This window comes from Carcharhinus amblyrhynchos, unplaced genomic scaffold (genome assembly GCF_965287045.1).
Source record: "Carcharhinus amblyrhynchos unplaced genomic scaffold, sCarAmb.v2.hapA scaffold_52, whole genome shotgun sequence".
In the NCBI taxonomy this organism is placed as follows: Eukaryota; Metazoa; Chordata; class Chondrichthyes; order Carcharhiniformes; family Carcharhinidae; genus Carcharhinus; species Carcharhinus amblyrhynchos.
The window spans coordinates 1644807-1787457 of NW_027649793.1; the positions used below are offsets into that span (position 1 = coordinate 1644807).

A 142651-nucleotide genomic window follows, 5' to 3' on the forward strand; every position below is an offset into this window, starting at 1 on the left:
GGGAGGAGGAGGAGCAGTGAGGGAGCGGGGTGGACGTCCCAACATATGAGGATCCAGAGAAAGAGGGCAGGCGGCGATAGCAGCTGTCCGGCTGGGAAGGGCAGTGAGGGATGCCTTGATTACAGCCCACCTCACCGAGCTGGTACTGTGCAGTGAGGGGGCTGCAACCATCACACATCCACCACACCCCAGGAGCAAGTGCAGCCGCTATTCTCCCTCCAAACCGACCTGGGCCCTCAAACCACCACATCACCCTCCCCCAGCCTCTCTCATCCCACCACCCTATCCCCCAGAAACATCCAAACCTGTTAATGTGCCTGGGCTGGCAGTGGTTGCGAGTCTTGGTTGAAGGCTGGAGAATGATGACCACTCGCTGTTGTGCACACTGGGATCCTGCCCCTGGTGCCACTCAAGTCTGATCCCTAACCTCTACTCCAAATGCACGCTGCCACCCTGGCCCACGTAGCTGTAAGGGTTGTTGGGAAATGGGGGGTGGGGGAGGTGGGGCTCACTTGTACCAAGAGTCTGGTGGATGTTGGAGAAGGTAGGGCAGGCACTCTGTAACATGTGGCTACGTCTCCAAGACATAACAGACAGCACCTCTATGCGAGGGAATGGGGGCCACTCAGATCTGTGGGCGGGAGAGAGTCAGAGCCACATTACTCACAGCTGAGAGGGGCAAATAAACGTTTATTGTGCTCTTAACATTAGTGATGAATAAACCCTGATCACTGTGACCTTCACCTGTGCTCTCTTAGTCAACTACAACTTTCTAACTTTGTGCTGTCTACTGTTGCTTCTCGGTGCTACCCCAGGATGCACATCAGAACTGGAGATGTCCAGCTGTGATGTAAGCCCCATTGCCGTTGGCTAATGTCCCCTGGGTGGCCAGGACCTGGAGCGCTGCGTCTGACTCGAGGGTGACATTGTTTTGATGCCACTCTGTTCACTTTGTGTGAGGAAGGGGGGGATCAGAAGGTCTTGAGACGTCCAGGATCTCCTGGAAGGAAGGCCCTGGCATGACTCAAGCCCTTCCTCTTCCCTTGAGGTGCCCAGAGGCCCAGGGACACTCCGTGTGATGCCAGGGTAGCTGGACTGAGCTCCAGGAACTTCAGTGTCACCTGGCCCTGCCAGTCCTGGAGGCTCAGATGCGTCTGTCCCATGATCTGAGATCCCTCAGCCCTGGCCCTCTGAGACTGGGCCCTCCACTGTAGCAATCTGTGAGCAAGCCAGGCTCTGGAGCCCCTCAGCAGTAGCCCTCTGAGACTGGGCTAAGTTACTGAGGCTCACAGACATGGCCTGCTGTGTCTCCAGAATGCCAGTGAAAGTCCCAGCCATGGCCAACAGTTTCACCCACATGTTCCCAACACCCATGGCAAAGGAAAGCTGTGCCTCCTGGATGCCACCAACACCCTCCCTTGTGGCCTGCTGTGTCTCCAGGATGTCCTGGACCCTGTCACCCATGAGGACAGACCACTGGGCCAGACTTTCCACTGCAGTCGCCAGCCTTGCAGTGTTGGCCTGGTTCACCACCTCCTGCAACTCTGTTTGACTCCCCTAAACTGCGTTGCAGTCACAGCATGGTTGCTGACAACTCTTCCACAAGCCCCTGGGTTTGCTAATGCATCTCCACCAGCCTTGGGACGAAAGAACCCCGAGGCCCAGCATTTGGCTTGGGGACCTCCATGTGCCCGAGCCCTTGGATGTGCATCAGTGTCTGTGATGTGCTCACCAGATAGTGACCCAGAAGCCTCAACATTAAAGTTACCCACTGCGGTGATAGTCTCTGTGTTGGTGAGTTGTGTGGTAGATGCTGGTGCCATTTCAATGGTGCTGTCCTCAGAAGATTCTTCAAAGCCTCCCTCAGAGATGTTGTCCGGGGGGGCAGTTTGCTCCAGAACAGCGGGGAGTGTGGGGGTGTCATCAACGCCCAAAGGGCTGGATTCCTCTGTGTCCAAAACTGCAATAAAAAACATACATTCGGGGAAGGGAGGTAAAACACTCTGTGCAGCATCACACTTACTTCGAAGAAGACCTACGTTGAATAGAAATAAAGTAGAAATTAAAGGAAGGGGAGTCCTCAAAGACCCAACCATCGCAGGAAATTTATAAAGAGCCAGGAGCCTGGAAATTGGAACTAATTCTGGGAGTGGCTCAACTCTCCTACAGGGATTGGGTGCAACATGCTGAGTGTTAATTGTATAGTTCAAGTTATATTTGTGTAGCAAATAAAGCATATCTCAAACTGTGGGGCAGTGAGCATCTTTTTACCGTTTGTTCAACTAAGTGAATGCTTCTGCTCACTTGCATGTTGGACGCTGACCTGGCTGTCTGTCACTGTTCTTGATGACCCATCTCCCCCTGCCAATCCATGGCATGCTTTTCAACACTGGTCAGCTGTCACAAGTCAGGCACACCATCACCAGTCTGTGCCATCTCATGTACAGAGATCGCTGACCCCCGCTCCCCACTCCGTACAGACACGTATGCTTTTCTCCTGTAGGAGCATAGGCTTGTACTCGTTAGAGTTTAGAAGAATGAGGGGAGATCTCATTGAGACGTATAAGATGATGAATGGGATGGATAGGATAGAGGTGGAAAGACTCTTCCCGCTCAAAAAAGACAGTAGGACTAGGGGGCACAGCCTCAAGATAAAGGGGGGGCGGTTCAGAACGGAGTTGAGGAGGAACTTCTTCACTCAAAGGGTGGTGAATCTCTGGAATTCTCTGCCCGTTGAAGTGGTGGAGGCTGCCTCGCTAAATATTTTTAAGAAGCGGGTTGATGGGTTTTTGATAAGAGAGGGGATTAAGGGTTATGGGGAGAGGGCGGGAAAGTGGAACTGAGCCACGACAGATCAGCCATGATCTTATTGAATGGCGGGGCAGGCTCGAAGGGCCAGATGGCCTACTCCTGCTCCTATTTCTTATGTTCTTATGTTCTTATAAGGTGGATAGCAAGCATTAATATATTGAAATACATGGTGTGTAATGTGTGCATGTGACTCGGGAGTTTTGTGCTGGCAGTTACAGTGAAAAGGGTCACCACTGAAGGGTGCTGGTTGAGGGGTGAGGGGAAGGGGTTAGATTCTGTTCCTGGGAGAAGGGGAGCAGGGTCCTTGTCCCCTGCCATTCAGGCGTCTAAGCAGAGTTTGACATCTGTGCCAAGCATGTGTGGGATTCCAAGTGGGATGCTCACTCACCCTTGCTGCTCAAAGAAGGTCGAACAGTATTTTCTGACACTGCCAACCAGACCACGGTGTCAGGCTCCAGGGATTCACCACGTCTGCCACCTTCTCCCAAAATGCAGGGGCAGCTGTACCCCTAGGGTGAGGCCTCTGGCTGGGGAACATAAGAACATAAGCAATAGGAGCAGGAGTAGGCCATCTGGCTTCTCAAACCTGCTCCGCCATTCTGATCATGGCTGATTATGGGCTCAGATCCACTTACCCGCCCACTCACCATAACCCTTAATTCCTTTACTGTTCAAAAATTTATCTATCCTTGCCTTAAAAACATTCAATGAGGTAGCTCAACTGCTTCACTGGGCAGGGAATTCCACAGATTCACAACCCTTTCTGTGAAGAAGTTCCTCCTCAACTCAGTCCTAAATCTGCTTCCCCTTATTTTGAGGCTATGCCCCCTAATTCTAGTTTCACCCGCCAGTGGAAACAACCTTCCTGCTTCTATCTTATCCATTCCCTTCATAATCTTATATGTTTTTATAAGATCTCTCCTCATTCTTCTGAATTCCAATGAGTATAACCCCAGTCTACTCAGTCTCTCCTCATAAGTCAACCCTCAACTCCAGAATCAACCTAGTGAATCTCCTCTGCACCCCCTCCAGTGCCAGTATATCCTTTCTCAAGTAAGGAGACCAAAACTGTACACAGTATTCCAGGTGTGGCCTCACCAGCACCTTATACATCTCCTTATACATAATCTCACTGTATTTAAACTCCATCCTTCTCGCAATGAAGGACAAAAATTCCATTTGCCTTCTTAATTACCTGCTGCAAACCAATTCCTTGAGATTTCTGCACAAGGACACCCAGGTCTCTCTGCACAGCAGCATGCTGCAATTTTTTACCATTTAAATAATAGTCCATTTTGTTATTCCTACCAAAATGGAATAACACATTTACCAACATTGTACTCCATCTGCCAGACCCTCGCCCACTCACTTAGATTATCTATATCCCTTTGCAGATTTTCAGTGTCCTCTGTACACTTTGCTCTTCCACCCACCTTAGTGTCATCTGCGAATTTTGACGCACTACACTTGGTCCTCAACCCCAAATCATCTATGTAAATCATAAACAATTGCGGTCCCACACTGATCCCTGAGGCATACCACTAGTCACTGATCGCCAACCAGAACAACACCCATTTACCCCCACTCTTTGCTTTCTGTTCGTTAACCAATTCTGTATCCATGTTAATACATTACCCATAACACTGTGCACCTTTGTTTTGTAGCAGTCTTTGGTGCACCTTGTTAAATGCCTTCTGGAAATCAAGATACACCACATCCACAGGTTCCCCATTGCCCACTGCACATGTAATGTTCACAAAGAATTCCACCAAATTAGTCAAACACGACCTGCCCTTTATGAACCCTGACGCTGACACCTCGCCTCTGTGGTATCAAGCAGGCGCTCTTGGTCGGCCTCAGTGAATCTTGGGGCTGATTTCCTCGAATGTATCTTCATGATGTGACTGGCTGTGTGTCCATTCCTGCAGTTTATATACAGCTCTGGCTTTTAGGGGAACTCTTTTTATTACAAAACAGTACAAAATACAGATGCAAAAGTACATTACAATTATAAAGATTGCATTTCATAATCAACAAATAACATAGGGAGAGCGTTTAAACTTATGTGACGGGGGATGAATATAAAAGTAGGGAGGTCTTGCTGCGGCTGTATAGGGCATTGGTGAGGCCGCAGCTGGAGTACTGTGTGCAGTTTTGGGCGCTGTACTTACGCAAGGATATTTTGGCCTTGGAGGGAGAGCAGAGGAGGTTTACTAGGCTGATGCCGGAGTTGAGGGGGTTGAACTATGAGGAGAGGCTGAATAAACTAGGCTTGTACTTGTTAGAGTTTAGAAGAATGAGGGGAGATCTCATTGAGACATATAAGATGATGAATGGGATGGATAGGATAGAGGTGGAGAGACTCTTCCCGCTCAGAAAGGATAGTAGGACTAGGGGGCACAGCCTCAAGATAAAGGGGGGTCGGTTTAGAACGGAGTTGAGGAGGAACTTCTTCACTCAAAGGGTGGTGAATCTCTGGAATTCTCTGCCCGTTGAAGTGGTGGAGGCTACCTCGCTAAATATTTTTAAGACGCGGGTTGATGGGTTTTTGATAAGAGAGGGGATTAAGGGTTATGGGGAGAGGGCGGGAAAGTGGAACTCAGCCAAGACAGATCAGCCATGATCTTATTGAATGGCGGGGCAGGCTCAAAGGGCTAGTTGGCCTACTCCTGCTCCTATTTCTTATGTTCTTATGTCAGAGGGAAGTAAAGTGGGGACAGAAACAAAAGCCAGGAAGGGGAAAAGTAAAAGGCGGAGAAATCAAAGTCAAAAATCAAAAAGGGCCACAGCACAGAGTACAGCGGTTGTGGAGAACTCAGTGAATGGATTCAGTGAGGCCAAGAAGAATAAAACACAGAGAGAGTGCACAAAACATAGCTGGACAGATGGTCTAAGAAAGCAGCAGGGCACAGAGAAAGGGAAGTCTAGATTAAACCGCATTTATTTCAATGCAAGGGGCCTGATGGGCAAGACAGATGAACTCAGGGCGTGGTTGGATACATGGGACTGGGATACTATATCAATTACTGAAACATGACTAAGGGAGGGACAGGACTGGCAGCTCAATGTTCCAGGGTCCTGCTATAGGAAAGATAAAACAGGAGGTAACAGGAGGGGGAGTTGCACTTTTGATTAAGGAAAACATCACGGCAGTACTGATAGGGGATAAGTCCAAGGGTTAGCCCACTGAGTCTATATGAGTAGAACTGAAAAATAAGAAAGGAGAGACAACTTTAAAAGGATTGTGCTATTGGTCCCCAAGTAGTCAACAGGAAATTGAAGAGAAAATATACAAGGAGATTACAGGCAGCTCCCAGAAAAATAGGGTGGTAATAGTAGGGGACGCAACTTTCTCAACATTGACTGGGACAACCATAGTATTAGTGGTTTGGGTGGAGAGAAATTTGTTGAGTGTATTCAGGAAGAATTTCTCATTCAGTGTCTGGATGGCCTGACCAGAGAGACGGCAAAACTTGACCTTTTCTTGGGAGATAAGGAAGAGTAGGTGACAGAAATTAATGAAGAATCACTTTGGGACCAGTGACCGTGATTCCATTAATTTTAGGATATGGAGAATGATAAGCCTGGCCCTAAAGTTAAAATTTTAAATTGAGGCAAGGCCAATTTTGATGGTATTAGACAGGAACTTTCAAAAGTTGATTGGGAGAGTCTTTTGGCCGGCAAAGGGGTGTCTAGTAAGTGGGAGGCTTTCAAATATGAGTTAACCAGGGTTCAGGGTAAACACATTCCTTTTAGAGTGAAGGGCAAGGCTGGTAGAAATAGGGAACCCTCGATGGCTCGGCATATTGAGGCCCTGGTGAAAAGAAAGGAGGCATGGGCAGCTGGGATCAAGTGGATCCCTTGAAGAGTAAAGAGGTGTCAGAGTAAAGTTGAGAGAAATCAGGAGGGTGAAAAGGGGATTGTTTTGGCTGATAAGGCAAAGGAGAATACAAACAGCTTCTACAAATACAAAAAGAGCAAAAGAGGAACTAGACAGGGAGTAGGGCCTCTTGGATCAACAAGGTCATCTATATGCAGATCTACAAAAGATGGGTAAGATCCTAAATGAGTATTTCTCCTCAGTATTTACTATTGAGAAAGTCATGGATGTTCAGGGATTTGGGGAAATAAATAGCAGTGTCTTGAGGAGTGTACATATAACCGAGAAAGATGTGCTGGAAGTTTTAGTGCATCAAGATAGATAAATCGCCAGGACCTGATGAAATGTATATCAGGACGTTTTGGGAGATTAGGGAGGAAATTGCGGGTCCCCTGGCAGAGATATTTGATCATTGACAGCCACAAGTGAGCTGCCTGAAGAGTGAGGGTGGCAAATGTTGTGCCTTTGTTTAAAAAGGGCTTCAGGAAATAGCCTGGGAACAACAGACTGGTGAGTCGAGCGTCTGTCATGGATAAGTTGTTAGAATGTATTCTGAGAGATAGGGTCTGCAGGCATTTAGAGAGGCAAGGGCTGATTAGGGACAGTGAGCATGGCTTTGTGAGTAGAAAATCATGTCTCATGAATTTAATTGAGTTTTTTCAAGAAGTATCCAAGAAGGTAGATGAGGGCAGTGCAGTTGATGTTGTCTGCATGGATTTTAGCAAGGCCTTTGACAAGGTACTGCATGGTAGGCTGTTGCACAAGATTAAATCTCACAGGATCCAGGGTGAGGTAGCCTACTGGATACAAAATTGACTTGACAACAAGACAGAGGGTGGTTTTTCAAACTGGAGGCCTGTGACCAGTGGTGTGCCTCAAGGATTGGTGCTGGGTCCACTGTTATTTATATTAAAGATTTGGATGAGAATTTAGGAGACATGGTTAGTAGGTTTGCAGGTGATACCAAGATTCGTAGCATTGTGGACAGTGAAGAAGGTTATCTAGGATTGCAATGAGATTTTGATCAATTGGGCCAGTGAGCTGATGAATGGCAGGAATCTAATTTTGATAAATGTGAGGTGGCGCATTTTGGTAGATCAGATCAGAGCAGGACCTACTCAGTTAATGGTAGGGTGTTGGGGAGAATTATAGAACAAAGAGATCGAGGAGCACGGGTTCATTTCTCCTTGAAAGTGGAGTCACAGGTGGATAGGGTGGTGAAGAAGACATTTGGCATACATGATTTCATTGTTCGTAACATTGAGTACAAGAGTTGGGACATCTTGAAGTTGTACAAGACATTAGTAAGGGCACACGTGAAATACTCTGAACAGAACTGTTTAATAATATCCTTATTATAGAAAGGATATTATTAAACTGGAAAGAGTGCAGAAAAAAATTACTAGGATGCTACCAGCCCTTGATGGCTTGAGTTATAAGGGGAGGCTGGAGAGGCTGGATAGACTGGGACTTTTTTCCCTGGAGCATATGAGGCTTAGGGGTGATCTTATAGAGGTCTATAAAATAATAAGGGGCATAGGTAAGGTAAATAGTCAACATCTTTTCCCAAAGTTGGGGAGTCTAGAACTAGAGGACATAGGTTTAAGGAGACAAAATGGTCCAGAGGGGCAATTGTTTCACTCAGAGAATGGTGAGTATCTGGAATAAGCTGCCAGAGGTAGTAGTAGAGGTGGGTGCAATTTTGTCTTTTAAAAAGCATTTAGAGAGTTACATGGGTAAGATGGGTATACAGGGATATGGGCCAAATGAAGACAATTGGGACTATTTTGTTTAAGAAGGGTAGCAAGAATAATCCAGGTAATTACAGGCCAGTGAGCCTTACATCAGTGGTAGGGAAATTATTGGAGAGGATACTTTGAGACAGGATTTATTCCCACTTGGAAATAAGTGGATGTATTAGTGAGAGGCAACATGGTTTTGTGAAGGGGAGGTGTCTCACAAACTTGATCGAGCTTTTCGAGGAAGTGACGAAGATGATTGATGAGGGTAGGGCAGTGGATGTTGTCTACATGGACTTCAGTAAAGCCTTTGACAAAGTCCCTCATGGCAGACTGCTGCAGGAGATGAAGTTGCATGGGATCAGAGGTGAGCTGGCAAGGTGGATACACAACTGGCTCGATCGAAGAAGATAGAGGGTAGTAGTGGAAGGGTGCAGTTCTGAATGGAGGGCTGTGAGAAGTGATGTTCCTCAGGGATCAGTGCTGGGACCTTTGCTGTTTGTAATATATATAAATGATTTGGAGGAAAATATAACTGGTGTGATCGGTAAGGTTGCAGATGACACAAAGGTTGGTAGATTTGTGGATAGCGATGAGGACCATCAGAAGATACAGCAGGATATAGATCAGTTAGAGACTTGGGCGGAGAGGTGGCAGCTGGAGTTTAATCTGGACAAATGTGAGCTAATGCGTTTTGGAAGGTCTCATACAGATAGGAAATATACAATAAATGGCAGAACCCTTAAGAGTATTGATAGGCAAAGGGATCTGGGTGTACAGGTATACTGGTCACTGAAAGTAGCAATGCAGGTGGAGAAGGCATACGGCATGCTTGCCTTCATCGGCTGCAGTATTGAGTTTAAAAATTGGCAAGTCATGCTGCAGCTTTATAGAATCTTAGGCCGCACTTGGAATATAGTGTTCAATTCTGGTCACCATATTAGCAGAAGAATGTGGAGGCTTTGGAGAGGGTACAGAAAAGATTTACCAGGATGTTGACTGGTATGGAGGGCATTAGCTATGAGGAGAGTTTGGAGAAACTTGCTTTGTTCTTACTGGAGCGATGGAAATTGAGGGGAGACCTGATGGAAGTCTACAAGGTTATGAGAGGCATGGACAAAATGGATAGTCAGAAGATTTTTCCAGGTGGAAGAGTCAATTACTAGGAGGCATAGGTTTAAGGTGTGACGGGCAAGGTTTAAAGGAGATGTAGGAGGCAGATTTTTTTTTACACAGAGTAGTGAGTGCCTGAAACTCGCTGTGGGGGGATGTAGTGGAAGAAGGTACGCTAGTAACTTTTAAGGGGCTTCTTGACAAGTACATGAATGAGATGGGAATAGAGGGATATAGTCCCAGGAAGGGTAGGGGGTTTTAGTTCAGTTGGGCAGCATGGTCGGAGCAGGTTTGGAGGGCCGAAGAGCCTGTTCCTGTACTGTAATTTTCTTTGTTCTTTATTCTTTGTTCTAGTTTAGTGGTATAAACTGGGAGGCACTGAAAAGTTGGGTCAAAAAGCCTGTTTCCATATTGTAAACCTCGATAGCCTCTATGAATTCTGCAACCCCACATGGTCAATGGAATGACCTTTTGCTGACTGTCTCCTATTTTGTTTACTCAAAAGAAGACCTCATTCTCTCTTACAGAGAATATCTTACCCAGGTCCAAACCCCATCTTATCCCAGTAACCTCATGAATTACCCCTAATTTGAGCATTTATGGACACTTTATCCAATTTAGCAATTTAACATGGCCAGTCCCCTAACCTTCACATTTTTGAACTTGAGAGAGGAAACCAGAGCACCCAGAGGAAACCCACACAGACAGGGGAGTATGTGCAAACTCCAAATAGCCACCCAAGGCTAGATTTCTTGCACTCCCCATGCTAACAAACCTTTCAGAGTAAATTTTTCTCCTCATCACCATCTTAAATGGTAGACCTCTTATTCTTAAACTGTCTCCCCTCAATATCATCTCACTTATGAATATCTACTATATCAAGTCTTCAAGTCTTCGAAATTCCAAATGCACAGGCCCAACCTGTTCAATCGTTCTTCATAAAATAATGCCGAACCCCAGGAATGAATATAACACTGGATTCAACAGTTGTTCTTTCTTCACAAATGCACCATTCAGTGTATTTCATGTTTTAAATATTCTTGATTGATAGAAGAACACACCAGGATGAAAAGACCAATAGTGTGAACACTTGTGATAACTGTAGGGAGTAACTTTTGCAGTTCCAAACACACCAGCAGTTAACATGCAACGTAGGATTATCTTAGCCAGATGCAGCACTGTCAGAAACATTCTGTCTCTGCTTCCAGCTATACGGCAGAACTATTGTCATATATTTTGAATTTTTATACTGAAGATTTTCCAAGATTCAATAGTACCCACCCTTCTAAATGTGAACTGTGTACCTTACAATCTACAGTACACCTTTCATAAAAGAGAGTAAACATAAAGAGAAATCCAAAGGTCTGGCCAACATAAAAAGGAATCAAAGGTCTTTTATAGCATAATAATAAAATGATTGTCAGGAGTGGTAGGATCGATCAAAGAGCAAAATTGAGGCAAAGAAATGGTTGAAGTACTATATGAATAATTTCCTCTGAGGTTTACCAAAGGACAGGGCTTGCTAAAGTCAGAGTAATTAAGGAGTTTGGTGAGATGGTGGATTAAATAAAGCGGAAGTACCAGGAGGCTGGTATATAAAAGGAATGAATTATCCAGCCCACATGAGATTTGTTCTGGGTTGCTGCAGGAAATAAAGGTGCAACTTATGAAGATACTGGCTATAACTTTCTAATTTCCCTTTGATAGTGGTGATGTCAAAAGGCTGAAGAATAGAAAATATTGCATCTTTGTTTAAAAAAAGGAGTGCAAAAAAACCTTGCAATTAACAGCTAACCACTTCATTGTCAGTGATAGGAATGTTTTTAAAAACAATTGGGAGAAAATTAACCATCATTTGGATAAGTATGGACTGATAAAGGAGAGCCATCATGAATGTATTGAAGACAAATTTTGTTTAACCAATGTGATTGAGATTTTTGAAGAGGTGTTAGAGAGGGGTGGACGAGGTCAGTGTGATTGATATTGTCTATGTGGAACTTGATTCATAAGGTGCTTGATAAACTATCATATTTTAGGCTTGTTAGAAAAATTGAAGTCCATGAGATATAAAAATATAAATGGACATAGAATTGGCTAAGGGATAAAAAACAGAGGGTTATGGTTAGAGACTATAGTAAAGTCCTGTCACTCGCAACTTATTTGCGACTTTGTTTGCCCATTTAAAAGCCCTTGTATAAAGGATTGTAGCCCCAAATCTTTGCCTATCCACAGATTTATACATTAAAAGTTTGTACCTGTGTACTGGCCCGGAAATAGAGAAAACCTGGCATTTAGAAGATAGAAACCCCAAAGTTTCTGTGGTGCATTTTCTGCAGTAGGACGTGCACACGAAACATGCACCACCTGCAACTGGTTCCAATCGCTGAACGATGGATAACCGGATTATAATGTAATTTGATAGCTCGAATTTTACCTTAAAGCTTGAAATTCGTGTTCACGAATATATCTTAAAGAGACTGTTCTGAAGAAAAGGAGCAAACCTCATTTTGCGTCGATTAAAATTATTTGATATGAAAATATTGAAATAAAAATTAGTTTAAAAAGAGAAAGAAACGCACCAATTTATGGGCCTGAATTATTTGTCTTCACTCAGCGGGTAAAGGTAATAGCCGTCACAAGCCCACTCCCTGTCTCTTTCGATGTGGTCAGTGGTTATAAAATTAATGTTAAAATACCCCCTCCCTCGCATTCCTTTACACCGACAGGAACCAGTTCGAGACTATCGAGATTATTAGCGACATTTTATACGTTTTCAACTTTTCACTGAATAATCTCCCATTAAATCCTTTTTTTTAAATCAGCACTTTTCACCATTAATTAAAATAGTTCAATCTCAGTAGGAATAAAACCTTCCGGGAAATAGAGAAAACTATTATTTTTCCGACAAGCTGATCGAAGATTTTCCACTTTTTTCCATGAGATCGTTAATTAATAAACCGTTCACAGCATTAATCCCTGAAAACTTACACTTCCACTTTACTGGAGCTCCTCAGAGGTAACTTGGCTGCTCCCTGGCGTCACTTGCGATTAAATCGTTACGGGGAAACTGGATTGCCCAATAACAATAACCTACCAAAAATACCACACGCTTGATAAAATAGAGATGAAATTTCGTAAAGTAAATCACTATTATTTTTAGTATTGCATTCCAGTCCCTATGATTCCCACCAATTAGTTGCTCGAGGTTTATGGAACAGAGGGATCCCACTCCAAAAATTTCAAGAACTCCATGAAGATGTCCCTCAATGTGCCACATCACTCGTGGAAAGTGCAGGCAGATGGTGATACCTGGAGATGCTACATCAGAAGTGCTACAGACACTTTTGAGACCTAATGAAAATCAACTTGGAAGAGAAGGAACGATCAAATTGCCCCAGCAGCAACTGCACCTTCACTTGCATCCCAAAGTGGGAGAACCTCCCATGGTTAGGTCTGACCAGCCACAGCTGATTTGCAATGGTTGAGTGCAAAACTTCCTAAAATTCCCATCTATGAAGCTGAGAGAAATGAGAACCAAGTGTCATATCACACTCGGTTGTGGCAGCCGTACTTTGCCAAGCTCTTCAACAGACGTACCCATGCCTCAGTAGATTCTTTATGTCAAATTGAGCAGTTGCCTCAGAAAGAAAACCTGTCTCTCCCTCTTTCTGCTGAAGAGATATTAAAGGCAATTAAGTCAGGGTACAAGATGAAGGTATGTAAAATTGCCTCAGAAAGAAAACCTGTCTCTCCCTCTTTCTGCTGAAGAGATATTAAAGGCAATTAAGTCAGGGTACAAGATGAAGGTATGTAAAATTTCCAGCATCATTGCACCTCTCCCCAGTGAGCTCAACACATTCTATGCCCATTTTGGGAACAAGGGCAGCGAGAACAAACCTTCCAACCCAGACGCCTCGCCTGAACCGCAGATGTCAGACCAGCCTTCTTAATAGTCAATTCATGGAAAGTGACTGGCCAGGATGGGATACTGAACAAGTGCTCAGATCCTGTGAGGACCAACTGGCGGGGGTATTCGCAGAAATCTTTAACCCCTTGTTACACCAATCTGAGGTCTCTATCTGCTCCAAGAAGACGACCATCATACCTGTACCAAAGAAAAGCTAGGCAACTTATCTTAGCTGCCCTGTGGCTCTGACATCAACACTATGAAGTGCTTTGAAAGATTAGTCATGGCACAAATACATTCCAGTCTCCCAGATTGCTTGGGTCCATTACAGTCTGCCTATCACTGCAACAAGTCCACAAGCAGACACCATCTCCCTAACCCTACATTCAACATTGGAACACCTGGATAACAAAGACACTTACGTCAGACTCTTATTTATTAACTACAGCTCAGCCTTCAACACTATTATTCCTACAAAACCCATCTCTAAACTCTGTGGCCTAGAGCTTGGCTTCTTCTTCTTCTGCAGCTGGGTCCTAAACTTATTAACTCACAGACCGCAATCAGTAAGGAGAGGCAACACCTCCACCATGATTATCCTCAACACAGCCCATAAGGCTGTGTCCTCAGCCCCCGACTATACTCCTTATACACCTATAACCATGTAGCCAAATTCCCCTCCAACTCAATTTTCAAGTTTTCTGATGACACCACCATAGTGGGCCTGATGTCAAACAATGATGATACAGAGTACAGGGAAGAGATAGAGAATCTAGTGAACTGGTGTAATGACAATAATCTCTCCCTCAATGTCAGTAAAATGAAAGAAATAGTCATCCTCTTCAGGAAGTGTAGTGAAGGTCTGTCATGTCTTCATCAATGGGGATTAAGTGAAATGGTTGAGAGTTTCAAGTTTCTAGGTGTCCAGATCACCAACATGTCCTGGTCCCTTCAAACTGATCCTACAATATAGAAAACCCACCAACTCAGGAGGCTAAGGAAATGTAGCATGTCCACTATGACTCTCACCAATTTTTACAGATGCACCATAGAAACAGACCACAGCTTGGTCCGGCTCCTGCTCTGTCCAAGACCTCAAGAAACTACAAGGGGTTGTGAATAAAGCTCAGTCCATCACCAAACCGGTCTTCCATCCATTGACTCTGTCTATACTTCCTGCTGCCTCAGAAAAGCAGCCAGCATAATCAAGAACCCCATGCATCCTGGATATGCTTTCTTCCACCTTCTTCCATCAGGAAAAAGATACAGAAGTCTGAGGTCATGTATCAACTGACTCAAGAACTGTCACTTCTGTGAGCACCTATACTGGCCACTCACATTAGACTTCATATCATGAGAAGACTCAGAAGATGATGATGTCACTTGGATACGGTGAATGCGGAATCTAGCATCATGACTGTGAATGGGGAAGAAGTGCTCCTTCTCCTGGGCCATCTAGCATGGACAAGGCTGTGTGAAACAGGGAGGCAGCAAGAGCAATCCCTATCATGTCTAACCTGGACAAGTGAATGGATAAATGATTCAGGCCCATCAGCAGACCCAGCAAGACATCCACCAAGTTACCTCTTAACCTCTTAATCAGGTGGCTAAAGTTTCAGAGCAACAGGTTGAACCGAAGGCAGATGTTGCAAAGCAGCCCTTTGAAGTGGAAGATTGGCAGCAATCTCTTACAAAAAGTCAATAACTTTACTTAAACAATGCATGTCAAATCCAGAGGAAAATGCTGAATAAATATCAACGATTCACTTGTGAAGCACATTCTCCTGTTTCAGAGAAGGGAAGGCACAAAACTGGCCAGCCTATTTGGGAATGAAGAATCAGTCTGGGATGTTTTATGGATGCTCCAAAGTGGATGATATTTTATTGGCAAAGATCTTGCAATTCATACTGAGTAGGGAGATTGATTGTTAATGTTTAAGTGACAGTTGTTCCCTCTTCTTTAATAGGAGAGTCATGATTAGCCTATGTCACCAGCCTTTCCCCAGATTATGTTGTATTAACTCTCCAGAATGTTCAAAAATACTGCTTGGAATACAGCCCAACTGGTTGTGTTGAGTTGGAGCCGCACTCATCCAGGCAAGTGGGGAGTATTCCATCACACTCCTGACTTGTACATTGTAAATGGTGCACAGGCTTTGGGTTATCGTGAAGTTAGTTACTTGCCTAGTCTAGTATCCTAGTCTCTGACCTGTTCTCACAGCCACAGTATTTATATGGCTAATAGATAAAAAAGCTGGAACACCTCAAGCAGGTTTGGCAGCATCTGTGAGGAGACAAAAGAGCTGCCAAAGCCCTTTCGAGTCCAGATGACCCTTTTATATGGCTAGTCCAATTCAGTTTCTGGTCAATGGTCCAAGATGTTGACGGTGGAGGACACACTGATGGTAATATCATTGACTGTCTAAGAAAAACGCGTAAATTCTCTCTTGCTGGAGGTGGCCATTCTCTGGCACTTGCTGCTGATGTTACTCATGTCACGGACAGGAGTGGAGTGATTAATTTAAACCACCCTGATTTACCCATTCTCTAGCTGGCCACCCGCTCCCTGAGGCAGGGGATGAGTAACGGCCTGAAACACAGTTAATGTCCCACTGACGTCAGGTTGAATCACACTAGTCACACACTATTTTTTAAAATACTTTTATTGGACAGTAGAAGAATGAGGCAGCATTGGAATAATTTACAAAACAATCCGCAGAAAGGTAGAACCAACAATTAAAGAGAAAGCTCAATTTTTTGATAATCAGTACATGTTCTTCAATCTGGTTCAATACTTTTACCTCTCAGTTTTATTCAGCTATGACAGCTAACATTCTACAGAATTACATAGCCAGTCCTCATCTGGATCTGACATTGGGCCCCTCTCTACATTGATGCCAGCCTGACAGTCTATAATATCCTAGCAGATCACGACTGGCACCGCAGGCATTGACTTGTCTCAGACAATGGGCCCGGCCTATCACCGAATGGCAAAGTCAATCTTCTCAGACTGGGGATGTATTGCACCCTCAAAATCAACATCGAAAGGGACAATTTGCTCTTTGAGTTAACTATTGTCATGGATAATCCCACTTTCATTGCATTCATACACTGAGTATGTTGCGGGGAAATGATCTTATTGTCTATTTATTGAATATCAATAAAACTGAAAATGACATATTTGAGGATCATTTCCCATCTCTCATTAACATGCAGCAGTTTCAGAACCAGAAAACGTTTTATGAAAGTCTGCGTAAAGATATGTATCCTGTTCCTGGCGTCTATGGGAGAGAGAGGGAGAAAGGCTGAGTGTTCCCAGGAGTTTTCAAACAGGAGTTTGTACAATGGGCACCTGACAGCAGGTTGTCAGTCATGGTTTCAGACAAGTATTGTTGGGGGGGGGATCTCATTGAAACTTACAGAATAATGGAAGGCCTGGATAGAGTGGACATGGGAGAGATGTTTCTATTAGTTGGGAGAAACTAGGATCCAAGGGCACAGCCTCAGAGTAAAGCAATAACCCTTTAGAACTGAGGTGAGGAATTGCTTCAGACAGAGGCTGGTGAATCTATGGAATTCATTGCCACAGGAGGCTGTGGAGGCCGGGTCACTGAATGTATTTAAGACAGAGGTAGGATGATTGGTAAGGAGATCAAAGGTTATGGGGAAAAAAGCAGGAGAATGGGGTTGAGAAATTTATAAGCAATGATTGACTGGCAGAACAGATTTGATGGGCCAAATAACCTAATTGTGTCCCTATATCTTATGGTCTAGGTGATGGGTCAACATGATTACAATGCTGTTAAAAAGAGGCAGCTATGCTCACATTTCCAATGGATGCTCCCAGGTGTGAGAGCTTCTTCTACCTGGATTTTGAAGATAAAAAATCTAGATTTCAGTTCAACCTGAAGTATCTGCCCTTTACTTTAAACAAAGAAAATCCCACAACATCAGCTGACTGCTATCGTACTGAAATAAATTAGCAAAAACAGCAGACACCAGTTATGCTTTCTGAGATCAATATTATTGACTAATCAGTACTCTAAGATTTCAATAACAAACCCGTGCTATTGTTCAACCTGAATAAAAGATGACCACAATTGTGAGGAGTACAACACCGAGGAGTTGAGACCATCACTGAAACTGCTCAACAAACAGTACTGATAAAAATGGGAAAGAACTATCAGTAAAACCTCGAGGAGGCTTATTCCTGTGATAATACCAGCTGGCAGTGCTGAGCATGGGTTCCTTAGTCTCCATTCTACTAAACAAGGTGAATATGCTAAACATTTCTAGAGTCCAAAGGTTACAAATGGAAAGAACACAAATATCGCAAAGTGCAGGTCTCACGTGCAGCGTGCAGCCACTCCTGAAAAAAGTCTACCCGAGAGACACTGCTCACTTAGAGGCAGCTCCCACAAATCTAACTCGAAACATTAATCAAATGACTAAGAATGGAGAGTTAAAATGCTATTGAAACACTGGAAACAGAGCTGCCAGTGAGTCTGAATAACGAGAGTATTTATAAAATATACAGGAACACTGAACGCACAATATTGTATATTGCCCTGTTTGACTCTCACCCACACTTTTTCAAATTAAACTGCTGCTCTCCATGTTTAGATATTAATTGTGACAGGAAGTAAAAAAAATCCCTCAGCTTGTTTCTCTCTCTTCCACAAGAATTAATTTTTATCACATGAACTGTAAACACTATGTATCTGTAAATGGATTAGTAATCAGACACTGAGGGTTATCATTATGGGTGCACAGCACTCTTCAAACTCCCCCATGCACTGTTCGTATGCAGATATTATTTTAAACTGGCAAAGGTGCCGTTCAGATAGCAAACTGAGCTGTTCACAGCAGCGAACTGGGTTAAGTTAACCAAAGATGTGAAGCAAATCAAACATAATGTTTCCAGAATCCATCACTGTCTGAACACTCCAGTAACTTAAAAAAAGACCCAGTGGAGAAGAGGCATCAATCAGCTATGACTGCATTGAATGGGTTAATGGCTCCCTCCTGTTCCTATGTACAAGCTACATCAAACAGATGCGCTTGAACTTAAACCAGAAAATGCTAGAAATACTCAGCATGTCGGGCAGTATCTGCAGAGAAACATCCAATATTTCAGATGGATGATCTTTCATCAGCCAACACGCTGCTGCAGTTACAAAGATGCAACTCTGAGATAAGACACAGCTTGAAGAATCAACACTGGCATCAGGTTAGAGATCTAAACAAAAACTCTGGTCAAACAATCTACTTGAGTCAGTTTGTGCGTGGCTTAAACAAATTAGATTTGTAGCCTTCTTCTCACACATTCCTAGTTAAAACCCAAGTCTTTGTCTGTAAACAACCAGGTTAACAAGTCGCATCATTAAAATAAACTATATTTATGATCATAAAAATGAAAAGCTTACCTGAAAAGAGAAATCACTGATTCAATTAGTAGATGTATTGTGACAGCCTCGCCTGATTAAGCAAGTAGGGATGGGCAGCAAATGCCTGCCTGGCCAGCAGCACCTATATCCCAGGGGCAGCACAGTGGCAGTGATTAGCACTGCTGCTGCACCAGGGACCTGGTTCAATTCTGGCCTTGCGTCATGTCTGTGCAGAGTTTGCATGTTCTCCCCATGTCTGCATGGGTTTCTTCTGGGTGCTCTGGTTTCCTCCCACAGTAAAGTTGAGCAGATTACGTGGATTGGCCATGCTAAATCACCCCTTCGTGTCAAAAGATGTGTAGGGTAGATGGATTAGCCATGGTGAATATGCAGAGTTACGGGGAGAGGGCCTGGGTAAGACACAGAGTGTCGGTGCAGCCTCAGTGAGTTGAATAGCCTCCTTTTGCACTGTAGAGGTTCTATGATATTCAGTGTATTTCCCATACTGTTATATTGTATGTTCACTCCCTTCTGTTTCTCTTCCCAGCGACACCAGCTTAGAAAACATTGATGAAGAAACCAGTGCGGTAATTCCTTACAGCAACACAGCTCACTCTTCTCCCCATTCACTTTCTGCCATCTCTTGCTCACCCTCAGAGGTCACTTACATGGGACCAGCAGCCTAAGTTATGAATGTAACCTGAGCAGTTTCTTGTAGAAAGTCCTGGCGCTACAATGACACCACAAGGGGCCTAAAGTGAATGAGCAAATGGAGATCTGATAAAACTGAGCCTGCTGCTTGCCCAGATTTTAGCAATAATTCCCAGTCCCCAAACGTTTTGACAAACACACAGAAGAGGTTTGAGGTTGGTGGTGTCAATAAGTTGTAAAACTGTTCTAAGAGACTCAAACAATGTTTATAAAACTGACAGTCCACGCATTATCTCTTCAACACAATTAAAATGATGGGTGGGAATGGAATTGACTTCCTGCAATATCCCTTTTGGATGGTTGCTGGCAGTGATGAGATTCAAGCAAAAGCACCACCTGCTGGGGAGACGCAGCTCATTGCAAACCCAATCCCCAACTTAACCCCATCGCCTATATTGGGTCTCCTCCTATCCATGAGGCATGCGCTACTTGTTAATAGTCCACCATTTACTTGCTTTAATACCCTTCCACAATTTTATATAAAAGACAAAAATCTCAGATATATGACGCTTAAAAACCCAGTTCCTTCATTCAAAACTATTCCTTTGAAATATGATTTTAAAAGTTTAGATATAGAAAACACTTTTCTTCCTTTCAAAAAACATTTACATTTCCCTTTACATGATTAGATGCCGGCATGGCTGAGGATGAAGCGAACTTTGAACAGAGGCAAACCAGATACTGAACTTTGTCAGGGAGGAGACAAAAACTCAAAACAGGAAAGATTGAGAGTCAAAATCACCCACTGAATCCCACAGGAGAAAACCAGCCAATAACTGGGGGATGGAGGGATTAACCTGTCCAAAGAGTATTTAAGGAGGCAGCAGGATATATTAACCTGTCCAATGAGTGGTGTTTACTAACCTGTCCATAGGGTATTTGACAAGGATGCAGCAGGAGGTATTAACATGTCCACTGGGTATTTAAGGAGGCAGCAGAAGGGATTAACCTGTCCAGTGAGGGGTGTTTATTAACCTTCCAGTAGGGTATTTGACAAGGAGGCAGCAGGAGGGATTAACCTGTCCAGTGGGGAGGGTGTTTATTAATCTATCCAGTGGGGGTATTTGAGAAGGAGGCAGCAGGAGGGATTAACCTGTCCAGTGTTTATTAACCTGTCCAGTGCGGGTATTTGAGAAGGAGCCAGCAGAGCGTTGATTTACAAAAAAGACTTGGGTGGGTTGCAGATTATTTCATGGTCTGATGCCCATCCTTCACAAAGATCTGCCTGCCTCTTCTCAGCCTGCCCACTCTATTTTTGTGAGTCTTTGTTTCAGAATCAATGGGCAGAATATCTGAGGTAGTCATTGAGTATTAATCTCATATTTAAAATCAATTTGAAAATTGGTTTGTATAGATTCAAAGCACATGGTTAACATTCACCTTAGAAAGCAGCATTAGAGCAGGTTCCCTACCTGCTTCCCCTCTCAATGAGGAACAGGAGGGGAAAAGTGGTTAAAAAAAAACTTGTAAACTTTATGCCAGTTCTCAACATTAAAGTGGGTTCTTCCCTGCTTTGGGTTTCATCAGTGAATGGTGCTGTTCTCCTCCCCATCCTCCCCCCAGACATCACACACACTGAGGCAACTAAAACAACCACTGGTGCTGCCCAGTCAGATCCAGTCTCTCAGATCAGCCTCCAGTTTCGATTGTCATTGCATTGAAACTGCCCCCACCCCCAGGAACAAACTTCCAGGTCTGGACCCCCAGCCCAGACCACCCCTTTCCCATTAGCTGCAGAAGACCTTACTTTGTCGGTTCAGTTTGGTTTGCTACATGCACCCGGTTCACAGTTCGCCTGCCCCTCACTAGATGGATGTCTCTTTTTTTTTACGTGAGCCACTTAATGATACAGTTGTCGAACACGGTTCGGTTGGAGTGCCACTTTGTATGATGCACATTATTTACTACAAAAGTGTTAATAGCCCCCCTGGCATCCAGACTTTTCAGGCCAAACGTGTCCTTGATGTAAACCTGGATAGAAAGAGAAAGATTAAGTTTTATTTCATTCAGAGAGTATAACCATCACACATTATTCATGGTTCTGAATAAATATTGTTAAACTTGGACAGAGCAGTGATTCTCCCCATTCAGTCTGTTACTTAGATTAAATCTTGAGGCTATTTTACCCCTAGAACTCTGCTCCTTGCCTCTCAGTCAACCCAGTAACACTGTCCCCAGCAGCCTACACAGGTCAGTGTCTTCAGAAATAGGAAGGACACACAAAATAAAACATTTGAGCTCCATCAGATACCTTTCCTAGCAACTGCAGTCACTGGTCTCATGCAGTTACCCCTCAGAAAGCTGAGGGATAAACACTTTTGGGGGAATATAAATGAATTCTATCACACTGTGTGTGCCAAGCATTTTTTCACCAAAGCACTAAATCCCAGGCTGGAGCTCACAGGGTGTCCCCCAAAGCACATTGAACCAGGGAAAGGGTAGGGACCAGGTAAAACCCAGTCTAACATTTAGAGAGAGTAATGCCTACTTTATCTTATAATGCCCACTGTTCTCTCACCCAGTATTCCTCCAAGGTCAATTCGTTCATTACAGCAACAATATGCATTTATAACACAATTAAATGTCAAAAATGGATGCTAAGAATATAAAAATATACTTTGAGCCAAAGCAAGAGATATCTGGACAGGTGATCGGTGTTCTTGGTTTTAAAGAGTGTTTCAAAGGAGGAGAGAGGGTTAGAGAGGTGGAGAAGTGTATGGAGAGAATTGAAGTGTTGGTGATCTGGACACCTAAAAACTTGAAGCTCTCAACACCTTCTACTTCGTCCCTATTGATGTAGACAGAGGCATGTTCTCCTTTACACTTCCAGAAGTCGATGACAATCTCCTTCATTTTGTTGACATTAAGGGAGATATTATTATTGCCGCACCAGTTCATCAGATTCTCTATCTCATTCCTGTACGCTGTCTCATCATTGTTTGAGATCTGACCCACTACGGTGATGTCATCAGCAAACTTGAAAATTGAATTGTTTGGCTACACAGTCAAAGGTGTACAAGGAGTATAGTAAGGGCTGAGAACACAGCTTTCTGGGGTACTGATGTTGAGGATGATCATGGAGGACGTGTTGTTGCCTATCCTTACTGACTGTGGTCTGTGAGTTGGGAAGTTCAGGATCCAGTCACAGAGGGAGGTGCTGAGGCCCAGGCCACAGAGTTTGGAGATGGGTTTTATGGGAATAATAGTGTTGGAGGCTGAGCTGTAGTCAATAAATAGGAGTCTGGCATAGGTGTCCTTGTTATCTAGGTGTTCCAGAGTTGAGTGCAGGGCCAGGGAAATGGCATCTGCTGTGGAACTGTTGCAGCAGTAGGCAAACTGTAGTGGATCCAGGTAGTCCGGAGGCTGGAATTGATTCATGCCACAGCTAACCTTTCGAAGCACTTCATAATGATGGATGTCAGAACCACCGACCAATAGTCATTAAGGCATGTTGCTTTTTCTTAGGCACCTGGATGATGGTCATCTTCTTGAAGCAGATGGGGATCTCAGATTGTTGTAAAGAGAGATTGAAGATGTCTGTGAATATCTCTGCCAGCTGATCTGCACAGAATCTGAGTGCACATCTGGGCATCCATCCAAGCCAGTTGTTTTCCATGGGTTGACCTTCAAGAAAGCTACTCTGACATCTGCAGTGGTGACCCCAGATACAGGTTCATCCAGGGCTTCAGGGTGGAGGGCAGCTCTCACTGACCTCTTGCTCAAAATGGACATAGAATTTTTTGAACCCATTAGAGCCAGAGATGTTACATGCCTTCAGTACCTGTTATCCACACCTTATCAGGAGGAAGTTTAACACATCCAGTAGTGTACATTGAACAAAGAGTTTAACAACATAGATGCAGCAGAGAGTTCGACTGAGGTGGTGGTGAGGGCGAACTGGCTGTCTTCACTATTCATGAGGAAAGATTCAAGTTTTCAGCTGTTTCCCTTGGGGGAATTCCCAAAATAACAGATCCCAAGTTTCCTTTCTTTCTCTCAACTTTGTGTTCCCATTATTGTTCTGCAATATTTTGCACTGACCAGTAAAGAGCCCCCAGTTTAAACTATAATTCCATGACTGTCTTCCCCTTTTCCACTGTTCTTCTTATATATTCTGCAATGTTTCCAGTTCATTTTTTAATAATCAGTGCAATATTACCATCTGCTGGCGATGAGCGGTACTGCGGCGAATAAATTATTCCACAGTCGGTGCTGACAATAATTTAAAACACGCTGTGGTACCGCCACCGGCTGGCGATAAGCGGTACTGCGGCCAATAAATTATTCCACAGTCGGCGCTGAGAATAATTTTAAATGCGCTCTAACACCTCCACCGGTTGCCGATCGGCGGTACTGCGGCCAAATATCATTCAGTGCCGATCACATGAAGCTGCAGTAAAAACAATATACCGCGGCTGCTGGAAATCCGAAATAAGAACAGAAAATGCCGCAAATACTCAGCGGATCCGGCAGCATCTGCTTAGAGAGAATGTTTCCTGACTGTAGATTATTGTCAGAACTGGACAAAGGTTAGAGATGAAAAAGAAATAAGAATGTATAGAGATAGGTAAATGAAAGGGAAATAATAAAATGCAAGATCAGTGATAAGGTGGAGGACGGAGAGATTAAATGACAAAAGGGCTGGGGCTGCAAATCAAAATGAGCTGATAAACAGAAAAGTAAAAAAAAATGCATCTAAAGGGGCTGTAAATAGGAATCACAGAGTCATCGCCAATAGGTTCAGTATGAAAAAAGGACAATATTTATAATTGAAAGTTGTTGAACTCGATGTTGACTTTTCTAAAATATGCTGTCCCTAAAGCTTCCGGGTCATTGTACCAGTGGCAGGTGGTCAAAAACAACAAAGTTACAGTGAGATTGGGACAGGGAATTAAAGGACAGGCGCCTGGAAGCGCGAGGTCATGTTCGCAGACAGAACAAGAGATGTGTATTTGGCAATCTACATTTAGGGACACCACATCATCAGCAGTGAATACTGTAGACGAATTTGAAGGATAAAAAAAATCACTTTCACCGAGGAGGAGAATTTGGGACCGCGGATGGTGAGAATGGCAAAATGAAAGGCGTTGCATCTCCTACGCTTGAATGAAAATATGCCGTAGGGAGCGGAGCGGGTGTTTCTCCTGCTAATTTTCTGTCAATGAGTTTCACCTGCGTTTTGCTTATTTTTTTTTGTATTTCCAGCGTCTGGAGAATGTTAGTTTTCTTAGTTCACAACAACAAATATCTACACAGTCTAATGGTGCCATTTTCTGGCACAGTCTGCACCAGTAAATTGTGAACCAGAATCCATTAAAAAAGTACAATAGCACCACCAGGTGTCCACAACTAGTAGTGCAGGGCGAAAATACATTTCTGCAATATCGTTTTCAGCCACCGGGTGGCAGTGCTGCTCCATGATCAAGATGTTTATGTTAAGTTGTCCTTATCCTCTCCCCCTCCCCAACACTTAATAAATATTGTTGCAGAGTAACCCTGTAAATTTGTCATCAGTGAAGTAGTGACTAAAGCCCCGACAACGAAATAATTTAATTGATCTAACTCAAAATGGTCTTCTCCCCCCCCCCCACCAAATTCTCCGTTCTTACTGAATGACATAAAGATTCTTAGAAATTACAAGGTTAGAAATAAATCTGTAGACAGTTTGCGGTTTTAGTTTTACTGTTTTTGACAAGTGGCGCTGTTGTACCAAGTAAACTATATTTATTCTATATTACCCACTGGTTAATTGAACAGAGAAACATGTTGTTGCAGTATCACCAGAAGCCATGAGGTGGAGCTGCTGCACCATTTTTTTAAAATCTAATTTTATTCCTGCAATACCATTTACAGCCATGGGGTGGTGGTGTTGTACTGTCTAATTTAACTTTCATTCTATTCACCAATGTCCCTGATTTTTGGCAGGAAGACATTTTCAGCCTCCTAACATTCAAAGGGCAGCAATGATTAAATGAATAAAAGGATGATTTGGCAAAGCGAGGAGAGAGAATGATGGGACAGGTGAAGGAATTAAATATGCACCTAGAGGTAGTGTAGATGGTTATTGCAGAATAACAGAGCAGGAGGAAACTTTAGAAATTCTGTTAAAGGCTCCAATGGCCAAGGAATATTCTGGGGAAAAGGTGGGTAAGATCCCATTACAGACAGGGAATCCCTGGGAATCTCCATTCGCTCCCTCCGCACCCCCTCCCCACAGCTCAGTGCTGTGGCTGCCCAAACTCACCAGCTGCTGTCTCATATCCACCACTGTCTCGTTCTCATCGTAAAATCCAAAATGACTGGAAAAGAAACAATCTGTCAGAAGGAGATTTCTGTTAAAGTGAAACACTCAGCTGGAAACAGAACAATGGGAGCTGTAGGCCTGAGGTCTACACTCACTGCTTATAGTTTATTCCTGATTTAATTTTGATTATTGAAAGTCATTTTGTATTTAATCTCTCTCGGTTGATTGATCTTATTCCAGCTCTGATTGTGCTTTGATTAATTAATCAATAATAATCATTAGTGCCATGTTTTTCTAGTCTTTTTTTTACCTGAAGTGCCATCCAGCTGGGGTTAAACTAAATCTTTTCCATTTTCTCAAGCTAGAATATTAAAATAAGTTGTCTTTTGTTATGATCAGAGGTAGTGTTCTACCTTCTGTGACTCATGGATCAAACTGCTGAGTATTCTTTACCTGGTGTGGTGAGCTGAAGCATCTGAAGCTGGAGTTTAATTGATGTAATTCTCGATTGACGGCAGAAGAGGAAACACCAACAGAAGCTACCGAAACAACCTGGATATTGCAACGTATGCGGAGCCTGGAGGTCCCTGTACAAAGGGCTGAGCTTTGTTTTGGGAAGCAGTGGATCAGGCTTGGAAAGGCAACAATGCAGCCAGAAATTTGGGATGTTGCTTCAGAGACTGGGTGCTGCAGCCAGAGTGGGATAGTCATACTGAAGATGGGAGGAAGGGCCAGGCACAGAGTGACTGACCTCCTGCTGAGATTACTCAGTAACTTATGACGAGGGTCACGCAGCGTGCGCACCGAGGGGAGGGTCACGCAGCGTGCGCACCGAGGGGAGGGTCACATTATCAATATTCAACATTGTTTTAACACATTAGGGGGGTTTTGTAGCCAACCTCACCCCAAAACCAGAAAGACCCCCCTGAAGTCTAGTGACCTTTGCAAGGTCCACCCCCAACCCCATCCCCCCCGCCACCCACTATGATTCCCCTGGTGGGTGGGACGGGGAAACTCCTCCCCCGCCTTACTCGTCACTGTGACTCAGTCCTGTTCTGTCCCTTGACTTTGAACCTCAATGAGCCTCTGAACAGGATTTTCTTGATTCATTACAAAGAGAGAGGCCCAGGGAATTACTGTCAGCTGGAGGGGGACAGGGGGTCAGGAATCAATCTCAGACATTCCCCTATTCAGGAATTTCCTGTGCTGAACCCTCCGAACTCAGGGAGGAAGCAGGGGAGAGGGAATCTGAACCTCTGGCTATCACAGTGAAGGAGAAACATGGGAACAAAACTCTGATCTATCATCATTCACAGTGACTGGTGTCCACAATCACTGCCCACCAAGAACTGGGATTTTTATTAACATTCTTCCTCACAATGTTGCACATTTTTATGAACAGTTTGGTTTGATTGACTGATTTCTCTCCTGTCCGTCACTCTCGGCCATTCTGACATTTTATTAAATCTCTGGTGTTCAATGTAACCAGTTTCCCGACCGCTGGACACAATCCCACATAATTAACAGGACAGACACAATGTTCAGAGTAACCAGAGGCTCCACACCAACCTCCCCCCACACCCCCACCAAATCTCATCAAATCCTATCACCATATCCTTCAATTCATTCCTCTCGCGTGTGTTCATCCAGCTTCACTTTAAATAGAGTGACCCCATTCCCCATGGTTCCCTGTGACAGTGTTGGGAATTTTACTGCCCCTTGCCTGCCACAGGAATCGGAGCGGGCGAGGAGCAGACTATGGAAAGGTCCGTTTACCTCAGGCGGGCTTTTATGGTTTTGGGGCGAGCGAGGCTGTAAAATCTCACCCATTTTCTAACTACTCTCCGGGTAGTAATATTTTTCCTGAATTCCCGACAGGGTTTATTAGGGAGTCTCTTTTAAAGGTCCCTCATTCTGGTCACACCTGTAACTGGAGATAACTCCAAAGGAAAGAGTCCCCCCAGCCCGTTCAGTCTTTCCTGGAGATTTACAATCTCTCAGTTCGGATATCCTTCCTGTAAATATCGGATTTTGATCTTCTCCGGATCTCCCAGTCAAACATTGGGATCTGAGGTCGATACATTGGCAGTGATCTGCAGCCTGTGGTTCAGCCCCTCCAGTGGGAGCCTGGTACACATTAATCTGGAACAGAGTACAGCCTCTACCCAACTGGCCACTCACACTCCACATCCTCACCCTCCTCACCCCTCACCGACTGCCTCGTACCTCGACTGCCAAGGGGTGATGACCCCGTCATCTGGTCCACCAATCAGAACAAGTCTCTTGATCCTCAGAAAATTTTTCTTCCATTCTATTAAAAAGGATTAAAACAAAACATCAAATCAGGAAACTCACGTCAGACAGATGGAAAATTATCTAGAGAAAGTTCAAGAAATACACACAGGAGCTGGATGAGACAGTGGGTCAGACACTGTCCTTTCCCCCACTCTGGGACTGGGTAGGACAGTGGGTCAGACACTGTCCTTTCCCCCCTCTGGGACTGGGTAGGACAGTGGGTCAGACACTGTCCTTTCCCCCCTCTGGGACTGGGTGGGACAGTGGGTCAGACACTGTCCTTTCCCCCACTCTGGGACTGGGTAGGATAGTGGGTCAGACACTGTCCTTTCCCCCCTCTGGGACTGGGTAGGACAGTGGGTCAGACACTGTCCTTTCCCCCCTCTGGGACTGGGTGGGACAGTGGGTCAGACACTGTCCTTTCCCCTCTGGGACTGGGTGGGACAGTGGGTCAGACACTGTCCTTTCCCCTCTGGGACTGGGTGGGACAGTGGGTCAGACACTGTCCTTTCCCCCTCTGGGACTGGGTGGGACAGTGGGTCAGACACTGTCCTTTCCCCTCTGGGACTGGGTGGGACAGTGGGTCAGACACTGTCCTTTCCCCCTCTGGGACTGGGTGGGACAGTGGGTCAGACACTGTCCTTTCCCCCCCTCTGGGACTGGGTGGGACAGTGGGTCAGACACTGTCCTTTCCCCCCCTCTGGGACTGGGTGGGACAGTGGGTCAGACACTGTCCTTTCCCCCTCTGGGAATGGGTCAGACAGTGAGTCAGACACTGTCCTTTCCCCCCTCTGGGAATGGGTGGGACAGTGAGTCAGACACTGTCCTTTCCCCCCTCTGGGAATGGGTGGGACAGTGGGTCAGACACTGTCCTTTCCCCCCTCTGGGACTGGGTGGGACAGTGAGTCAGACACTGTCCTTTCCCCCCTCTGGGAATGGGTGGGACAGTGGGTCAGACACTGTCCTTTCCCCCCTCTGGGAATGGGTGGGACAGTGAGTCAGACACTGTCCTTTCCCCCCTCTGGGAATGGGTGGGACAGTGGGTCAGACACTGTCCTTTCCCGCTCTGGGACTGGGTGGGACAGTGGGTCAGACACTGTCCTTTCCCCCTCTGGGAATGGGTCAGACAGTGAGTCAGACACTGTCCTTTCCCCCCTCTGGGAATGGGTGGGACAGTGGGTCAGACACTGTCCTTTCCCCCCTCTGGGACTGGGTGGGACAGTGGGTCAGACACTGTCCTTTCCCCCCTCTGGGAATGGGTGGGACAGTGGGTTAGATTTAAATAACTTTAGGTACAGACATTATCTGCCCTTCAAAAATGTTTAGATCTATTCTATCCGTCTGTGAGACCCACACTGTGTTGAGGCCATGGCAGTAGCCCAGTCCCTGTGTTAAACTCGGTCTGTGATTAAACTGTGTGTTACCTGTGGCATTGGGGTTTTCCCTCTCGTTGTTGAGGATGGCCAGGTAATCGCTGGTATTGAGGTAAAGGTCATGATGGTGAGGGTCTGAAACAGACACAGAAATTAACTAGATTCGCTGAATCAGATTCTCGTTACATTCAAATTGTACACACTGTTTCAATCCAAGTAGGCTTACATTAACACCGCAATGAAGTGACTGTGAAAATCCCCTAGTCACCACACTCCAGCACCTGGTTGGGTTCAGTGAGGCAGGATTTAGCACGGCCGATGCACCTAACCAGCATGTCTTTCAGACTGTGGGAGTAAACCCATGCAGACATGGGGAGAATGTGCAAACTCCACCCAGACAGTGACCCAAGCCAGGAATCGAACCCTTGTCTCTGGCACTGTGAGGCAGTAGTGCTAACCACTGTGCTGCCTGTGTCAGCCTTAATTTTTTTGATCAGAGACATGGATGAACAGAGTCACAGAATTGCATACTAACTTCTAACAAAATAATAAAACATTCCTTAAACTAGAAAAGACTGATTTGACTAAGAAAGTACATAGATCATGTAAACCAACATGAGAAATGTGATCAGACACTCCACAAGCAAATAACAGATGCCACCTAAAACAACTTCTGTGGATTTCAGATCAAGTCTCTCCCCGGATATGTCTTAAACTGTAAACCAGCTGGCCTCACTGACAACACTGGTATGGAAACCAGAGTTCCAGTCAGCAATCTCAAAGGACTGTTGGTGTGGCTGGGTACCTGAGAGACTATCTAGAAAATGTTGGAACCTTCTTCCACACAAGAATCTCTTTCCGATGCCTTTACCAAGAATCCATTTCCAGGATTTCAATCTCTCCCTTTGGTATTCCTCTGCCCTGGATCACCATGTATATTCATGCTTCCACGCAGTCTCTCAGGTACCCAGCCTCACCAACAGAACTCTACTGCTCTACAGAATGTGGTATGTTGTCACCAATCTTAGCATTACTACAGCTGTCAAGCATCTCACTAACCAATAATCATATATTAAGCTGACCTTTCTCTACACATTAACTATAACTATATTCTGCACCCTCTCCTTTCCTTTCCCCTACATACTCTATGAACGGTATGCTTTGTCTATATAGCACGCAAGAAATAATAATTTTCACTGCATCCCAATACATGTGACAATAATAAATCAAATCAATTTTACCAACTCTATCTTTGATGGAGCACCACTCTCATTCTCTGGCTGCATTCACTGTATAAAACTCTTTTCCAGGTTTCTGTTTTGTATTCCTTTGATTTCCCAGAATTCTCATTCCCTAGTTTCTGGCTGCTCTTTATTTTCTGGGACTTGTTTTCTGCCCCTTACTCCATTGTCCTGCCTGTACTCACAACCTCTGAGAACACCATCTTGTTCTGTGGGCTACTCAGTTTCAACTGAAAACAACTACTTTTCAGTGGATCGCTAGTTGCTAAGCAACAGCATAGTTATTGAAACCCCTGTAATTGTCTTTACATCATAAACCTTTAATTACAATGCAGTGTCAGTTTAAAGTGAAACTAAGATCGAGAGGGACGGAGGCACCATGTTTAACATGAAGCTAACTGAAATGTTAACCCTTTCTTAGCACACAAATACTGAAAGACAAATTAAGTTTAAACTATTTCACAGTAACAGACTAGCGCACACAATGCTACTGTTCTCTGTACATCGTATGTATCATACTACATAAAACACAGATACAGTGCATTCATGCTAACACAATGTGCACTGTCAGTGCACCAAGACAATGTATTAGGCTCAGCTATTTACATTCTACACATTCCTTGCACAAGATTTTGTTACTCACCATTCCAATAGTTACAGATGGAAACACACTGCCCGAGTTGAGTGTAACAGAAGTGGTAAAGATTGGACTTCACATAATGTGGGAAAAGCCATTTCAGGTAATCGGTATCTGTTGAAGAGAGAACAACTCTGTCACTACACTCAGAGGGCGCGCGTGCACGCTCCGACACACACACATCCACACACACTGGGGAGAGTGAGATTTAACATCCTGAAATATTATCAGATATTTGACATCATGCTATAGTTAAGAAAGCCCACCAACGCCTCTACTTTCTCAGAAGACTAAGGAAATTTGGCATGTCAGCTACGACTCTCACCAACTTTTACAGATGCACCATAGAAAGCATTCTTTCTGGTTGTATCGCAGCTTGGTCTGGGCTCCTGCTCTGACCAAGACTGCAAGAAACTACAAAAGGTTGTGAATGTAGCCCAATCCATCATGCAAACCAGCCTCCGATCCATTGACTCGATCTACACTTCCCACTGCCTCGGCAAAGTAGCCAGCATAATTAAGGACCCCATGCACCCCGGACATTCTCTCTTCCACCTTCTTCCATTGGGAAAAAGATACAAAATTCTGAAATCACGTACCAACCACCCGATGAAGTTTCTTCTCTGCTGCCATGAGACTTTTAAATGGTCCTATCCACTGATCTTTCTCTACACTCTACTGTAACTGTAAGCACCTTACCCTTTCTTTCTCCCCTATGTACTCTATGAACTGTAGGATTTCTCTGTATAGTGTGCAAGAAAGAATACTTTTCACTGTATTCCAATGCATGTGACAAAAGTAAGTCAAATCAAAAATTTATACAAACACGCACAGACCCACAGGCATATACACATATACAAGAAGACATGCAAACACACAGGGAGATTACAACATGAAAACACATGTACATACTCACACACCTTTAGATTTTCCTAGATAAGTGCTTGAATCCTGGATCAGTGCACTATCTTACCTATAACATCCCCCTGTCTAAAATGGAGAGAACTGCACTGATCCAAAAGTGACCTTTGCTATGACTGCAGCTATCAGTAGTTTCCACCTGACTGGGCTTGTGCTAGTTAACCACTAGATACAGCATCTGTTTCCAAGGCACGGGCACAATTAACATTAATAACATTTAAATCACAGTCGCCAGATCAGTTCCAGCATTAACACTTGCTAATAATTAATGATATCTCTTTGTGAAGATACTATGCAGCAAGTCCTGCTGTTACTCTGTTATCTGAAGAAGGAGTTACCAACATTTGTTTACATTCAGTTCCAAGGTGCAACACTGTCCCAAAAAAGGATATCTACTGTCCATTGGCTTGTGCCTTTTGTAGAGTAACTGTTAACTGTGCAGAGACAGGATGTGAACCAAAAACTCTGTGACAAAATGTTGCTTAATGGAGTGACAGAGGAATTAACGCAAGCAGATGTTCCTAACACTGAGATAACGGAGTAACATGGCTCTGGCTGTACCGTATCTTATCACAAAGACAGCCATTAATTATTAGCAAGCGTCAGCAGTTCTCAGTCTCATCTGGTCACTGTGTTTTAAAACCTAAAGCAGGAGAAGGTCCCACAGTGAAACATCATTTTTCAAAACTCATTCATGGGATGAGGGTATCCCTGGCATTTATTGCCCATCCCTAATTGCCTTTGAACTGAGAAGACATTGCTGCAGGTCTGGTGTCACACGTGGGCCACACCAGGCAAAGATGGCAGATTTGTGAACTAGATGGGTTTTTATAACAATTGACAAAGGTCCTCCTTAGATTCTAAATTCCAGATTTGTTTTTAATTGAATTCAAATTTCACCATCTGCCATGGTGGGATTTGAACCCAGGTCCCCAAGGCATTACCCTGGGTCTCTGGATTAATAGTCCAGTGACAATACCACTGTGCCACCACCTCCCCGTAAATCAGAATGTAAGACATAGGCACTAGAGCCTCTCAAACTAACCTATATCCCTTAATTCCCTCAGTACTGAAGGATTTGTCAACATCTCTCCTGAATATCTGTGATGATGAAACATCCACAGCTCTTTGGGGTACAGAATTCCAAAGATTTAAATCCCTCAAGCAGGATGTTTCTTAACTCAGTCTATCTGATTGTGAGCCTGTGTTCTAGATTTGTGGAATTGTTTCTTTTAGCATCTACTCTGCTGAGGGCATTAAAACATTTTATGTTTTAGTTAATTCACGTGTCAGTCTCCTGGGGATATAGCTCTAATCTCTCCAGTTCTTCTCAAAGGTCAATCCCCACATCCTAGTAGACATTTAGAGACTCAAAGATTAATTAGGAACAGTCAGCATGGCTTTGTGAGCGGAAAATGTCTCACAAATTTGATTGAGTTTTTCGAAAGGGTAACCAAGAAGGTAGATGAGGGCAGTGCAGTTGATATTGTCTACATGGACTTTAGCAAGGCCTTTGATAAGGTAGTGTGTGGAGGTTGTTGCATGAGGTTAAATCTCATGAGATCCAGGGTGAAGTAACAAATGGATACAAAACGGGTGATTGTAGAGGTTTATTTTTTCAAACTGGAAGCCTGTGACTAGCAGTATGCCTCAGGGATCAGTGCTGGGTCCACTGTTATTTGTCATTTATATTAATGATTTGAATAAGAATATCGGAGGCATGGTTCGTAAGTTTGCAGATGACACCAAGATTGGTGGCAAAGTGGACAGTGAAGAAGGTTATCTCGGATTGCAATGGGATCTTGATCAATTGGACTGACGAATGGCAGATGGCGTTTAATTTAGATAAATGCGAGGTGGTGCACTTTGGTAAATTGAACCAGAGCAGGACTTACTCAGTTAATGGTTGGGCATTGGGGAGAGTTACAGAACAAAGAGATCTCGGGGTACACGTTCATAGCTCCTTGAAAGTGGAGTCACAGGTGGACAGAGTGGTGAAGGCATTCAGCATGCTTGGTTTCATCGGTCAGAACAATGGATACAGGAGTTGGGACATCTTGTTAAAGTTGTATAAGACATTGGTAAGGTCACATTTGGAATACTGTGTACAGTTCTGGTCACTAGTATAGAAAGGATATGATTAAACTAGAAAGAGTGCAGAAAAGATTTACTAGGATGCTACCGGGACTTGATGGTTTGAGTTATCAGGAGAGGCTGGGTAGACTAGGACTTTTTCCTCTGGAGTGTAGAAAGCTGAGGGGTGACCTTATAGAGGTCTATAAAATAATGAGGGGCACAGATCAGCTAGATAGTCAATATCTTTTCCCAAAGGTAGGGGAGTCTAAAACTGGAGGGCATAGGTTTAAGGTGAGAGGGGAGAGATACAGATGAGTCCAGAGAGACAATTTTTTCACACAGAGGGTGGTGAGTATCTGGAACAAGCTGCCAGAGGTCGTAGTAGAGACAGATACAATTTTGTCTTTTAAAAAACATTTAGACAGTTACATGGGTAAGATGGGTATAGAAGGAGATGGGCCAAATGCGGGCAATTGGGGCTAGCTTCGGGGTTTAAAAAAAGGGCAACATGGACAAGTTGGGCTGAAGCTATGACAATGACTCTATTAACCTGTATAATGAATCTTTGCTGCAATCCCACAATGGAAAATCAAATCCTTCATTAGGTAAGGCAACTAAAACTGCACGCAATAATTATACGGCACAGTGATACAGTGGTTAGCACTGCTACCTCACAGTACCAGTGACCTGGATTCAATTCCAACCTTAGATATCTGTCTGTGTGGAGTGTGCATGTTCTCTGTGTCTGTGTGGGTTTCCTCTGGGTGCTCCGGTTTCCTCGGGTTAGGCTGATTGGCCATGATAAATTGGCCCTTAGCATCAGGGGTGTTAGCAACGTAAATAAGTGGGGTTAGGAGGATAGGGCCTGGGTGGAATTGGTTGTTGGTGCAGGATTGATGGACCAAATGGCCTCCTTCGACACTACAGGGATTCTATGAGAAAACAATTTCAGGCATGGCCTCTCCAACATCCTTTAGCATTCTAACGTAAAAGCAAAATACTGCAGATGCTGGAAACTTGAAGTAAAAACAGAAAATCCTTGATTTAACACCACAGTTGAAGGATGATAGTGCAGCACTCCCTCAGTGCTGCACTGGGAGTGTCTGGCACCGTTTTGTACTCAATCGTCAGGAGTGAGGTTTGAACCCTCGACCTCTAACTCAGAGCTGAGAGCGTGATTCACGTGGGATAGTTTTAAATCTGTATCCCCCGTCTCCTCAGACACCCAATTGAGATTACTTAAGTTTTTTTCTACACACAATGCAGCCAGTCTTCCTGGGCTTGGATTAAAAGTTGCTCCTTGACATGGCTAACCCACTGCCTCACGCAAACCCCCATTCAATCCAACTTTCCAGATTCTCAGCCACTCCCCACACAGTGAGTGAGGGCAGGTCTGCAACTCACCTCCATATTGACCAAGCTGAGGAGAGGACAGGGATATCAGGGTGTCCACATTGTGGTCTGGCAATGTGGAGAGGATACCTCGACAGACCAGGCCACCTGAAAAACAAGAGCAGCAAATACACACTCAGTTTCTTAAAGAACACTCCACAGAAATGGGTCATGAACCTTACTGCTTTCCTGGGGAAATCTAGACTCCCAAACCATTCAAATTCTTACCTCGATATCAGGGTGTTGGGAGTCGAGGTTGCATTGAAAATGGTGCTCAATATCCTCCGTCAAAACAACAATCGGTCAATCCAATCAAATGCAGGGAGGCTGGGAATTGGTGAGGGGAGACTGCAATATAGATTCTTATTTGCAACTCAACTGTTAGGAATTTGGAAGTTAATGAGAGATGAAAAGGAAACAGACAAGTAACAGGATTAGCAGGCATCTGGAGGAATACTGAGATGTGTTTTGCCCAGTAACAAGATTAGAAGGAGTCTAGATAAATCGAGGTGTTAATTGCCATATCAGAAACATTGTTTGCTAGAAATCAATGGGGCTATACAAAATGAAAAATTCTAAAGCAAGGAATTTGGGAGATAAAGAGTTGAATCCTCAGGGTGGGTTATCAAAGCAGCTGAATGATATAACTGCAAGCACCCTCTTTTGTTGGGGGGGGAGGCTAGTTTTCCATCTAACAGCCAGAGAGGCCAGTTTCATTTATGATCAGAGCCAGAAAGACCTGTTTCATTTAACAGCAGATTATAGATATTCTAGTCTCAAAGACAGTTCCGTACCCACGCTGAACCAGCAGCAGATATTGTCCCAGTCTCGGTCATCTAAGCTGTATTATGCAATAACTATAAGCTACATTTGACTTATAGAAGTACTGAAAGTGGATGTTGCTTGGGAAAAGCGGTGTCTTAGTGAGTTCAGGGAATGTGGGTATATTTTGTGAACAAGAGGGAATTTTAGCTAAAACAGTGTTTAGTTGTTAATATACTTAAGTGACAACCAAAGCAGACAAGACCCAAAGTCACACCCATCAGCAGAGAAGGCTGAGGTAGGATCTGACTGAAGTTCATCAGATTATGAGGGGTATAGAGAGAGTGAGTAGGGAGCAGCTGTTCCCTAGTTGAAGGGTCAGTCACGAGGGAGCACAGTTTTAGGGCGAGGGGCAGGAGATTCAGCGGGGATTTGAGAAAATAAAAATTCACTCAGAGGGTGGTGGGAATCTGCAAAGCACTGCCTGGGAAGGTAGTGGAGCCTGAAAACCTTAACCTTGAATAAATATTTGGATGAACACTTGGAACATCATAACATTCAAGGGTATGGGACAAGTGCAGGAATTAGTGGTAGATATTGTCAGTACAGACTCGATGGGCTGAAGGGCCTTTTCTGTGCTGTATGACTTTATGACTATGACACTCCCATCCCTTCTCCACCACAATCATCATTTCCATGTGCAAGCAAGAGTGCAAAACAACGTCCAACGAAAATATCCTGTAATAGCTCTGAGTGGGGTTGTGGGTTCAGCAGAGATGCCCTGAATCACGTCATATTATTGTTGGCTCTGCTGTAGGTAAAATAATACCTCAGAGATTGTTAGTGAGTCAAAATACAGTGGCTTTTATTTCAAAGCTTTGGCTTTTATTTCAAAGCTTTGGGAGAAACTGGTTCTTAACAGCGGACTGCCAATTTCTCATTGAACACAAATACAAGTGGGCATTTATACATCATGAGTCCCAGCAATGATCACAACACAAACTTTCAATTCCGGCCAGAACTCCGGGTCTTCCTTCCTTCATCACAATTCAACCTCGGAATTGACCAGGAATTACTATCCATCTGGCAGCTGCAGTCATGACACAGTTTTCAATCCGATCATGACCACAAGGCCTGTGGCAGTACCAGCATCTGTGTCTTTGAAGTTACTTGTGTGGTCCCACACAAGTACTGTCCCAGTAAGCGTCTTCCTGTCAAAAGCTGGTATCGTAATCTGCCATCTGTGTAACAATATTCAACTAATACAAACAGGTAAGGTTTGCAATGTCTACAAAATAACAGTCACATTTAACTATCTGCCTTTATAAAAATGAGAGTTAAAGAATGTAACACATGAACAAATAATTTATATTAATGCCAGGAGTAGTATAAGCTTGAGGAGATCAAATATGAGGTATTGATCTTGAATGATGGAGTATGAGCTAAATATTGTGATGCTGTGTGTATACAGTGAAATGTATTTTGTTTGTTCAGATTTTATTCTCCCAATAAGTTCCTGGGATCTCAAACTTTGTCTAAATTTAAGCAGATGGTCCCTAACCAAACGTATTAGGGTGGCTGGTCTAGGATCCAAACACTGAGAAGCAGCAACTGAGTGAAATAACTTCACAGACTGTGAGGACATTCAACCAAGAATAAGAGACGCATCAGCTTAATACCTTCAGACTGTGAGCATTGCTCTGCAGTGGAGGGGGTGGAGCTGGAAAGACTAAAACTGCAGTAATCGTAAACACAGGAAGAACTTGGTTGTTAAAAAAGACCACAAAAGGTCCTGGCAACGTGAGTGAATTCATTTCAAATGTGGCAAAAATGTCGTTGGAACTTCTATCAGTGTTCTTAGAAAAGGGCAAAGCAAAAGGTCAAACTACACGGTCCCATCAAATACTCCAAACACAGATAAAGCATGTGTTCCAAGCAGAGTAAAGCTCCTGCTACACTACCCTATCAAACAGTCACAGGGCTGGGAGAACCAGATTTAGCTGATGTTACAATTTCCCATGCATTGTCCAGCAAAGTCCCTCTGACAGTAAATCAAAATATCCAACTTCTCAAAGGAAAGGGGGCTCTTCAGAATTATATGAAAGCATCAGTGATGCCCAGTTTGGGTTTCATCAGGGTCACTTAGTTCCTGACCTCATTACAGTCTTTGTTCAAACATGGACGAGAGAGCTGAATTCCAGAGGTGAGGTGAGAGTGACAGCCCTTGACATCAAGGCCGCATTCGACTGAGTGTGGCATCAAGGAACCCTCGCGAAATGGAATCAATGAGTATCGAGGGCAAGCTCTCCACTGGTTGGAGTCATACCTGGTACATAGGAAGATGGTTGTGGTTGTGGAGGGTCAGTCATCTCAGCTCCAGGACACCTCTGCAGGAGTCCCTCAGGATGGTGTCCTAGGCCCAACAATCTTCAGTTGCTTCATCAATGACCTTCCATCCATCATACGGTCAGAAGTGGGGATGTTCGCCGATGATTGCACAATGTTCAGCACCATTCATGACTCCTCAGATACTGAAGCAGTCCATGTTCAAATGCAGCAAGATCTGGACAATATCCAGGCTTGGGCTGACAAGTGGCAAGTTACATTTGCGCCACACAACTGCCAGGCAATGACCATCACCAATAAGAGACACTCTAACCACCGCCCCTTGACATTCAATGGTGTAACATCAATCAAGCCCCCACTATCAACATCCTTGGGGTTATCATTGACCAGAAACTCAACTGGACTCACCACACACACACAGTGGCTACAAGAGCAAGTCAAAAGCTAGGAATACTGCAACGAGCAACTCACCTCCTGTCTCCCCAAAGCCTGTCCACCATCTACAAGGGACAAGTCAGGTGTGTGATGGAATACTCTCCCCTTGCCTGGATGGGTGCAGCTCCAACAACACTCAAGAAGCCTGACACCATCCAGGGCAAAGCAGCCCGCTTGATTGGCACCACACCTACCAGCACACTACCCCTCCACCACCGACGTTCAGTAGCAGCACTGTGTAGCAGTATCTACAAGATGCACTGCAGCAATTCACCAAAGATCCTTAGGCAGCACCTTCCAAACCCAGGACCACTTCCATCTAGAAGGACAAAGGCACCAGATAAAAGGAAACACCACCATCTGCAAGTTCCCCTCCAATTCACCATCCTGACTTGGAAATATATCACCATTCCTTCGCAGTTGCTGGGTGAAAATCTTGGAATTCCCTCGCTAACAACACTGTGGGTCAACCCACTGAACATGGACTGCAGTGATTCAAGAAGACAGCTCACCACCACCTTCTCAAGGGCAACTAGGGATGGGCAATAAATGCTGGCCAGCCAGCGATGCCCATGTCCCACAAATGAATAAAAAAGTTTGAAACAAAAGTGACTATTAATAAATACAGATTGAATAGAGACAACACTGACAGCACCGTGACAACCAATGACGCGAAGGCAGGGCAGGACTGGTGGATTTCATTTATTGAATTTCCAACCAAAACGACAGCAAAGAGACTGTGGATGTTGGAAATCTGAAATTTAAACAAAAAAGTGCTGGACATACTCAGCTGACTGGGCAACATCTGTGGAGAGAGAAACATGATGTTTCCTTAAAATCATTCGACAGCAAAGAGAGTGCAGCTTAACTACAGCAAGCTGGTTTTGCAATAAGATACAGTCAGTGGAGGATAGTGACATCAGACAAATTAAATAGATTTTAAAAAATCAACTCTGTCCCTTTGAGGTAGTATAGTTTCTAGGTGCAATTGACAGGTGAAGTCACCCATTCTAGCCAGGCCTTGTGCAGCCAGTATAACAGATGAATAAATATATCCACGCCAGCCTTAATAGTCTTGGTTAAAACGTTCTGAAATCTTGTGCTGTGAATGTTCTCACCCCCGACAAATCATACCTTGCGAGTAGCAGATCATGTGAACACCGTCCGCTGCATTTTGCATGATGGGATAGATGGCCTCTTTGAACCCATCCACCTGACTCCACAGTGACTTCAGGCTCTGTGTGTGATCAAACAGGTCGATGACTGTTACATTGGTGCCTGGATGTGTCTGAGAGGAGACAGAAAAAGAGACCACTCCATTGGTAATTCTTCAAAGCTCGTTTCTTTCAAACAGTTCTTACAGCTACTTTGCCCTTATTCATCACAATTTGCCTCCCCAGGATATCCCAAAGTGTCAGCCAATGAATTTGTTTCGAAGTACAGCTGGTGTTAGGCAGAAGCCAATCTGTTTTGGAGAATTCCAACATTCTGCAAACCAACTGAACCACAAGGATATAAATATGTTAGAAGCTGTTCAGAATGTTTAAGAACATAAGAACATAAGAAATAGGAGCAGGAGTAGGCCATCTAGCCCTTCAAGCCTGCCCCGCCATTCAATAAGATCATGGCTGATCTGTCGTGGCTCAGTTCCACATTCCCGCCCTCTCCCCATAACCCTTAATCCCCTCTCTTATCAAAAACCCATCAACCCGCGTCTTAAAAATATTTAGCGAGGCAGCCTCCACCACTTCAACGGGCAGAGAATTCCAGAGATTCACCACCCTTTGAGTGAAGAAGTTCCTCCTCAACTCCGTTCTAAAGAGCCCCCCCTTTATCTTGAGGCTGTGCCCCCTAGTCCTACTATCCTTTCTGAGCGGGAAGAGTCTCTCCACCTCTATCCTATCCATCCCATTCATCATCTTATATGTCTCAATGAGATCTCCCCTCATTCTTCTAAACTCTAACGAGTACAAGCCTAGTTTATTCAGCCTCTCCTCATAGCTCAACCCCCTCAACTCCGGCATCAGCCTAGTAAACCTCCTCTGCACTCCCTCCAAGGCCAAAATATCCTTGCGTAAGTACGGCGCCCAAAACTACACACAGTACTCCAGCTGCAGCCTCACCAATGCCCTATACAGCCGCAGCAAGACCTCCCTACTTTTATATTCAATCCCCCTCGCTATGAAGGCCAGCATCCCATTAGCCTTCCTGACCACCTGCTGCACCTGCAAGCTGGGTTTTTGTGACTCATGCACAAGGACCCCAAGGTCCCTCTGCACCATCGCCTGCTGCAGTTTTTTGCCACGTAAGTAATAATCCTTCCTACCATTATTCCTACCAAAGTGGACCACCTCGCACTTGCCAACATTAAATTCCATTTGCCAGTTCCTGGCCCATTCGCCCAGCCTATCTAGATCCTTCTGTAGGCTCTCCACACCCTCCGCACAATTTGCCGTTCCACCAATCTTGGTGTCATCAGCAAATTTTGACACCATACACTCGGTTCCCTCCTCCAGATCATCTATATAAATGGTAAATAGCTGAGGCCCCAGCACCGACCCCTGGGGCACTCCACTAGTCACCAACCGCCAATCCGAATAGCACCCATTAACCCCCACTCTCTGCCTCCTATTTGACAACCAATCCCCTATCCACGCTAACACCCTACCCCCAACTCCATGTCCTCTGACCTTCTGTAATAACCTCTTGTGAGGTACCTTGTCAAACGCCAAATAGACTAATTCCAGGAATAGGTGGGTTGTCCTATGAGGAAAGGTTGGAGATGTTAACTTTGTGTCCACTGGAGTTTAGGAGAGTAAAGTGCAACTTAATCAAAACCTTTAAGATCCTGACGGGGTTTTGACAGCATGGATGTGGAGAGGATGTTTCCTCTTGCTAGAGATTCGAGAACCAAGGGTCACTATTTAAAAATAAGGGGTCACCAATTTAAGACAGATGAGAAGAAACCTTTTCTCTCAGAGGGTGAAATTCTCTTCCTCAAAAGGCAATGGAAACATATCTTTGAATATTTTTAAGATGTGGTGATGCTGGCGTTGGACTGGGGTAGGCACATTTAGAAGTCTCAGGTTAAATTTAATTACCTGTAAAAGATTCACATTCCAACCTTTATCTTGCAATTGAGTCTCTGTCTATATATGAATCCAACTCTCCACTCAGCTGATGAAGGAGCAGTGGTCCAAAATCTCATGTTACAAAATAAACCTGTTGAACTTTAACCTGGAGTTGTGGAATATTTTTAAGGCAGAGTGAGGTACAGTCTTCATTAACAAGGGGGTGAAAGGTTATTGGGGTTAGGCAGGAATGTGGGGTTAAGGTTACAATCAGATCAGCCACTATCTTAATGGATGGTAGTGCAGGTTCAAGGGGCTGAGTGGCCTACTCCCAGTGCTAGTTCGTATATTCTTACAGCAAGAACAAATGTTTACCCAATGTGGCAAAGCCACCTCACTCCCAGTACAAACGTGCAAGTGAGGAATTATTAACAAGACAACCTTCAGCAGAACCGGTGTACAGGCAAAAGAGTCATTTGACTGCAGCAAAGTTTTTTTGCCAATAAAATGCAATCACTGGAGGATAGGTTACATCAGGCAAATTAACTACACAATAATCAGTCCCTCCCTTTGAAATAGTGTGGTTTCTAGGTGGGATTAACAGGAAAAATCAAGCAATCATCTCCATTTTAGCCAGGACTTGTGTGGTCAGTATAATTACAATCATCTCCATTCTACTCGGGACGAGTGTGGTCAATATACAATAATAAACTTGGTTTCAGTCTCCAGTTATTGTCTCAGTTGTAAAAGTGTAACATGACCTTTTATGAAACACCAATTAAGCTTCAGCTAGAGTACTGAGTCCGATTCTTGGCATCAAACTTTAGAGAGGATATTGAGGCCTAAAGGCTGAGCAGATTTACTGGAACAGTCTGAGGGCGAGGAACTTCACTTACACGGTGAGGCTGAGGAAACTGGGGCTATTCTCCTTAAACATAGAGGGATAATTTGATAGAAGTGTTCAAATCTTCATAGGGGGTTGTTATAGACGAAATAAAGATTAACTATGACTAGTGGCAATTAGAGGTTACAGATTTAAAATGATTGGTAAAACAACCAGAATCCATTTTAAAAAACATTTTTAAAAACTGCTGTGATCAGAAATCTGGCTGAAAAGATGGTGGAAAACAACACGGCCATTTTGTTTTAATAAAAGGATTGGATAAATCTATTTCAATTAACATTTTCAGGACTGTGGTGAAAAGAGTAGGGAGGATAATTGGACTGCAAAGAGTCAGTACAGGCACAATGGGTTGAATGGCCTCCTTTTATACAGCATCACACTACAGATATGAACCAGTCGGTGCGAACAAGGAAGCCGCAGCATCTTTGAAATAGTTCAATGGTGTTGAACAACAGTTAAAAGCATACAGGGCCAATGAGAATAACATCCCACCATCTACAGGTGCAGTATCTCATGTGGGTAAAAGTGGAGGGGAAATTTAAAATGCAAAGACAGCTTTTCAAGAAGAGCTTTCAAAGGGACCTTGCTAAACAGGAACAGCAAATTATTGGCTGCTTGTAAATAAAATGCTTAATATCATCAATTATATACTGCTGTTATTTTGGACAGATGTCTGTGCCCAAAAATGTCCAATCTCCCATTCTGTAAACAACACGGAGTCAATGTCACAACACAAACACTGCTGGTGTTTTGCGTGGACATTACAACATGCAAGTGCGTCTAAGACTCTAAGGAGTCAAAGATTCTGCACTTCAAAACTGTTGCAAAATTGGGACCTTTTTGTTGATGTTTCAGAGACAGAACCCTGTAGTAAACAGGAAAACACCAACTCCAATCTGTATTTGTGTTGATTAATGTCAGCCCGGTTAAACACATTGCAACTAACCTCAAGCAACTGAGCTGTGGCAACCTGGAATACCTGTGACTGATGCTCATTCATCACTACTGGAAGGTGCAGAATGAGGGATGGAGTAGCATTGACACATGGCAGCAATTTTAACCCAAACCACTCTTTGGGAATCGGTATTGGATGGGTCACTGGTTTCACACCTCACCTAATGTGACCCTCTGTTAATGTTAACAGTGAATAATATTAGGCTTCAGGTGACTTCCAATGAACACAGTTTCACAGTTGGGCTATGTCTGAACTCTTCCTTCATCCACCTCTAACCTGTCCATCATCTTCACCGTTGCTACCAGGATGTTGCCTGGTTTGGAGGGTATTGGCTATGAGGGGAGATTGGAAACTCTTGGTTTGTTTTCACCTGAACATTGAGGCTGAAGGGCGACCTGATAGAAGTTTACAACATTATGAGAGGCATGGATAGAATGAATAATCGGGGTCTTTTTCCCAGGGTAGAAATCTCAATTTCTTGGGGGACGTAGGCTTAAAGCAAAAGGGAGAAAGTTTAAAGGAGATGTGAAAGGCAAGTTCTTTTTGCGCAGAGGGTGCTAAGTGCCTATAATGCACTGCCAGAGGGGGCGGTAGAAGCAGATTCAATAGCAATCTTTGAGAGGCAGCTTGTCTGATACATGAATAGACCGGGAATAGAGAGATACAGACCACAGAAGGACTTTAGTTTAGAAAGGTGTCATGTGACAGTGCAGGCTTGGTGGGCCGAAGGGCCTGTTTCCATGCTGTACTTTGTTCTAGAGATTGATAGTGTCGTGGTAATTTGGGTGTATTAGTAATCAGCACAGGCTAATGTGCTGAGGACATGAGTTCAAATCCCACCACGCCAGCTGGTGGAATTTAAATTAAATTAATGAATCCAGAATATAAAACAAGTGTCAGTTACTATCATTGATTATTGTAAAAATCCATCTGGCTCACTTGTGTCCCTTCAGGAAAGGAAGTCTGTCACCCTCACTGGGTCTGGCCTACATCTGCTTTCAGATCCACTGCAATGTGGTTGACTCTGAAGTGGCCTAGCAAGGTTAGTTCAATGACAGTTAGGGATGGGCAGCAAATGCCTGCCTTGCCAGCGATACCTATATCCCAGGGGTGGTATGGTGCCACAGTGGTTAGTACTGCTGCCTCACAGCACCAGGGACACAGGTTCAATTGCCGACTTAGGTCACTGTCTGCGTGCAATCTGCATATTGTCCTTGTGTCTGCATAAGTTTCCTCTGGGTGCTTTGGTTTCCTCCCACAGTTGGAAAGATGTGCTGGTTAGGTGTATTGGCCATGCTAAATTCTCCTTCAGTGTACCCGAACAGGCGCCGGAGTGTGGCGACTAGAGGATTTTCACAGTAATTTCATTGCAGTGTTAATGTAAGTCTACTTGTGACATTAACAAATAACCTTTAAAATCTTTAATAAAAACAAAAACTTCATGCCTCAACACTCCCTCAATCACCTAAACATGAAGGTTTTGCGTGATTGATCTTGTCCATTCTGTTTCCAAAACCCCTAACTTCTTAGTCCTAAAACCTATAGCCAAGCAGCACTGTCAATCCCTCTCCACAGTGAAACCCATCATTTCCAGACCATCCACACAACCTGGCCCCATCTGGAATAGGTACCACAGGACACCATGGAACCAAATGAGGGCACAAGTCACAGGCTCTCAAATTAGGAGGGAAAAACTTGTGATAAGGAGTGATTGGAAGGGTAGAGAATAAATAATAGAGGACAAAGCAGATGTACCAAGTTCCATCAATCCAGCTATAGAATGAGGCACTAATTCCATGTGGTTCCCAATCTGATTCGGACTACCTAAGTCTTCCTGCGGAAGGAGGAAAATGACTGTGTAGCAGACTGCAGAGGAAGAGGAGATATAAACCAAAGACTAAGAGCAAGAACTGAAACTCTCCATGCAGGTCGTGAGAGATAACCATCAAAATAGGGAAAATGCACTCAGTCTAATCATCAGTCAATGAAAACCACTCATTCACCAGTCTGTACTGACAGACAATCCATTAGGTAACATGGCTACAGTACAGCATCCTGGTACTTGTCAAACATGATATTGCTATTCTACCAGTTCCTCCTCTTCACAGATCCACAAGTGCACTTTATGCATCATCACTCAGTGTCACTTGAGAATGAACCGTGATAGATCCTGCCCTCAAGCTCAACTCAAAGACCAAACCTAAAGAAGTGTCTTAACAACTAGCTTTAGATCTAACCAAGCAGAAAACAGTAAACATCAGCACAGAAATCAGTGCTTTTTAAATTGAGGGAACATTTGAAGGATATTTCAAGGAGGAATTTCAAGCCAGCAATGTCAGCGAAGATTTCAGTTCAGATAAAGCACAACTTGTCCCTTTTTCACTCCACTGGGAAAGCTCCCCTTCTCGTCATTGAAATAGTGGCTACGGAGCTTTTACATTCACCCAAGAGGGCAGGCAGGATTTCAGCTGAAGATCTCAGCAAATCATAGAATCATAGAATCCTTACAGTGCAGAAAGAGGCCATTCGGCCCATCGAGTCTGCACCAACCACAATCCCACCCACGACCTACCCCCATATCCCTGTATATTTTATCCACTAAACCCTCTAACCCAAGCATCTCAGGACACCAAGGGGCAATTTTAGCATGGCCAATCAACCTAACCCACACATCTTTGGACTGTGGGAGGAAACCAGAGCACCCAGGGGAAACCCACACAGACACGAGGAGAATGTGCAAACTCCACACATATAGTGACCGAGCCGGGATTCCAACCCAGGTCACTGGAGCTGTGAAGCAGCAGTGCTAATCACTGTGCTACCGTGCCACCCCAAATGATGGCACTTCAGACAGTTTAGCCCTCCCTCTGCACTATACTGACCTGGCTAAGTGCTCATCTACCCAGAGAGGAACTTGAACCTTCAGTCAAGCGTTCGAGAATCAAAGAATGGTTACAGCATGAAAAGGTCGTTCAGCCCATCCTATCTGTTCTGGCTCTCTGCAAAAGCAACACATCGAGTGCGATATCCTGCAGGTGTGCAGTTCTTTTTCTTCTTCAGATAATGATCCAATTCACTTCTGAAAACCTCAACTGATCCTGCCCCCCACCGCAAGCCCACACAGAGCAGTCCAGACACGAAACATTAAAAAAATCCTCACGTCGCCATTTCTTCTTTTGCCAGTTACATTAAACTGGTGTCTTCCCATTCTTAATCCTTCCAACAATGGGTTTCTCCATGTCTACTCTGTCCAATCAACCCATGATTTTCAATATCCTCTATCAAACCTCCTCTCAGCCTTCTTTTCTCCAAGGAGAACAGCTTCTTCAATCTATCCAAGCAACTAAACTTCCTCAACCCCAGAATCTTTCTTCTGTTCTCTCTAATACCTTCACATCTCCTTCCCAGAACTGGACACAATAGCAAAAAGAGTTGTGGGGGTTGGAGGAAATTATAGAGGTATGGAGGGTTTTAGGGCCTGGATGATTTAAAGAGAGAAGGAAGATTATAGTGGATGGAGGAGAATACAGACATATGCTGTGGTTTGAGAGATAGGGAAGGGTATGAAGGGCTAAAGGAGATTGCAGACATAGTGAAAATTGTAAGGGCTGGAGGACAGAGATAGGAGGCAATGTGGGAGATAAGAAGGATTGCTGGGGTAACTTAGGTCCAAGTGGTGGATTTGATATTGTACTTTTTTTTTAAAAAAAGTTATGAATACACTTTTTGGGTGGGGGAATCAGATTTTTCTAAATACGGTAGAAAGCTTCACAAAACGTTGGCATAAAGGAAAATTATCGGAGCAAATTTGGGTTCTCCTCGTTCTTGGGACAATCTCTCCACACTGCAACTTGCCGAGTGTTTCATTTCAAAGCATGATATCATATCACCTTTTAAATCTCATGGTCAGCACCCCACCACCCACCCCCCTCCGCCCCCCCCCCCCCCCCCCCAAACACACACACACACACACACACACACACACTTGGCAAACTTGCTGAGATTAAATTCCAATCGAGCTCACTCATTAGCAACCGGGGTCTCAATGCACATTCTGCAACCTGACTCCCACCTACCTCCCCCCTCCCCTCTCCAAGAGAGGTAAACAGTTTCAGGTTGCCAGAGTGGAGGGGCTGCTTCTCAGGTTACAGCCCTACAGGGGAACGGTGGGCAGGGATCCAGGGAATCCTGGATGGGTCTGCGGGAATAAATCAGGTCAGCACGGGAAGGAGCCTTACTTACCTCGTTGATGAAGCCTTGAAGCATCTTGAAGTCCCCTGGGCTGTCAAACAAACCGTGCACCACAATAACAGGTTTGTAGGACTGGGCTGCTTGGAAAGCGAGAGCAGCTGAGACGGCGAGTACAGTCCAGGCGAACATCTGGGTACGATCCTGAGACAGGAGCAACCAAACTCAACAAAAAGAAAGGCTGGCTGATTCCCCACTGCGGCATCCAGTGCCCCGTCCCCCCTCCTCCCACCCCACTGTCCGCGGATAAACCCCAAACCCACCCCCCGGCTGCAAATCCTCAGCTGATCTGCAAGCCCGCACTCCTGTCCATTTCCTCCCCTTCCCCGTCTCAATTGCAGCTGAAACTGACCAGAAAGACTGCGCGCACGTCACCCACCATAGAATGTCACATCCTGCTTTCCCTAGCAACCGTGCAGGCGTCCCTAACAACCGTGCGTTTCACTTCCCCCTTCCCTGCTTTCCCTTTCCAGAATCCTAGATTCCCTACAGCGCCGGAAGAGGCCATTGGGCCCATCGAGTCTGCCCCGATCACAGTCCCACCCAGTTCCTATCCCCATATCCCAACACATTTTACCCGCTAATCCCTCTAACCAGCCATCTCAGGATGCAATTTGTGGCAATTTTAGCATGGCCAACCAACCTAACCCGCACATCTTTGGATTATGGGAGGAAACTGGAGCACCCAGAGGAAGCCCACGCAGACATGGGGAGAACATGCAGGCTCCACACAGACAGTGACCCGAGGCCAGAATTGAACCCAGGTCCCTGGTGCTGTGAGGTAGCAGTGCTAACCAATGTGCCACCTTGCCTAAAGGGTCACTCATTTAAGACAGAGACAAGAAGAATTCTTTTTCTCTCAGAGGGTGGTAAGTCTTTAGAACTCTCTTCCCCAAAAGGCAGTGGAAGCAGAGTCTTTAAATATTTTCAATTTTTAATTGTGTCTTTGCCTATATATGCTGTGTTTGTGAACTTACCCCCACTGATCTGATGATGGAACACGGCTCCGAAAACTCGTGATTCCAAATAAACCTGTTGGATTTAAGCTCTTGTGAGACTTCTCTTCAGTCCAATGCCAGTATCTCCACCTCATGAATATTTTTAAAACAGAGGTAGATAGATTATTGATTAACATGGGGGTGAAAGGTTATGGGTGGGGATACAGGTATTTGGGTTGATGTTACAGTCAGATCAGCCATGATCTTTTTGGATGGCGCAGCAGGCTCGAGGGGCCGAGTGGCCTGCACTTGCTCCTATTGCTAGTTCATATACTTGTCTCATTTTGAAATACAGTCCCATTATTTTCTTGGGGGGAATGGGAGTAGAGTACATGGGTAATTATGGGGGTGGGGCTGGTGGGAGTAGTGTACAACTTTTTCTTCTGTTCTGGAGACTAATTGCAAAGTGAATCAGCTCATCTGACTTTGGGCCTTCAACAGAGAACAGTCATCCACATCTAAACAGTGTGTTTACAATCCAGCACACAGCACTGCATCATAAGTGTCTTGCATTAGAATATTACCAGGTTACATACGTGTATATTTTTCATTGATTTTCAATATAAACTATTTTCTGTTGAAGGAAGTGGCAGTTGTTTTACAGTAACTCAAAACACGTCAGATCCTGACAGGGTGGATGCTGAAAGGGTGATTTCTCTATGTCGGAGAGACCAGGACTCACAGTTTAAAATTAAGGGGCCTCTCATTAACACGGGGAGGCAGCTGACTAGTGGTATTATCGCTAGATTATTAATCCAGAAACTCAGCTAACGTTCTGGGGACCCAGATTCCAATCCCTCCAAGATTCCAATCCCTCCATGGCAGATGGTGGAATTTGAATTCAATAAGAATAAAAACTGGAATCTACTGATGACCATGAAACCATTGTCGATTGTCGGAAAAATCTATCTGGAGCACGAATGTTCTTTAGGGAAGGAAATCTGCTGTCCTTACCCAGTCGGGCCTACATGTGACTCCAGAGTCGCAGCAATGTGTTTCACTCTCAGTGGCCCTCTGAAATGGCCCCACAAGCCACTCAGTTCAACTGGGGATGGGTGATAAATGCTGGAAAGCCAGCAAATGAATGACAAAAAAAATCACAGAGATTAGGAGAATTTTTCCTCTCAGATGGTGGGGAGTCTTTGGAACACTCTTCCCCAGACAGCAGGGAAAGATAAGTCAATCAATATTTTGAAGGCAGAGGTAGATAGATCCTTGATTAACAAGCAAGTCAAAGGTTATCAGGGGTAGGCAGGAATGTGGAGTCAAGACCACAATCAGATCAATCATGATCTTAATGAATGGCGCAACAGGCTCAAGGAACTAAATGTCCTGTTCCTGCTCCGAATTTGTATGTTTGCGTGTATAAATAAAACAAATCTCATAGCTGCTATTGTAACACATAAAAAATGCAGCAACCAATTAGCACACAGCAAGGTGGGATGAATGGCAGAGCAGGCTCAAAAGGCTGAATGGCTTCCTCCTGCTTCTATTTTCTATGTTTCAATGTCTCACAAATAATAACATAAAAACCAAAGTGTTTTTGTGATTGTAGTAATTCAGTTGAATGCCAGTTTCCTGTCACCAACACCCTGTTTGTGCACCAAAAGAAAAGGCCGCTCCTGTGGCTTACAGTCAGATAGTCTTCACATCAGGAGCTACAGTTCCAGTCTGGGTAAAGTTACAGGTTGAAGAATCCCTGCTGGCTGCTTCCCATTGCCAAGCCTCCGCTCACTCAATAAGGCAGGACGTATTCCACCTAGCCCATGGGGAGCTCCCGTGACGATTCTCCATGGCTTCTGTGGTCATCCTAACAGTGATGTTGGCTGAGGAATAAATATTGGACAGGAATGATCCGTCTCCCTGCTCTTCTTCAAAATAATGCCATGGGGTTCTTTGCGTCTGCTTAAGAGGGAAGATGAGACCTCAATTTAACATTTAACCTGAAAGGCAGCATCCCTGGCAGTGCAGCACTCCCTATAGTAGCTGGAGAATCAGTCTGGATTTAATAAGAAATAGGAGCAGGAGTAGGCCATCTGGCCCTTCGAGCCTGCCCCGCCATTCAATAAGATCATGGCTGATCTGTCGTGGCTCAGTTCCACTTTCCCGCCCTCTCCCCATAACCCTTAATCCCCTCTCTTATCAAAAACCCATCAACCCGCGTCTTAAAAATATTTAGCGAGGCAGCCTCCACCACTTCAACGGGCAGAGAATTCCATAGATTCACCACCCTTTGAGTGAAGAAGTTCCTCCTCAACTCCGTTCTAAACCGCCCCCCCTTTATCTTGAGGCTGTGCCCCCTAGTCCTACTGTCTTTTTTGAGCGGGAAGAGTCTCTCCACCTCTATCCTATCCATCCCATTCATCATCTTATACGTCTCAATGAGATCTCCCCTCATTCTTCTAAACTCTAACAAGTACAAGCCTAGTTTATTCAGCCTCTCCTCATAGCTCAACCCCCTCAACTCCGGTATCAGCCTAGTAAACCTCCTCTGCACTCCCTCCAAGGCCAAAATATCCTTGCGCAGGTGCGGCGCCCAAAACTGCACACAGTACTCCAGCTGCGGCCTCACCAATGCCCTATACAGCTGCAGCAAGACCTCCCTACTTTTATATTCAATCCCCCTCGCTATGAAGGCCAGCATCCCATTCGCCTTCCTGACCACCTGCTGCACCTGCAGGCTGGGTTTTTGCGACTCATGCACAAGGACCCCGAGGTCCCTCTGCACCGTCGCCTGCTGCAGTTTTTCGCCACGTAAGTAATAGTCCTTCCTACCATTCTTCCTACCAAAGTGGACCACCTCACACTTGCCAACATTAAATTCCATTTGCCATTTCCTGGCCCATTCGCCCAGCCTATCTAGATCCTTCTGCAGACTCTCCACACCCTCCGCACAATTTGCCTTTCCCCCAATCTTGGTGTCATCAGCAAATTTCGACACCCTACACTCGGTTCCCTCCTCCAGATCATCTATATAAATGGTAAATAGCTGAGGCCCCAGCACTGACCCCTGGGGCACCCCACTAGTCACCAACCGCCAATCCGAATAGCACCCATTGACCCCCACTCTCTGCCTCCTATTTGACAACTATTGCCTCCTATTTCTGTGCTGTGAGTGGTACCCATTAATTTACATTCAGTAAACAATGAAACATCACAACTACAAGTGAAATTACTTATAGTTTAGCAATAATCTCCTGATAGCTCAAACAAAACTACACTTGTAAATACACTAGCAAAACTAATGGGAACTGAAAGCTGACAAGTCTCCTGGACCTGATGACCCCAGGAACTTGAAAGTATTTGCTGCTGAGATAGTGGATGCAATTTTTGCAATGTTCCAAAATTCCTGAGGTTTGGGAAAAGCTGCAGCAGATTGGCAAACACAGCTGCAACACTTCTGTTCAAGAAAAGAGGGAGACAGAATGCAGGAAACCTGGTAATCATAAGCCAAACATCGGTTATTGGGAAAGGGCTTAGAATCCCATCAGATATTTAGAAAATCATAATCCAATCAGGCAGAGCTAACATAGTTCATCAAAGGGATACCATGTTTGAGAAATCAACTGGAGATCTTTGAGTATGGAACAAACAGGGTGGATAAAGGAGAACCAGTACATGTGGTGTATTTGGATTTCCAAAAGGCATTCAGTAAGGTGCCATACAAAATGTTACTGAACAAGATAAGAACTCATGGTGATGGAGATAAGCTATTGCCTGGAAACAGGATTGGTTAACTATCCGGAAACCAAGAGGTGGGATAAATGGAACTTTTTCAGGATAACAAACTGCAGCTAGTGGGGTGCCGTTGGGATCAGTGCTGGGATCTCAACTATATCAATGACGTTGACAAAGAGACAGACTACATTGTAGCCAAATCTTTCCATGATGATAGGTAGGAACACATGTTGTGAGGAGGATACAAAGAGTCTGCAAAGGTGAATAGATGGGTTAAGTGACTGGGAAAGGCAATGGTAGGTGGAGTATAATGTGGGAAAATGTGAGGTTGTCTATTTTGTCAGGAAGAATAGTAAAGTAGAATATTTCTTAAATAGGCGGAGATTGCGAACGCTGCAGCACAGAGAGATCTGGGCGTCCTTGTGTCTGAATGACAAGAGGTTAACATTTAGGTGAAGAAAGTTATTAGGAAGGCAAAAATGGAATATTGGCCTTTATTGCAAGGTGGATGGAGTATAAAAGTAGGGAAGTTATGCTACCTGTCATGGACATTGATGAGATCACACCTTTGATTTGATTTGATTTAGTATTGTCACATTTATTGGGATACAGACAAAGTATTCCATTCACTGAGTACTTAGGGAAGCGAAAAGGAGAGGGTGAAGAATGTAGCATTACAGTCCAGCTAAGGTGTAGAGAAAGATCAACTTAATGTAACTTAGGTCCATTCAAAAGTTTGATGGCAGCAGGGAAGAAGGTGTTCTTGAGTTGGTTGGTATGTGACCTCAGACTTTTGTAACTTTTTCCCGATGATGTTGCAGAGGTTTGTGGGAGAACATGAATCTCGAAAGATTGTGGAGCTAGAGGAGATTACTGGTCATGAAGACACTGAAAACAAGGATGATAACTTTTGCCAGACTGAGAACTAATATAGGTCAGTGATCAAATAGGTAAATGGGTGAATGGGACTCAGTGTGAGTTAGGAAGTATCTACAGAGTTTGGACCACCTCAAGAAGTGTATATAAGGTGGAGGAAGGGAGGTCAGCCTGCAGATAACTGAACAAAATGAAATAGGTACATTGTGAAATAACATTTTCCAGCAAGCCCATGTGAATATCAGTGCAGGTAACCAAATATTTGGTCAAAGATGCAGGGTTAAAGTAATTTCTTATAGTAGGAGAGAGAGGTAGGCAGAGAGGTTGAGGTAGTTAATGGGATATAATTGAGCTTCCTCTTGATTGAGGTGGTCACTACTTGCCAACTGTATGTTAATCTAAGTTCTGTTGTAGGTTCACATTCGCTGTTTCATTATCAGAGAAATTGTAATCAAATGGAACTTTGCAGAATAGTCAGTGGTATAACCCCACTTGCATGGGGTAATCACTGATTGACCTACCTGCAGGACTTGTTGATTACAAACTCCCTGGGGATTGGTAACTAACCAACCAGTTGGAGCTTGTAAACTGAGCCCTGTATAAAGCAGGCCTCTGAGTGGGCCCATTAATCCATGGTCCCAGTTGGGACATGGTTGTGTTCACCACAGGCTTGTGGTTACTTTATTTTGTGCAATAAAGCAGTTTTCCTTTACGGCTGAATCCTGGAGTTATTATAGTCAGTGAACAACTTAAGTGTTCTCTTTGACTATTGTACCACCCCTTCTACGGAAACAAATATGGTCTGTAGCCATAATGCCATAAAACTGGAAATGATACTGTCTGCCCTGAAAGTTGTTAACAACCGGTCATCTCAAAATTAAATTAGATTCCATTTTTCTCACATTTAGTTTCACTTCTTGCCAACAGCAAGTTGCATTTTGAATTGTACTCTTTGAATATGGCCCTTTTTAACTCTTTACAAAAGTGAGGAAAACAACTAAAAAATAAGTTGTGCCCGGAGTAAATGATTAACTAGTCTGTTATGTAGCCTGAGCCATACACTGAGCTGCAGCCCCTAAACACTGTGTTAAGGTATCTAATCTCAGTCATGAGGCATTGGGAACCTATAGCAGAGTCATTGGATTAGGCACTTTGTTATTTACTATCTATCTTTCTGGTGGCACATGAGTAGATGTGGTGATGTAATATTGTAGTGATAATGCTACTGGCCTAGTAATCCAAAGGCGTGGACTGAACATACAAGAAACATGACTTCAAATCCCACTCCGGCTATTTGAGAATTTAAATTCTTCAAACTAGAAAGGTGACTTTGGTAAAAGCGTGAGAAACGCAGCTCACAGTCCAACAATTTAGTCAAGTCAAGTTCTGAAGGAGCAAGATATTTTATTTAACGTTCTTGCAAGACCAGGTGTCCAACAAAATAGGCACACCTTACATAGATTTGCAGCACATTTTATACTTTTTTTTACAAGCATTGTAATGGCTTTGCAATGTGTTGTTCTCCCCTAATTGGTGGTCTCTGTCCCATCTATGTGTTGTCATTCCCCTATTGGCTCGAGGTGCCCCAAGTTTCCATCCCCTCTACTCCCCATCTAACAATGTCTCCTGTTATCACAAGAGTGCATTAGCAAACTCATCCATCTTATCTAACACTGTTACATGTCCTAGTTCAGATTGGCGGTAATCAATCCTTTGCTAACTTAATCACTGCTGTCCCAACTATCTCAGTGACCTTTTTCCCCCTTTTAGACTTAGTTGTAGAAACAACATGTCTTGTATACCATTTGCTTTTTATAACTTGGACCTCGTACATTCCTTCAGGATGTGGTGTATGCTTCACTGCACACCACGCATCTGGTGTTATTCCTACACCACAGGCAGTTTCTTTATTGTCCCTGACTATTGCTCTGTTAGCAGCAGCGAATTTTATGTCCTATGTTTGTGACTAAGATCACGGTTGTTTCCATAATGTGGGTTATCAATGTGCCTGACTATATCCAGTCTACCTAATTTTAGGCTATTTCTCTATGGTGTACAGATATATGTGTTAACAGCATCTTTACCTGTTGCTCACAAAAGTGACCATGAAACTGTCAGATTGTCATAAACTGGTACATAATGCATAGATGGGCAGGGACTAGAGGGATACAGACCGTGTAGAGGCAAAAGGTTTAGAAAGTTTAGAAAGCCTGTGTCAGCGCAGGCTTGGTGGGCTGACGGGCCTGTTCCTGTGTTGCACTTTCTTTATTTTGTTCTTTGATTTGTGGTCAGAAAGCAGCTCAGTCTTCACTGAGTTGAATCCTGCACCCTCCATCACAACCACAATGGAGAGATCACAGTAATTAAAATTAGTACCTACAAAACCCTGAATTTATATAGTGCTTTTGACATAGAAAATATTTTGAAGAGATTCAACATGTATGAGGAAAATGGACATTGAGAAAGAAAGAGTGACCTAAAGTGGAAGATATTAACTGAGCCTATTGCTTTTAGTTCCTGTTCCAAACTCCATTCCCTGTTTCTGATTTGATTTATTATTATTATATGTATTGGTACACAGTGACAATTATTGTTTCTTGTGTGCTGTACAGACAAAGTATACTGTTCATTGAATAAATAGGGGCGAAGGAAGGGAGAGAGTGCAGAATGTAGTGTTACAGTCATAGAGTGTAGAGAAGGATCAGCTTAATATATGGTAGATCCATTCACAAGTCTGACGTACCCCTCCAATTGCATGTTAATCCAAGTTCTGTTCTAAGTTCTAGGTTATGATGCGCTAATCCGTTGTTCTTTGGGTCCAACCTATTCTCCATCTCTCCTCGACCCCAGTGCCACAATCTGGAAAATCCCCACATCAGACACAAACCAGTCCTGCCCTTGCCAGATATGGGATCCAGTACCTGTATATTCACAGTTCAGATTTTTCATCTAAAAGAGAGTTAGTAGTTGTGGGGGGAAGACAAGAAGTTGGGGTGACTGAGGCGTAGTAGTATGGTCACTAGACTGCCATTCCAGAGAATGCTCCAAGGATTCAGTTTGAACCTCGAATATGGCAGATGGTTAAATTTGAATTCAATAAAAATCTGGAATTAAAAGTTTACTGATGACCATGAAAACATTGTTGGTTATTGTAAAAACCCATCTGGTCCTTTAGAGAATGAAATTTGTCATCCTACATGTGACTCCAGATCCACAGCAATGTTGAAGACTTTTAAATGCTCTCAGGGATGTGCAATAAATGCAGGCCCAGCCAGCAAAATCAACATCTGTAAACAAATAAAAAGAAAATCATGATCTTATTAAAGGGAGGAGCAAGGCCAAAGAGCTAAACAACTTACTCCTGTTCCTATTCCTTATGTATTACCAAACCTTATATCAATTCTATTATTCTTTGCATCCTTTAGAGATTTTACAATAAAAATCAGACCTATCATTTCTTTGGTTCACTGAGCATCATATTTTGGGCCTGAGGGACCAAGTGTCATTTTCAACACACAAGAAATGGTAAGAGAATCCTGTTTATAATAGGCAGGATGGGCAGTGAAAGTCATCAAAGTCTCAACTGAGAGAGAGAGCTGACTGGTGGTGATTTAACCTGAGGGTCACTACATCTCAGCTGAGGGGCAAGATTGAGATAACCTCATGGATAATCTCAGCTGGTACAGGAGTTGAACCCATGTTGTTAGCATCACTCTGCTTCGCAAACCAACTGTCCAGCCAACTGAGCTAAACCAACCTATATGATGAACAGTTATTTTTACCTAACTTGCTGGTTCGAAAATCCACAGGATGGGTTGGAATTAACATCTCAGTCAATGTCACTCTGATTCCATAGTTGTTCAGTTTGTGAAGCCCAACCTGAACTTGGACCCAGTTTCCTGGGCAGGTTTAAATGACTCCTACACATTCTTTGTGGTTCAACGACAGCATTGTGAATTGATTGATGAAAACTATCTAAAATTTATAATGGTTCAGCTGGTTTGGAAATTCCATAACAAGAAATCCAAAACTAAAATTCACAGTAGATAGTCCAGTTTCCATCTGTCACTACAGCCAATGTGATTTTAAATAGCTACACTTCCAATAACAAGTTATTAAAGTGAGGTTGGACTTTAAAACTGGAGAATCCTGCCCAAGTTCAATGGGTCTTTGCATAGCCCACTCCCAGCCCACTACGATTCCCGTGGTGGGTACGACATGAGAATTCCACCCATGGTTCTAACATGTAAATCGCAGGGCAGTTCACATCTTCAGTCTTGATGGCAGATGTTAACCTTACAAGTCGACTGGGAATAAAATCAACAACAACATTGTTATTACCTTCACTTTAAACAAATAGAAGTTCCCAAGGCTCTTCCCCAGGAACATTATAAAACAAAATATGACACCAAACCACATAAGGAGATCAAAGCAGTAGATTTTAAGAAGAGTCATAAGGTGACGTAGAGGAATGGGAGGCAGGGATTTCCAGAATTAGGGCTTAGACAGCTGAAGGCATGGTCGCCAAAGAGGAGAGGCATGCTGTCACTGCTGCCTCATAGCGCCAGGACCCAGGTTCAATTCTGGCCTTGGTGACTGTCTGTGTGGAGTTTGCATGTTCTCTCCGTGTCTACATGGATTTCCTCTGGATGCTCCGGTTTCCTCCCATAGTGCAAAAATGTGCAGGTTAGATGAATTGGCCGAGCTGAATTGCCCTTTAGTGTCCAAAGATGTGTGGGCTAAGGGGGTTAGCGTGTTAAATATGTGAGGTTACGATAGGGCAGAGGGCCTGGGTAAAATACTTTGTCAGAGATTTGGTGCATATTCAATGGGCGAAATGGCCTCCTTTTGTGCTGTAAAGATTCTATGATGGAGCAATTAAAATTAGGGATGTATAAGAGACCAGAATTAGAGCAGTGCAGCAATCGCAGAGAGTCATGAGGCTGGAAGAGATTATGGAGACAGGGAAGGAGTGACTATGGAGGGAGTTGTAAACAAAGATCAGAATTTTAGATTTGGCTTGTTATTTGACCAAAACTGAAGTAGGTCAGCAGTACAAGCTAAAAGGGTCACGGAAAGACATTGGCCAGCAGGATTAAGGAAAATTCCAAGGCTTTTTAAACATATATAAAGAGTAAGAGGGTAGCCAGGGAGAGGGTTGGTCCACTCAAGGACAAAGGAGGCAATCTATGTGTAGAACCAGAGGAAATGGGTGAGGTATTAAATGAGTACTTTGCGTCAGTATTCACCAAAGAGAAGGACTCTTTGCAGATAATGTGAGGCAAAGAAGACAGAGGGTAGCTGTGGAAGGGTGCATTTCTGAATGGAGGGCTGTGACAAATGTTGGATGATGAGTCTGGGAAAGGGTGTGTAGATAGTTTAAGTCATGTTGAGATCAAAAAGGAGGAGGTATTGAGGTTCTTGAGAAACAGTAAGGTAGACAACTCAATCTACCTTTCTACAACAGGGCCCGATGGGATATACCCCTGAATACTGAGAAAGGCAAGGGAGGAAATTGCTGGGGCCTTGAGAGAAATCTTTGTCTCTCCACTGGCTACAGGGAAGGTCCCAGAAGATTGGAGAAAAGCCAATGTTATTCCTTTGTTTAAAAAGGGTAGCAAGAATAATCCAGTTAATTACAGGCCTGTGAGCTTTACATCAGTGGTAGGGAAATTATTGGAGAGTTTTCTTCAAGACAGGATTTATTCCCACTTGGAAATAAGCGGATGTATTAGTGAGAGGCAGCATGGTTTTGTGAAGGGGAGGTCATGTCTCACTAACTTGATCGAGTTTTTTGGGAAAGTGACGAAGATGATTGATGGGGGTAGGGCAGTGGATGTTGTCTACATGGACTTCAGTAAGGCCTTTGACAAAGTCCCTCATGGCAGACTGGTGCAGAAGGTGAAGTCACATGGGATCAGAGGTGAGCTGGCAAGGTGGATACACAACTGGCTCAGTCAAAGAACAGTAAGAAGTCTCACAACACCAGGTTATAGTCCAACCAGTTTATCTGATAGTAATTCCACAAACTTTTGGAAACGGTGTTCCTTCGTCAGGTGTGTAGAAGGTTCTGATCAGAGAAGGGCATATAAAATCAGACACAGTTTACAGAATACTGATTAGAATGAGAGTCTTTACAGCTAATCTGCTATTCAAGTCTTAAAGATGCAGACAATGTGAGGCAAAGAAGACAGAGGGTAGCAGTGGAAGGGTGCATTTCTGAATGGAGGCCTGTGACAAATGGTGTTCCTCAGGGATCAGTGCTGGGACCTTTGCTGTTTGTAATATGTATAAATGATTTGGAGGAAAATGTAACTGGTTTGATCAGTAAGTTTGCGGACGACACAAAGGTTGGTGGATTTGCAGATAGCAGTGAGGACCATCAGAGGATACAGCAGGATATAGATTAATTGGAGATTTGGGCGGAGAGATGTTAGATGGAGTTTAATCTGGACAAATGTGAGGTAATGCATTTTGGAAGATCTAATAAGGATAGGCAATATACATTAAATGGCAGAACCATTAAGAGTATTGATAGGCAAAGGGATCTGGGTGTACAGGTACACAGGTCACTGAAAGTGGCATTGCAGATGGAGAAGGTAGTCAACAAGGCATGTGGCATGCTTGCCTTCATCGGCCAGGGCACTGAGTTTAAAAATTGGCAAGTCATGTTGCAGCTTTATAGACCTTAGTTAGGCTGCACTTGGAATATAGTGTTCAATTCTGGCCGCCACACTACCAGAAAGATGTGGACGCTTTGGAGAGGGTACAGAAAGGATTTACCAGGACGTTGCCTGGTATGGAGGGCATTAGCTATGAAGAGAGGCTGGAGAAACTTGGTTTGTTCTCACTGGAATGATGGAGGTTGAGGGGTGACCTTATAGAAATCTATAAGATTATGAGGGGCATGGAAGAGTGGATAGTCAGAAGCTTTTTCCCAGGGTGGAAGAGTCAATTATTAGGGGGCACAGGTTTAAGGTGCGAGGGGCAAGGATTAAAGGAGATGTACGAGGCAGATTTTTTGCACAGAGGATGGTGGGTGCCTGAAACTCGCTGCCAGGAGGAGGTAGTGTAAGCATATACAGTAATGTCTTTTAAGGAGTGTCTTGATAAATACATGAATAGGGTGGGAATAGAGGGATATGGTCCCCGGAAGAGTAGGAGGTTTTAGTTAAGTCGGGCAATTTGGTTGATGCAGGCTTGGAGGGCGGAAGGGCCTGTTCCTGTGCTGTAATTTGCTTTGTTCTTTGTTCTTTGTACGAGGACGATAGGAGGATTGGTGCTTAGTACCAGTTAGGACGCCGGCAGCAGAATTTTAAATGACCTCAAGATAACACAGAGTTGAATGTGGAAGACCAACCAGTAATGTGTTTGAATAGTCAAGTCCAGAGCTGACAAAGGCATGAATGAACAATTTGGCAGTGGGTGAACAGAGTGGCAAAGTTAGAAATAGGCTGTCTTAGTAATGGTGTGAACAAACGGTTGGAAGCACATAACAGGGTCAGTGTGACACAAGATTGGTTTAATCACACTGGTTTCATCTCAGGCAGACACAAGAGTGAGGGATGGAGTCATGCACCATAGAAAGCATTCTTTCTGGTTGTATTACAGCTTGGTATGGCTCCTGCTGTGCCCACAAGAAACTGCAAAAGGTTGTGAATATAGCCCAATCCATCACGCAAACCAGCCTCCCATCCACTGACTCCATCTACACTTCCCACTTACTTGGCAAAGCAGCCAGCATAATTAAGGACCCCACACACCCCGGACATACTCTTTTCCACCTTCTTGCATCATGAAAACGATACAAGAGCCTGCAAACACGTGCCAACCCTCACAAGAACAGCTTCTTCCCTGCTGCCATCAGACTCTTGAATGGACCTCCTACATATTAAGTTGATCCTTCTCTTCACTCTATGTTCTGCACCCTCTCTCCTTCGTCCTATGTACTCTATGAACGTATGCTTTGTCTGTATCGTGCACACGAAATAACACTTTTAACTGTATCCCAATACATGTGACAATAATAAGTCAAATTAAAAACAGGGAATGGAGTTTGGAGCAGGAACTGTAAACAATAGGCTCAGGAAATAACCTCCATTTTAGGTCTCTCCTTCTTTCTCAATGTCCGTTTTCTTCATATGTGTTGAATCTCTTAAAATGATTTCCTCTGTTATAGGTGCTACATAAATGCAGGGTTTTACAGATACTAATTCAGTTACTGTGAACTCTGCATTGTGGCTGTAACAGAGTGTTCAGGATTCAACTCAGTGGAGACTGAGCTGCTACCAATGAACAAGAACAAAGAACAGCACAGCACAGGAGCAGGCCCTTTGGCCCACCAAGCCTGCACTGACACATGACTTTCCAAACTGAAGACTTTTTGCTGCTACGTGGTCTGTTTCCCTCTAGTCCCTGCCTATTCATGTATCATGTATCAGTTGGGTATTTATGACAATTTGATAGCTTCACGGTCACTTTTGGCAAAGCCACCTTTTTATTTTAAATAATTTAAATTCTCAAACAGCCAGCGTGGGATTTGAAGTCATGTTTCTTGTGTGTTCAATCCAGGCCTTTGGATTACTAGACCAGTAGCATTATCACTACAATATTATACCACCACATCTACTCATGTGCCACCAGAAAGATAGATGGCAAATAATGAAGTCCTAATCCAGGGACTCTGCTACAGGTTCCCAATGCCTCATGGCTGAGATTAGATACTTTAACATAGTCTTTAGGGGCTGCAGCTCAGTGTATGGCTCAGCTACATAACATACCAACTAATCATTTACTCCTAGCACAATCTGTTCTTTGGTTGTATTCCTCACTTCTGTCAAGAGTTAAAACAGGCCACGTTCAAAGAGTACAATTCAAAGTGCAACTTGCTGTTTGTAAGAAGTGAAACCAAATGTGAGAAAAATGGAATCTAATTTAATTTTGAGATGACCGGTTGTTAACAACTTTCAGGCAGACAGTATCATTTCCAGTTTTTTGGCATTATGGCTACAGACCATATTTGTTTTGGTGGAAGGGGTGGTTATGATAGTCATAAGAGAACACTTAGGTTGTTCACTGACTGTTGCAAAATTCAGCTTGATGCATAATTTCTCTCATAATGAAACAGTGCGTGCGAACCTAGAACAGAAACTTGGATTAGCTTACAGTTGGCAAGTATTGACCATCTCAAATGAAATGAGCTCAATTATATCCCATTGACTACCTCAACCTCTCTCTCCCTATCTCTTTCTCCGACTATAAGAAATTCCTTTAATCCTACACCTTTGACCAGGTTTTTGATTGCCTACTCTGATATTCACATGGGCTTGGTTGGAAACGTTATTTCATAATGCACCTATTTCACTTTGCTCTATAATCCGCAGGCTGAGCTCCCTTCCTCCACCTTATGAAAAACTCCCTAATTTATGCCAAATACCACTTACCCACGTGATCGCTGACCTACATTAGTTCCCAGTTCAGCCATGCATTGATTTTAAACTTATCATCCTTGTTTTCAAGTCTCATCATGAACTGTAATCTCCTCTAGCCCCACAACCTTTCAAGATGCCTGTTCTCCCATAACTCACATGCACACCGCCAATTTTATTCACTTTGACATTGGTAACCATGCCTTCAGCTACATGCGGCATGGCGGCACAGTGGTTAGCACTGCTGCCTCACAGCTCCAGGGACTCGGTTTGATTCTGGCCTCGGGTCACTGTCTGTGTAGAGTCTGCACATTCTCCCCATGTCTGCGTGGGTTTCCTCCAGGTGCTCTGGTTTCCTCCTGCACTCCAAAGATGTGTAAGTCAGATGGATTGGCTATGCTAAACTGCCCCTTAGTGTCAGGGGGAATTAGCAGGGTAAATGTGTAGGGTTCCAGGGATAATGCCTGGGTGAGATTGTTGTCAGTACAGGCTTGATGGGCAGAATGGCCTCCTTCTGCACAACAGTGATTCTATGATGGACAGGCCTGAGATCTGGAATTTTCTCCCAACTCCCATCCATTTCTCTATCTCCTTCTCCTCCTTTAACATTCCTTAAAATCATTGACCAAGCATTTGTTCACTTTTCCAAATCGCTCTCTATCTTTGGCTGAACTGTCATTTTCCTCAACTTTCCACAAAGGCTATTTTTTACATTAAATTCACTATACAAATACAGTTTGTTGTTGTTGCAAGTTCTAATTTTGTGGTGTACTTTTCCACTCATCACATGAATACAGGGCGTAGGTTTCAATTCATATAAGAGTTGGTCCACTTATGGAAACTTTCCTTGGTTCTGACCACAAGAAAAGCATTAGGAGGAAGTACAAACTGTAATAAGACAAATGGGGAATGGGGACAAGATGGATTCAATAAGAAATAATTAATTATTATGAATGGGGAATTTATCAGATCACATGTCCGATACTATAAGTTCACATATCAGGAGAAATTTCATGCAAAAAGTGTGAAGTGGTACAGTCTGAATCATAGAATTGTTACGGTGCAGAAGGAGGCCATTTAATGCATTATGTTTGCACTGGCTCTCCAAATGAACGTTGTTACTTAGTGCCATTCTTCTGCCTTTTCCCTATATCCCTGAACATTGTTTCTACAAATAATCATATAATGTCCTCTTGAACTGCCTCCACCATACTTCCAGGCAGTGCATTACAAACCAGAGCCATTCACTGTGTGACAAAGGTTTTTCTCACATCACATTTGTTGCTTTTGTAAATACTTTAAATCTGTGCCCTCTCATTCTTGACTCTTTAATGAGCTAGAGCAGTCAACTCTATCCAGCCCCATCATGATTTTGAACATCTCTATTAAATCATCTCTTTGCCTTCTTCTCTCCAAGGAGAAGAGTCCCAACCTCTTTGATCAATCCTCATAACTGAAGTTTCTCATCCCTGGAACTATTCTTGCAAACCTCTTCTGCACTCTCTCCTATGAGTTCACATTCTTGTAGTGCCCAAAACTATATAGAATACTCCGGCTAAGGTCTAACTAATGTTTTTTATAAGTTCAGCATAACTTCCTTGCTCTTGTGCTCTACGCCGCTATTAATAAAACCCAATATACTGTGTGCTTTATTGACTTGATGTGGAGATGCCAGTGTTGGAATGGGGTGGGCATTGTAAGAAGTCTCACAACACCAGGTTAAAGTCCAACAGGTTTATTTGAAATTAGGAGCATTCAGAGCACTGTTCCTTCATCGGGTGAGTCCTTCATTGACTGCTCAATGTTAGGATGAATGAAGAAAAGTAATATTTAATAAAGGGTACAATTCTAAATGGGATGTAGAAACAAAGGTATGGGGAGTATATATGTACAAGTTGGACAGGCTGACAAAGTAGTTAGAAAGACCTTAGAAATCCTGGGCTTTATTATCGCAGAGAGTGAAAACGCAGGTAAGGGAATGAACCTTTATAAACACAGGTTCAGTCTTAATTTGGACTATTGTGTCCAACTCTGGGTGCCACACTTTAGGAAGAATCAAAGGCTTTGTGGAGTCAGCTAAGTTAAAAACCCCATAATTCCTAATGTCTGAGTTATGGTTACTCCAGTTATACTTTTGGTCAATATTATCACCCAGGATGTGGCAATGGTAAACCATTGAGTGTAAAGGGATGGTATTCAAATTTTTTCTTGTTCAGGATGGGCATTGTGAGTGATCTATGTGGTGTGAATGTTACTTTCCTCTTGCCAGCCCAAGCTCAATGTTGACCAGACCTTTTTGCATTGGGCACAATCTGTTTCTGTATTTCTGTAGTTGAGGAATTGAACATTGTGCAATCCTGAAAGAACATTCCCACTTCTTATGATGGAAGATCATTGATGAAGCAGCTGAAGATGGTTGGACCTAGGGCACTACCCTGAGGAACTCCTGCAGAGGGGTCCTGGGACTGAGATAAGTGGCCTCCAAACACCACAACCATCTTTATGTGTGATTCCAATCAGAAAAGAATTTCCCTCCTAATTCTCATTGACATTGTCTTATTGTTGCCATACTTGGTCATTCTTACCTCTCCTCTGGAATTCAGCTGTTTTGTCCATGTTTTTCTCAAAGACTGTAATGAGATCAGGAACTGAGTGGCCTTGGCAGAATCCAAACTGAGCATCAGTGAGCAGGTTATTGCTGAATTAGTGCCACCTGATAGCACAATCAACAACAATTTCCATCACCTTACTGATGATCAGGGGTGGGCTGATGGGATGGTAATATTTGTCCTGCTTTTGTGGACAAGGTATACTTGGACAATTTTACATAACATAAGAACATAAGAAATAGGAGCAGGAGTAGGCCATCTAGCCCTTCAAGCCTGCCCTGCCATTCAATAAGATCATGGCTGATCTGTCGTGGCTCAGTTCCACATTCCCGCCCTCTCCCCATAACCCTCTACTCTGCCAGATAGCTGTCACTGTTGTAGCTGTACTGGAACAGGTTAGCTAGTTCCATATTGCCGAGATGTTGTCAGGGCCCACAGCTTTTGCTTTATCCTGTGTCCTCAGCCATTTTTTGATATCAAACAGAGTGAATCAAATTGGCTGAAGGCTGGAATCTGTGATGCTGGGGACATCCATCATGATTTACATTCAAAGCACACATGGGCTTTGTTGTCCAGGCCAGTACATGTTGCCCAATCCTAATTGCTCTTGAGAAGGAGGTCCACTCGACACCCCTGGTTTGAAGACAGCCGCAAATGTTTCATCCTTGCCTTTTGCAGTAATGCACTGGGCTTCTCCATCATTGAGGATAGAGATACTTGTGGAACCTCATTCTCCTTTGGGTTGTTTAATTAACCACCACCATTTACAAATATTTTACTCTACTCATAAAGTTACAAAGTCAATGTGCAGAGTGGACAGGGCACGTCCTTAACCCATCTCCTTGTTTGCTCCAAAAACCGATTCAAATTGTATCGAATTCATGGTTGCCAACAGAGAGAGATACAAGAACCAAGCTGCTAAGAAAGGGCATTGCATTTCATCTTAGGCTTGATCTGACACTTGATCTTAGTCAAAAGGCTAACCACCACCACCATCCACCAACTGGATGTGACACGTTTGTAGAACTTTGATCTGAGCCATTGACCGTGGGATCTCTTAGCTCTGCCTCAAGGGACAATGCTCTGCACCAAGACAAGGAGGAATTTCTTCAGCCAGAGGGTGCTGAATCTATGGAATTCATTGCCACAGAAAGCTATGGAGACCAGGTCACTGAGTGTAGATTGGTAAGGAGGTCAAAGATTACAGAGAAAAGATGGGGGAATGGGGTTGAGAAACTTATCAGCCATGATCGAATGGCAGAGCAAACTCGATGGGCTGAATGGCCTAATTTTGCTCCTATATCTTGTGGTCTTATTACATTCTGTTAGGCAGTTAGCGGACAACGTGCACAATTAAATGCTGCAAATAACAGCGACTTTAAACAAAAGCTGCCGGCCCCCTCCTCGCCTTACCAGCCTAAATTCCAGCCTGTTCAATGTCTTGTGGGGAATGTTGTGATCCCTGAATGGATATATTTTATATAATTAAACCTATCCAAATTGCACTTGCTTCCTCTGCCCATCACTGTATTTTGGGTGCTGTTTGGACTCTGGAGCAGGCTGTAAACAACCTTTTATTTGTGTCGAAGGTATTTGCAGCCTGACCTTGCTAATATTGGGCTTTGTTGACATTTGATATTAAGAGCGCTTCGCCTGCTGGACTGTACCATTGCAACAGAGAGGGGATTGATTACAAAAAACCCTGACTATATGAGGCAGAGTGACTGAGTGTTTACGAATTAAACCAATCCATTTTACACCAAGATCTGGTCTGATGCAAATAAACCACAAAACCATTATCTGATTTAAAACCAGGCTTGCTTTTAATTCACCCCACTCTGAGTTGCGTTGCTTTGAGAATCATTCCTCCCCAGAAGCATGTAAACATTCATAAAGATAGCATTGCAATAATAATCACACCAATGTTCAAATGCCTCCATAATCTGCAGACACCCCTGCACGTTCCGGCCGTACCCTCTCCTGTATTGTGAATGCAGACAGAGCCGGCCAGCAGACGGAAGTCAGGGGAGCTCTGCTGAACTCTAAACTCCGGCTCTTTCCCTGCGGATCCCAGATTCCAGCAGCTGGAACAGCTGGAAGTGAGGATTTGATTTTTCTTTCTGAATCTCAGGCTCAGTGGAGTAAATGCTTCCTGGGAGAGGCCGATCATGATGCTGAGGGTAGCCAGGCGCCTCTTGGTGAGTTGCCCCTGTCAATTTCACAGCCTGTTTCATTGTAGCAAAATTCAGAGTCGCTACAGAGCGGAAGTTAAAAGTTGCACATTTTCAGTATCCGTTCAGCTCAGCAGCCTGCTTTCCTTCCCGCAGCCTTAACAAACTCTTACTGCCCTGTGAGATTCACAGTAAACAGCCAGCATTACACACGTGCTGAATGTCATTCAGCTCTGCACTGACACTGAACACCAACTTTCTGTCCCCTCAGTGCCTGCTGAACCACCCCCCCCACCCAGTGAGTGCTACACTCCCCCCCCCCACCCAGTGAGTGCTACACCCTCCCCCCACCCAGTGAGTGCTACACCCTCCCCCCCCCACCCAGTGAGTGCTACACCCTCCCCCCCCCACCCAGTGAGTGCTACACCCTCCCCCCCCCACCCAGTGAGTGCTACACCCTCCCCCCCCCACCCAGTGAGTGCTACACCCTCCCCCCCCCACCCAGTGAGTGCTACACCCTCCCCCCCCCACCCAGTGAGTGCTACACCCTCCCCCCCCCACCCAGTGAGTGCTACACCCTCCCCCCCCCACCCAGTGAGTGCTACACCCTCCCCCCCCCACCCAGTGAGTGCTACACCCTCCCCCCCCCACCCAGTGAGTGCTACACCCTCCCCCCCCCCCACCCAGTGAGTGCTACACCCTCCCCCCCCCACCCAGTGAGTGCTACACCCTCCCCCCCCCACCCAGTGAGTGCTACACCCTCCCCCCCCCACCCAGTGAGTGCTACACCCTCCCCCCCCCACCCAGTGAGTGCTACACCGCCCCCCCCACCCAGTGAGTGCTACACCCTCCCCCCCCCACCCAGTGAGTGCTACACCCTCCCCCCCCCACCCAGTGAGTGCTACACCCTCCCCCCCCCACCCAGTGAGTGCTACACCCTCCCCCCCCCACCCAGTGAGTGCTACACCCTCCCCCCCCCACCCAGTGAGTGCTACACCCTCCCCCCCCCCACCCAGTGAGTGCTACACCCTCCCCCCCCCACCCAGTGAGTGCTACACCCTCCCCCCCCCACCCAGTGAGTGCTACACCCTCCCCCCCCACCCAGTGAGTGCTACACCCTCCCCCCCCCACCCAGTGAGTGCTACACCCTCCCCCCCCACCCAGTGAGTGGTACACCCTCCCCCCCCCCACCCAGTGAGTGGTACACCCTCCCCCCCACCCGCCCCCAGCCCAGTGAGTGGTACACCCTCCCCCCCACCCGCCCCCAGCCCAGTGAGTGGTACACCCTCCCCCCCACCCGCCCCCAGCCCAGTGAGTGGTACACCCTCCCCCCCACCCGCCCCCAGCCCAGTGAGTGGTACACCCTCCCCCCCACCCGCCCCCAGCCCAGTGAGTGGTACACCCTCCCCCCCACCCGCCCCCAGCCCAGTGAGTGGTACACCCTCCCCCCCACCCGCCCCCAGCCCAGTGAGTGGTACACCCTCCCCCCCACCCGCCCCCAGCCCAGTGAGTGGTACACCCTCCCCCCCACCCGCCCCCAGCCCAGTGAGTGGTACACCCTCCCCCCCACCCGCCCCCAGCCCAGTGAGTGGTACACCCTCCCCCCCACCCGCCCCCAGCCCAGTGAGTGGTACACCCTCCCCCCCACCCGCCCCCAGCCCAGTGAGTGGTACACCCTCCCCCCCACCCGCCCCCAGCCCAGTGAGTGGTACACCCTCCCCCCCACCCGCCCCCAGCCCAGTGAGTGGTACACCCTCCCCCCCACCCGCCCCCAGCCCAGTGAGTGGTACACCCTCCCCCCCACCCGCCCCCAGCCCAGTGAGTGGTACACCCTCCCCCCCACCCGCCCCCAGCCCAGTGAGTGGTACACCCTCCCCCCCACCCGCCCCCAGCCCAGTGAGTGGTACACCCTCCCCCCCACCCGCCCCCAGCCCAGTGAGTGGTACACCCTCCCCCCCACCCGCCCCCAGCCCAGTGAGTGGTACACCCTCCCCCCCACCCGCCCCCAGCCCAGTGAGTGGTACACCCTCCCCCCCACCCGCCCCCAGCCCAGTGAGTGGTACACCCTCCCCCCCACCCGCCCCCAGCCCAGTGAGTGGTACACCCTCCCCCCCACCCGCCCCCAGCCCAGTGAGTGGTACACCCTCCCCCCCACCCGCCCCCAGCCCAGTGAGTGGTACACCCTCCCCCCCACCCGCCCCCAGCCCAGTGAGTGGTACACCCTCCCCCCCACCCGCCCCCAGCCCAGTGAGTGGTACACCCTCCCCCCCACCCGCCCCCAGCCCAGTGAGTGGTACACCCTCCCCCCCACCCGCCCCCAGCCCAGTGAGTGGTACACCCTCCCCCCCACCCGCCCCCAGCCCAGTGAGTGGTACACCCTCCCCCCCACCCGCCCCCAGCCCAGTGAGTGGTACACCCTCCCCCCCACCCGCCCCCAGCCCAGTGAGTGGTACACCCTCCCCCCCACCCGCCCCCAGCCCAGTGAGTGGTACACCCTCCCCCCCACCCGCCCCCAGCCCAGTGAGTGGTACACCCTCCCCCCCACCCGCCCCCAGCCCAGTGAGTGGTACACCCTCCCCCCCACCCGCCCCCAGCCCAGTGAGTGGTACACCCTCCCCCCCACCCGCCCCCAGCCCAGTGAGTGGTACACCCTCCCCCCCACCCGCCCCCAGCCCAGTGAGTGGTACACCCTCCTCCCCCGGCGAGTGCCTCAGCACCACCCCCCCAACCCGGCGAGTGCCTCAACTCCTCCCCCCCGCAACCTGGCAAGTGCCTCAGCAGCACCCCCCCCCCCCCCCCCCAAACCTGGTGAGTGCCTCAGCAGCACCCCCCCAACCCAGCGAGTGCCTCAGCACCCCCCCCACCCCCAACCCGGCGAGTGCCTCAGCAACCCCCTCCACCCGGCGATTTCACCCCCCCCCCTCCCCCACCTGGCAACTCCTCCCCCTCTCTACCCCCCACCCCACAGTGTTCTCTTCCAGTTGGGGAACATTTCAGCAGTCACAGGCATTCGGCCTCTGATCTTCGGGTAAGCGTTCTCCCAGGCAGCCTTCACAACCCACAGCGCAGAATCACTGAGCAGAGACTGTTTGCCAAGTTCCACACACATGTGCAAGGCCTCCACTGGGATCTTGGGTTCATCTCACACTACCTGTAATCCCCACGACTTGCCTGTGTTGCAAAATCTCACGAACTGTCCTGTCTGGAGACAATGCACATCTCTTTAACCTGTGCTTAACCCTCTCTCCACTCACATTATCTGTACTTTTAAAACTTGATTACTTGTAAAGACTCGCATTCCAACCATTATCTTGTAAATTGAGTTTGTGACTATATATGCCCTGTTTGTGACCACAACTCCCACTCACCTGATGAAGGGGCAGTGCTCCAAAGCTTGTGCTACCAAATAAACCTGTTGGACTTTAACCTGGTGTTGTGAGACTTCTTACTGTGCTTACCCCAGTCCAACCCCTTATCTCCACGTCATTTTCTGGGGAAGCCCTGTGTCCTTCAGTCAGATTTTTAATTCATTCCCAGACAGTGAGTAAATGCAGTCGACTTAATAGAATAAAATGCAATTAGATAGCAACTTTCAGAAGGTCACAACGAACTTTACAACCGGTTAAAAATTTTTGAATTGTAGGCTGGTGTAAAAGTAGGAGGAGGGGCGGGTTACTGGAGTGCTGGGGATTGCAAACATTGGGGGAAATCTCTAGCCTTGCTCATAATTTTTGTTTTGCTTTGTTTTGGTTTCAATCTATTGACTGCAGATCATTTATGCATGGGGACTTGTGCTGCGTGAGGCTGCAGCCTGCATGTGCTGTACTGTATAAACTGTCCACTCCCTTTAACCGGCAGGCTTGAAGGGCACAGAAACGTTCTCTGTGTTGTTTAGATCTCAGCCCTGACATTGATGTTTGCTCTACCGACATGTCCCATGTGTCTTATTGAAAACCATTGTGAAGATTGGAATAGGTTAACTTGTGAAAGTGTAAGACTTCCAACTTTGGACAAAGGTTGCTGCAAGAACCTACACAATGACCAAGGCTAATATTGAGGAGAATTGTTTGATAGAGCAGACGCAGCACGGTTTCGTTAAGGGGAAGTCGTGTCTGACGAATTTATTGGAGTTCTATGAGGATGTGTCTAGGGCGGTGGATAGAGGAGAGCCGGTGGATGTGGTCTTTCTTGATTTTCAGAACGCGTTTGATAAGGTGCCGCACAAGAGGTTATTACAGAAGGTTAGGGGGCATGGAGTTGGGGTTAGGGTGTTAGCGTGGATAGGGGATTGGCTGTCAAATAGGAGGCAGAGAGTGGGGGTCAATGGGAGCTATTCGGATTGGCGGTTGGTGACTAGTGGAGAGCCCCAGGGGTCGGTGCTGGGGCCTCAGCTATTTACCATTTATATAGATGATCTGGAGGAGGGAACTGAGTGTATGGTGTCGAAATTTGCTGATGACACCAAGATTGGGGGAACAGCAAATTGTGCGGAGGTTGTGGAAAGTCTGCAGAAGGATCTAGATAGGCTGGGCGAATGGGCCAGGAACTGGCAAGTGGAATTTAATGTTGGCAAGTGTGAAGTTGTCCACTTTGGTAGGAATAATGGTAGGAAGGACTTTTACTTACGTGGCGAAAAACTGCAGCGTGCAACGGTGCAGAGGGACCTCGGGGTCCTTGTGCATGAGTCGCAAAAACCCAGCCTGCAGGTGCAGCAGGTGGTCGGGAAGGCGAATGGGATGCTGGCCTTCATAGCGAGGGGGATTGAATATAAAGGTAGGGAGGTCTTGCTGCAACTGTACAGGGCACTGGTGAGGCCGCAGCTGGAATACTGTTTGCAGTTTTGTTTGCTGCACTTACGCAAGGATATTTTGGCCTTGGAGGGAGTGCAGAGGAGGTTTACTAGGCTGATACCGGAGTTGAGGGGGTTGAGCTATGAGGAGAGGCTGAATAAACTAGGCTTGTACTCGTTAGAGTTTAGAAGAATGAAGGGAGATCTCATTGAGACATATAAGATGATGAATGGGATGGATAGGATAGAGGTGGAGAGGCTCTTCCTGCTCAGAAAGGACAGTAGGACTAGAGGGCACAGCCTCAAGATAAAGGGGGGGCGGTTTAGAACGGAGTTGAGGAGGAACTTCTTCACTCAAAGGGTGGTGAATCTCTGGAATTCTCTGCCTGTTGAAGTGGTGGAGGCTGCCTCGCTAAATATATTTAAGACGCGGGTTGATAGGTTTTTGATAGGCAAGGGGATTAAGGGTTATGGGGAGAGGGCGGGAAAGTGGAACTGAGACATGACAGATCAGCCATGATCTTACTGAATGGCGGGGCAGGCTCGAAGGGCTAGATGGCCTACTCCTGCTCCTATTTCTTATGTTCTTAATATGTATTTTACCAAAACCAAAGCACAACTTGCATTCATATAGTACCTTTTAACACAGTAAAATGTCCCAAATTATTTCACAAGAGTGATAGCAGACAACATTTCACTCTGAGCGATGTACATTGTTGCTGGGACAGCTGACCAAATATTTGGTCAAATTGTATTTTGGATTTAAGAAGAGTTCTGAAGGACAACAGAGTCTGTGTGTGTGTGTTTGTGTGTGTGTGTGTGTGTGTGTGTGTGTGTGTGTGAGTGTGTGTGAGAGAGAGAGAGAAAGCATTGGGGGAGAAATTCCAAAACTTGGAGCCCAGGAAGTCAAAGGCACCGCTGCCCATTAGGACATAGGAACATGTGCACTTCAAACCTGCTCTGACACCAAACATAAGAAATCTGTCTTGAGCAAATTCAGTAACCCAGTTTCCATTAACCTTTGGGAAGCGAATTCCACAGATTAACAACTTTGAGAGAAATAAAAAGCTCCTCAACTCCATCTTAAAAGTCTCTTATTCTTAAACTGTCTTCCCTGGTTGTAGTCTCCACCCCATCCCCTCCCTGATAAGTGGGTCCCTCCTCCTGGTACGCTGTATCTATCCTCTCCAATCCCCCTCAGGAACTTATATGTTTCGATAAGATTTCCACCAATTCTTCTAAACTCAGATGCATGTAGGCACAACCTGTGTAATTGTTTCCTTAAAAGACAAGGCCCTCATCCCAGGTGAGCAAATCTTCTCTGAACTGCTTCTTGTTTATTTTTTTCAAATAAGGGGGCCAAAACTCTATTCAGTATTCCAGATGTGCGGCAGGAATTTATGGGCCTTGCTCATCCCTAAACCGTAAAACCCTGCCCAAGATCAATGGATCTTCCCTTGCCAGCTCCAATTCTTGGGGCAGGCGGGGCAGTAAAATTCCAGTCGTGGTCTCAACCAAGCTCTTGTAGTAAAACTTCCCCATTTTGATATTCCATTCCCCTTACAATAAATGCCATTATTCCATTCAAGAAAATATTTATGTTGATGTCGGTGAAGCAGTTGAGGCCAGTATTTATTACCCATCCCTAATTATGCTTGAGAAGGTGGTGGTGAACTGCCTTCTTGAATCGCTGCAACCTGTCCTGTGTCTCTCCCTCATCATTTCCTGTATCTGTTCAGATATCTCTGGGCAGTAAGGCTCAGAGGAGACTAAAGGGCAGTTGAGGCCATGAAGGAACTGGAGCAGAAGAATGAGGGTGTTAAAATCAAAGCTTTGTTGGAGTGGATCCAGTGTAGGCCATCAGACACAGTATGCAATGGATGAACAGGAGCTGAGTTTGAAAACTCACCTCAGGATCAAACAGATGCCAATCAAGATGAAAATGCCTCCCTGTAACGGTAAGGGAGATGCCATTCCACCAGAGTAAGACAGCTATGCTAGTTTCTCTGTCTTCCCCTGAAGTGGAACACCATTTGTACCTCGCTCTGCTGTTGGTTCCTCTGGCCTAGCAGAGCAGATGCAGAACACTGTGTCAGAACTGTACTTGTGTCCTAATGATTCAGCATTAGCAGCTTATCAAAGCAGAATTACAGACCAATTCTCTAAAACGGGTTTGTAGCACCCACCATTATTAGTTCAATAAAAAACACAACTTGTAGCAAAGTGAAGATATTCTGAAGTTTCTGTGGCCTAAGGTCTAACGTTGACATCACTGCACCATTGCTACCCGCATTTCCAGCAAATCTAAAGGGTCATCCACTGTGAGGTAAAAAGATTTTTATTTATGTGGCATCTTCCACAACCTCAGACTGTCCCAAAGTGCTAAACAGCTGTTGTCACTTTTGATCTTATTAATCTAGAAAAGCTCATTTGTGCAGCATGGGAGCATTTCAACAGCAATGGGATAAGGATCAAATAATCTGTTCCTTTTTCAGTGACGCTGGATAGGGGATAGTTATTGTCCTAGCTCACTGGGGACAATTCTCCGACCTTTCATCACCACAGTGCCGCAAGATCTTTTACATCCACCTCAGAGAGAGCGGGCATAATCTTGACCTGTCATCTTATCTGAAAGGCAGCCACCTCTGTTAGTGCAGCACTCCCTCAGAACAGCACTGGAGTGTCAGTCTAGATGTAATGTTCAATCCCTTTGAGTGAGGCATGAACCTGAACCTTCTGTCTCTGGAATTCTCTTCCTCAGAGGGCAGTGGGAGCCCAGTCTGAGTATTTTTAAGGCAGGGTGAGAATGATTCTTGATCAATAACGGGATGAAAGTTTACTGGAAGCAGAAGGGTGACGTCGAAGTTACAATCAGGTCGGACATGATTTTATTGAATGGTGGAGCAGGCTCGGGGGACTGAGTGACCTACTCCTGCTCCTAATTCATGTATCCGTAGATGCGCCATTCTTGTAGTTATTTCCCAATGTTTTATCGTATAGGGCATAAGCACACTCAAAGTCAAATTCATAAAGCCTGCAGTAATGTAGGAGCAAAGAACAAAATCAGCCCGGGAAACAGGCCCTTCGGCCCAACGAGCCCGCGCCACCATCTCAACACCACCAGTCCACTTCTCTACCCACGAGCCCTGTCTAATGTTTTATGGCCATCCAGATTGAGGGAAACTGATTTAGGGACAATTTATTCCTGCCAATCAGCCTAACAGCACATCCAGTGCGTCCAGCCTGTGTCACTTATCCTCAACTCAGTGTGTACTTCAACAAAAGCTTTTAGTGATTTATGTATTGTCTTTAAATACTGCTGTGCCATTCTCTTTCCTCAGTGTTGTCTCCAGCTGCTCTGTGCTCCAGAATTTCCTCCTTAAATCTCTCCACCTCACTTAACACTTTTAAAACACTCCTTAAAGCTTTGCTCTTTGACCAAGTTTTTGGTCACCTGCCCTATTATCTTCTTCTGTGGCTCAATGCCATATTTTGTCTGATATCATTTGGGTGAAAATGTTGTATAAATACAAGTTGTTGGTTGGGCACTAACAAGAATACCTCTCCATTCCCTTCCTACCGAGCAGCTCCGAGCTTCCAATACTCCTGCTTCTTTGGCCTGGTATCATACAATCTCCACAGAGCAGGAGGAGGCCATTTGGCCTATTGAGTCTGCACTGACTACAATCCCACCCAGGCCCTATCCCCATAACCCTGCGCATTTACCCTAGCTAGTCCCCTGGGCACTAAGGGGCAACTTAGCATGGTCAATCCACCTCTCCTGCACATCTTTGAACTGTGGGAGGAAACCCATGCAGACACAGGAAGAATTGTGCAAATTCCACACAGACAGTGACCCAAGCCGGGAATCAAACCTGGGACCCTGGCACTGTGAGGCAGCAGTGTTAATTCTTTTTCCGAAACTCCTGTGAAGTGACATGAGGAGGCAAATTTCTTTATTGAAGTCTGCTGTCTTTCTGATATTTTGGGGGAAGGCACTGAGCAGAGATGGGGGGTGGGGGGCAGGGGGTGGGGGACAGGGGGTGGGGGACAGGGGACAGGGGGCAATTCTCCCAGAATTGCTGAATTGGCGAGAAAACTGGTTTAGATCATGAATTTTTTTTTTACAGCTTCCAACCCGAATCTGTGTAATGTGGAGGTCACGATCGTGAATATCATTAAAAACCTGAGGTGGGGAGGGGTGGGGGAACCTATTCACACTGGAGGCTGACAGCTGGGTGGGGTGGTGTGCGCATACGCAGTGGCCCTTATCTGTCGGCCTCCTTGTCTGCTGGCACCTTGATCGCTGACCAGCCAAGGACCCACGCAACACTGCCCCTCCAACATCCCAGCCCAAACCCCCTCTCCCGACTCCCCCCCTCCCCAACTCCTGTCCACCAGAACAGACCGATCCCTGACAGAAGGCAGATCACCCCCCCCAGACCGCCCCAATCGCTGGCTGTCTCCAACTCAGACCGATTCCAGTGCAGAATGGCAGTGGGACCCTCCCCATCCCCAACTATCGCCCCCTAAGCCCTCCCCACAACAGGCCCTGCCCCCCCTTGGCACTGCCCATGACCAGTAGCAGTGCTGGGGGGCACAGATTGTCACTGCTAGGGTGCCCATTGCCAGGGGCACCACCCCCTCGCCAACTGACCCCCCTGGGGGGGGCCCCAATTGCCACCCCCTCAGCGGGGTGTCCCGCTAGTTCCCTGAATGCAGGGAGCTGTTCTAAATCCCGCCGGAGTGAAGTACTTCTGGCGGGATGGGAGAAGCTGTCGGGCTCAGCAAGTTCTGTGCTGGGCCCGACAATGACTCTTAAACAACATTTAAAATTTATTTAAAACAGATCAAAGTCACTTACCTCTCTTCCTGCCAGTTTCCAGCATGGTTCCGACTGTGCCTGTTCCCTGGCTCTGGGAGACACGTGTGAATCCTGCAATATGGCTGACACGCGATTCTCCTCACCCATCCCACCAGAAAATTTGCAGGTCACGATGGGAGAATAGTCCCCGTGGTTTCTCTGGGGCATGACGAGCCAGATGGTTTTTTTTTACAAAAATATACTCTATTTACAAAATACTTAAAAGAACATTACAAAACATTTCAAAATTGTCATTAGAGAGTGTGCAAAGATATTCAGATTTTCGATATAGATGATGTTGCATTCTGAAGTTCTTCAGTATAATTGTGATACAATTCCCCTCGGTGCACTGTGGCTGACTTTGATGGCAACCTTTCCACACTAGACCTCTGCACCAGCTTGCTGGCTTATTCCTATGAACCTCCTCATGACCAACATAAGGCGGTGTTGTTTGAGCCAGCTTTTCAAGGCTAGGGTGATCTGGGTGAGAGAAATAGAGAGAATTAGTGTGAAGAGTACATACCACTTATCGATGCGAAAAGGTGCCCAAGGAAATAATGCCTTCACTTTGCTGTGTTGCTTGGCACAGCAGTAATACCTATCCAGTTTACAATGCAATGCAATGTTATCTTAGAATGTAAATACAGTGTGTAATTGGAGTTTTGGGAAAGGCTCTTTAGATTAGAATCACAATTACTGACCAGTCAATAGACTACTCCAGCACAATCAGCCTTCCATTGCACTGTTTACTTTTTGCAGATCGTTTGGAACAAGCTTGACTTATTAACATGCACTCAATAAATGAGTGTTCGATAAACTAAACTTACACATTGAGCTATCGTGAGAAGGCAGCCTTCATTCACACTTGGTTAATATTTAACCGGAATAGTTGTTGCCTCCTATGCTGAAACTGTTCTTGTGATATTCTGTAAAAGGATATTTTATTCAAGAGAAAGTGTTTGGCCTGTGTCCAGATTCAAAGTGGTTTTTCACTCCTATGTTTATTTTTGCAGACGGCCCGAGTATGGAGGCCGACAGTCCTCATCAAGCCAGCCGGGGTCTGGTGCCCCCCTGGAAGGCCCTTCTCTACCCACTGTCCGTTGCCTCAGCTGCCAGTTCCCCCACTGAAACATACGCTGGAACGCTACCTCCTGGCATTGCAGCCTCTCGTGACCCCAGAGGAGCTGGAACAGACAAGGGAGATAGTGAGAGATTTCAGTCGACCCAATAGTATTGGAATGAAACTGCAGGACAGGCTGGAAAGGCGATCGAGAAGGACTGAAAACTGGGTAAGCGTGGGAAACAATAGTGGGGGGAGGGGTGGTACTAGAATTCCTCACAGAATTCCCACCCGCAAATGGAGCAGAATGAGTTGAATACCTGCACCATGGGAATAAGTGCAAACTCACTTAGGCTGAAGCAATGTAGCTCTTGAGAATGATCAGAGATATACAGGATTCTCAAGAGCCTTGACATGGTACTTGCTGAGAGGTTGTTTCCTCTTTTGGGAGGCTCTAGGATGAGAGGGCATAATCTGAGTAAGGGATCACACAATCAAGATAGAGTTGAGGAGGAATTTCTTCTGAGGGTGGTGAATCTATTGAATTCTTTACCGCAGAGGGCTGTTGAGGCTGGGGTGTTAAGTATGTTCGACGCTGAGATAGATTTTTAATCAGTAAGGTTATGGGGATAAGGTGGGAAAGTGGAGCTGAGGATTATCATATCAGATCATGAATGGCGGAGCAGACTCGATGGACCAAACGGCCTACTTCTGCTCCTTCTCCTTTTGGTCTCATTTACAGCGCATGTGCCAACCATTTCCACCATTAAAATGGCAATCCAAGGGTCTGCCTTGCCTATAGGAATGGGTCCAGCACCCGAACCAGACAGTCAGCAGTGATCCCTTTCAAATAGTTAGTGAATGTATTCACAAAGTAGCAGGACTATTGACACATTTAGAGATAATTTACAGAATCCCTACAGTGCAGAAGGGGGCCATTGAGCCCATCGAGTCTGCACCAACTCTCTGAGAGTCCAGGCTTAATTCCCATAACTCCACACATTTACTCCATTAATCCCTTAACCTACACATCTTGGGACACTAAGCAAGGGCAAGGCCAATCCATCTAACCTGCACATCTTCGGACCGTGGGAGGAAACTGGAGCATTCGGAGGAAACTCACGCAGACACATGAGAACGGACAAACTCCACACAGTCATCTAAGGCAGTGAGAGAGCAGTGCTACCCCACTGTGTCACTGTGCTACCCCACTGTGTCACTGTGCTACCCTATTATCCATCCCATTAATGTCACATAACAGAAGTTAAAATTTCATTTTCCTCTCACTTGTTAAGAGCCAGGAACTCCAAAATGGTTTATAAAGATAGCCTAAACCATAAGATAGCCTAGACCCCAAGTTTTTATATTTGATTTTGGCATCAGGGTGAGCATAAGGTGTTTCACTCCAGGTATGATTCGAATGACCACTAGGAAGCTTTTATCAAACAAAGTTTATTTAAGCAGAACTTTTACCAATTGCAAAATTCAAACATAACACAGTATAAACCTTAACAGCTAGCTATCTATGTTCCAAGTCAAACACCATCCCACAAACATGTACCTCTCTCAGACTTGGCACAAAAAAGTAAGTCTGCTCACGTGATGTTGGGTATTTAGCTTTTTAACACCTGCTGTGAATTTGTCCTTTGAATGTTGGAGTAAATCTCCAAGGCTTCCCAGTCCTGGAACTTTCCAAAAAGCCTCGGGGGAGAGAGGGGGAGAGAGAGAGAGAAACAGAGACAGAGACACTGTCTGCCTCCACCAGCTTATAACAGCAATTGAGAAAACTAAAACTCCAACTCCAGAGAGAAAGAAACAGCAATGTTGATTCTGTTCACTTCATGCCACTATTACTGAAAAGTGAAACTAAAAGCTTGGACTTTACTGTGAAGTACAAGCTGTCCCTAGCCACATGACATCAACTGTCAATGAAACTCCACTCAGCAATCCCAGGGGATCATTAAAAACCTTGTATTAATCCACATTAAAATCAACATGATGTTAAATATACTGCTTCAGATACAGTTAGAGGACACCTCTTACAGACATCTCAGTGCCAACACCTTCCAGGACCTGCCAGGAACTTTCTGCAAAGGAACATGATTTCTCAAAGGTACAGTATCGTCACACACTGCATCAGTGGTAATGCCTAGCACCCCTTATTCAATGTTTCCTGAATAAAGCTACCATTTCTCATCAGTACCAACACCTCGCATCACTGGATATGAGCCTTTGTCTCTCACTCTTGGTTTGTTACCTGCACCCTTTCTCATTCCTCTGTGCCATCGCGCTCTCTCTGCTTCTGTTTCAGCTTACGGATTGGTGGCTCCAGAATGCTTATCTGGACTGTCGGCTTCCCCTGGCTGTTCATTCGAACCCGGCTGTGGTTCTGCCCAAACAGGACTACAATGACTGGAAAGGACAGCTCAGGTATGAAAAGGCACCACTCAAATGCTGGCAATGGTCCAATTGCTCACTCGTAGCTCATCAACTGGCAGCCTTGCCGTCCCCCACCTCCCCCCCACCATCACCCCCAGAGATAAAGGTCAACGCATTGCCAGCATTTAACATTGCCGGCTGAACCAGCCTGTCAGCATTTATCAGTTTGTCTGATCTCCTGCATCCCTTTTCTTTTCTCCTCCTATGTCTTTTTGTTGAGAAAATGCTTCTGTTTGTATATAGGTTGACACACTGGTTAGCACTGCTGCACCCTTTCAGACAGTGAGTTCCAGATTCCACCACCATCCGGGTTAAAATGTTTTTCCTCAAATCCCCTCTAAATCTCCTCCCCCTCACCTTAAATCTATGCCCCCTGGTTATTGATCCCTCTACTAAGGGGAAAAAGTTTCATCCTATCTACCCAATCTATGTCCCTCATAATTATATAAACCTCAATGACTTTCCTTAATCAAGCGATTAAATAACTCGTCCCAAGATTATTTCCTCCTTTGTTCTAACAGTGTTCATCTGTTAATTAACATTTCTGAAAAATCTAGTCACTAATTCTCCTTCTGTGTTTGTTTATATATTTAAGTTGGTGTTGACAATTGAAGATCTCTCTCTCCGTTCCCTCCTGCCCCAATGTCAGGGTAGTTTAGCCATTCAGTCAAGCTTTATTTTCTCATTGTGGTTCCTCTCCTCCCTCAGATTTGCAGCCAAACTAATCGCTGGAGTTCTCGACTTCAAGTCTAAGGTTGACAGGTAAGTTTTCCCAAATTCCAGAGGGCTTTCCCAAAATTCGATGGATACCAATGGGAGCACGCTTCTTGGAAGACTTGAAGTGGGAACTTCCAGGCTCGCCAAGGGTGATCCTTAGTTCAGGACTTTACGGCCTCGCTCAGGCAAGACCAGAAGCTCCTGCTTGAGGTCACAGAGATTTCTGTTGTCAGACCCTTGCCCACTCCAGTTCCATGGTGGGTGACGTGGTAAAGCTCCAGCCTTGGTGTCAGGTACCTCAGCACCAGGCAACCAGCGGGCCATAACAAAATGCTGTAAACTTCAGCAGGACTGGAAAATCCTGTGGAATGGAGAGCTCTTCTACTGCCAGAATAATCACTGAAGCAGGGGGAGCTGGAAAATCTGGGCCATCCCAGTGTATCAATCACACTGCACATCCCTTCCACATGCACTGTTAAATAATGATCTATAAAATGCAAACATGCATTATTTTAATTGCACAATTATCAGACTTTGCATGGGGATATCTAACATTCTGCCTTCAGCAGTAGTTGATTTCCTAGAATTGTAGAACGATGCAGCACAGAAACAGATCATTCAGCCCATTTGAATGAATCTGTCTCATTCCCCTACACTTTCCCTGTGGCCATATGAATGTTTTCTTTTTCAAGTATTTATCCAATTTGAAGGAAATAATTAAATCTGCTTCCATGGCCCTTTCTGGTCCCCTTATCCATGTGATTCTTTGCAGTTGTTGACAACACAACAGGACCAGGCCGGTAATAACTACAGTTGGGAATGTGGGGGAACCAGTCAGACAAGCTCTTTATTTTTAACTTAGGAATGTTTGGGAGTCAGCACGATGAGGAGTTTTAGTAAATAAGCAGGAACTGTTTCCATTGGCAGGAAGATCAGTAACCAGAGGAAAGAAATTTAAGGTGATTGGAAAATGAACAAGAGTGGAGATGAGGAAGGATTTTTGTTTTTTACACATTGTGCCTACATCCCGAGGACTGATAAAATAAATTGAGGAAAACTACTGGAAACTAATGGGCTCAATCAAGCTGCACAGATGGTGATAGATCATTGCAACAACATTATTTATTTTTATTTATTCATGGGGTACAGGCTTTGCTGGCTAGTCCAGCATTTATTGCCCATTCCTTGTTTGAGAAGGTGGTGGTGAGCTCCGCTCTTGAATCGCTGCAGTCCTTTTGGTGTAGGCACACCCAGAGTGCTGCTAGAGAGGAAGTTGCAGGATTTTGACCCAACGACAGTGAAGGAACAGCCGATACATTTCCAGGGAGGACAGTGAGTGACTTGGAGGGAACTTCGAGGTGGTGGTGCTCCCAGAAATCTGCTGCCCTTGTTCTTCTGGATGGGTTTGCAAGGTGAAGTCTTCTTGCCGTGAATCTTTTACCGGATGGATTTTAATTTCAAGAAGCCAAATTGGATTATGACAATCATTCATGATTAACTAAGAGGATTAATTCACGGATTCACACAGCACAGAGGGTAGCCATTCAGCCCATCCTGTCTGTGCTGGCACTTTAAAGGAGCTACCCAATTTGTCCCATTCTGCTGCCTTTTCCCCATAGCCCTACGTTTTTCTCCCCTTTGGATATTTATCTAATTCCCTTCTGAAATTTGCACACTTCCCACTGCCTGCTCAGGCAGCACAGTCCTGATACTGAGGGGTTGTTTCCCCTTGCGGGACTACAGGGCAGAATCTCAAAGTAAAGGGTCCCCTTTTAAAACAAAGATGAGGAGGAATTTCTTTTCTCAGAGGGTGTGAATCTGGAATTCTTTACCGTAGAGAGCTCTAAGGGCTGGATCATTAGCTATGTCATTAAATGTGGGGCAGCACGATGGCACAGTGGTTAGCACTGATGCTTGACAGCACCAGGGACCTGGGTTCGATTCCCAGCTTGGGTCACTGTCTGTGCTGAATCTGCACGTTCTCCCCGTGTCTGCGTGGGTTTCCTCCGCATACTCCAGTTTCCTCCCACAGTCCAAAAGACGTGCTGGTTCAGTGCATTGGCCGTGCTAAATTCTCCCCCAGTGTACCTGAACAGGCGCCAGAGTGTAGCGACTAGGGGATTTTCACAGTAACTTCATTGCAGTGTTAATGTAAGCCCACTTGTGACACTAATAATAAACTTAAGCTATGTTCAAGGCTGAAATCAGCAGATTTTTAATCAGTAAGGGAATGAAGGATTATGGGGATAAAGCGGGAAGTTGGAATTGAGGATTATCACATCAGATCAGTCATCATCTCATTGAATGGTGGAGCAGACCCGATGGCCCAAATGGCTGACTTCTGGCTCCTATGATATTACGGTCCAGATCTTCACAGCTCACTGAATAAAACAGCATTTTCTGCTCCTGGTCTTTTAAAATCTGTGTCAAGGAGCTTTCTTCCAGATCTAATCTGGCTCTTTAGATATTTTTAATACCAGCCTGTAAGTTCTATCTGTGTCTCCGTGCTCAAAGACGACTGGTTGGATTCTCTAAAGCCGGCAACCAAAAGGCCCAGTGTTCTTTTTCAGTTAAAAGTGTTGTTTCTTTCACCCGTGCCCCCTATGTTTCAAGCCATTTTATTTGGACACGAGCCTGAATTTTCCAATGTACAGTCACTCGGAAGCTGATGTGGAAAGCGTTCCTGACTGCAGTCAGCCCAGGAGTGCAACATCACACTGGCTGGCCAATGAACAGCCATCCAGTGTGAAACATGCTCTGTGAAAGACTGAGTGCTCCCAGTGAGGGTGGACACCAAGAACAGGGAGCAAATGGGTTGGCATGTCTAATGCACTCCCTCGGGGGAAGACAGCCATTGCAGAGCTGTCTCAGGGAGATGCTGGCTCCTGAAACATAAATAGCAATGTTAAAGCTAATCCATGATTGCCTAGGCAGCAAAATCAAATGCAGGCCTCAGCTCCCAGGGCTGTTAATTCTATTCCGCCCTGACAGTTCATTCCACCCTGGATCGGGGTGGAAGCCACAACGTAAAGGCGCCTGTTCAATTAGTTCCACCGTAAAAGCAAACATGCCGTGTAAAATTGTGTTCACTCGGCCCCTTAATGAATAAAATTGGTTGTTGACGGACAAGCTTCCAACTCCTGCAAGCTCACTGACTGAAATATTACATGATTGCACGATGAGGTCATGTGCTTCCATTTCGGGCGCTCGCCCACCCACCCCATCAGTGTAAGATTCTGGCCACCGTGTCTAAGAACTTTGTCTTTATTTTAGCAAAACTCTTCCAACTGAGTATATGAGAGGCAAACCCCTCTGCATGGATCTGTACTCCAAAATCCTGTCATCCTGCCGTATCCCAGGATCCAAACATGACACTTTGATCAACTACGGCTGCACGAGGAACCCACCAGCTCATGTCACAGTGGTCCGCAACTTCCAGGTACAGTCCAGAAAAGCCAATGCTAACATGAATAGTTTTGTCTGAAACGTTTCATCCTCCTGCAATTGCCTCGTTGATTGCTCCACAAGGTACATTTTTGGGCAATATTTAACGCTCGGCCCAACAGCAGGAAAACACCGCTCAGAATCACGAAGACATTTGTGGGATCTTGCCTTGTATAAATGGGCTGTTTACAACAGTGATTACGTTTCAATAGTGTATTGCTTGCTGTAAAACATTTTGGAATACCCTAAGGTTGCAAACTGTGCTATTGTGAATGATAAGAGACTAATGTTGGTGGTAGGATTACACATTTTTCTTTTCCTCCCTGTTCCATCCCTGGGATCCCATCCCTCCTAACCCAGCCCTTTGGGCACTTTAAGCCTTCTGGACTAATCACTGAGTTCAACATCTTCAGAGTATGAACTCTTCTATTTTCACCCCATTTCCATTTATTTTATTTCCTTTCTTCTTCACCTCATTCATCCATTTTTCTTCCTTAATATTCATATTTTTATTTTTCTATTTCTAAAATCTCACTTCCCATCTTGTTTTCCAACCTCTCACCTCACTAGGGCTAATTGACACATACCTTAGGTTGTCCTTTGACATCCTGCACCTTTGTTCCGCCATTTGCACATTCCAATCTCTTATTGGACGCTATTAGTACCATTCTTAGCCTTTATCATCACCATTTACACTCCCTTTGTCTTTTTGTCTATTCCAGTCCTACCAATTACAACACTCCCCCAGCTCACCTTCATAGTATAAATCTTGTCTGATTTTTCATTGTCTTCAGCTCTGACGAAGGGTCATCCAGACTCGAAAAGTTGGTTCTATTTTCTCACTACAGATGCTGTCAGATCTGTTGAGATTTTCCAGAATTTCTGTTTTTTGTTTCTGATTCTAGCGTCCACAGTATTTTGCCTTTATCTTTTTTTTTCATGTATGTCTTCCTCCTTCTGGCTATGCTTCAGTAAATGGCCATTTTTCATGTGTGAGTTGGACAAGTAAATACCAGCAGACTACTTAACGTGAGTGAAACATAGCTGAACTTGGTCCTGCCTGCAAAAATCCATGAACATAAATATTTTCACCAACTTAAGCATCAAAAACAAACATCACAAGCAATATCACCTTCACATCTCAGAGGCATTGCAACTATTTATAACCCAGAGAAACGCCCATACTGAACTTGGCTAACTCATCACACCTAGAATTAAAACCAAAGCTTTCCTTTTCTGCACGGTTCACTGAATCACATTCTTCAGCTCGATGACTTCTCAAACAAACAATAGAAATTGCTTTTTAATGAGGTCCAGGCAACCTCATATCGAGATGATGTTCCTGGCTCCCAGCCTATGGGTAGCTTTGGCCACGCTGGATTAACTGTTCATTGATGTACAGCAACATGATTTGCCAAGCCTGAGATTTTGGACTTTGACCCCCAGTTGTGGCCAAAACATCCCAGTGAAAAATTGGATAGAGTCAAGGTGGTCTCTGGCTGAACTATCCCCATTAAGTTAATATGGTTAGGTTAAAATCAGGACGATTGTACAGTAAGTCCCCATTTTAAGTGGCCTTGTTTTAAATTGTTCTGTTTTTACGCTGTGGTGTTACTTTGTGTTTACCACTGGGATTTATGTTTTCCACTGGGACTTCTCCGTTAACATCATGGCACGATGGCACAGTGGTTAGCACTGCTGCCTCACAACGCCAGGGACCTGGGTTCGATTCTGGCCTTGGGTTACTGTCTGTGTAGAGTTTGCACATCCTCCTGGTGTCTGCGTAGGTTTCCTCCCACACTCCAAAGATGTGTGGGTTAGGTGGACTGGCCATGATAATTGTCCCTTAATGTCCGAAGATGTGCAGGTGAGAGGGATTGATAGGATAAATATGTGGGGTTACAGGAAAGGGTCTGGTTGGGATCCTCAGTCCTCAGTCGATGAAGACTTGATGAGCCCAATGACTAATCGACCATTCCTCTCACCAACTCTCCTACTATCAGATCCCCTGGTTACTGGCTAATCCTCTCCTGGTCGCTGTGCCAAATAGGATCAATGAGTACGATCGATGGCAACCAGGTGAGACATTGAGTGGGAGAGGTGAAGAGCATGAGGGTCAGTGAGAAAGGGGGGGATGGAAAGAGTGAGCATAATATAACGTTTTTAAATTCATTTTATTTTTAAAGTAAAGTTAAAATTAATTTATTAATCACAAGTAAGGCTGACATGAACACTGCAATGAAGTTACTGTGAAATTCCCCTAGTCGCCACAGTCCGGCGGCTGTTCGGGCCAATGCATCCTAACCAGCACGTCTTTCAGAATGTGGGAGGAAACCGGAGCACCTGAAGGAAGTCCACAAAGACTTGAAGGGAAATGTGCAAACTCCACACAAACAGGTACCCAATTTGGGAATCGAACCCACATCCCTGGTTAGATGAGGCAGCAGTGCTAACCACTGTGCCACCGTGCTGCCCCTCTGTGCCACCATGTGTAAATGAATGTAGTTTTATTTACAAATATAGCATTTTAGGCATGCACAGTATTGCAAAAGCATAATGTTACTTTTGTGACAAGAAAGTTTCTACAGACCATAACTAGGGTATTTACATTGGTTGTAAAACAGGAAACTCTGATTTACTTAAGGTGGTTTCACTTGAAGTTCCACATGTCAACAACAGCCACTGCCGGGAATTACACTGTTCAGTTTCTAATAGTAAAATTCGTCCCTTTGGCATATTTGTCATTTGCTGCCAGTAGATGGTGATCTTGAGCTATGTTTATGAGAACTGCAAAAGTGATCATTTTTAAATATCTTCCTCCTCCATTTCAGGGGAAGAAAGGAAAATATTGGAACCACTAGAATATACTTTGGGTGTGTAGAATTGATGGGCTTTACATCTTGAATTGTAGTAACTCCTTCCAAATTCTACTATCCTCGGATTTCACAGAATTTTGATACTGCTTACAATGTTAGTCTGAGAAGGTAATTGGTAATTCTGAGACTGTGTTGCAGTGTAATTCAGTGCAGATTCTTGGTAATTCTGAGACTGTGTCGCAGTGTAATTCAGTGCAGATTCTTGGTAATTCTGAGACTGTGTTGCGGTGTAATTCAGTGCAGATTCTTGGTAATTCTGAGACTGTGTTGCAGTGTAATTCAGTGCAGATTCTTGGTAATTCTGAGACTGTGTCGCAGTGTAATTCAGTGCAGATTATTGGTAATTCTGAGACTGTGTTGCAGTGTAATTCAGTGCAGATTCTTGGTAATTCTGAGACTGTGTCGCAGTGTAATTCAGTGCAGATTCTTGGTAATTCTGAGACTGTGTTGCAGTGTAATTCAGTGCAGATTCTTGGTAATTCTGAGACTGTGTTGCAGTGTAATTCAGTGCAGATTCTTGGTAATTCTGAGACTGTGTCGCAGTGTAATTCAGTGCAGATTATTGGTAATTCTGAGACTGTGTCGCAGTGTAATTCAGTGCAGATTATTGGTAATTCTGAGACTGTGTTGCAGTGTAATTCAGTGCAGATTCTTGGTAATTCTGAGACTGTGTTGCAGTGTAATTCAGTGCAGATTATTGGTAATTCTGAGACTGTGTTGCAGTGTAATTCAGTGCAGATTCTTGGTAATTCTGAGACTGTGTCGCAGTGTAATTCAGTGCAGATTATTGGTAATTCTGAGACTGTGTCGCAGTGTAATTCAGTGCAGATTATTGGTAATTCTGAGACTGTGTCGCAGTGTAATTCAGTGCAGATTATTGGTAATTCTGAGACTGTGTCGCAGTGTAATTCAGTGCAGATTATTGGTAATTCTGAGACTGTGTTGCAGTGTAATTCAGTGCAGATTCTTGGTAATTCTGAGACTGTGTCGCAGTGTAATTCAGTGCAGATTATTGGTAATTCTGAGACTGTGTTGCAGTGTAATTCAGTGCAGATTATTGGTAATTCTGAGACTGTGTTGCAGTGTAATTCAGTGCAGATTCTTGGTAATTCTGAGACTGTGTCGCAGTGTAATTCAGTGCAGATTCTTGGTAATTCTGAGACTGTGTTGCAGTGTAATTCAGTGCAGATTATTGGTAATTCTGAGACTGTGTCACAGTGTAATTCAGTGCAGATTATTAGTAATTCTTCCAGGGACAGTGCTGAGGGCAATGCTGGGTGGGTAGAGGGAGATTGGGCTGGGAGAACTTGAGGGTCAACTCTTTTGTGCTGGTGCAGCCTGCGAATATGCCACTCAGTGGACTAAATTGCTGAATAAATGGCCGATGATATGTCAATGGAATCACTCCTTGATGTGTTTTTTCTAAGTGTGGGAGAAAGCAATCATTGTTGTCAGCAGCTTCAATGCTGCTTTTTCCAGCCGCTCTCATCCTTTTCCGAATTCTGGGAAAATTCCACCCTGTGTCTCTGGATTTCTCTGCCCTTGTTGATGGTTGCCACTAAACTTGGTTGCTACTTCCTCCTGCAGTTCTTTCACCTCGATGTATACAACAGTGACGGCTCCCCTCTCACCGTGGATCAGATTCACATGCAACTGCAACAAATCAGGAATTTCTCCTGGAAAACGGACAAGGAGCCACTGGGAGTGCTCACCAGTGACCACAGGAACACCTGGGGACATGCCTACAATACCCTCATGAAAGGTAGAGTAGTGCAATGATTAGAGTGTTGAAAAGAGATGCATCTGATTGGTTTTTTATATACTAACTTCTGAAAAATAACGGAACAGTTTGTAATTCCATGCTTCACTTTTAATTTCTATAAAACATTCACATATTAAAGTTTATTTATTCATCACAAGTAGGCTTACATTAACACCGTAATGAAGTTACTGTGAAAATTCCTTCGTCGCCACATTCCAGCGCCTGTTCGGGTACACTGAGGGAGAATTTAGCACAGCCAATCCACTTAACCAGCACGTCTTTCAAGCTGTGGGTGGACACTGGAGCACCTGGAGGAAACCGGTTTCACGGGGTTTCTGTCTGTGCATTTTACTTCCTTGCTGGAAGTTAGGCGAGGGGCTAGTCGGGAAGGGAGAGTGGGGGGTATAAATCTGATACTCACCCGTGGATCCACCTCATTGTTCTCCGGAGCAGTGTACCTGGTGGCCTTGGTGAGTGTTGGATTTACTTTAAAACGCTTTCTGACTGCACTTCCGGTTTCGCCGGCTTTCTGTCTGTGCATTTTACTTCCGTGCCGGAAGTTAGGCGAGGGGCTAGTCGGGAAGGGAGAGCGGGGGGTATAAAAAGAAGGTAGCGATAGACAGCGGGCAGCGTCGGGAGCGGGCAGCGGAGTGAGTGGGGAGCTGAGTGAGAGTTATAAGGGCTTTGGCTCGCTGGGCTTAGGTGAGAGCAGGCTTAGAGAAGGTGAGTTGCAGTTTCCATCTTTCCTGGGTTGCGTTTCAGCACATACAAACCCAGGTGAGGTTGGGACATGGCAGGGGCTATGGGGAGGAGCGTTAGCTGTGTTAGGTGCCATATGTGGGAGTTCTTGGAGGCATCGCGTCTCCCGAAGGCCCACATCTGCGTCAAATGTTTAGAGCTGCAGCGCTTGAGGGCCCGGGTCAGGCAACTAGAGGTGTGTTTAGAGGATGTGTTTCTGGTCGGGGAGAATGAGGAGTTAATGGCTAGGAACCATGAGCAAGAGGAGGTCCCAGGGGCTGAGGAGCAAGATGGGTGGACAACTGTTAAGAGGAAGAAGAAGAATAGTCCTGGTCCACAGACCACCCCAGTGGCCCCCCAAAATTCATCGACAGGGGCACAAAAGGATAGACAGGAGGGCCAGAATGAGTCAGAGGGACGGAAGGGGGCTGGCAATGTGATAGTGGTAGGGGATGGGAGGGTCAAAGGAATTGACAGGAGGTTCTGTGGGCAGAAGCATGACTCCAGGATGGTGGTCTGCCTCCCTGGAGCAGGGGTACAGGACATATCGGAAAGAATAGAGGGAATTTTGAAAGGGGAGGGGACCCAGGCAGAGGTAATAATACATGCAGGGGAGAGGGACGTAGGAAGGCAGAATAGGGCAGATGTACGCAGGCAATTTAGGGAGTTGGGGTCCAAACTGAAGAGCAGGACCTCCAGGGTGGCATTCTCTGGGCTGCTGCCTAGTACCAGCAGGGCTAGGAATAACAAGATCATGCAGCTGAATGCATGGTTGAGGGATTGGTGCAAGGTAGAGGGCTTTACTTTTGTAGACCACTGGGAAGTATTTGTGAGAGAAGGGCAACTACAGGAGGGATGGGGAGAATTTGAATGCGAGAGGGACAAATATCTTAGCTGGGAGGTTAGCTGGAGTGTTTAGGCAGGGTTTAAACTAATAGGGAGGGGGGGTGGGGATGAGACTGATAGCTCATTAGACACTGGGGTCGGGAGTGAGTTGGGTGATAGGGTAGGTTTGGGTGAAAGGAAAATTATCAGGGAGAAGGAGGTTCTGAGTGGCCCTGGTGGGTTGGACTGCGTCTGTTTCAGTGCAAGGAGTGTGACAGGTAAGACGGATGAGCTTAGGGCCTTGATGTTTGTGAGGAGGTTAGATGTGGTGGCAGTAACGGAGACGTGGTTACGGGAAGGGCAGGATTGGCAGCTGAATGTTCCTGGGTATAAGTGTTTTAGGTGTGACAGAGGAGGGTTGAAGAGAGGTGGTGGGGTGGCGCTGTTAGTAAAGGAGGACATCACAGCAGTGCAGAGGGAGGATAATATGGAGGAGTTAGGGATTGAGTCGCTGTGGGTGGAGTTGAGGAATAAAAAGGGAGAGATTACAATGCTAGGGGTATACTATAGGCCACCCAACAGCCCGAGGTCAGTGGAGGAAGGTATTTGCAGAGGCATTTTAGATAGGTGCAGAAAGAATAAGGTGGTTGTAGTGGGTGACTTTAATCTTCCTGGAGTGGATTGGAAGGTGCTTAGAGCTGGGGGTACGGAGGGAGAGGAGTTTGTAAAATGTGTGTTGGAAGGGTCCCTGGAGCAGTACGTAACTAGCCCGACTAGGGAGGGGGCTATACTGGATTTAGTGTTGGGTAATGAGCCGGGGCAGGTGGTTGAGGTAGGTGAACATGTGGCTAACAATGATCACAAGTCTGTCTACTTTAGGATAAAAATGGAAAGGGATGAGTGCCGTCCGAAGGGGAGGGTGCTGAACTGGGGGAAGGCGAGCTATAGCCAGACTAGGAGGGAGCTGAAGGACACTGATTGGGAGGGGTTGTTAGCTGGCAAGTCCACGGTGGGTAAGTGGGAGGTTTTCAAGGGCAAACTGATAATGTTGCAGGAAAGGCATGTGCCGGCAAAGAGGAAGGATGGGAAAGGCAGGATTAGAGAGCTGTGGATTACGGGGGGTATCAAAGACTTGGTCAGGAAGAAGAGGGAGGCATATGTTAGGTCGAAACAACTGGGAACGGAGAGTGCACTGGAGGAATATAGAGAGAGTAGGAGGGAGCTAAAAAGGGGAGTTAGAAGGGCGAAAAGAGGGCATGAAATGGCTTTGGCGGATAGGATTAAGGAAAATCCAAAAGCATTTTACTCTTATATTAGGAGCAAGAGAGTGGTTAGAGGGAAAATTGGTCCTCTTAGGGACAAAGGAGGGGAGCTATGTATCGAGTCTGAGGGAATGGGGGAGATCCTGAATGAATACTTTGCGTCGGTATTCACGATGGAGAGGGGTTCGGTGTCGTGTAATGTCTTGGAGGGAGCTGTAGATCAGTGGAAGGAAATATCCATTACGAGGGAGGAAGTGCTAAGGTTTTTAGGTAGCATAAAAACTGATAAAGCTCCGGGGCCTGATGTATTTATCCTAGGCTGCTTAGGGAGGCGAAAGATGAAATTGCTGGGCCTCTGATGCAAATCTTTGTCTCTTCCTTGGACACAGGTGAGGTCCCAGAGGACTGGAGGGTAGCTAATGTGGTACCACTGTTTAAAAAGGGCAGTAGGGATAACCCTGGTAATTATAGACCAGTGAGTTTGACATCGGTGGTAGGGAAATTATTGGAAAAAATTCTTAGGGATAGGATGTGTACGCATTTGGAGCGTTGCAATCTGATTAGGGATACGCAATATGGCTTTGTTCGGGGGAGGTCTTGCCTTACGAATCTGGTAGAATTCTTCGAGGAGGTGACAAAAACGGTTGACGAAGGATGAGCCGTTGATGTCATCTATATGGATTTCAGTAAGGCGTTTGACAAAGTCCCTCATGGTAGGCTGGTAGAAAAGGTTAAGGCACATGGGATACAAGGACAGGTAGCTAGGTGGATTGAAAACTGGCTGGGCAATAGGAGACAGAGAGTAGTAGCGGAAGGGTCCTTTTCTGGCTGGAGGTCAGTTACCAGTGGTGTGCCGCAGGGCTCAGTACTGGGACCTCTCCTCTTTGTAGTATATATAAACAACTTGGAAGAGGGCGTACGTGGTGTGATCAGCAAGTTTGCGGATGACACCAAGATGGCAGAATTGGCAGATACTGAGGAGGGCTGTCAGGTGACACAGCAGGATATAGATAGGTTGGTATATTGGGCAGATAGATGGCAGATGGAATTTAATCCTGACAAATGCGAGGTGATGCATTTTGGAAGGAATAATGCAGGGAAGAGTTACGTGATAAAAGGTAGACTGATTAAGAGTATAGAAATACAGAGGGACCTGGGAGTGCAGGTGCACAAGTCTCTGAAGGTGTCAACACAGGTAGAGAAGGTTGTGAAGAAAGCTTACGGAATGCTAGCCTTTATAGGAAGGGGCATAGAGTATAAGAGCTTCAGTTGTACAGAACGTTGGTTAGGCCACATTTGGAGTACTGCGTCCAGTTCTGGTCACCTTACTACCGGAAGGACGTGGAGACTCTGGAGAGGGTGCAGAGGAGGTTTACCAGGATGTTGCCTGGCATGGAAGGACTGAGTTACGAGGAAAGGTTGGAGAAACTGGGGCTCTTCTCCTTAAAAAGACGGAGATTAAGGGGGGATCTGATAGAGGTGTATAAAATAATGAAGGGAATAGATAGAGTCAACAGTGGTAGGCTTTTCCCTAGATTGGGGACAATTACGAGAGGTCACAATCTAAGGGTGAGGGGGGAGAAGTATAATTTGGATACTAGAGGAAGGTTTCTCACGCAAAGGGTCATGGGGGTATGGAACGCGCTACCAAGTAAGGTGGTGGAGGCAGGCACGTTGGACTTATCTAAGGTTTACTTAGATAGACACATGAGCAAAACAGGCATGGAGGGTTATAGTAGACGGTATTAAAAAGGGTCAGAGCCTCGGGACGACACTGGAAATGTAGTATTACATGTTAATGTTTTGTCTCTTTTAATCCGCAGGTGTCGGTCCACCTTGTTGTCAAACGAGGGGCATGCACACGGTGGGTCGTGCGTGGGCTGCTCTTGGAGGTTTCGAGAGTGGCCTAGTACTTCGTGTCGTTGTGTGTGCTTAATCCTGGACCAGCAGACGGGCACCACAACAGCTCGGTGACTATCACTGCTAGCTGTGCAGATACATGGATTTAGGCCTGTGTCTGTGGGAGTTTGCGCTTTCTCCCTGTGGTTGCGTGGGTTTCCTCCGGGTGCTCCGGTTTCCTCCCACACACCAAAGATGTGCTCTTAGGCTGATTGGTGTACCAAATTGACCCTACACTATTCTCCACTGAATCTGGCTACATTAGGGGTACCATTCACATACAGACAGGGCAGGGTAGGTGTTGGAAAATGCTTTATTGAAGGGGCGGCGCGGGCTCGTTGGGCCAAAGGGCCTGTTTCCCGTGCTGGGTTGTTCTTTGTTCTAAACCCATGCAGACATGGGGAGAATGTGCAGACTCCACACAGACCCAAGCCAAAAATCAAACCTGAGTCCCTGGTGCTGCGACGCAGCAGTGCTAACCACTGTCACCATGCTGCCCCATTGGGGTAAATGTTCCGGTCCCGTCCACCGCAGGAAACATGACGAGAGTAATTGTGGGTGGAACGGACAATTTGATGAACCATTGAAAGGGTTGGTGACCTCGGGCAGGAATTTCTGCTCTGGGAGTGGGCAAGATGTGAAAATCTCACCCAATAACCCTCACCGCTGAGTTATTTAAAATTGATACAATTAGAGCCAGATTATTGAAAACTATAACTCTTTCCCCTTGCTCCCCACAAATAGTGTGGACGCTGGGAGTTGATTGAATCTTTCAGGCTAACACTGATCGATTTTTGTGGAACATACTCCCCTTGCTCTGGTGGAATGGTGGAGCAGGCACAGATGGCTGAATGGCCTCCTCGTGTTGCTTTCAGTGATGCTTTCCTCTTCACAATGTTCCTCTCCTTTCTGTAACACTGTGATTAATATCTTCCTCAGACAAACTGAACCGAGAGTCCGTGCGGGCCATTCAGAAGAGTATTTTCACCGTGTGTCTCGATTCTCCCGTCCTGAAGATCTCTGAGGAGAAGTACACAAGCCGTATGGCCGCTCAGATGCTGCATGGTGGAGGAAGCTACTCAAACAGTGGCAACCGATGGTTTGACAAAACTCTGCAGGTACAACTGACTGAAACCATTATACATTTCTCACAGAAAAAAAATGCACTTGCTTTGTAACCTGAGTGGAATGGTTTCCGTAATGAAAGAACATTGAGCATTCAGACCTATCACTGTTTACAGAGGCTTATAGATGTCAAATTCTATATCAAATCTAACACTTGGGAGATATTTCCTTTGGAAGCTCAGTGTTCTTTGTACGTGGAATGTCTTCAGTTTACATGATTACTGCATGTGTGAGAGGTTAGATAAGTGAATTCCATCTGTTATCTAACCCGGCTAACAGATATTGGTTCCTCTGTGGCACACATTATTTTCACCAAGTGCACGCAGTTTCACCATGAATCTGGTGCTGGGACAGACTTTAATCCTCATGATTGAAACATATGCGATCCTGAGGGTTAGCGTTAGGACTCCGTACCAAATCACTCATCATCCTGACTTAACATTCTACATTGTCACCAGGTCAAAATCCTTGTACTCCCTCCTGAACAGCACTTGGATTACAGCGGGTTCAAGAAGGCAGCTTACACCATTTTTATTTATTTATTAATTAATTATTAGTGTCACAAATAGGCTTACATTAACATTGCACTGGAGTTCCTGTGAAAATCCCCTAGTCGCCACACTCTGGCACCTGTTTGGGTACACTGAGGGAGAATTTAGCAAGGCCAGTGCACCTAACCAGCATGCCTTTGGACTGTGGGAGGAAACCGGAGCACCCGGAGGAAACCCATGCAGACACGGGGAGAATGTGCAGACTCCGCACAGACGGTGACCCAAGCTGGTGATTGCACCCGCGTCACTGGCGCTGTGATGCGAACCACTATGCCACCATAATGCCATAAGGATGGAACTTTCCAAGGGGCAATTAGTACTGGACAATAAATGCTGGCCAAGCCAACAACGCATCCTGAGAAATAATCATTAAAAAAGTCGGCCCTTTGGAAAACGAGCAGAGAATGGAGAGGAAGATTGGCAATAATTGACAAGAGATGTTCAGATAGTCCAGGAGATATATATTCTTTGATCCCAGGATATGTGCAATGTTGTCATGGTCACATTTATTGCTTTGTCCTTTTGATTTAAATTTGGTCATGGAATGTGGATGTCACTGGCTGGGCCAGCATTTATTGCCCATCTCTGATTGCCCTTGAACTGTGGCTTGCTAGGCCTTTTCACAGGGCGTTTAAGAATCAACCACATTTGCTGTGAATCTGAGGTCACGTGTAGGCCTGACCAGGTAAGGATGACAAATTTCCTTTCCTAAAGAACATTAGTGAACCAGATCGGTAGCACGGTGGTTAGCACTGCGGTGCAGTAGACAACACGGTAGCACGTGGTTAGCACTACTGTTTCACAGCTCCAGGGATCTGGGTTCAATTCCCGGGCTTGGGTCACTGCCTGTGTGAAGTTTGCACATTCTCCTCGTGTCTGCGTGGGTTTCCTCCGGGTGCTCCTGTTTCCTCCCACAGTCCAAAGATGTGCGGTTTAGGTTGGCTGGCCATGCTAAAAAATTGCCCCTTAGTGTCCTGAAATGCGTGGGTTAGAGGGATTAGTTAGTAAATATGTAGGGATATCGGGGTAGGGGATGGGTGGGATTCTATGAGATCGACAGTGGTTTCACAATCAACCTTAGGCTTCAAATTTCAGATTGTTATTGAATTCAAATGTCCACATCTGCTGTGGTGGGATTTGAACCCGAGACCTCAGGGCATTACCCTGGGTCTCTGGCTTAAGAGTCCAGTGACAATGCCACTGTACCATTGCTTCTCCTCCTGAGTTGTTTTTAAATAAAAGATCATTAATCTGAAAGTGGGTAGGAACCGCATCAAACGTAGGTCCGACCAGATTGAAATGGCACCTTTCTTTCCCAGTGAGCCTGTGGAGCTTTCCAGTGCTCTACCTTCGTTCCTGGTCAGTCCTTCTCTGGTGGTTGCCCACAATGGCCAGACACAATAAACCTAATTTCCCAACTTGCCATGGAGAGTTTGGACTTAGTGGGAAGCTCCTTCAATGCAGAAACCATTCCACTATGTACCCAAATGACTCAATGGCTCCCTTATTGTTAGAATATCTGCTCTGAAGAGGAAGCAGTGTTACTTCTTATATCCCAATGATTCTGGCTGAAAACTAACTGCTCAAATTTTACCTGGTGTTAATCATACCTTAATGATTAAAAAAAATCAACAGCTCATTTAATCTCCAACTAAAACCCTTGTAACTGGGTATCTAAGAGTATCTAATTGCATTACAGTTCATTGTTGGCGAGGATGGATCCTGCGGTGTTATTTATGAACAGTCTTCCGCTGATGGTCCACCCATTGCCACCATATTGGATCACGTTCTAGATTATTGGTAAGAAAGTGCAATGCCAAGTCAAGTCCTTTTTATTTAAAATGGTATTTTTCTTACCATCTGCACTTGAGAGAGCGTGCAGATGACAGAGAATTGTCTTAACGTAAGTGACTAATATTTACTGTTAATGATGTTGACAGGGTGACCAACTCTTGGGTAGTATTCAAGGGACACTTTGACATCCTACAGTGGGAGGGAGGGGTACAAGAGTGCTGTAAGCATGAGTAAAAGGGCAGTTGTGCTGGAAAAACTAGTGAGTCTGAGAGAGCATTGGAGCAGGTAGAGATTTTTACCCAAATTCTCCTGAACGAGCACAATGCCTGCTCTGTGCATGCACAAAGACTGATGATTCAGAATGACAGCAGGGGAATGTCATGTTTACCATTCTGCAAATGACTTGAACCTTTATTTGCGTTCTGGATAAGGCAGAATTTTGGCTGGGTTTTGCTGCAATAAATTAAGAGAATTTATGAAGTAATAAAGCAATATTAACACCAGGTGATATTTTAAACACAGTCTTCACTCCTCAAAGCAGCTTGAATATAGATCAACATTAATCCCGGTCTGATCAGATCTGACTTCTTTCTTCTTTGCAAAAATATTCTTTATTCATGAAATACCTAAAAGAACATTTACAAAATATTTCACAATGGCCATTAGAGTGATTGCAATCATATTCAAATTTTCTACTCAGATCATGTGTTTAACACAATAAAAATAATTTTCTTTCTGTTTCTTTCTTTGATCTTTCTCCTGTGAGTCTATACACTTGTGTACTGGACCCTTTTGTAACCTTCTCTATCTGTGGTATCCAGGATTTTTCTACTATATTTGGCAAAAGCAGTTGAGCTCCAAAAGAGCAACTTTGATGAACATAGAACGTAGAAAAATTACAGCACAATACAGGTGCTTCGGCCCATAAAGTTCTGCTGAACATATCCTTACCTTAGAGATTACTAGGCTTACCAAAACCCTCTATCTTAAGAAGTTCCATGTACTTATCTAAAAGTCTCTTAAAAGACCCTATTGAATCCGCCTCCACCACCGTTGCCGGCAGCCCATCCCACACACCCACAACTCTCTGAGTGAAAAACTTACTCTTGACATCTCCTCTGTGTCTACTCTCCAGCACCTTAAACCTGTGTCCTCTTGTGGCAACCATTTCAGCCTGGGAAAAAGCCTGTGACTATCCACTCGATCAATACCTCTCAATATCATATACACCTCTATCAGGTCATCCTTCGTCTCTCCAAGGAGAAAAGGCTGAGCTCCCTCAATCTATCCTCATAAGGCATGCTCCCCAATCCAGGCAGTGAAGGGTCATTCTGACTTGAAACGTTGGCTCTATTCTCACTCCACAGATGCTGTTGGACCTGCTGAGATTTTCCAGCATTTTCTGTTTTTGTCACAACCAGGAGGTTAACCACTGAGCCACAGCTGACACCAGTTCATCCCACTGTCAGTATATTAAGGGATCATTATTAATTTCTCAGAAACCATTAAGTCTTAACATGAGACATGAACTGACGTTCCTGAAGAATTACTACGTACTGTTAAACTGGACCCAAATTTTCTCCATCTTTGTTTGCGATCCAATCTGCAGACTTACAGATGATCAAATCCCCCTCAGTAGTTTTATACAATATTTTAGCAATAAACATGTCACTTGTTTAGTAATGCAAAAATAGCCAAACATTTAGAAATTTTTATTCAGATTATTTTTGGAAACCAGTTTGTTCTGCTAAATATAATGGGGTGAAGTTTCCCCGTTCTGCCTGCTGTGGGAATCAGAGTGGGTGAGGGACGCACCATGGACCATGTTGACCTCAGGTGGGATTTTCTGGTTTCGGGACAAGCGCGACCAGAAAATCTCGCCAATGAATCTGTTTACAGTAAGAAAGGTATAAGTAAACTCTGTACATCTTTATGATTCATTCATTGCGAGTCTCGACACTCCAAGTGGAAGGTTGTACATTTAAGTTGCTGGCCAGTGTTTTGATAGAGGAAGTGGGGAGGGATGGTGCACTGCAAAGTCAGGGTGAGATTTGGAATAGAACCAGTTGTAAGGCAGTTTATGGGATGTGTTCCATCTCCCACTGATTGGAATGAAAGTAACACATCCACTGACTGAGCTGAACAGAGGCTGACTTCGCCTCTGCCAGGACTGAAATGAGCAATATAATAAATACAATATGTGATTAATAAATATAACTAGCTGTGTATAATGTATTAACATTGATGCCATGCTTTTGTCTGAATCAGCCTTCTTGTTTATTAGAAAATTAACCATTTTGAATTCCACGTATTATATTTATAGTAAGGACCCAGATACAGTTCGAGCTCCCATGATTCCTCTCCCTTTACCCAAGAAGCTTTATTTTTACATCACTCCAGAGATTAAGAGGGACATTGAACACGCCAAACAGAACCTGGACATGTGAGTATTGCAGCTGCCAATTAGGAATGTGTGTCGTTTTTATGGGATTGGATGCAATTAATGCAAAATAAAATTGAACTGTTTAGTGGCCGCTATTCATAAAATCATCAAATTCAATTGTTGGTTTATTTATATATCTCTCCCTAATTTACTTTTGACTCTTCATCCTCTCTAAATATGGATTCTGAGTGTCTATCCTGTTCAGTGGAGTCAAAAACTCATTAGGCCACAGCTAGAATACTGAGTGCAGTTCTGATCACCACACTGTAGGGAGGATTTAAGTTTATTTATTATTGTCACAAGTAGGCTTGCACAATGAAGTAAATCCCCTGTGAGAGATACAAACGTGTCCAGAGGGGCAATTTTTTGTGCTCCCTCTGTGTTCAAAGTGTAAATATTACCATTTGAAGCTGATGCTTGTTCTATTAATATATGATTAAGCATTTTTTGTAACTCGTTATGAAATATTTGGCATGTATTTAACCTTATTCATGGGATATGATTAATGAACAAGTCTGATTCCAACCTTGTGGCCCACTAAGATGAAGGGGGGGCTACTCATGTGACCCACTCACAAGCTTAGGTTGTCCATCACTGCTCTATAACACATTCCTGAATGCACCTAAGCCAAAAGGAGGAGATTTCCTTTAACTGTCTAGTACTGGTGAAATTATAATTGTGCTTGTGAAGTAACATGTTAGTGATTTTGCACTGCTCAAAGGAAATTGAATCCTTGGAGCATTTGTCCAGAATCCATTGATTAAAGTCTCAATTTGTTTGGGTGGTTTCTTTTTTTATTGCCAGAGTATAAAGCTTAAAATAAATCGCCATTTTTTCACTGTCGCTGGGTCAAAATTCTGGAACTCCCTTCCTAACAGGGTATGTCTACACCTCAGGGACTGGAGCACTTCAAGCAGACAGCTCATTGCCACCTTCTGGTGGGCAATTAGGGATGGGTAATAAATTTTGGCCTAGCCAGTCATGCCCACATTCTGTAAATTAATTTTTAAAACCCAGAGAAACCATTACAAAAAAACCCACAAAATTTTGAACATAAGTTCAGCACCAATTACAGTTTTGTATGCTGGTTTAGAAAGCATTGCACAAGGATCAGACTCTAACTCTAAAACTCACCATCATCCCAACCTGAACTGCTCACCATTGGGAAGTTCTGCCAACTGCATCCCCTGTAAAAATTAAGTTGTTTTTTAAGATTAAGAAAAAGAATAGACATATTAAACACATTTTGAATTAATTTCTTGGGCTGAGGGTATCACTGGTAAGGTCACATTTAAAAAAAAAATCATTCATGGGTGTGGATGTTGCTGGCGAGACCACCATTAATTGTCCATGCCTAATTGCCCCTTGAACCCACTGCAACCACCACAGTGCTGTTAGGGAGAGAACTCCAGGATTTTCACCCTGTGGCATTGAAGGAACAGAGTGATTTATTTCCACGTCCGGATGGTGAGTGATTTGGATAGAGCTTTCAAGTGTGGTGTTCCCTGGTCTTGTTAGTAGAGATTGCTGATTTGGAATGTGCTTCCTAAGGAGCCTTGGTGAATTCCTGTAGTGCATCTTGTAAATGATTAAATGGCTGTCAACTGTGCGTCAGTGGTGGGTGGGGTGACAATCAAATGGGGTGCTTTGTTAGGGAGGAAACTGTAGAATTTTGACCCAGCAACAGTGAAGGAACGGTGAGTCGGGTTGATGCTTGGCAGTGCAGGATAGAAATTACTCAAAAGAATTGCTCGTGCATTCTGATGTAAGGTTAACTTTTTATTTTATCATCTGAATCTTAATTTGAGCGTAGCTGTTCATTAGAAAGCTGTTGTAGAATTGTAAAGTACAGAGTCAGCTGAAATTATATTTCTGTTACAGTTTAGTTAATGACTTGGACATCAGCTGCTTCACCTATAGGAACTTTGGCAAAGACTTTCCCAAGCTCCACGGAATGAGTCCAGACTGCTTTGTTCAGATGGCACTACAACTGGCCTACTTTAGGTACGTACTCCATGGTGAAAGACAATACTCAGGCCATTGTTATCAAAGAATTCCTACACTGCAGAAGGAAGCCATTCGCCCATCAAGTCTGTGCTGACCACAATCCCACCCAAGCACTATTTCTGTAACCCCACATATTACACTGCTAATCCTCCTGACACTAAGGGACAATTTAGCATGGCCAATCTACCTACCCCACACATCTTTGGAGTGTGGGAGGAAACTGGAGCACCCGTAGGAAACCCCTGCAGACACAGGGAGAATGTGCAGACTCCACACAGGCAGTCAGCCGAGGCCAGAACTGAACCCTGGTTCCTGAAGCTGTGAGGCAGCAGTGCTAACCAGTGTGACACTGTGCTGCCCTTGGAGTTTTTGAACTTAACCTTATGAAGCTGCTGTGAATTCACTTACATAAGAAACATAAGAAATAGGAGCAGGAGTAGGCCATCTAGCCCTTCGAGCCTGCCCCGCCATTCAATAAGATCATGGCTGATCTGTCGTGGCTCAGTTCCACCTTCCCGCCCTCTCCCCATAACCCTTAATCCCCTTGCCTATCAAAAACCTATCAACCCGCGTCTTAAATATATTTAGCGAGGCAGCCTCCACCACTTCAACAGGCAGAGAATTCCAGAGATTCACCACCCTTTGAGTGAAGAAGTTCCTCCTCAACTCCGTTCTAAACCACCCCCCCCTTATCTTGAGGCTGTGCCCCCTAGTCCTACTGTCCTTTCTGAGCAGGAAGAGCCTCTCCACCTCTATCCTATCCATCCCATTCATCATCTTATATGTCTCAATGAGATCTCCCCTCATTCTTCTAAACTCTAACGAGTACAAGCCTAGTTTATTCAGCCTCTCCTCATAGTTCAACCCCATCAACTCCAGTATCAGCCGAGTAAACCTCCTCTGCACTCCCTCCAAGGCCAAAATATCCTTGCGTAAGTGCGGCGACCAAAACTGCACACAGTACTCCAGCTGCGGCCTCACCAGTGCCCTGTACAGTTGCAGCAAGACCTCCCTACTTTTATATTCAATCCCTCTCACTACGAAGGCCAGCATCCCATTCGCCTTCCTGACCACCCACAACACTTGCAGGCTGGGTTTTTGCGACTCATGCACAAAGACCCCAAGGTCCCTCTGCACCGTCGCATGCTGCAGTTTTTCGCCATGTGAGTAAGAGTCCTTCCTACCATTATTCCTACCAAAGTGGACAACTTCACACTTGCCAACATTAAATTCCATTTGCCAATTCCTGGCCCATTCGCCCAGCCTATCTAGATCCTTCTGCAGACTTTCCACACCCTCCGCGCAATTTGCCATTCCACCAATCTTGGTGTCATCAGCAAATTTCGACACCATACACTCAGTTCCCTCCTCCAGATCATCTATATAAATGGTAAATAGTTGAGGCCCCAGCACCGACCCCTGGGGCACTCCACTAGTCACCAACCGCCAATCTGAATAGCACCCATTGACCCCCACTCTCTGCCTCCTATTTGACAGCCAATCCCCTATCCACGCTAACACCCTACCCCAACTCCATGCCCCCTGACCTTCTGTAATAACCTCTTGTGCGGCACCTTATCAAACACCTTCTGAAAATCAAGAAAGACCACATCCACCGGCTCTCCTCTATCCACCGCCCTAGACACATCCTCATAGAACTCCAATAAATTCGTCAGATACGACTTCCCCTTAACGAAACCGTGCTGTGTCTGCTCTATCAAACAATTCTCCTCAAGATTCCTCGCTATTTTCTCCTTGATCACGGATGCTAACATTTTACCTTCAACAGACGTTAAACTAACCGGCCTATAATTCCCTGCCTTTTGCCTGCCACCCTTCTTAAACAACGGCGTAACATCAATTTTGTAACATTACTGCTTTGATGCACTCCAGATTCAAGGTTCATTCAAAGGTTATTGGAACTGGATGGTAATCAGGAGTTGTACTAATCTCCTCATCTTGCTGCCTTCCTGATAAACTGTGCTCGGGTTCTGGGATTGGAATTTTCCCATCCCGCTCACCATGTAGCAAGTGGGGCACAGACCATGCAAAGGTCCGTTGACCTTGGGTGGGATTTTTGGATTGAACGCAGCTGGCAAATATCACCCTGAATCTGCTTTAAAATTACATTTATTTGAAATTTTGTTCAACATTTTCAGACCTTACGTGACTTTTTAATCAACAGTTCATAGAAGCAGGTGAGACAAGTTTTCTGTTTAATGTTTAAATCCAGGATTTCCAGACTACTTGAGAGTGAGAGCCGTGAATCCTGCACATACTAATTTCACTTAATCTGTGTAATGGTTCAAAACTTTCACTTTGCTATTGCAGACCAAATGCGGTCAAATGATAACCTTGACTCTGTACCAACTAGCACAGCAGTTGCAACTGTGAACGACTAAAAAATCCAGGTTTAAATATGTCAAGGGGTAGAGTCATAGAGGCTTACAGCATGGAAACAGGCCCTTCTGCTCAATTTTGTCCATACCACCATTTTTTTTGAACCACTAAGCTAGTCCCAATTGCCCACATTGGATCCATATCCTTCTGTACCCATCTTACATGTAACTGTCTAAATTCTTTTTAAAAGACAAAATTGTACCAGTATCTGCTACTGCCGCTGATACTCACCACTGTCTGTGTAAAAAAAAAAAAATTGCCCCTCTGGACCCCTTTGTATCTCTCCCCTCTCACCTTAAACCTATGCCCACTAGTTTTAGACCCCCTACCTTTGGGACAAGATAGAGTAGGGGAAGAGTGTGGGAGAAAGGTGTTGGGATAGAGATCAGATATGATCAGATTTCATGGCAGAGTGGGTCCAGTGGGCCAAATGGCCTACTCTTGCTCATATTTTCTATGTTTCTACAACCACATGAATTTCCTCAGGGTCACATTTATGTGCATTGTACATCCAGTGCAGAGTAAGACTTCCTGCCTGGTAACATCAAACAGCTCTAATAGTTGAAACATCGAGGCTGTATTATTAAGTATCTGTACTTTGCTAGGATTGTTCTGATGTTTCATTTCAAAATTGGATAGGGATTGTGTTCAGGCAAATATGGATTTTGTTTGAAAGTATAGATTGTGGTTTTATTTTCTGCAAGCAAGCCCCACATCTATCTGGTACTAAGTTCAAAATGTTGGCCTTGTTTTGAAGCCTAGGTTTGTTAATCTACCTGGCTGGTTATTCAGACATCCCCATGAATCTCATATTACACCTCTTTACTGCCACTTGTAGAATGTACAAGGAGCTGTGTGCGACGTGTGAGAGCGTTTCAATGAGAACTTTTCACTTGGGACGCACGGATGTAATCCGATCAGCATCTGCAGATTCCTTGGAGTTTGTGAAAACTATGGATGATCCAGAAAAGGAGGTACTTTGTCTTTGAAATTGTGCAGAAATCTCATTATGGTGCCAGGATCAGTGTGTGAGATTCCCCAGTGAGCGTCAGGCAGACTTTACCTTTCAGCTGAAATCTCAATCCCCAGGATGGAAAGTCAGGGGTCAAATAAAATTAACAAATGTTTCTGGACTGTGTATGATGGTGCTGCCTAAACATTGATGGCAGAGTTTTATACTGATATTTATTACAGATTCACAGTACACTTAGACAGTTCTGCATTGGCTGTGGGAGTATATTGGAATTGCTTCACTCACTGATCCTGATACTGACACTCACTGGGGAACCTCACTCACTGATCCTGGTACTGACACTCACTGGGGAATCTCACTCACTGATTCTGGTACTGACACTCACTGGGGAACCTCACTCACTGATCCTGATACTGACACTCACTGGGGAACCTCACTCACTGATCCTGGTACTGACACTCACTGGGGAACCTCACTCACTGATCCTGGTACTGACACTCACTGGGGAACCTCACTCACTGATCCTGGCACTGACACTCACTGGGGAATCTCACTGGGCGGTTTAGAACGGAGTTGAGGAGGAACTTCTTCACTCAAAGGGTGGTGAATCTCTGGAATTCTCTGCCCGTTGAAGTGGTGGAGGCTGCCTCGCTAAATATTTTTAAGACGCGGGTTGATGGGTTTTTGATAGGAGAGGGGATTAAGGGTTATGGGGAGAGGGCGGGAAAGTGGAACTGAGCAGCGACAGATCAGCCATGATCTTATTGAATGGCGGGGCAGGCTCGAAGGGCTGGATGGCCTACTCCTGCTCCTATTTCTTATGTTCTTATGTTCTTATGTTCTTAACCTCACCCTCTGATCCTGGTATTGACTCACTGGGGAACCTCACTCACTGATCCTGGTACTGACACTCACTGGGGAACCTCACTCACTGATCCTGGTACTGACACTCACTGGGGAACCTCACTCACTGATCCTGGTACTGACACTCACTGGGGAACCTCACTCACTGATCCTGGTACTGACACTCACTGGGGAACCTCACTCTCTGATCCTGGTACTGACACTCACTGGGGAACCTCACTCACTGATCCTGGTACTGACACTCACTGGGGAACCTCACTCACTGATCCTGGTACTGACACTCACTGGGGAACCTCACTCACTGATCCTGATACTGACACTCACTGGGGAATCTCACTCACTGATCCTGGTACTGACACTCACTGGGGAACCTCACTCACTGATCCTGGTACTGACTCACTGGGGAACCTCACCCTCTGATCCTGGTATTGACACTCACTGGGGAATCTCACTCACTGATCCTGGTACTGACACTCACTGGGGAACCTCACTCACTGATCCTGGTACTGACACTCACTGGGGAACCTCACCCTCTGATCCTGGTATTGACACTCACTGGGGAACCTCACTCACTGATCCTGGTACTGACTCACTGGGGAACCTCACTCACTGATCCTGATACTGACACTCACTGGGGAACCTCACTCACTGATCCTGGTACTGACTCACTGGGGAATCTCACTCACTGATCCTGGTATTGACACTCACTGGGGAATCTCACTCACTGATCCTGGTAATGACACTCACTGGGGAATCTCACTCACTGATCCTGGTACTGACACTCACTGGGGAACCTCACTCACTGATCCTGGTACTGACACTCACTGGGGAATCTCACTCACTGATCCTGGTACTGACACTCACTGGGGAATCTCACTCACTGATCCTGGTACTGACACTCACTGGGGAATCTCACTCACTGATCCTGGTACTGACACTCACTGGGGAACCTCACTCACTGATCCTGGTACTGACACTCACTGGGGAACCTCACTCACTGATCCTGGTACTGACACTCACTGGGGAATCTCACTCACTGATCCTGGTACTGACACTCACTAGGGAACCTCACTCACTGATCCTGGTATTGACTCACTGGGGAACCTCACTCACTGATCCTGGTATTGACTCACTGGGGAACCTCACTCTCTGATCCTGGTACTGACACTCACTGGGGAACCTCACTCACTGATCCTGGTACTGACACTCACTGGGGAACCTCACTCACTGGGGAACCTCACTCTCTGATCCTGGTACTGACACTCACTGGGGAACGTCACTCACTGATCCTGGTATTGACACTCACTGGGGAACCTCACCCTCTGATCCTGGTATTGACTCACTGGGGAACCTCACTCTCTGATCCTGGTACTGACACTCACTGGGTAACCTCACTCACTGATCCTGGTACTGACGTTCACTGGGGAACCTCACTCACTGATCCTGGTACTGACACTCACTGGGGAACCTCACTCACTGGGGAACCTCACTCACTGATCCTGGTATTGACACTCACTGGGGAACCTCACTCACTGATCCTGGTACTGACACTCACTGGGGAACCTCAGTCACTGATCCTGGTATTGACTCACTGGGGAACCTCACTCACTGATCCTGGTATTGACTCACTGGGGAACCTCACTCTCTGATCCTGGTATTGACACTCACTGGGGAACCTCACCCTCTGATCCTGGTACTGACTCACTGGGGAACCTCACTCACTGATCCTGGTATTGACACTCACTGGGGAACCTCACTCACTGATCCTGGTACTGACACTCACTGGGGAACCTCACTCACTGATCCTGGTAATGACACTCACTGGGGAACCTCACTCTCTGATCCTGGTACTGACACTCACTGGGGAACCTCACTCACTGATCCCAGTCCCACACTGACCTTTGTGAAGGACACAAATTAGAGAGGAAATTCCTTCTACTCCAACATGCAACAATACAAACTGTTCCTAACAGTGTTTTTTAACATTGTGCAGTTCACCTTGATTAACTTTGTTTTTCTTTCCATGTCTAATAACAGGTCAGTCAGAAAGTGGCAGCATTGCACAAAGCTATTGATTGTCACAGTGCGTACACAGAAATGGTAAGGACATCTCTCTACCCAAACTCTTCAGTCTGACTGTCTGCAGTCCATTTCTGCTCGCAGTTTGAACTTTCTGCCTGACGGTTAATAGTCCAGTTTTTGGGTGATGAGAGGAACTGTGGTCAATTCAGTTCACTTATTGGTCCGGGAAATACTGTTTCTTCTACCACCTTCTCCAGGTGGAATCGAGAGGGAAAAAGTTTGATGAAAATACTAGGAGAAGGAAGTTAAGGCTTAGTGAAAGTGGTTACAATATCAGAATATCACAAGCGACAGGAGTACCAGATTTCTGAAATGTGATAAATCTGAGGTACAAAAGGATGATATGAATGACTTTCATTGTCACTTCCGCACAATCAGGGAATGTGAGAGGAATGATGAGGGCAAAGCAGTGGCTATGGCTGTGTACTGAGGAAGGTGGAGGGAACCACTGGTAATTAAGAACATAAGAAATAGGAGCAGGAGTAGGTCATCTAGCCCTTTGAGCCTGCCCTGCCATTCAGCAAGATCATGGCTGATCTGAAGTGGATCAGTTCCACTTTCCCGCTTTCTCCCCATAACCCTTAATTCCCTTGTCTATCAAAAACCTATCTACCCGTGACTTAAATGACTTACCCGTGACTTACAGTGAGGTAGCCTCCACCACTTCAATGGGCAGAGAATTCCAGAGACTCACCACCTTTTGAATGAAGAAGTTCCTCCTCAACTCCGATCTAAACTGCGCCCCCCCCTCCCTTATTTTGAGGCTGTGCCCTCTAGTTCTGCTATTTCAATATACATAGTATTATAGTCACTAATCCCTTCTCCCATGATCATTGAGATGTTAAGCAAGCCTCATTGGAGTATGCTACAAGAGGAATTAATTTTCAATGCTATCACAATATCACTCATAGTTGATGAAAATAGTAATGCATGGTTTAACACGTTTTACAGCTTGCGTGTCTAATTCTGCTATCTAATTAGAGTTATTATTAAACCTTGCATTATGTGGGAAAACTGGATCAGATCACTGAAACAGTGAGTGCTCATTAATTATCTGTCCAATTTGAACTGTATGTTTATTTTTAAATAAAATGCTCATTTGATTTTACTCACAGGCAGTTAAAGGAATGGCAATTGACAGGCACTTGCTGGGCATGAAGCTGCAGGCAATTGAAGAAGGACTGAGTGTGCCAGAAATCTTCATGGACACATCTTTTGCTGTAGCGACACACTGGAGGCTCTCAACAGGACAGGTGCGGCAAAGCTGGGAACAGCTTCATTGCTGCCATTTGCAGCAGTGATGGCGCAGTGGTATTGTCACTGGACTAGCAATCCAGAGACCTAGCCTAATGCCCAGGTTCAAATCCCACCATGGTAGCTGGCGAAATTTGAATTCAGTAAAAGTCTCAAATTGAAGGTCTAATGATACCCACAAAACTATTATCGATTGTGGTAAAAACCCATCAGTTTCACTAATATTGTTTAGAAAGGAAGGAAATCTGTCGTCCTTACGTGGTGTAGCCTACATGTGACTCCAGATCCATTAGCAATGTGGTTGACTTGTAAATGCTAGCCAGTCAAATCAAGCGAAATTAGGGATGGGTAAGAAATGCTAGCCCTGCCCACATCCCATGAATGAATTTAAACAAAAAAGTCACTCCCAAATATTTTTTTTCTCATTTTTTGAAGACACCGTGTCGACAGTAGGATTTCTGAAATGCTCAGCAATGGGAGTGCAAGGCCCTGCCCATGTAAATGCCTCAGCAAATTTGAGTTGGTATTTCTTATAGATTATTTTATAGGAGAACGGATCCAATTTTAATTGAATAATAGATTTGAATGAGAATCATGCCTGAAAATGTAACCATGTTTGAGCATCTTTGTGGGTTAAATGTTAATTGGCAGATCACAATTTGTCCGTTTATTCCCTATCTGATAACCATACCAATATATTATCCTCAATCCCATGCCAATATATTATCCTCAATCGCATTGCCCTAATTTTGTGGAATAACATGTTGTGTGGCATATTATTGAATATTTTTAAAATTCCAAATATACTACATCCATTAGTTGTCCCTTATCCATCCTACTAAGTCGCAGAGTGGTACAGTAATTAGCACTGCTGCCTCACAGCACCAGAGACTTGTGTTCAAATCCAGCCTTGGATCACTCTCTGTGTGGAGTCTGCACATTCGCCCCATGTCTGCATGGGTTTCCTCTGGGTGCTCCGATTTCCTCCCACACTCCAAAGATGTGCGTGTTAGATTGATTGGCCATGCTAAATTGCCCCTTAGTGTCAAGGGGATTAGGAGGGTGGGATTGTCAGTGCAGGCTCGATGGGCCAAATGGCGGTCTTCTGCACTGAAGGGATTCTATAAAACATCGTCACGGAATTCTGAAAACTTCTCAAATATGATTTCCCTTTCATAAATCTCTGTCCAATCATATTATAATTTTCTAAGTTGTATTATCAAGTCCTTAACATTTTATTCCAGCATTTTGGTCCTGATGTCCGATTAATTGGACTATAATCCCCATTTTTTCATTTGGTCAATAGTGATGTTGATGGGTGGGGGTTTCCAGCGATGATGATGCTGAATGTGAAGGGGAGGTGGTTAGATTCTCTCTTGTTGGAGATGCACTCACTTGAGCTGGCGTTTGAAAAGAAAGTCCTACATTTATATAGCACTTGTCACTCTGGTCAGAAATGTCTCAGTGTCTGAAATAAATTGCTTTGAACACAGTGGGCATTTAGTGCACAGTATGATCTCACAACAAGAATGAGATGAATGACCGACTAAGCTAATTTTAGTGGTGTTGATGAAAGATGGAATGTTAACCTGGGCATTGAGTGGATGAAGCTATTCCTCATGAACACCTGGGACGGGCTGGTGAGGGCTTGAATTGCCATCTCCTCTACAGAATGGACTCACAGTCAGGCCGTTACAACGCTGAGCAAATGCTGCACTGTCAGCCTGGATTATGTTTGGTTCTGGGAATGTAACTCGAATCCATTATTTTTCAACTCTGACAAAGCTAAGCTCATACAAATCTCATTGGCCCAAAGTTGTTTCAAGGTACCATCTTACCCAGCCAATGTGCTATCAGGTTTAATGAGCAGTATTCAACATTGGTTCATTGAGCTTTGCACACTCATTCTTTTGGCATCTTGCAAACTACAACTCAACCAATGTACCTCACATCAATCACTCTTTGATTCTCTCATTGTCTTACCAAGCTTTGGGTGGGCTGATTCATTAAGCCACTGCATGATATATCATTAATCCTGCCAATCTCTGTAGCCATCCAGGATCAGACATATTGACCTTGCCTCCTTTCTTATTTTTTATTCATTTTTAGGACATATGCATCATGGGTAGATCAGCCTTTATTGTACGTCCCTAATTTCCTTTGAGAAAATGGTGGTGAGCTGTCTTCTTGAACTCGCTGCAGTCCCTGAGGTGTAGATACACCCCAGTGCTGTTAGGGAGGGAGCTTCAGGATTTTAACCCAGCGACAGTGAAGGAAAGACTGATATATTTCCTCACCAGGATGGTGAGCAGCTTGGAGGGGAACTTCCAGGTGGTGGCATTTGCATGTATCTGCTGCCTTTGTCCTTCTAGAAGGAGTGGTCACGGGTTTGAAAGGTGCTAGCTAAGTTGCTTCATCTTGTAGATGGCACACATGGCTGCCACTGTACGTTGGAGGTAGACGAACTGGATGTTTGTGGATGGGGTGCCAGTTAAGCGGGCTGCTTTGTTCTGGATGGCATCAAGCTTTTTGAATGTTGTTACAGCTGCACTCGGATAGTGAAATGGATGGATTGCTCCTGATATGTGCCCTGTAGATGGAGGACAGGCTTTGGTGTGTCCTACTCTGCCGCGGGATTGAGGAAAGCTATGAGGATGGTGTAGTGATAACAATGTGTGGCTCCTGTTTCCTGCAACTGCAAACACAGAATATTGAGCTTAGCAGAAGTGGAGTTAAGTTCTGGTGCAGTGTCTGTGTTAACTGTTTTGATATTGGAAGATTGTCTTTAATGTTGAGTCTATTCTCCTGTGTAGGTGGCGGCCAGAACAGACTGCGTGATGTGCTTTGGTCCTATGGTGCCGGATGGATATGGGGTCTGGTACAATCCCCTGGAAGATCATGTCAATTTCTCGGTCTCTGCCTTCAACTGCTGTGAAGAGACTAACGCAGAATGGTTTTCGAAATCTCTGGAGACTGCTCTGTCAGACATGCAGAACCTAATTTTACAGACATCAGGTCAAACTGCATAGCGAGATCCAACAGGAAAGGTTATTCTCCTGTCCATGGTGCACAATACATCCTTTATTGGAAAGTCACCTTGAAAACCGTTTGGGTGAGGCAGATGACTGGTGATCCAGACGTCCCCAACAACAGAAGTGTTAATCGGTACTGAATGCTGGAGGCTGTTTAACAGCAAACTTTTGCTTCCTGTATTCAAAGGTCAAGATTTAATGTCCCTGTTCTTAAAATGTGTTTGAAATCCATATTGTCATCTATAAAAGAAGTAGTGTGTGTGTTGAGTTTACAATGTTGCAATGAGGTGTGTTTATATGGATGTAAGAGATGGGCTTCATTTATTATTTCTGTTAGACTCCCTTATGTAACATAATTGGTGATCGATGCATTAACTGATTTCTAAATAGGTCAATATATGTGTGCAATATCAGTCTGCTACAGCTTTGTTAAATCCAATGATTTTTCTTTTGACATGTTTATACACGTTTTTGCACCACACACCATTGCCTCGCATATCCACTGTCTAAAGATGTGGTACAATAAAGGTCTAACCTAGCACTGCGTGCTCTATTCTGAGATTTTCTCAGGTACTCACACCACATATAGTATATCCACTACCAGCCTTTTAGGCAATCTCACATGTCACATTTTTCTTGCAGTAATGTTTCTGATTACTTTTTGTGTTGTGAATGCCCCTGTACTGGGGTCTGGATTGTAGCACCGTTATTTTAGAATTCGGCTAGACACGGAATTTCATCTTGGGAATCTGAATTAAATTTGAAGCTCAATCCCAAAGAAGGTGCTAAATATTTGCCATCCCTGAAATTGGATTGTTACAAATACTTTGCTCAGTGACACTGTTTGAATTTGAAGTATATTTTTAATGCAAATATTCAGACACATTGCTGTGACGGGGCATGTCAGCTCTTACCAGTGTTAGGAACACTATGCCACAAAAGGTGATGAGATGCAAAACATTTGAAATAAATAGTTCTTGCAACTGTGCTGTTTTCTCGCTCCATATTTATTGATATCTTTAATCATTTTGGTGTTATTTACTGCAAATGTGAAATTGAGAATGGGGGAAATTGACCTTGGCATTCTGTCATACAATTGTAAGCTTGCTCCATTTTGTAAGTATATCCTGATGCTAAAGAGAAGGCTGTTTACTTTTTTTTAAACTGCTGGCAACATATAGTTTGCTGTTTAGAAAGCCCACACCTACACTTAACTCTAGTTTGCTTTCTGTCCCTAATCTGTGCTCACATGAGACTTTATAGAAACCTATAGCATAAAAACTCTAACCCATCGAAACTCAGTTGGTCTTTGAAGGAGCAGTCATACTTAGTCCCACACGAGGCCCCATTTTAAAAAAAAATTAATGGGATATGGGCATTGCTGGCTGGGTAGCATTTATTGCCCATCCCTAATTGCCCTTGAACTGAGTGGCTTGCCAGGCCATTTCAGGGGACAATTAAGTGTCAACCACAATATGGATCTGGAGTCATATGTTGGCCAGACCAGGTAAGGATGGCAGATTTCCTCCCCTAAAAGACAGGTGACTCCTGTGGTGAGTGATCTGCAACCCAAGGATCAGATGCAGCCCATCAGTGTTCTGGGGTTTAGCCCCTAAGACATTTTGTTGACCGTTGCCCACACTCAGAGTTGCCACATTCCGTCTGCGTAGCTTTTTTCCTATGGGTATAACTGAAGTGATATTAATGTAATGCAAGGGCAAGTGAAGTGCATGCTGATTGAACACAACATTGACTGTGAGAGCCATGTGCTCCCTCTGTATTCAATCAAGCAGAACTATTTCTTTGGTTTTTAACAAGTTGATAGTTCTATTAATCACAGGCAGCACGATGGCACAACATGCCCCTCAGTGCTTAACACTCCTCCCTCACAGCGCTAGGAACCCAGGTTCAATTCCGGCCTTGTGTGACTGCGTGGAGTTTGATATTCTCCCTGGGTTTCCTCCTGGTACTCCAGTTTCATCCCACAGTCCAAAGATTGGCTATACTAAATTGTCCTTTAGTGTCCAAAGATGTATGAGTTAGGGGGATTAGCCATGGCAAATATGTGGAGTTATGGGGATAGGGTGGGGGATACAGCCTCAATAACGGAGTCAGTGCAGAATTAATGGTATAAATGGCCTCCTTCTGCACTGCAGGGATTCTATGATTCTATGAATATATGAATGATGAAGTATTTTCTGTAACTTATGACATTTTCGACTAGTATTAAATGTATTTAATCTTACTCAAGGGTCATAGTTAGTGTACATGCCTGATTTCAATCTTGTAGCCCCTTGAGAAGGAGGAGGGCCACTTTCTAGCCCATGTTGCCCATCACTGCTAATGCATTAGTGAAAAAGTGAATTTTTACGCCAAATGACATTGGTTTCACGGTCATCATTGGAGGCTCGATTCCAGATTTTATTGGATTCAAATTTCACCATCTGCCATAGAACACTACAGCACAAACAGGCCCTTCGGGCCACGAGTTGCGCCGATCACATCAACACCTACCAATCTATAGACCTATCTATAACCCCAATCCCATTAAATCCCATATGCTCGTCCAGAAGTCTTTTAAAAGACCCCAGCGAGCTCGCCTCCACCACCACTGACGGCAGCCGATTCCATTCACTCACCACCCTCTGAGTGAAAAACTTACCCCTAACATCACTTCTGTACTTGCCTCCCCGCGTCTTAAATCTGTGTCCTCTCGTAGCGACCATTTCAACCCGGGGAAATAGCCTCTGAGAATCCACCCTATCTATTCCTCTCAACATTTTATAAACTTCTATCAGGTCGCCTCTCAAGGGAAAAGAGTCCCAGCTCCCTCAACCTAACTTCATAAGGCATGCCTCCCAGTCCAGGCAACATCCTTGTAAACCTCCTCTGTACCCTTTCAATAGCTTCTACATCCTTCCTATAGTGAGGCGACCAGAACTGCGCACAGTACTCCAAATGAGGCCTGACAAGGGTCTTATAAAGTTGCAGCATTACCTCCCGATTCCTAAACTCAATCCCTCGATTAATGAAGGCCAGTACACCATACGCCTTCTTGACCACATCCTCCACCTGTGAGGCCGATTTAAGAGTCCTGTGGACCCGGACCCCAAGATCCTTCTGCTCTTCAATACTACTAAGACTCCTGCCCTTGATAGTGTACTCGTTCATCCCGTTGGTTCTGCCAAAATGGACGACTACACGTTTATCCGCGTTGAAGTCCATCTGCCACTTCTCTGCCCAGTCCTGCATCCTATTTATGTCCTGCTGCAACTTTTGACATCCTTCCAGACCATCCACAACACCACCGACCTTCGTGTCATCAGCGAACTTACTTACCCATCCCTCCACTTCCTCATCTAGGTCATTTATGAAAATGACAAACAGCAAGGGTCCTAGAACAGATCCCTGGGGCACTCCACTGGTGACTGACCTCCATGCCGAAAAAGACCCATCCACAACCACTCTCTGCCTTCTGCAGGCAAGCCAGTTCTGGATCCACAAGGCCAAAGGCCCTTGGATCCCATGCCCTCTCACCTTCTCAAGAAGTCTTGCATGGGGGACCTTATCAAACGCCTTGCTGAAGTCCATGTACACCACGTCCACTGCACTTCCTTCGTCAATGTGTTCAGTCACATTTTCGAAGAACTCAACTAGGCTCGTAAGGCACGACCTGCCCTTGACAAAACCATGCTATTTCTGATCATGTCAAACCTCTCCAAATGCTCATAAATCTTGTCCCTCAGAAGCCTCTCCATCAGCTTACCAACCACTGAGGTCAGACTCACCGGTCGGTAATTTCCCGGGCTATCTCTGTTCCCTTTCTTGAAAATAGGAACTACATCCGCAATCCTCCAGTCTTCCGGAACCTCTCCCGTCTCCACTGACGACGCAAAGATCATCGCCAGGGGCTCTGCAATCACTTCCCTCACCTCCCACAGTATCCTGGGGTACATCCCATCTGGTCCCGGCGACTTATCTATCTTGATAGAATTCAAAAGTTCTAACACATCCTCCTCCTTAATATCCACATACTCAATCTTTTCCATCTGCTGCAAATCCATAGCAAAATCTCCCAGATCAGTTTCCACTGTGAATACTGAGGCAAAGTACTCATTAAGCACCTCTGCCATTTCTTCTGGTTCCACACAGACCTTTCCCCCTTCACCTTTTATAGGTCCTATCCCTTCTCATCCTTTTACTTTTCACATATTTATAGAAGGCCTTGGGATTCTCCTTAATCTTACCTGCCAAGGTCTTCTCATGACCCCTTCTGGCTCTCCTAATTTCCCTATTGCTATAATGGGATTCAAACCCAGGTCCCTAGACTATTATCTCTGGTCTCTGTATTATTAATCCACTGCCACCACCTCCCCATCATTTTGTAAACTACTAATCTTCATGTACCTATACAACTGCATTTTGAAATTATTTTTAAAATCTGCTGTCTTTTCACATGGAACGTTTCAGATCCCAACAGGTCTCTGATTGACATTTCTCCTAATCTTCCCTCCAGATCTTTTGGAAGTAATTTTAAATCTATGGCCTCTGAATATCAATTTACTCATCATACAGAATAGTTTTTCTCCGTTTACACTACCACAATCTTGCATCATCTTGAAAACCTCTTTTGGATAAAATCTTAATCTTCTCTGATCAAGAATAACAATTTTTCTGAAGCTGAAATCACTCATCCATTGTGACATCTCATAAACTCTTCCATATCTTTTCTAATGTCTAAGTGACTTTCTTGGCCATTTCAGAGTCAATCACATTGCTGTGGCTCTGGGGGCACATGTAGGCTGGGCCAGGTAAGGATTGCAGATTTCCTTCCCTAAACGGAACCAGATTTTTTTTTTCCGATAATAATGGTTTCATGGTCATCAATAAATTCTTAATTCCAGACTTTTTTAAATTCCAATTCCAATTCCATCTGCTACGGTGTGTTTCAAACCTGAATTCCCAGAACATTAGCTGAGTTTCTGGATTAATAGTCTCGCGATAATTCCACTAGGCCATTGCTTTATCAGATCGGGTAAGGATGGCAGATTTTCTTCCCTAAAAAATGGGTTTTTAGTGACAATTGACAGCAGTTTCATTCCAGATTTTTATTGAATTCAACTTCACTATCTGTGGTGGGATTCAAACCCAGGTCCCTGGAGCATTACCCAGAGTCTCTGTCCAGTAACAACACCAATAGTAGTCATGATGTGGATATGCCGGTGTTGGACTGGGGTAAACACAGTAAAAAGTCTGACAACACCAGGTTTAAGTCCAACTGATTTATTTGATAGTAAACTCACTAGCTTTGGAGGTTAAACTCTTCTTCAGGTGAATGGGGAGTTCTGGCCTCAGACGGAACATGTAAAGCACAGACAGGTTACAGATTAGAATGCGAATCTTTACACCTAATCTGCTGTTCAAGTCCTGAAGTGTTTCCGTTTAGTTTATGACCGATAATTCTGAATCTAGTAATTTCTGACACACCAATCCCTCACACAGTTTCATTTTCTCGGGGACGCCCAGTTTATTCGGCCATTTTGTGGCGGTGTTAAATTTACTTCTCCCGACCTTGAACCAGTTGGGTTTGTTTCGCTGTTGTGTCCAGTCAGTGGAGATTGGAGGAAGCGCTTCTGTTTGACCGGGCTGCACGGAACCCACTCACCGGGAATAAGCCGGGATCCCGGCTCCGATCGGCAGCTTCTGGATGAGGAGGATCTCGGGGGAGACGAGAAGCGGCTGCCGGAAGTGTTGACCAGGTCAGAGAGTTCAGGAATATTTCTCCTCACTGGGGGGGGGCGGGGGGGGATTGGGGTGGAGATCGGTGGGTTGAAGGGTTCACTGTGAGAGTTTTTAAACCGGGATCAGTGAGTGTTAAACCCATTGGGCCTTGTGCAGTCTGCGTTAAACCCAGTAGGCCTCGTGCCGTCTGCGTTAAACCCATTGGGCCTTGTGTAGTCTGTGTTAAACCCATTGGGCCTTGTGTAGTCTGTGTTAAACCCATTGGGCCTTGTGCAGTCTGTGTTAAACCCAGTGGGCCTTGTGCAGTCTGTGTTAAACCCAGTGGGCCTTGTGTAGTCTGTGTTAAACCCATTGGGCCTTGTGTAGTCTGTGTTAAACCCATTGGGCCTTGTGCAGTCTGCGTTAAACCCAGTGGGCCTTGTGCAGTCTGCGTTAAACCCAGTGGGCCTTGTGCAGTCTGCGTTAAACCCAGTGGGCCTTGTGTAGTCTGTGTTAAACCCATTGGGCCTTGTGCAGTCTGTGTTAAACCCAGTGGGCCTTGTGCAGTCTGTGTTAAACCCAGTGGGCCTTGTGCAGTCTGTGTTCGGAGGGCGGCGAACTGAAAACCGAAACTGAAATAAGGAAGTCTGATCGAATCCCCACAGGACCGACTCTCAGACAGAGTATCTCCCCCAGGCTCTTTCCCTGTAACCCCCCCCCCAATCCCGGCTCTATCCCAGTAACCCCCTCCCCCATTCCTATAAATCCACCCTATCCCAGTAACCCCCTCCCCCATTCCTATAAATCCACCCTGTCCCAGTACCCCACCCACAACAGTAACCCCCCCTCCCCCAGCCCTATCTCAGTAACCCCCCCCACCCCATCCCAGGAACCCCGCCCGTCGCCCTGGCCCTATCCCAGGAACCCTCCCACCTCTGCCCTATCTCAGTAACCCCCCCCCGGGCCCTATCCCAGGAACCCCGCCCGCCGCCCCGGCCCAATCCCAGTAACCCTCCATCCCTATCCCAGTACCCCACCCACACCAGTAACCCCTCCCCCATTCCTATAAATCCACCCTATCCCAGTACCCCACCCATACCATTAACCCCCCCCCATCCCAGTATCCCCTCCCCCCACCCTGGCCCAATCCCAGGAACCCCGCCCCATCCCAGGAACCCCGCCTGCCGCCAATTCATCTGTCCCTGAAATCAGGGGCAATTTAGCATGGCCAGTCCCCCTCACCTGAATATCTTGGGACACTATTGAAGCATTTAGCATGGCCAATCTGAAAGAAGGTAAATAAGTTGATGGCACAACTCATTGCAAACGAGTATGATTTGGTGGCCATCACAGAGACAGGGTTGCAGGATGGTCACAACTGGGAATTGAATATCCAGGGGTATCAAACTATTCGGAGGGAGGTGCAGTAGCTCTGCTATTTAAGGATAATATCAGAGCGGTAGTGAGAGATGATATAGAGATGATAAAGGTTGAATCTATTTGGGTGGAAATTAAAAACAGTAAGGAGAAAATGTCACTGATAGGTGTAGTTTAATAATGACATCATGGTGGGACAAGAAATAAACATGGTAGAGCAATTATCATGGGGGATTTTAATCTACATATCAATTGGTCAGACCAGGTCAGTCAAGACAGCCTTGTGGAGGAGTTCATAGAATGTATCTGCAATAGCTTCCTTGAACAATATGTAATGGAGCCGACAAGGGAACGAGCTATCCTAGATCTGATCCTGTGTAATGAGATGGGAATAATTAATGATCTTGCAGTTAGGGATCCTCTTGGAAGAAGTGATCACAGTATGGTTGAATTTAAAATACAGATGGAGCGTGAGAAGGTAAAATCCAATACTAGTGTGTTGTGCTTAAACGAACGAGACTATAAAGAGATGATGGAGGAGTTGGCTAAGGTAGACTGGGACCAAAAACTTTATGGTGAAACAATTGAGGAACAATGGACGACCTTCAAAGTGATTTTTCACAGTGCTCAGCAAAAGTATATACCAGTGATAAGGAAGGACTGTAGAAAAAGAGATAATCCACCATGGATAGCTAAAGAAATAAAGACGGATATTAAATTGAAAAAAATGCATACGAAGTGGCAAAGTTTAGTGGGAACCTAGAGGATTGGGAAATCTTTAAAAGTCAGCAGAAAGCCATGAAAAAAGCTGTAAAGAAAGGTAAGATGGATTATGAGCGTAAACTAGCTCAGAATATAAAAACAGCAAAAGTTTCTACAAATATATAAAACGAAAAAGAGTGGCAAAAGTAAACATTGGTCCTTTAGAGGACAAGAAGGGGAATGTAATAATTGGAAATGAGAAAATGACTGAGGCATTGAACAGGTATTTCACAGTGGAAGATATAAATAACATGCCAAAAATTGATTACCTAGAAACTATCATTATCACAAAAGAGGTAGATTAATGGGCAAATTAATGGAACTAAAGGTAGACAAGTCTCCTGGTCCTGATGGAATGCATCTCAGGGTACTAAAAGAGATGGCGGGTGAAATAGCAAATGTACTAGTGGTAATTTACCAAAATTCGCTGGACTCTGGGTGATTCCCATAGGTTGGAAAACAGCAAATGTGACACCACTGTTCAAAAAAGGAGGTAGACAAAAGGCAAGTAACTGTAGGCTGGTTAGCTAAACTTCTGCAGTCAGGAAAATGCTTGAATCTATCATCAAGGAAGAAATAGCAAGACATCTGGATATAAATTATCCCACTGGAAGACACAACATGGGTTCAGGATAGGCAGATCATGTTTGACTAATTTGGAGTTATTCTTATGAACATTACATGTGCAGTGGACAATGGGGAACCTGTGGATATGATGTATCTGGATTTCCAGAAGGCATTTGACAAAGTGCCGCACCAAAGACTGCTGCATAAGATAAAGCTGCACAATGTTATGGGTAATGTATTAGCATGGATAGAGGATTGGTTAACTAACAGAAAGCAAAGAATGCGGGTAAATGGGTGTTTTTCTGGTTGGTGATCAGTGACCAGTGTTGTGCCTCAGGGATCAGTGTTGGGATCGCAATTGTTTACAATTTACAAAGATGATTTGGAGTTGGGGACCAAGTGTAGTGTGTCAGAATTCGCAGATGACACTAAGATGGGTGGAAGAGCAAAGTGTGCAGAGGACGCTGAAAGTCTGCAAAGAACATACGAACATAAGAAATAGGAGCAGGAGTAGGCCATCTAGCCCTTCGAGCCTGCCCCGCCATTCAATAAGATCATGGCTGATCTGTCGTGGCTCAGTTCCACATTCCCGCCCTCTCCCCATAACCCTTAATCCCCTCTCTTATCAAAAACCCATCAACCCGCGTCTTAAAAATATTTTGCGAGGTAGCCTCCACCACTTCAACGGGCAGAGAATTCCAGAGATTCACCACCCTTTGAGTGAAGAAGTTCTTCCTCAACTCCGTTCTAAACCACCCCCCCTTTATCTTGAGGCTGTGCCCCCTAGTCCTACTGCCCTTTCTGAGCGGGAAGAGTCTCTCCACCTCTATCCTATCCATCCCATTCATCATCTTATATGTCTCAATCAGACCCCCCCTCATTCTTCTAAACTCTAACGAGTACAAGCCTAGTTTATTCAGCCTCTCCTCATAGCTCAACCCCCTCAACTCTGGCATCAGCCTAGTAAACCTCCTCTGCACTCCCTCCAAGGCCAAAATATCCTTGCGTAAGTGCGGCGACCAAAACTGCACACAGTAAAGGGGTATAGAAAAGCTAAGTGAGGAGTCGAGCATCTAGCAAGTGGAATACAATGTTGATAAATGTGAGGTCATCCATTTTGGTAGGAATAACAGCAAAATGGACTATCGTTTAAATGGTAAAAAATTGCAACATGCTGCTGTGCAGAAGGACTTGGGTGCCCTTGTGCAGGAATCTCAAAGAGTTGGTTTGAAGGTGCAGCAGGTAATTAAGGCAAATGGAATTTTGTCCTTCATTGCTAAAGGGATGGAGTTTAAAAACAGCAAGATTATGTTGCAGCTTACAAGGAGCTGGTGAGGCCACACCTGGAGTATTGTTTACAGTTTTAGTCACCTTACTTGAGAAAGGACATACTGGCACTGGAGAGGGTGCAGAGGAGATTCACTAGGTTGATTCCTGAGTTGAGAGGGTTGGCTTATGAGGAGAGACTGAGTAGACTGGGGCTATACCCATTGGAATCCAGAAGAATGAGGGGAGATCTTATAGAAACATATAAGATTATGAAGGAAATAAATAAGGTAGAAACAGGGAAGTTGTTTCCATTGGCGGGTGAAACTAAAATTAGGAGGCATGGCCTCAAAATAAGGGGAAGCAGATTTAGGACTGAGTTGAGAAGGAACTTCTTCACACAAAGGGTTGTGAATCTGTGGAATTCCCCGCACAGTGAAGCAGTTGAAGCTACCTCATTGAATGTTTTTAAGACAAAGATAGATAAATTTTTGGACAGTAGAGGAATTAAGGGTTATGGTGAATGGGCGGGTAAGTGCAGCTGAGTCCACAAAAAGATCAGCCATGATCTTATTGAATGGTGGAGCAGGCTTGAGGGGCCAGATGGCCTATTCCTGCTCCTAGTTCTTAAGTTCTTAATTCACCTAACCAGTAAATCTTTGGACACTAAAGTGCAGTTTAGCATGGACAATGCCCCTTAATCTGCACATCTTTGGACACTAAGAAACAATTTAGCAAGGCCAATCTACCTAATTTGCACATCTTTGGACTGTGGGAGGAAAGTCGAGCATAGAATCATAGAATCCCTACAATGCAGAAGGAGGTCATTTGGCCCATCGAGCCTGTACCGACCATAATCCCATCCAGGCCCTATCCCCATAACCCCACGTATTACCCTGCTAAGGGGCAATTTAGCATGGCCAATCAACATAATCCGTACATCTTTGGACTGTGGGAGGAAACTGAAGCACCCAGAGGAAACCCACGCAGACACGTGTAGAGCGTGCAAACTCCACACAGACAGTCACCCAAGGCTGGAATTGAATTTGGGTCGCTGACGCTGTGAGGCAACAGTATGAACCAGGTGTGTAAAAAGTGTTTTGAAAATGATCTCCAGGATATAAAATTTAGACTTGTATTTATCTTTTTCTCTATATTCAGTATTATTTAAAAGAGGTAGATTTTAAGGCGTCTTATAGGAGGAAAATTAGGTGATTTGATTTATTATTGTCACATACATTAATACACAGTGCAAAGTATTGTTTCTTGCGTGCTAAACAGACAAAACATAACGTTCATAGAGAAGAAAATGAGAGTGCAGAATGTAGTTACAGTCACAGCTAAGGTGTAGAGAAAGACCAACTTAATGCAAGGTAAGTCCATTCAAAAGTCTGACAGCAGCAGGGAAGAAACTGTTCTTGAGTCGGTTGGTATGTGACCTCAGACTTTTGTATCTTTTTCCCGACGGAAGAAGATAGAAGAAAGAATGTACAGGGTGCTTGAGGTCTTTAATTATGCTAGCTGCTTTGCCAAGGCAGCAGGATGTTTGGACAGATCCAATGGATGGGAGGCTGGTTTGCAAGATGGATAGGGCTACGTTCATAACCTTTCGTAGTTACTTGCAGTCCTTCCTCCTTCCTTGTGGTGGCATGGTATAGAGAGGGCATTCCAGAGCTTGGCCTAGGCAGCTGAAGATACAACAACCAGTGGTGGAACAATAAGTGTGGGAATGCACAAGAAAGCAGAATTAGATGATGCAGTATCTTGGAGGATTACGGGATTGGAGGAAGTTATAGAGATAGGGAGGAAAGCCAAGGAGGGATTTAAACTAGGTATGACAACTTGAAATTCAGTTTTCCTCTCACCGTTTGTAATTTTTCTTGATTTTTATTGCTTTATTATTTTCTCCCATGCCTTATTGTAATGTTAGGTGAATTGGCCATGCTGAATTCTCCATCTGTGTACCCGAAAAGGCACCGGAGTATGGCGACTAGGGGATTTTCACAGTATCTTCATCGTAGTGTGAATGTAAGCCTACATGTGACTGATAAATAAACTAACTTTAATGTAGTTATACAGGACAGGTGCTACACACCCTGCAGTATTTGCCAAAATGGGCATTATTTATACGTATTGTCCTGACAGCAAGTGTGTGTTTGTGTGAATGTCAGAACCAACCCCCGGTCCTGGTTCCCCAGAATCCACAAATATCTTGATCAGGAGTGAAACATTGACTGATTCACCTTTTGTAGTGCTATAGTGAGGCTAATTGGTGTTGCTATTCCCACAATCCTGCCTGAAGTTCAGCAACACTTCCCAGAAGAAAAAAAGCAGTAAAAACTGGTCCAAACTTTTTTTTTCTGTTGGATTAACAGACCAAAAATCAAACTTAAGACTTTCATGGTGTTGGGTCATGGGATAAAATTGCTGAGCTGACACAGAAATGGTTTTGGTCTTGAATGTTGAAAAAAAACGTGTTCACAGCTCATTAGAACATTGTTTCCTTCTCGCTGCAGTAGCCATATTACTGAGACAATGGGAGGTGAGGTGGGCACTTAGATAATGTGAGGATGACATATGAACAAATGGCACTTATTGAACTTAAGTGAATTGCACCTCTGCTAAAAAAAAGAAGGGTATTAGTTATAATTGTACATTAGCATCCATAGCTTAATTTCAGAACCATTGATATTTCAATGATGTTCTCTTCAAAAAGATTAACAAAGATTTTCATTCAGGTAGTCAACCAAATATTTCCAAAGATGAAACGAATTTGCTTCAGTGTTTTGGTCCTTCTCTGTGTTCTTCAAACTGCAATAACAGGTAAGAAATTGAGTTTTTACAGTAAATATTACTGTTGCCTTACCCTGTTGATCAATGATACCATAGACCATAAGAAGTAGGCCATTCGGCCCATTGAGTCTACTCCACCATTCAGTGAGATGATGACTGATCTGATGTGATAATCCTCAATTCCCACCTTATCCCCATAGCCCTTGATTCCCTTACTGATTAAAAATCTGTCCACCTTTGGGCATACTTAATGACCCAGCCTGTACAGCGCTCTGCGGTAAAGAATCCCATGGATTTCCTAAAGAAATTCCTCCTCCTCTCTGTTTGAAATGGACAACCCCTTGTTCGGGGATTATGCCCATGACGAGAGGCTGTGCAAACTGGGCCTCAGTTATAGTTTAACAGAATGGGAGGTAATCGCATTTAAAGAAGAACATCAAACAAGGAGATTTTAGGTTAGACATAGAGGGATTGCTTCCTTTGGCTGGGGACTCTGGAACATAGCTGAGGTCAAACAAAATTTCTTCACTCAAGATTGTGAATCCTTGGAATTCTAAACACCAGAGGGTTGTGGATGTTTAATACATTCAAGGCTGAGAATTTTTAATCTTTTGGGGAACCTGGGGCGAAGGGCAGGAAAGTGGAAATGAGGCAAAAGATCAACTATGATTACACAGAATGGAGGAGCAGGCGATTGGAGCGGGCAATGTGGTTTACTCCTGCTCCTATTTCTTATGTCAAGATCTGGTGGCCATTACAGAGACGTGGCTGCAAGGTGACAGGGACTGGGAGATGAATGTACAGGGCTATCAAGTGTTTAGGAAGGATAGGCAGGAGGAAAGAGGGGGTGGCGTAGCTCTGCTGATTAAGGATAGTATCAAGGTGGTAGCAAGGGATGATATCGGAGCCAAAGAGCAGAACGTGGAATCGTTGTGGGTGGAGATTAGGAACAGCAAAGGGAGGAAGACGCTGGTGGGTGTCGTCTATAGGCCCCCGAATAATGATCTAGAGGTGGGGCGGGCTGTTAACACGCAAATAAGTGCGGCGTGCAGGAATGGGACGGCAGTAGTTATGGGAGATTTCAATCTGCATATTGATTGGTCGACCCATGTTGGACGAGGTGGGCTCGAGGAGGAGTTCTTGGAATGCTGCCGGGATAATTTCCTTGAACAGTGTGTGTTGGAGCCGACGAGGGAGCGAGCTATCTTGGATCTGGTGCTATGTAATGAGGCGGGTAGAATTAGGGACCTTGCGGTGAAGGATCCTCTTGGAGAGAGTGATCATTGTATGGTGGAGTTTCTGGTGCAGATGGAGGAGGAGAAAGTGGGTTCCCGGACGCGCGTCCTTTGTTTGAATAGAGGGGAGTATGGTAGGATGAGAGAAGAATTGGCGAATGTGGACTGGGGGAATGTGTTGGAAGGTAGGTCTGCTGAGGAGCAGTGGAGGATCTTTAAGGAGATCTTTCTTGGTGCTCAGCAGAAATTTATTCCGATGGTTAAAAAGGACAGTAGGAAGAGAGGTAATAAGCCGTGGATAACGAAGGAGGTGAAGGAAAGTGTTAAATTAAAAGCGGAGGAATTTAGAGTAGCTAAGAGCAGTGGGCGAGAAGAGGATTGGGAAAGGTTTAAATGTCAACAAAGATTGACAAAGAAGTTGATAAAGGAGGGTAGGAGAAGCTATGAGGCTGGGCTAGCACTTAATATAAAAAAGGATAGCAAGAGTTTTTATAAATATATAAAAAGGAAGAGGCTGGCTAGGGTGAACGTTGGTCCTTTAGAGGATGAGAAAGGGGAGCTAGTGGTAGGGGATGGGGATATGGCGAAGGTCTTGAATAACTTTTTTGTTTCTGTCTTCACGGAGGAGGACGTGAATAATTTGCCGGGTGTTAGCGATGGAAAGGTGGTAGGAATGGAGGGTCTTAATGACATTACTGTTACTAGAGAGGTGGTGCTCGACAGACTGGAGGGGCTGATTGTGGACAAGTCCCCAGGACCGGATGGAATGCATCCGAGGGTTCTGAAAGAAATGGCGGAGGTGATAGTGGATGCCTTGGTGGTTATTTTCCAGACGTCGCTGGATTCTGGGGAAGTGCCGGAAGATTGGAAAACGGCTAATGTTACGCCGTTGTTTAAGAAGGGTGCCAGGCAAAAGGCGGGGAATTATAGGCCGGTTAGTTTAACGTCTGTGGTAGGTAAAATGTTAGAATCCATCATTAAGCAGGAAATTGCGAGGCATCTTGAAGGGAATTGCTTGATAGGGCGGACGCAACACGGTTTCATTAAAGGGAAGTCGTGTCTGACAAATTTACTGGAGTTCTATGAGGATGTGTCTAGGGCAGTGGATAGAGGAGAGCCGGTGGATGTGGTCTTTCTGGATTTTCAGAAGGCGTTTGACAAGGTACCTCACAAGAGGTTATTGCAAAAGGTCAGGGGACATGGAGTTGGGGGTAGGGTGTTAGCGTGGATAGAGGATTGGTTGTCAAATAGGAGGCAGAGAGTGGGGGTCAATGGGTGCTATTCGGATTGGCGGATGGTGACTAGTGGGGTGCCCCAGGGGTCGGTGCTGGGGCCTCAGCTATTTACCATTTATATAGATGATCTGGAGGAGGGAACCGAGTGCAGGGTGTCGAAATTTGCTGATGACACCAAGATTGGGGGAACGGCAAATTGTGCGGAGGGTGTGGAGAGTCTGCAGAAGGATCTAGATAGGCTGGGCGAATGGGCCAGGAAATGGCAAATGGAATTTAATGTTGGCAAGTGTGAGGTGGTCCACTTTGGTAGGAAGAATGGTAGGAAGGACTATTACTTACGTGGCGAAAAACTGCAGCAGGCGACGGTGCAGAGGGACCTCGGGGTCCTTGTGCATGAGTCGCAAAAACCCAGCTTGCAGGTGCAGCAGGTGGTCAGGAAGGCGAATGGGATGCTGGCCTTCATAGCGAGGGGGATTGAATATAAAAGTAGGGAGGTCTTGCTGCAGCTGTATAGGGCATTGGTGAGGCCGCAGCTGGAGTACTGTGTGCAGTTTTGGGCGCCGCACCTGCGCAAGGATATTTTGGCCCTGGAGGGAGTGCAGAGGAGGTTTACTAGGCTGATACCGGAGTTGAGGGGATTGAGCTATGAGGAGAGGCTGAATAAACTAGGCTTGTACTCGTTAGAGTTTAGAAGAATGAGGGGAGATCTCATTGAGACGTATAAGATGATGAATGGGATGGATAGGATAGAGGTGGAGAGACTCTTCCCGCTCAAAAAAGACAGTAGGACTAGGGGGCACAGCCTCAAGATAAAGGGGAGGCGGTTTAGAACGGAGTTGAGGAGGAACTTCTTCACTCAAAGGGTGGTGAATCTCTGGAATTCTCTGCCCGTTGAAGTGGTGGAGGCTGCCTTGCTAAATATTTTTAAGAAGCGGGTTGATGGGTTTTTGATAAGAGAAGGGATTAAGGGTTATGGGGAGAGGGCGGGAAAGTGGAACTGAGCCACGACAGATCAGCCATGATCTTATTGAATGGCGGGGCAGGCTCGAAGGGCTAGATGGCCTCCTCCTGCTCCTATTTCTTATGTTCTTATGTTCTTATGTAAACAAGTCAATGGTAGCTGGAAAGAAAGATTGCATTTATACATATATAGCATCTTTCATAATCTCAGAATGTTCCAAAGCACCTTCCAAACCCAAGATCACTACCATTTAGAAAGACAAGGGCAGCAGATACTGGGAATACCACCACCTGTAAGTTCCCCTCCCAAGCCACTCATCATCCTAACTTGGGAATATATTGCAATTCCTTCACTGTTGCTTAGTCAAAATCCTGGAATTTCCTCCCTAACAGCACCGTGTACCTGTGTCTCACGGACTGCAGCGCTTCAAGAAGGCAGCTCACCACCACATTTTCAAGGGGCAATTAGGGGTGGACAATAATTGCTAGTATAGCCAGCGACACCCGTGTTCTGTGCATGAATAAAAATAAATTTACTGCCAGTTAATTACTTTTGAATTGAAATCATGTTGGTAATGTCGAAAATGCAGCAGCCACTTTGCACACAGCAAGCTTTTATTTTTTTCATTCGTGGGACATTGCTGGCTGGATTGCCCTTGAGAAGGTGACGGTGAGTTGAATCACTGCAGTCCATTGATGTGGGTTGACCTACAATGCCGTTAGGGAGGGAGTGCCAGGATTTTGACTCAGCAACTGAAAAGGAGCAGCGATATATTTCCAAGTCAGGATGGTGAGTGGCTTGGAGGAGAACTTGTAGGTGGTGGCTTTACCACAAACAATGATGATGACTAGATAATTTTGGTTCAAGAACAACAAAGAGCTAAAAAGTGGATGAGAACTCCTCTGATGTTCTTCCAAATGATGGCCATGCAGTGGGATCTTTCACATCAACTCGACAGGTTTACCACCTCACCTGAAAGATGGATTCCCACTAATACTGATCCCACTGAACATTTCCACTATTACTACAAGTCTGAGGGGGTTGGCTGATTGTCCCTTTGTCACTCCTACTTCCTTTTTAATATACCAGTTCTAAAATTCCATGGATTCTCCCAGTCTCCCACTGAAACTTTGGGGAGAAACTTGTCGAATTCCCAGTGCGATAGCTGGATAGCCAATTCCGCTGTTCCTCTGGAGGTCCACCTGCTTCCTGTTGCAACCACAGGAGATCAGTCTGGTGTATCACAGTGTTTACTCTTAAATAAGTAAAGGATATGAAGTCCTTAATTTTTTTTCCACTTTTTTCCTAGAGCTGTTTGAAGTTATCGGAAGGAAAAATGACTTTAAGTTACATTTTGCAAAATATACTTTATAATGTTGCAATGATAATATTTCTCTGGAATGACTGCCAATATTGTTTAAAATGTTATATTTTACCAGAGAAGTTTCAAGTTATTGGAGCAAAACATCCCATCATAGTGGCTGTTGGTGAAGATGTTGTATTACAGTGCCACATGGTACCCAGTGCACCTTTAGATGGACTGGAAGTTCGATGGTATAAGTTAGACTACACTTCACCAATACATTTATATGCTCGTGGAAAGGACCAACCTGTGAGAGATGACGCTTATCGAGGGAGGACGGAACTTTTTAAAGATCAGTTTCCTGTTGGCAATGCCTCTCTCAAACTGAAGAAGATAAGAGCATCAGATGAAGGGAGCTACACATGCTTTATTGATTCCAAAACAGATTATGAGGAAGCAGTGATAAATCTCAAAGTTGGAGGTTAGTCCATGCGTTCACAATATTAATAAGTGGTAAACTCCAAGCCCATGAAGACTTAGCTAAAGATGTGCTGGTGCTCATTAACATTATTCACTTGTACCATCAATTTGACTCTCTTAAGTATTTTCTTAGGAATGAATTATCTTTCAAATGTTTAAGTTGAAAAAGTGCATTTACACAGGTTTAGAAAAGGCTTCCAGGTTTAAAATGGTGGAGCAGGCTCAAAGGGCTGAATGGCCTATTCCTGTTCCTATTTCTTAGATCAGGCCAGCAATTATGTTTAGTGAGGGGAACAGTAAGATGTAGGGGGTTCCAATGTCCATAGGGGCAGGAAGGGGTTCTTTAATTTCACTAAGTGCGGGAAGGTCCCAATCTGGTTTGTGTCAGACATACCGGTTTTCTCACCCAAAATGACACTCAGTCATTTCTGGGAAAATTCCACCCCTAATCTTTTATTAGAGGAGCCCAATTTGTCATGTTGATGGTAGTTAATGGTTTATAATTAATGTTGCATTGTTGCAATACATTTTAATCAATCACACAAAATTTGCCTTGTATTGATAATTGATGATGTCTACCTGCAGGCGTTGGACAACAGCCTTGGATTCACCTGGAGGGAACCAGTCGTCAAGGAGTTCGTCTTGAGTGTAAATCAGATGGATGGTATCCGGAGCCGAGTGTGAAATGGTTGGATGCGAATGGACAATCCATCACAACACAACCTGTGACCACACATCAGAAAGACTCCAGTGGCCTTTTCACCGTCTCGACTCAAATTGACGTAACAAGTGATTCTGTGAACAGATTCTCCTGTCTAATGCAAAACAGTCTATTGAACAAAGAGGAAGAGGCCCATCTCCAGCTACCAGGTATGTAAGCAGCCATTTTGTGTTCACTGCTGGCTCACAGGGTATCAGTCTTCCTCTGGTATGCTTGCTGATGTCATATGTGGGATGGTGTGGATTATGATACCATCAACCAAGCACAATACATCTTCTCATGTGCTGGTGCTTGAAAGATATTCGGACATAGCGTTCGTGAGAGATGAATCTTTTATTGCCTTCTTATCAATGAGGAGAGGAGAACTGGAGAGTCCTAAGGCTTTTTCAGTCTGCTCTGCTCAATTGTGTACAGTTAACCTTTTTTATGGAGTATTTCTTACAACTTCTACTGAAGATAATTGTTTCTAGTCACGCACACCATTAAATTATTTACATATGATACATAGAGGTAGCCTGAGACAATAACTGTTTAATTGTGTCCTATTGGTAATGTCATAATCATTAATGGTAGATGGATGAAATGGTCAGTTAATGATGTCTTTATTACAGTTTCGATGCTGTTAGCAAGGACATTTGGCTGTATCTTGTTGATAGATATGGTGAAACATCCACCTTTGTCTGTGTTGTCTATTTCATGTATATGCAGAGACAGCCAGTTTACAGTGAGGGTGCTGCTGCTGATGCGCTAATTTTCCTGGCCCCCTAACCGACACCCTACTGAGTCCCCTCTCCCTCATACATCCATGCACACAAATGCACATTATCCAGCAGAGGTCACAGGCTAATGATCTTACACAGGAAAGATTGTATTTTTTTTCTCTCTCCTCCTGGGCCTCCCCTACTGTTATCCTGGCTGTGACCTGCTCACTTAGCAGAGATGAGCAGAACTGTAACCTGGGATCTTTTGGTTAAATGCCTCCTTTATGCTGCAGTTTAAGCGACCATAGAAATCATAACTCAATTTCCTTTTTCAGTGTTCCTTATCTTGCCCCCATTGTAATTCTATTTGACCCAATGCTTGATGATTCTGCATCAATATGTAGTGCTCTTATGAGTGTTATCAATTGGCAAGCTTCTAATTTCCATTGATTATTATTTAATTCCTCGCACTAGTTTGCGCATACACTATTTATTGCGTGACTCCAACTTCCCCCACCCCAGGCATCAATCAGTACTCTTTTATAAGCTAGATGTCCATTGACCTGGTGACTAGATTGAGCCAATTCTGCCACAGTTTAAGTAAATCTCGAATTTCAGATGATGTTATGGGCACTTTGACTTAGAAATGGGTCCAATGACGTTGCCATCTCCAATCAAATTTGGGGCTTCCAAAGATGTGCGGGTTAGTTTGATTGGCCATTCTAAAATGACCCCTTAATGTCCTGACATGTATAGATTAGAGGGATTAGGGGATAAAATATATAGGGATAAGGGGGTAGGGCCTGGGTGGGATTGTGGTCTGTGCAGACTCAATGGGCCGAATGGCCTTTTTCAGTACTGTAGGGTTTCTATAATTTCTAAGGTTGGTATTTCTGATCAGATGTTGATTTTGTTTCTGTTTCATTCTACAGAGGCATTCTTTCCCAAGGTTAATCCATGGCTGGTAATTTTCTGGGTGTTTGTAGGCCTTGTGATTACCGTCATTGTTCTCGATGTAATATTCCACAAAAGAAAACATAAAAGGATTAAAGGTACGATCGTAGGTAGCAGTTCAACATTATTGCTGTAAAAAGACTGTAAAATGCTTTGTCGGCAACATCCTTTGAAATGAAAGTGGATGTGGGCACTGGTGATATCGGTCAGCCATTAAATACCCCTGCCATTCCGTGTGGGGCACATGGTGTAATGAGTGAGAAATCACAATTCTGCTGTTTTGTTGTCTCAACCACCTTCACTTACACTATTTCAGAGTCTGACACACTTTCCTATCTCAGTGGCAAAGAAGAACCATTGCTGTGTTTTGATATGATTTTGGATTGTTGGATCCTGGAAATAACAATATTATGCATTTACATAGCATCTTTGATGTAGTCAACATTGGCTCAAAACTGCACATTCACATGGGGTGTAAGATGTATATAGATGTATATGTATATACATCCAGATGGAGGTATATGAAGGAACAGGCAGTGGACTATAGAGCAGGAGGGCCAGAATTATTGTCAGAACCTGAGGAGAATAAGCTGCTTTGGGTTACACAACTTGGTCCCCTCAAATAACCATAACAACAGTGCTATACAGTGACTAAATGGAACACAGAACTAAACTGCAATATTATTCTACTCGCGTAGGATATTGTTAGGATTCAGAAGTTCGTTATTAACAATATGGAGCCTATTATCCCAATACTGCCCATGTTTGATCTGATTTTTACTCTAGCGACATCCTGAATTAAACATATTGAGGCATGTGGTTAGCTCATTATCATCACCATCAGACGGAGGTGAAATGTATATAGTCTGTGGAAGGTCATGAGTTCAATTCCCATTTCAGACACAAGCTTAAGCTCATAATTCAGTAGAGTACCGAGAAAGTCCATCTCTGCCCCTCAGGTGAGCACAAAAGACCCCACAGCTATTATTCAGAGAAAAGCGAGGGACTTCTCCCTGAGTTTCTGACTGGCATTTGTCCCACAATCAGCTTAAAAAAAAACTGATCATTTCATTTCTATTTGTGGGATCTTGCTGTGCTGTAAATGGCTGCCATTTTTGAAAGTAGTTAAATGATTGTAAAGCAATTTGGATGATCTGAAGGTGTGAAAGGGGCTAAACAAATGCAAATTCTTTCTTTGGTCAAGATTTTAAAACCCAAGTGGAGTAGGATTTTAAAAATTAATATATTTGTTCAGAGTTTCAGTCAATTATCTTTAAGATTTATTCTACTGATACAATGAGAAGGGTTCTAAATGTGTACCCAGTATTTCTTCATAGGTTGTGACAGAATCTCTCATACTAAAGCATTCTTGTATTCTTGACTTCCAGAACTACAACTGTTTTGCACTTTGGAAGGTAAGCTATCCTAATCATTCCGATACTGAATCAGAAAGGTCTGTTTTTATGACTTAGATTTTGAAGATGAACTGTTTTAATTTCATCTATATTTTCATAAGTATGGAAAGTTATCAGATGAAAGCGGGGGAAAACACTATTCTGATGGCTTGCATCTGAGAATGCTAAGAGATGTTTGGAAATAGTAGTGGCTCGGACTACCGTCTTTTAGACACCTATGAATATGGAGGCTGTGCCTGAGAATTGTAATGGGGATGGAGTGAGAGGTTGGGGGGGGTGGGGTGCGCTAAATGCTTGGTTCAAATAACTAAAAAGAAAAAAAAATCAGGTACCTACTGACCAGGAAGTCTAAAGTTAGGAGCAAATCAGCTTCTTGAGTCCATGAGACAAGATGAAATTAACACCACAAAAAGAGGTTTCCTCACATTAGTTTACAAAGGGTAAGTTATGGTAGAAGGACGCCATTTGGCTCATTGAGTCTGCACCAACTCTTACCCAGGCTTATTCCGTAACCCCACTTATTAACTCTGCTAATTCCCCTAACCTATGCATCTTGGGATGCTAAGGAGAAATTTAGCATGGCTACCCATTTTCCCCCCCCCTCCCTCTTACCTGCACAACTTTGGACACTAGGAGGCAATTTAGTATGGCCAATCCACCTAACCTGCCCATCTTTGGACTGAGAGGAAACCAGAGCTCCCAGAGGAAACCCACGTAGGCACTGGGAGAACATGCAGACTCCACACAGACAGTGCCCCAAGGCCAGAATAGAAACCGGGCCCCTGGTGCTGCAAGGCAGCAGTGCTAACCACTGTGCCACCCTATGACAAATTTAAGAGTTCTTTGAGAAAAGAATGGCATGCACACAGCTGTACTGGAGGGTTGCTGATCATGATAAAAGTATGTGATATTAGAAGTGTGTTTAGGAATAGGAATTGGTTAAAATTAGTGTGAACAAGTTCACCGTTTTTTTATTTTGGATGAAATTGATGCAGAGAGGGATGATTCAGAGACTCAAATTTGGTACCATTGGTTAATTATTGAAACTAACGAATGACACACAGATTGGAAAGATGGTTCACTGCAAAGGGGGACTGTAATTGATGCAAGATGTGGAAAGGCAGCTTTTCTTGTATGCGGAATCACTGGTATGACTGCGATCATTAGGTCATAACCTCCGTGGAGTGACAACCGCTGTCAGCTTGCCACTCCATTCTCTGTTCTTTACCCTGAAATGCAGCTGCACCTTTCTCGTTTGACCTCCCAACTCGGACCGGGTGGGAAAGGTACAGTGCTGCTGTCCAGAAATCCTCTCAGTCAACTGCAGCAGAGACAAGGGTAGAGAAATGGTGGGGGGGGGTCCTGTGGTGATTGGGTGGGTGCCAGAACTATGGTTATCCAGAAGTTTTAATTTTAACATTTTCTAAGTGGAACTGTTATTTAAGATAGTTCAAAGCATCTGAAGTTTGCGATTTGAAATTGGAGTTTCGGGTGGTTTCTGTTGAGGGGCGGTTGTCTGATGGAAGTTTGAACTGTCGTGCAGTCCATTGCAGACTGGTGAAAGGAGAATATTCCTCATTCTTCATTTGCAACAGTGAGATTGACTTGATTTTACTTGATGTTCAATGAGGGAAAAGCAACGTGTCAAAATATTGTTGTTATATTTGCAGGTTATGACAACCATGAAATCAATTATCGTGAGTATAAACCTGTAACACAAAACATCATCTTACATTTATATATCGTGCCTTTATTATAGTAAAACATCTAAAGTCACTTCATTGGAACATTATCAAAGAAAAATTAGTATTTTTTAATAGGATTGCTTGTTTAGAGGTAGATTATATGTGGAATCATGAAGATAGGGGGAGAGACATAAATGGAGAGGTTTAAGGCTGCCTCGCTAAATATTTTTAAGACGCGGGTTGATGGGTTTTTGATAAGAGAGGGGATTATGGGTTATGGGGAGAGGGCGGGAAAGTGGAACTGAGCCACGACAGATCAGCCATGATCTTATTGAATGGCGGGGCAGGCTCGAAGGGCTAGATGGCCTACTCCTGCTCCTATTTCTTATGTTCTTATGTAAAAAGGAAATTCAAGAAGGGAGGCAGCTGAAGGCATGAGTGTCCAAACTGGAGCCATCAAACATTTTCAAGAGGCAAGAATTGGAAGAATGCAGAAATATGGGAGGAATGTTTAGTTTGAGTGTTATAGAGCAAGGAGGCTATGATGGGATTTAAACACTAGGATGAGAATTTTATAAGTTCAGGCAGTGCTAACTGCAAATGTAATTATGTTCAATTTCTCTTTGTGACATTGTCCGACTGTATATTAATCTTCTCCTCAACAGCACCCTGTGCTGACCTAACGCCATCGAAACAAATGCATGTTTTTGAATGTTTTGACTAATTATTCTAATTCTTAGTTGCAAGTTGAAAAAGGATGAAGCCAGAGCCAATCTTTACTCGGTTTAGATTTATTCACAAAGTGAAACATTACAAGTATATAACTCTTAACCTAACTCATGCCTGTGTGAGTAGGCACCTCTTTATGGACTCAAGTAACTTCCCAGTCCAGTTAAAGATAATTGATTCCAGCCCTGCTATTTTCGATCTTTTATTTCAATTTTATGGCATCTTTCCTATAATCTGCTTTTGGAAGCATGGATTGCTGAACTGTAATTGTTTATTGAATTGGCAATGTCCCACCAATCAAATTTTATTATTTGTATCTGCATAAAAGGACACCTATTTAAAACAATGAGAATACGAGATACTTTTCCTCACACTATTGTTCACAGTGACACTGTGTGTGCTGTGACATTCCAACTACCCTCCCTCCAGTGACACTGTGTGGAGTGTGACATTCCAACTACCCTCCCTCCAGTGACACTGTGTGGAGTGACATTCCAACTACCCTCCCTCCAGTGACACTGTGTGGAGTGACATTCCAACTACCCTCCCTCCAGTGACGCTGTGTGGAGTGACATTCCAACTTTAGTCATCCTGTAATGCACGAACAACCCTTCCTCATGACATTAGGTGACAGTGACTTTAACCATACTGCTCCCTGTGACACTGGGTTCTCCCTGTGACCCTGGATAAAGTGTGACACATCCTGTGGAACAGTGTTTTGCACTTGTCGGATGTTTATTTCTGTACATTGGGAAAATTCCCTTTGTGCCTCAAATGGGAAATCTGCTGGAAACACTGGACTCGGTGAAAGCATTGAAAATACCTGATCTTTGGAATTAAGAGCAATATTTCCCAGTCATTCAGAGAAAATGAATTAAATGGAAGTTTCAATTCTAAACAGGAATGTTGTGGTTCTCTAAGTGTTTAATAGATTTATTTAACGTCTAAATGCTGAGTTAACCTGCCTGTAACATTGAGTGAATCTCTCTAATACTGCCCTTTCCTCTCCCAGCCTCCTTGACCTTGGATGATGAAACTGCCTATTTGAAACTTAAGTTGTCTGAGGATCGGAAGAGTGTCAGATGGACTGGGACGAGTAGCAATCTCCCTGAATCCAGGAAAAGATTTTCTGACATCCCATGTGTACTGGCATCAGAGGGATTCACTGAGGGGATACATTACTGGGATGTGGAGGTGACTGGGAATGGTGACTGGGGTGTGGGAGTAGCTAAGGATTCAGATGACAGGAAGGGACAAATCGAGCTGAAACCTGAGAATGGATTCTGGACTATTGGGTGGAAGAAAGACCAGCTGGTAGTGAACCAGCCCATCTCATCTGATCTTTCCAACAACAGCCCCAAGAGGATTGGTGTTTACCTCAATTACAAGTCTCGGACAGTGTCATTTTACAATGCGAGCTCAAAGTGTCATCTCTACACTTTCCGCGGGAATGAATTCAAAGATAAACTTTACCCTTTATTATATACTTATGAAAATGCATGTCTTAAAATCTGCTCCAGGCAAGGTAAACGTTTCTAGCATCAGAAGTATTGAAAGTCTGCAACTTCACAAACAGGATAAAATTTGGCATGTATCAGGAATTTAAAGTTTCTAAACAAGACAGGCACATTAGACACACGTTATATGCGCTGCCCCATATTAAGTGCCATTAATTTGAGTAGAATCTGTGATATAATGGACAGAACTCTTGCACTGCAACAACTCATCAAAGCTCCTTTGATAGCACCTTCCAAACCACTGTCTGCTATCACCTAGACTGACAAGGGCAGCAGACACATGGGAACAACCATCGCCTGGAATTCCCCTCCAAGACATTCACCATCTTGACTTGGAAATAAGTCGCTAGGTCAGAATCCTGGAACTCCCTCCCTAATGGCACTGGTGTGTGCCTACACTTCATGGATTGCAACGGGTTCAAGAAGATGGCATGCCACCACCTTGTCGAGCAATCGGGGATGGGTGATAAAAAGGCTGAGCTAACCAGTGATACCACAAAGCATGAACAAATATAAAAAAACAAAACAAATGCTTTTTGACTGCCTGCCATATCTACTTTCAGATAAAGGGATCATGAAATGAGAATCATTTCATAATAGGCAAGGAGGGGATTTTCACAGTAACTTCATGACAGTGTTAATGTAAGCCTACTTGTGACACTAATAAAAAAACTTGAATGTAGAAAATTGTATTTGGAACGTAGGAGGATATAATTTAGCCCACAAGCCTGTTCTATCGTTTAATGAGATCATGGCTAACCAGCAAGCTATCTCCATGAATCCAGGTTTTGCCATTAATACCTTTCAATCTGATCAGTCTCAGATTTAAGATTTATTAATTTAGCACCAATTGTCATTCGCAGAAGATAGTTCCAAACCTCTACTATCCTTTGTACACACAAGTGTTTCCAAATTTCACTGCTGAATCGTCTATTTTTTGCAATCTTATTTCAATTTTTTAATGTCCTTGCAAAAGGGAAACTAAAAATGTTGGCGTAAAGTGCAAACAGAAAATGCTGAAAAAAATCAGCAGGCCTGATAGGAGAGAGAAAAACAAAGTGAATGTTTTTTTTTAATCTTTCTGATTCACAAAAGGTTGACTCCTTTCCTCTTTCCACAGATGCTGCTGGACTGGCTAAGTTTTCCCAGAATTTTCTGTCTTTGTTTTAGATTTCCTGCATCTGCAGTATTTTGCTTTAATGCTGGTGTTTTGTCCAATGTGCCACTGTGTATGCCTGCTGCCCACACATTGTGACCTCTGTTTCTGAACTGTACTGCTTTAAGAGCTGGAGTGAAACCTTTGCACTCCTTTAATAGATATTTTACAAAGAAAATACTGTCCCTTGTTTCTTCCAAGCCGTACGAAAGTTGCCACATGCTGGAAACCTCTGCCCTTGCTCGTGGCTGAGATTCTGAAAGCCGCTGTACATGAATGGAGTTTTGGCTGGAACACCAAATTCTCCGTTCTCACTTGCAGCAGGGCGGGCATGGACAAGTTCAGAGAATCCCATTCAAAGGACCGTAGGTTGCTGTCCCACTTTGGGAGACAGGAAGGTGAATGGTGAGGATCCCCACACCTCAGGCGAAGGGCAAGGTTGAGAAGGCAGCGGCTTCGTGGATTACCACAGGAATTGAACTGGTGCTGATGGTGTTGCTCTGCATCACTAACCAGCCTTCCAGCATCCTACTTGCCACACATCAGTTATAAGACTACGGGTCTCGTTAGCAAATTGTTCCTTCACATATAAAACACAATTCTGGTCCACGTATAGAACACAATTCTGGTCCAGTTAGTATTTGTAAATAGAAAATGCAGGTTATCAATGTTTTAATGTTTATTTTTTTTAATCAGACCTGACTTGGGGTATTGTTTGCTTGGAGTGCCTTTTCTATCTCAAATTTATTACATCTATAGATTTGTTTTCATACCATAATATAAATTACACTTCCTGATTAAACTATGAGATTAAATTTTTAATTTGTTTCACTGCCTTCTGACAGGTAAACTGTAAGGATTATTGTTCTCATTGTTGGATCACACTTTGTGTTTTCTGCTATTTCCTGAATGTCACAGTTCATTTTGTCTGCTTTTTATATGTCAAGAACAATGCATATAATTGATGTTAATGTTGTAAACTAATTGGTTTCTATTAAAAATAACCTTGAAAACTCTGTGACTGGATCAAGAATGAGCCTGTGGTATTGAATGAAGGATACTTAAAGGAATCAAAGGTTTTAAAAGGGAAGAGGAAGATATCTCACACACACATTTGAAAAGTCAAATAAATTCATGTTGGCTACACAACAAGGCAAAAGATAAAGGGCCATTTTGTAGGCTAAATGTCTTACCGGGTTATGTCGATGGTACCCCCATTGCTTTACAAACTGTGCATTTCCCTATCTCAGTGGTAGTTTTTAAGGGTGAAAATTATGTGACTGGACAGCTAGTGAATGACCTGAATAAGTATCCCATTGCAAGCTGCATGAATAGTTCCAGTGGATGGCTATGGAGACAAGTCTCCCAAAATGATAATTGAGAGGACCCTCAGCAAATAGCAAATTCTTGAGAATTGCAGTAAATTTCAGCAATCCTGGCTGCAGAGCAACATTGAAGCAGGAAATAATCTAATTCAGGAAGTTAATTCAGGGGTGGAGCAGTGGTTAGCACTGCTGCCTCACAGCACCAGGGACCTGGGTTTGACTGTCACTGTCTTTGTGGAGTCTGCACGTTCTCCCATGTCTGCATGGGTTTCCTCCGTGTGCTTTGGTTTCCTCCCACAGTCCAAAGACAAAGAACAAAGAAAATTACAGCACAGGAACAGGCCATGCTGCCCAACTGAACTAAAACCAGTAAGTCTCTCCCCTGATTCCTGGGCGTTTCTCCAATGAGTCTCACGCTGATCCCAAACCATCTCCCCAATGAATCTCTCCCCAATCCCTAAGCATCACCCCAGTGAGTCTCTCCCCAGATCCCTAACCACCTCTCCAGTGAGTCTCTCCAATGATCCCTAACCATCTCCCCAGTGAGTCTCTTCCCCACCCCCAATCCCTAACCATCTCTCCAGTGAGTTTCTCCCCCAATCCCTCGGTGTTTCCCCAGCGAGTCTCTCCCTGATCCCGAGGTGTTTCCCCAGTGAGTCTCTCCCTGATCCCTCGGTGTTTCCCCAGTGAGTCTCTCCCTGATCCCTCGGTGTTTCCCCAGCGAGTCTCTCCCTGATCCTAGGTGTTTCCCCCGTGTCTCTCCCTGATCCCTGATCTCCTGATCCCGAAGCATTTCTCCAGTGAGTCTCTCCCCCGATCCTAGGTGTTTCTCCAGTGAGTCTCTCCCTAATCCCGAGGCATTTCTCCAGTGAGTCTCTCCCCTGATCCTAGGCGTTTCCCCAGTGAGTCTCTCCCCGATCCCTAGGTGTTTCCCCAGTGAGTCTCTTCCCCCGATCCTGAGGTGTTTCTCTGGTGAGTCTCTCCCCTGATCCTAGGTGTTTCCCCAGTGAGTCTCTCCCCTGATCCTAGGTGTTTCCCCGGTGAGTCTCTCCCCTGATCCCTAGGTGTTTCTCCAGTGAGTCTCTCCCCGATCCCTAGGCGTTTCCCCGGTGAGTCTCTCCCCTGATCCCTAGGTGTTTCTCCAGTGAGTCTCTCCCCGATCCCTAGGCGTTTCCCCGGTGAGTCTCTCCCCTGATCCTAGGTGTTTCTCCGGTGAGTCTCTCCCCGATCCCTAGGTGTTTCCCCGGTGAGTCTCTCCCCCGATCCCTAGGTGTTTCCCCGGTGAGTCTCTCCCCCGATCCTGAGGTGTTTCCCCAGTGAGCCTCTCCCTAATCCCTAAC

The 142651-nt window shown here is 44.7% G+C and overlaps 3 protein-coding genes across 6 annotated transcripts; 2 read left to right on the forward strand and 1 right to left on the reverse strand.

Annotated features, from left to right (window-relative positions):
* Positions 1 to 16095: 16095 nt before the first annotated feature.
* LOC145337538 (lysosomal thioesterase PPT2-A-like) lies at positions 16096 to 48834 on the reverse strand. 3 transcript variants are annotated; one of them, XM_080182330.1, is made up of 9 exons: positions 48828 to 48834; positions 48443 to 48592; positions 40405 to 40558; positions 35740 to 35835; positions 31345 to 31452; positions 29512 to 29595; positions 28019 to 28103; positions 25793 to 25847; positions 16096 to 21519 (listed from the first exon to the last, which is right to left on the reverse strand). In XM_080182330.1, exons 1-9 carry the CDS (start codon positions 48828 to 48830, stop codon positions 21376 to 21378), a joined length of 879 nt encoding a protein of 292 aa, XP_080038456.1. In that variant the 5' UTR covers positions 48831 to 48834; the 3' UTR covers positions 16096 to 21375. The 3 variants fall into 3 exon arrangements, with proteins under 3 accessions (XP_080038456.1, XP_080038454.1, XP_080038457.1); XM_080182328.1 differs by having other exon boundaries at positions 48801 to 48834; XM_080182331.1 differs by lacking the exon at positions 48828 to 48834 and adding an exon at positions 48712 to 48748.
* A 19279-nt stretch (positions 48835 to 68113) lies between these two features.
* On the forward strand, positions 68114 to 114395 carry LOC145337526 (carnitine O-acetyltransferase-like). Its single transcript, XM_080182315.1, has 14 exons — positions 68114 to 68235; positions 78875 to 79150; positions 81233 to 81351; positions 82069 to 82122; positions 85351 to 85516; positions 89985 to 90159; positions 95823 to 96001; positions 98259 to 98359; positions 100677 to 100796; positions 102678 to 102800; positions 106042 to 106177; positions 109078 to 109140; positions 110238 to 110375; positions 113190 to 114395. Exons 1-14 carry the CDS (start codon positions 68206 to 68208, stop codon positions 113403 to 113405), a joined length of 1896 nt encoding a protein of 631 aa, XP_080038441.1. The 5' UTR covers positions 68114 to 68205; the 3' UTR covers positions 113406 to 114395.
* Positions 114396 to 118676: 4281 nt separating this feature from the next.
* Positions 118677 to 140505, forward strand: LOC145337529 (butyrophilin subfamily 1 member A1-like). Of its 2 annotated transcripts, none has more exons than XM_080182319.1 (8): positions 118677 to 119167; positions 125844 to 125924; positions 130765 to 131109; positions 131694 to 131978; positions 133463 to 133582; positions 134873 to 134899; positions 136570 to 136596; positions 138326 to 140505. In XM_080182319.1, the coding sequence occupies exons 2-8, from the start codon at positions 125864 to 125866 to the stop codon at positions 138850 to 138852; spliced, it is 1392 nt and encodes a 463-aa protein (XP_080038445.1). In that variant the 5' UTR covers positions 118677 to 119167; positions 125844 to 125863; the 3' UTR covers positions 138853 to 140505. The 2 variants fall into 2 exon arrangements, with proteins under 2 accessions (XP_080038445.1, XP_080038444.1); XM_080182318.1 differs by having other exon boundaries at positions 118678 to 119167; positions 125840 to 125924.
* Positions 140506 to 142651: the final 2146 nt, after the last annotated feature.

Coding starts and splice junctions, on each gene's coding strand:
- LOC145337538 (XM_080182328.1), bottom strand. CDS start 48,830: ATGGTGGGTGACGTGCGCGCAGTCTTTCTG. Junction 48,593..48,800: donor ACGTGCGCGCAGTCTTTCTG/GTCAGTTTCAGC, acceptor CTCCTGTCTCAG/GATCGTACCCAGATGTTCGC. Junction 31,453..35,739: donor TCAGCTTGGTCAATATGGAG/GTGAGTTGCAGA, acceptor TCTCTTCAACAG/ATACCGATTACCTGAAATGG.
- LOC145337526 (XM_080182315.1), top strand. CDS start 68,206: ATGATGCTGAGGGTAGCCAGGCGCCTCTTG. Junction 79,151..81,232: donor CGAGAAGGACTGAAAACTGG/GTAAGCGTGGGA, acceptor CTTCTGTTTCAG/CTTACGGATTGGTGGCTCCA. Junction 106,178..109,077: donor TGGATGATCCAGAAAAGGAG/GTACTTTGTCTT, acceptor GTCTAATAACAG/GTCAGTCAGAAAGTGGCAGC.
- LOC145337529 (XM_080182319.1), top strand. CDS start 125,864: ATGAAACGAATTTGCTTCAGTGTTTTGGTCCTTCTCTGTGTTCTTCAA. Junction 131,110..131,693: donor GATAAATCTCAAAGTTGGAG/GTTAGTCCATGC, acceptor GTCTACCTGCAG/GCGTTGGACAACAGCCTTGG. Junction 134,900..136,569: donor ACTGTTTTGCACTTTGGAAG/GTAAGCTATCCT, acceptor TTATATTTGCAG/GTTATGACAACCATGAAATC.